Genomic DNA, 137,132 nt, shown 5'->3' with positions numbered 1-137,132 from the left:
TCTATTTCTGCTTTTCAAATAACTTTATCTGTACCATTTTTCTCGATTCCACATGTAAGCAACTATTATATGATATTTGTTTTTCTCCTTCTGACTTGCTTCACTCTGTGTGACAGTCTCTAGGCCCTTCAATGTCTCTGTAAATGGCAAAATTTCATTCTCCCCTACCCCAAATTTCTAATGATCATTTGGTTTCCTCAAAGCCTCTAGATATCTAGTATCCCATGCTAATTAGGAAACATGAAATTTGGCCCACTCATTTTATTTTTACTATAAATTAACTATAATTAATTAATGTATTTTTATTTTGGTGGTCTTCTGAGTCCCCCTTTTTTCTAGAAACTATGCAAGGTGCTCATGGAGAATTCTTTGCCAACATTTTAAAGTATATATCTTAAGACTTTATTATTTTTTTTAAGAACAATTTTGGGATCACAACAAAACAGAATGGGAGGTACAAAGATTTCCCATACACCTTTTGCCCTCACACATGAATAACTTATCCCATTCTCTGCATTCCCAATAGAGTAGTATATTTGTTAAAAACAGTGAAGCTACAGTGAAATATCATTATCACCGAAATTCCATCCTTTGCATTAAGATTCACTTTTGATGTTGTTCTATGGGTTTTGGTACATTTATAAACATGTATTTCCCAATATAGTATCATACTGAACAGTTTCAATACCTAAAAATCCTCATTTATCCCTCACTCTTTTCCCACCCCTAGCAAACACTGATCCTTTTACTGAAAAGCTTTAACTTTTCAAGAAAGTAATATCATTGGAATTGTACAGTATATATGCTTCTCAGGTTGATTTTTCACTTAGTGCTATCTATTTATGTTTCTTGATCGCTTATTTCTTTTTAGTACTAATATTCCATTGTCTGCATGTGCCACAGTTTTGTATCCATTTATCTACTGAATCCCATGTTGGTGCTTCCAAGTTTTGACAGTTGTGAATATAGCTGCTATAAACATCTATGTGCAGATTTTTGTGTGGCCATAACTTAAGCGCAGGCGGCGGTGAGCCGGTGCACTTAAGTGCGGCGGAGAGGAGCCACCCCACGTCCGAGGTCAGGGGCTGTTGGGAGAAGCCGCCTCGTGCCCGAGGCCAGGGGCGGTGACCCTGAGGAGCCACCCCGAGCCTGAGGTCAGAGGCGGCAGCTGGGAAGAGGCACCCACGCCCAAGGCCAGGGCCAGTGGCTGGGAGGAGCAACCCGAGGAGCGGTGGCTTTGCAGGCACAGGAGGGCCTAGAGGAGCTATCCTACGTTGAAGGTCAGGAACGGTGGCAGTAAGGAGATACCCCTCGTCCAAGGTAGGAGCAGTGGCTGTGCCTTGCTGGAGTAGCCGTGAAGAGATACCCCATGCCCCAGGTAAGAGACCCCTGGTAAGATGGTAGGTGTTGCAAGAGGGCATCAGAGGGCAGACATACTGAAACCATACTCACAGAAAACTAGTCATCTAATCACACTAGGACCACAGCCTTGTCTAACTCAATGAAACTAAGCCATGCCTGTGGGTCATGGTGGAGAGGTCTGACAGAATGTGGTCCACTGGAGAAGGGAAAGGCAAACCACTTCAGTATTCTTGCCTTGAGAACCCCATGAACAGTATGAAAAGGCAAAATGATAGGATACTGAAAGAGGAACTCCCCAAGTCATTAGATGCCCAATATGCTACTGGAGATCAGTGGAGAAATACCTCCAGAAATAATGAAGGGATGGAGCCAAAGCAAAAACAATACCCAGTTGTGGATGTGACTGGTGATAGAAGCAAGATCCGATGCTGTAAAGAGCAATATTGCATAGGAACCTGGAATGTCAGTTCAGTGAATCAAGGCAAATTGGAAGTGGTCAAACAAGAGATGGCAAGAGTGAACGTCGACACTCTAGAAATCAGCGAACTAAAATGGGCTGGAATGGGTGAATTTAACTCAGATGACCATTATGTCTACTACTGTGGGCAGAAATCCCTCAGAAGAAATGGAGTAGCCATCATGGTCAACAAAAGAGTCCAAAATGCAGTACTTGGATGCAATCTCAAAAACAACAGAATGATCTCTGTTTGTCCCCAAGGCAAACCATTCAATATCACAGTTATCCAAGTCTATTTCCCAACCAGTAACGCTGAAGAAGCTGAAGTTGAACGGTTTTATGAAGACCTACAAGACCTATTAGCACTAACACCCAAAAAAGATGTCCTTTCCATTATAGGGGACTGGAATGCAAAAGTAGGAAGTCAAGAAACACCTGGAGTAACAGGTAAATTTGGCCTTGAAATGTGGAATGAAGCAAGGCAAAGACTAATAGAGTTTTGCCAAGAAAATGCACTGGGCGTAGCAAACACCCTCTTCTAACAACACAAGAGAAGACTCTACACATGGACATCACCAGATGGTCAACACTGAAATCAGATTGATTATATTCTTTGCAGCCAAAGATGGAGAACCTCTATACAGTCAACGAAACAAGACCAGCAGCTGACTGTGGCTCAGATCATGAACTCCTTATTACCAAGTTCAGACTCAAAATGAAGAAAGTAGGAAAAACCACTAGACCATTCAGGTATGACTTAAATCAAATCCCTTATGATTATACAGTGGAAGTGAGAAATAGGTTTAAGGGACTAGATCTGATAGATAGAGTGCCTGATGAACTATGGACTGAGGTTCATGACATTGTACAGGAGACAGGGATCAAGACCATCCCCATGGAAAAGAAATGCAAAAAAGCAAAATGGCTGTCTGGGGAGGCCTTACAAATAGCTGTGAAAAGAGAGGTGAAAAGCAAAGGAGAAAAGGAAAGATATAAACATCTGAATGCAGAGTTCCAAAGAATAGCAAGAAGCAATAAGAAAGCCTTTCTCAGAGATCAATGCAAAGAAATAGAGGAAAACAACAGAATGGGAAAGACTAGAGATCTCTTCAAGAAAATTAGAGATACCAAAGGAACATATCATGCAAAGATGGGCTCAATAAAGGACAGAAGTGGTCTGGACCTGAGAGAAGCAGAAGGTATTAAGAAGAGGTGGCAAGAATACACGGAAGAACTGTACAAAAAAGATCTTCACGACCCAGAAAATCATGATGATGTGATCACTAATAAAGAGCCACACATCTTGGAATGTGAAGTCAAGTGGGCCTTAGAAAGCATCACTACGAACAAAGCTAGTGGAGGTGATGGCATTCCAGTTGAGCTGTTTCAAGTCCTGAAAGATGATGCTGTGAAAGTGCTGCACTCAGTATGCCAGCAAATTTGGAAAACTTGGCAGTGGCCACAGGACTGGAAAAGGTTAGTTTTCATTCCAATCCCAAAGAAAGGCAATGCCAAAGAAGGCTCAAACTACCGCACAATTGTACTCATTTCACATGCTAGTAAAGTAATGCTCAAAATTCTCCAAGCCAGGCTTCAGCAATACGTGAACCATGAACTTCCTGATGTTCAAGCGGGTTTTAGAAAAGGCAGAGAAACCAGGGATCAAATATCCAACATCTGCTGGATCATGGAAAAGAAAGAGAGTTCCAGAAAAATATCTATTTCTACTTTATTGACTATGCCAAAGGCTTTACCTGTGTGGGTCACAAGAAACTGTGGAAAATTCTGAGAGAAATGGGAATACCAGACCACCTGACCTGCCTCTTGAGAAATCTGTATACAGGTCAGGAAGCAACAGTTAGGACTGGACATGGAACAACAGACTGGTTTCAAATAGGGAAAGGAGTACGTCAAGGCTGTTTGTTGTCACCCTGCTTATTTAACTTATATGCAGAGTACATCATGAGAAATGCTGGGCTGGAGGAAACACAAGATGGAACCAAGATTGCCGGGAGAAGTATCAGTTACCTCAGATATGCAGATGACACCACCCTTATGGCAGAAAGTGAAGAGGAACTCAAAAGCCTCTTGATGAAAGTGAAAGAGGAAAGTGAAAAAGTTGGTTTAAACCTCAACATTCAGAAAAGTAAGATCATGGCATTTGGTCCCATCACTTCATGGGAAATAGATGGGGAAACAGTAGAAACAGTGTCAGACTTTATTTTTTTGGCTCCAAAATCACTGCAGATGGTGACTGCAGCCATGAAATTAAGAGACACTTACTCCTTGGAAGAAAAGTTATGACCAACCTAGATAGTATATTCAAAAGCAGAGACATTAATATGCCGACTAAGGTCCGTCTAGTCAAGGCTATGGTTTTCCAGTAGTCATGTATGGATATGAGAGTTGGACTGTGGAGAAGGCTGAGTGCTGAAGAATTGATGCTTTTGAACTGTGATGTTGGAGAAGACTCTTGAGAGTCCCTTTGCAAGGAGATCCAACCAGTCCATTCTGAAGGAGATCAACCCTGGGATTTCTTTGGTAGGAATGATGCTTAAGCTGAAACTCCAGTACTTTGGCCACCTCATGAGAAGAGTTGACTCATTGGAAAAGACTCTGATGCTGGGAGGGATTGGGGGCAGGAAGAGAAGGGGATGACCGAGGATGAGATGGCTGGATGGCATCACGGACTCGATGGATGTGAGTCTGAGTGAACTCCGGGAGTTGGTGATGGAAGGGAGGCCTGGCTTGCTGCGATTCATGGGGTTGCAAAGAGTCGGACACGACTGAGTGAATGAACTGAACTGAACTAAAGTTTTAAACTCTTTCTGGTACATACTGTGAGCATTTTACAACAATATAAGCATGATCTCTGTTTGTTTCCAAGGCAAACCATTCAATGTCACAGTAATCCATGTCTATGCCTGCCGGGAGCCAGCACGGGAAACCCCACCCATGACAAAGGTCATGTGGAAGAGACCTGACGGGCAAGGTGAATCAGGAATTGAAGGACCCCCTGGACCTGCTCGAGCATCTACCCCAAAACCAGAGTCTGTCTGTCTTACTATTCTCTGTCTTTCACTAACTCCTCTGATACCAGTGGGGGGCTATCCCTAAGCACCTTTCTTTGAAGGAAATCAACTTAGAGCTCTAGTGAATAAGTCTCCTGGGCATAATGGGTGTGTTTCAATTCAAACCCCTCTAATGGCTCTCTAACTTGCCTGACAGGTTTATCCAGAGTTTTACAACTACGCTTGTGAGGATTTACAGCCTCCCAACTGTGAGAGGCATGGGAAGCTCAAATAAAGCCTTTTGAGGAGTTAAAATTATTAGAATGGTACTGGTGAAGGGTCTCATTGTTGAGCCAATGTTTGCTGCCGAATTTTCATATTGTGTGCATTAATTAACATAGTTGATATATAGAAATATAAGTAGTGGCCTTGATATTAACAACACTAAACCTTGAGTTAATAAATTCTTTCCCTGTTATAGCCCACAGCACCTTTGCCTTATAGGAATGCAACTTTACCTAGTGTTTTTGGAGAATGGTGAATGACTTTAGAAAAAACACTTTTAGAAAAAATCAGCTTTCTGGTTTACTAAGCTTTATCAGAAGAAAGAGTCGTAAAATGTTAGCAGGCCTCCTGGCCAGAGGATGATGTAAATCACCTAAGGCCTGTGTATACAGATAGGTATACAGAAAGAACGCCTGGTTCTGATAAGGGTCAGGGCTGCTGACCCTGCATGACTCTGCATCTTCCATTATTCTCTATGTATAACTTAAGGTATAAGAGGTCTCTGTGAAAATAAAGTTGCGGGCCTTGCTCACTGAAGCTTGGTCACCCCGTGTCGTTCTCTTTTCTCTCTCTTTCTCTTTCCTTTTCAGGTTGACTCCCTGGAGCGCAGGGTCCCTCTGAGTTCACTTTCCTGCCCGGGCTTCTAAGGCCCTCTCGAGAAGGTGCCCAAGGTGGGGTGCATTCACTACACCGAGAAGGCACCTGTGGCCTATGTGAACAGAGCAAGTCCTGTGCAGGGGCTTTATTGGCTCTCTGCATAAACCAAGGAATATCAACCTCTTTCTCTCCTCTATTTTCTTAACAGCAACATTCATTCTTTCTTTCTCCCACTCCCTCACCGACGCCATCACCCTGAGGATATCCCTGGACCCGACTGGGGCTGGACCTCGGTATATGCCCTAACCAGTAATGGTGAAGAAGCTGAAATTGGATGGTTCTATGAAGACCTACACAAAGCTAGTGGAGGTGATGGAACTCCAGTTAAACTATTTAAACTGGTCCCATCACTTCATGAGAAATAGATGGGGAAACAGTGGAAACAGTGTCAGACTTTATTTTTGGGGGCTCCAAAATCACTGCAGATGGTGATTGCAGTCATGAAATTAAGACGCTTACTCCTTGGAAGAGAAGTTATGACCAACCTAGATAACATGTTGAAAAGCAGAGACACTACTTTGCTGACTAAGGTCCGTCTAGTCAAGGCTATGGTTTTCCCATTGGTCATGTATGGATGTGAGAGTTGGACTGTGAAGAAAGCTGAGCGCTGAAGAATTGATGCTTTTGAACTGTGGTGTTGGAGAAGACTCTTGAGAGTCCCTTGGACTGCAAGGAGATCTAGCCAGTCCATTCTAAAGGAGATCAGTCCCAGGAGTTCATTGGAAGGACTGATGATAAAGCTAAAACTCTAATACTTTGGCCACCTTGTGCAAAGAGTTGACTCATTGGAAAAGAGTCTGATGCAAGGAGGGATTGGGGGCAGGAGGAAAAGGGGACGACAGAGGATGAGATGGCTGGATAGCATCACTGACTCAATGGAAATGAGTTTAAGTGAACTCCGGAAGTTGGTGATGGACAAGGAGGCCTGGTGTGCTGCAATTCATGGGGTAGCAAAGAGTTGGACACGACTGAGTGACTGAACTGAACTGAACTGAAGCTTTCAATTCCAATATGTAATTTATACTCAGAGTGGATCTCAGTTTGGACTAAGTATATTTCAAATGCTCAAAAGACATTCGTAGTTAGTTTCTGCTCTGTTTGATAGCAGGTGTAGACTCTCCGCTGTTTCCTCTATACCTGTGACTATTTCAGTCATCACTAGTCACACTTCACTGTGTTTTGTTTATATATCTCTCTTCTCTTATTATACTGTGGCTTCCTGACACTTATGAAACACGCCTTAAAAAAATTTTCTGTAAACCAGCATGCTGTATGGTTCATGGCACATGTTGCCATTTTCAGAGACCAATAAGTAACACCCCTTTTTTACTCACTCGTTTGAAACAAACTGAGAGTAGCAGGAGTCATGTAGAGGGGAATCAAACTTCAGCTTTCTAAACAATAAAAATTATCTGGATGCAGTGGCTTCAATTATGTGACCTTAGTGGGTTCTCTGATAACTCACTACTGTACTAGGTAAGTTTACCTCCCAGCCACAGGCAGTCTGGACAGCCATGGGCCTCTGCAACAGGGACAGACTCCTTTTGTATGGATGGTTGCAGATTAGAGCATGATGAAGCCTTCTAACTCAAAGAGAAAGCCCAGGTGGCACCAGGGCAGGCATGCGCAATAGTTTCTCCTAAATTTGTCAATCAAATATTAATAAGTCACATCTCCTTGATACTATTCTTCTTGAAGTATGAAGAGAAAATCTCTCCTTTTTATGAAAACAGAGGAATAGAGGAGAGAGCAGAGATGGGATCTCTGTCCAGAGCAGAGATCCAATAAATAAATGAGTAATATTAATTTGAAGACATAGTCAAAGTGATAGTGCATATTTGTAGTACCTGGCCACAAATCTGTTGTGTGACTGTATTAGCTTTTACTATGCTAATAAACCATATCAGTAACTCACGACTTACAGTGTAAACTTTTATTTCTTGCCCTGACTGAGGGTTTCCCTTATAGTTCAGTTGGTAAAGAATCTGCCTGCAATGCAGGAGACCCCAGTTCGATTCCTGGGTTGGGAAGATCCCCTGGAGAAGGGAAAGGCTACCCACCCACTCCAGTATTCTGGCCTGGAAAATTCCATGGGCTGTATAGTCCATGGGGTTGCAAAGAGATGGACATGACTGAGTGGCTTGCACTTTCAGACTAACTGAAGGTTGCAGGTAGTTGTGTTTTGCTGTGTTCCTCTGCCCTCGGCATGGTTTGTTTTGGTTATGGGCTGGATTCAGGTTTCCTGTGTCATCTCATTCTAGGAAATAGGTTGAAGGAGCAGTCAAACCAAACCATGAAACTGCAATTAAGTATCTGGATGCAGCAAATACCTTGTACATTTAAGTCCTTTTGGCCAATGCATGTCCCATAGCCAAACCCAAAGCCAGTGAATTAGGGACATCCATTTCTCCCAAAGGATACTTGAGCAAATCACCTGACAATAAGAAAGCATATACAATTCTCTTATGGGTAGGGAGCCAATGGTGGCAGTACTCCAGTCTACTACAGTGACTTGTAACAAGTTCCTTCTCCTCTATAGGCCACATTTTCTTCATCCATAATATATAGGAATGAAATTTCCTTTTTTTGACTGCATATCTGGGCCCCATAGCTCAGCCAAATTGGTTAAAATTAACCAACACAGCTTCCTCTGCAGAAACTGGTGTTTGTTAGATATGACTCATGAGAACTGCAGACATCTACTCTGCATGGTGGTGTGGTACTTCACTCTCTAAATTCTTGCATTTGAGTTCACATCACCTCTGTGCCCTCATGACTGCTCCATGCAGCAAAAGTGCTGATTTTCCAATAGAAGCATCCTTTTGCGTAAATTCTTATTCTGCTGTTGGAGCCCCAGTGACAGCATTCATTTTCATATTCCTCTCCTTTCTTAGTGGTGCACCCAGTGCCTCCTTAATCTGCTCATATCCCCATTGACCTCATTAGAATCTTTGTGGGTGGGCTCATGGTTTTTCATTTCGTATAGTATTACATAACTTAAATGTGTGTTCCACTTCTTAGTAGATATGTATGGGTTAATGTTATAAAAATAAACATGTTAGAACTTAATAAATAATGCCATTTTTAAACTCATGGAGAAGAAAGGGACAGATATTTTCATCTGAAGAAAATGTAAAGGCACACATATGAGCACAGGAAAGAGGTGTGAAACAACACAGAGTATGCAGAAACATAGTCTTATGCTCTGAGTTCAAAGGGCTTCACATTGCTCATTGAACTTTATGCCTTGTCCTGAAACTTTAAACTAGGCGAATTCATCCCTACACAGGCTTTCCTAAATCAATAAACAAAGCTGTGGCACACTTGTTTTGTTTGTGGCAATTTCCTGGGGATCTTTAGTCTAGTCCCAACATTGCTCCCTCTTCCTTCCAGATTTGCACATCATTGACCATTTGTTTCTTTCCTTTTCTGTCAGGAACTTCTGTCCATGGGATTCTCCAGGCAAGAATACTGGAGTGAGTTGCCATGCCCTTCTCAAGGGGACCTTCCCAACCCAGGGATTTAACCTAGTCTCCTGCAATGCAGGCAGATTCTTTACCATCTGAGCCACCAGGGAAGCCCAAATATATACCTACTCTTTTACAAATTCATTTCTTATTTAGGTTATTATTAGACCATTTGTTTCTTTTCTTAATCTTCCTCTTTGCACTAGATACCTGGACTTGGATGTCATTACTGAAAAGCATCTTCCCATATCCCCTAATACCTTAGCTTCCACACATTCTTACTCCTACATACTCAAAGACTCAAGAAATGTTGAGAATTATCAAGACCATTCCCATGGAAAAGAAATGCAAAAAAGCCAAATGGCTGTCTAGGGAGGCCTTACAAATAGCTGTGAAAAGAAGAGAAGTGAAAAGCAAAGGAGAAAAGGAAAGATATAAGCATCTGAATGCAGAATTCCAAAGAATAGCAAGAAGAGATAAGAAAGCCTTCTTCAGCGATCAATGCAAAGAAATAGAGGAAAACAACAGAATGGGAAAGACTAGAGATCTCTTCAAGAAAATTAGAGATACCAAGGGAACATTTCATGCAAAGATGGGCTCGATAAAGGACAACAATGGTATGGACCTAACAGACGAAGACGATATTAAGAAGAGGTGGCAAGAATACACAGAGGAACTGTACAAAAAAGATCTTCATGACCAAGATAATCACGATGGTATGGTCACTCACCTAGAGCCAGACATCCTGGAATGTGAAGTCAAGTGGGCCTTAGAAAGCATCACTACGAACAAAGCTACTGGAGGTGATGGGATCCCAGTTGAGCTATTTCAAATCCTGAAAGATAATGCTGTCAAAGTGCTGCACTCAGTATGCCAGCAAATTTGGAAAACTTGGCAGTGGCCACAGGACTGGAAAAGGTCAGTTTTCATTCCAATCCCAAAGAAAGGCAATGCCAAAGAAGGCTCAAACTACCGCACAGTTGCACTCATCTCACATGCTAGTAAAGTAATGCTCAAAATTCTCCAAGCCAGGCTTCAGCAATACGTGAACCGTGAACTCCCTGTTGTTCAAGCTGGTTTCAGAAAAGACAGAGGAACCAGAGATCAAATTGCCAACATCCACTGGATCATGGAAAAAGCAAGAGAGTTCCAGAAAAACATTTATTTCTGCTTTATTGACTATGCCAAAGGCTTTACCTGTGTGGGTCACAAGAAACTGTGGAAAATTCTGAAAGAGATGGGAACAACAGACCACCTGACTTGCCTTTTGAGAAATCTGTATGCAGGTCAGGAAGCAACCATTAGAACTGGACATGGAACAACAGACTGATTCCAAATAACAAAAGGAGTACCTCAAGGCTGTATATTGTCACCCTGCTTATTTAATTTATATGCAGAGTACATCATGAGAAACACTGGACTGGAAGAAACACAAGCTGGAATCAAGATTGCTGGGAGAAATATCAATAACTTCAGATATGCAGATGACACCATCCTTATGGCAGAAAGTGAAGAGGAACTCAAAAGCCTCTTGATGAAAGTGAAAGAGGAGAGTGAAAAAGTTGGCTTAAAGCTCAACATTCAGCAAATGAAGATCATGGCATCTGGTCCCATCACTTCATGGGAAATAGATGGGGAAACAGTGGAAGCAGTGTCAGACTTTATTTTGGGGGACTCCAAAATCACTGAAGATGGTAACTGCAGCCATGAAATTAAAGGATGCTTACTCCTTGGAAGAAAAGTTATGACCAACCTAGATAGCATATTCAAAAGCAGAGACACTACTTTTCTGACTAAAGTCCGTCTAGTCAAGGCTATGGTTTTTCCACTGGTCATGTATGGATGTGAGAGTTGGACTGTGAAGAAGGCTGAGCGCCGAAGATTTGATGCGTTTGAACTGTGGTGTTGGAGAAGACTCTTGGAGAGTCCCTTGGATTGCAAGGAGATTCAACCAGTTCATTCTGAAGGAGATCAGCCCTGGGATTTCTTTGGAAGGAATGATGCTAAAGCTGAAACTCCAGTACTTTGGCCACCTCATGCGAAGAGTTGACTCATTGGAAAAGACTCTGATGCACGGAGGGATTTGGGGCAGGAGGAGAAGGGGACGACAGAGGGTGAGATGGCTGGATGGCATCACTAACCCGATGGAGGTGAGTCTGAGTGAACTCCAGGAGTTGGTGATGGACAGAGAGGCCTGGCTTGCTGCAATTCATGGGGTCACAAAGAGTCGGACACGACTGAGTGACTGAACTGAACTGAACTGATTCCCTTCTAATGCACAGTCTGAGTTACATACAGGCTTCACGTGTGGAGAACTGGTAGCCCCAAGGTGTGAAAGGAAGAACTGGGAGAGATTACAAATATCCTAATTTTAGGTGAGGGGAGGAACAGTGTTACAAATGCCAGGTTTAGTGATAATGGTGAACTTACCTCAAACACCCAAAAGATAATTTGCATATGCATATTTCCTGTATTTCACTTATAAATGTTTCCTAGTTTGTAATTTCCCATGATTTTATTTTTCAGTTGTTTCACGCCTGCTTATTGGTACACTGTAAAAGTTTAAATACGGAAGCTAGTATCTTATAAACTGTTGTTGTTCAGTTGCTCAGTCATGTCTGACTCTTTACGACTCCATGGACTGCAGCACACAAGGCTTCCCTGACCTTCACCATCTCCCAGAGTCTGTTCAAACTCATATCCTTTGAGTCAGTGGTGCCATCCAACCATCTCATCCTCTGTCATCCCCTTCTCTTCTTGCCTTCAATCTTTCCCAGCATCAGGGTCTTTCCAATGAGCCATCTCTTCACATCAGGTGGTCACAGCTTTGGAGCTTCAGCTTCAGCATCAGTCCGTGCGGTGAATACTCAGGGTTGATTCCCTTTAGGGTTGACTGGTTTGATCTCCTTGCCCTCCAAGGGACTCTCAAGAGTCTTCCAGCACCATAGTTTGAAGGCATCAATTCTTTAGGGCCCAGCCTTTCTATTGTCCAGCTCTTACATCCATACATAACTACTGACATTTGACAACTGTACATGCTAAGCTGCTTCAGTCATGTCCAACTCTGTGCAACCCCATGGACTATAGCCTACCTGGATCCTATCTCCATAGGGTTCTCCATGTAAGAACACTGGAGTGGGTTGCCATACCCTTTTCCTGACCCAGGGATTGAACCCATGTCTCTTACATCTCTTGAATTGTCAGGCAGGTTCTTTACCACTAGCACCACCAGGGAAACCAGAGCTTTGACTATATGGACTTTTGTAGGCAAAGTGATTTATAAGCTATCTTATATATATAGGTTACCCTACAAACCACTGGTCTTCCCAGGTGGCTCAGTGGTAAAGAGCTCGCCTGTAATGCAAGAGATGCTGGTTTGATCCCTGGGTCAGGAAGATTCCCCTGGAGGAGGGCATGGAAGCCCACTTCAGTATTCTTGCCTGAGAAATTCCAAGGACAGAGGAGCCTGGCAGGCTATAGTCCATAGAATCACAAAGAGCTGGACACAACTGATGAGACTGAGCTGCATGCACAAATCATCACGTGCAACGACTGTCACACATTACCCACAACCTGGGTGACAGCCCATTCGTCCCTGCCTTAGTGATACTTGTGTGTGTAGGGTGACTATAGTTGAGGCTGCTGCAAGGCAAAAGGATGTGCTGATTAGATATGGTTGAGAAGACACACTTACCAAAGATGATAAACATGCCATTTGAATTTCATCAGGACTACTGCCTGAGGAGATGCCCATCAAAGTCAGAATCTGCCTTTGGGAAATTTACTTTGAGTTACCTGAGTTCTTAAAGAAGGCGCTGATGTATTAATATGCACTGTCTTCAAAATTTGGAAATAGAACCAAACTATAAACAGGAGTGTATTTAATCTTCTTGACCTCCAGAGCAGAGGAAATACAGTGGCTCTCAGGAGACGCTTGTTCCTTCTATTTCTGTACACATACGCTTCCGATCATGTGACTTCTGATCCTGACTTCCTCAAACTTGTGACAAGCCACAGCCTCTTGACTCTAAGATGAATTCTTTTTTTGATGAGAGAGTCCCTTCAGTTCCATGTCCACTCCCCAACCTGGTCCTCATGTTGCTGAGGCTCCTGCTGTTGATCTGTGGTGAGTAGGACAACTCAGAGAAGGGTATGGGATTCTGTCCCCTATCACCCTGCCTTCTGAAGCTTTGGGGTTTCTCAGGACTGAGTTTCCGCCCAGTGGTGGTCAGGTGTGCTCAGATCTTTACTCCCCACTGAGGGCTTGGAGCTGGGCAGAAAATCATAGATACTGGAGAGCCAGATTTTAGAAGAAAACTGCCATTTTATTTTTTATCTCATAGCAAGTGTTCACTTTCTGTCTTTCTTTCCTCTATTGATTCTGACTTTGTTCTTGGTGGTTTTGATAGCCACAAAGATAATTCATACAACAAATTGGCCTCTTAGTCCCTTTCCCTTCTTATCATCAAAATGATTTCCCTATTTTCTTCCTTGTGTTGTGTGTTAGTCGCTCAGTTGTCTCTGACTCTTTGCAATCCCATGGACTGTAGCCTGCTAGGCTCCTCTGTCCATGGAATTCTTCCTCTGGGCAAGAATACTGGAGTGGGTAATTACTCCCTTCTCCAGGGGATCTTCCTGATCCAGGGATCACCTGGGTCTCCCACGTTGCAGGGAGATTCTTTACTGTCTGAGCCACCAGGGAAGCCCCCATCCTTCCTTGGCTTCCCCTATTTCTACCATCAAACCCCAGAACTTGTGATTACCAACAACTGTCCCACTTCCAAAGTCTTTGATTTCAGCATCCACCTTCCCATCCAATTACAGCATATTTCCAGCTCACTTTGTCTAATGCTCCATATTCAACATGCCTTCCACTCCCCAGTCTTACTTTTTCATTGTCAATTACTACACTCTGTGTCCTCACTTCTCAGATTTCATCACAATACTCTCAGGTACATCATCACCTCTCTTTCCCATAGTGCTCTTCTGACTAATATTCTTTTCTGCATGGTTTACACCTGTGCCTGAGCAACTGAATGTGACCCAAAACAAAAGGCACAATCCTGCTGCCTTTCTTTCTTTCTAAACGTAGTACACCAATCTCAGGTGGCTATCAGAGCTGCCACACAATCCTCCTATTCTTTTGGAGTCAATGCTCTTCCGTTCTTGATGACCACTTCCTCATAGTCCCTCCTTTCTCCTCAAACTTTTCTCTTGTTGCTCTTAATTTAGAACACTGAGGAAAATAAAAGCAATCAAAAGAAAATTTCTTCATCTTTCCACTGCTGTATCTCTGCCCACCTCTGTATTTACATACTGTGCCTTTTCTCCCCCTATTATGGATACATTTTCCCTCATCCTATTGAAGGCAGGACTCTCCACTTGTGCATTGGGCCCAGACTCCCTGGCTCCATCGTCAAAATGTTTCTCCATCCTGGGCTCTTCCTATAAATATACAAATATGCTATAATACCTTCTATTTTAAAATCATAGAAATATGACCTCCTTTTGCTTCACCATTCAATGTATCCCTTTATAGTTTTCAGTGAGTTGCTATCTTTACCTGGCATCCTCCCATCCTTTCTTTTTAAAATTGTTAATTTTCTTTGTAGTAAGATTCACTTTTTGATGCATTTTGATTTTTGACAAAGGTCTGGAGTCATGTGACTACCACCACAATCAAAATACAGAACATTTCTATCACATAAAAAATTCCCTCAAGTCCTCAATCCCTTTAGAGTCAACTCTTCCTAACCCTTGGATATTGTTAAACAGTTTTAGGTCCTTATAGTTCTTCCTTATCCTTTCTTGATTCCACTTCAATCAATCTTTGCCTTTACCACTCCACTAAAACTGCTCTGATTCATATCATCAACCACCTCTATGTTACTTCACTCAGGATTCAATTTTTACTTCTCATTTGATTCAACATCTCAGATCATAGTTGACCATTCCAACTTCTGGAAATATTTTCCCACTCGGCTTCTTAATATTATATTCTGTTGGCTTTCTTTCTAACTTAATACCGGATGCTTTACTGGTCTCAAAATGTTTGACTTTCCCAAGATTGGCATATAGACTTTTCTCTATCCATACTCATTTCCCCAAGTTGTATACTTTAGTCATTTTATGTGCCATTTTAAAGACCTTTAAATCAAGTTACTTGTTCAACTTGATCTCACTTTTGAACACCTTGCATATATTCAACTACTATCCAACTGTCTAATATGTATCTTAATCTCAACATGTCCAAACAGATCCTTTGATTTACATGAACCATCACCACCACCACCATGGAACTTAACCTATTTCTCCCTACCATTCCTCCATTTTTGTAAACATCACCACCATTCTTCCTAGTATACTCCTAGATACACTTCAGTTCAGTTCAGTTCAGTTGCTCAGTCTTGTCCGACTCTTTGTGACCCCATGAATTGCAGCATGCCAGGCCTCCCTGTTCATCACTATCTCCTGGAGTTCACTCAGACTCACGTCCATCGAGTTTGTGATGCCATCCAGCCATCTCATCCTCGGTCATCCCCTTCTCCTCCTGCACCCAATCCCTCCCAGCATTAGAGTCTTTTCCAATGAGTCAACTCTTCGCATGAGGTGGCCAAAGTACTGGAGTTTCAGCTTTAGCAGATACACTTAATTCCTCTCTTTCCTCTATACTTTATATTCAATCCACAAGTAATTCCTATTGATTCTACCTCCAAACTTATACTGAAATTTGTCCCCATCACAGCACCAGTACTGCCTAACCCGAGCCATCATCCTCACTCTTCCAGACTAAATTCCCACTGATTTTCTCCCTGCTTTTCTTGCAAATCTGTAGTTCTTTCCACAGTGGAACAGTGATTTTACAAGTGGATGTCAAGTCAGAACTGTCCATGGTCCCCAATTACATAATGAATGAAATCAAAGCTAGATCAAGTCCACCAAGCCTTCTCTGACTGGCCCCTTCTTACTTCTCACACAAAAATATCAACCACTCTCCCCCTCAGCTAGATAGTTCGAGGTGCACCTGCCTTCTCATTCTGTCTTGGACAAGCGCATTTCCTCTCGAGGTCTTTGTGTTTACTGTTTCTCTGCCAGGAATGTTTTTTTCCCAAATATTCAGAAGGCTTGGTCTCTAATTTCATTCATGTTTTTACTCAATTGACATCTATCTAAATAGTCAAAACCATCCCAAGATACTCTGAAACTTATTTTTCTGTTTTATTTTTCATATAGCACTGACCATTCTCTGAGATCATGTTGCATATTTATTTATTTTTTTATCGAAGGATAATTGCTTTATAGAATTTTGTTGTTTCTGTCAAACTTCAACATTAATCAGCCCATACTTATTTTATAATTGAATCTCTTCCACTATAATATAAATTCCTTTATGGAAAAGATTGTCATTCAAGGTCACTCCTGCAACCTAAGTGCAATGTACAAGGCCTGACTTGCAGTAAGCACTCAAAATTATTTGTTGTATGGATGAGTAAATAAAATGTAATTTTTATGCCAGCCCTCATCGATTCCCTTCTTGTACCTGAGGAACTAATTATTCAAATAAACATTTAATCTAAAACTGTAGGCAACTCAGACTAAACTGGGCTAAAATCTATAATAATAGTGAGATAAAGTTTACTGAATGCTAGATGAATTCCAGTCATCCTTTTAAGCATTTTGTGGATATCAACTCATTTAACTTTCACAAAACTCTGTGAGGTAGGTTTATTATTATCTCCATTTTACAGGAAACTAAAGCACAGAGAGGTAAAGTGTTTTTCCCAGAGTCACACAGCTCATAAGAGGAAGAGTCAGGATTCAAATCAACATCATCTAGCTACAAAGCCTACATTTCCCCCAGAATTTTCCATTTTTACCTCAGGATTCTTTTAAAACATGCAAACATGCAAGCATGCTGCATGCTGCATCCTGCGTCAGACATAGGCTGGCGATTCAATTCATGATAGTATACATGTTAGAATGCCATTCTCCCAAATCATCCAGAATTTTCCATTTTTAACCATATGCTATAATATTATGGTAAATTCTTGAGTGATAAAAGAATCTCTGGAGAAATCTGAATTCTTTCTCTGGTCCTAAGCCTCCTCTGTTCTGAAGCTGTAAAATAAAGGGGCATCATTTCTTGGTTATGACCCTGTCCACTCTCCTTACTGATGAGTCAGCAAGTCTTTAGATCTGGGTCATCAGACTTTTGAGAGACGAGGTGAGGATGATGTGCTTGAGGATGGAAGTCACTAAGTAGTTACAGAACAAAGACACCATCTCATAATCACAGATGAGAAAAATACTGGAAATTTTGATCACAAAACAGAACTGTGTGTCATTTCGTAGGCAGGTGATTGAAGTGGAATAAGGGAAAAGGAATAGAGAGAAAGGAGAAAGCAAGCAGGGCAGGGAAGGGATAGAAAAATAAAGTGATAATGAGGGAAATAGAGAAGGACAGAGAGAAAAAGGAGAGAGGAAGGGCACAAGGAAAGGAAGGTGAGCTGTTGGGCAAATCCTTGCGGGAGTTAAACTTTAGGTATGTTTGGGATTTGCCACCTCGTACTGACGGATCTCTGCTGAATTCTCTCCCAGCTCCACTCTGCGAATCAACTGGTGAGTCTCACTTCCTTTTGCTTTTCCATGATCTGTGGGTTACTTGAACTAGTGCAAAATGTCTGTGGATGGTTGTCTTGTACCTGGTATACAGATGACAGCAGCTCCCTTGGGCCCAGATCGTTTGTGTTTGCACAAGTCTCTGCATGTGACATGCGCATAGTCAGCTGATAGAGCAGGTCTTCTTTAGACAGTCTTTTTTACTGGGACATCTCAGTTTAGGGAGGGTGATGCTGTTTGCACAAGGAAGTCAGGGAGTGCTAAAGACTGACATCACAAGAATCTCTGCTCTCTACTGAAAGAGCTCCAAAGCCCCTGTGTATTCCCTAGTAGGGTGCACCACTAGAGGACTGAAGAAAATGCCAAAGTCATACCACCACAGAGAATGACATTATAGCCAATGCTCGAGGCACATACAAATTGTAGACTGCTGCCTTCTTCCTATTTCCAGTCGTCCTCTGCAGCCATAACTGTTATCTCAGTGCAATTTCTCTCCCAGACTCTGGTTTATGCAAGCTTATTTCATTACTTTGCTCCCAATTCAGTCTTACTTTTACCAGGCAAGGAGGGAAGGAAATTTCCCCGCAGAAGAAATCTTCCACTAAAGTATGAAGCTGAAGTTCCAATCCTTTGACCACCTGATGTGAATAGCTGATTCACTGGAAAAGACCCTGATGCTGGGAAAGATTGAAGGCAGAAGGAGAAGAGGGTGACAGAGGATGAGATGGTTGGATGGCATCACCGATTCAATGGATGTGAACTTGGGCAAATTCCAGCAGATGGTGAGGGACAGGGAAGCCTGGCATGCTGCAGCCCATGGGATACAAAGAGGTGGACTTGAGTTGGCGACTGAACAACAACAACAACAGGTTTAAAATAAGTTATCCTGCTACTCCAACACAGGCTTCATGTGCAACTAGGAAACACAGGACTTCCTATGCCCAGAAATACTCAGTTACTCACCTGATGTTTGTCCAAGACTAACTCACACCTTGTGTTAATGCCATGATGCCTTGCGCCTGGCTCTACTTTTACTCCACAAGTGTGTGTGACTCATTGTAGCCTCAGAGGAAATTTAAAGCCACATCCAGGATAAAGAATCAATGCTTTGGCCACCAGGAATTTGCCAGGTAGTCTCTGTGACTGAGAATTTTCTGAAACAAACTGAACTGCAAGACTGACCTTTGGACCTGTGCAAACTGCCCTGTCAGTGTTCTACTCCATCTTTACCCCAGACACATTCAAAAGAGTGGGTTACAGTTGCCTTTTTTTTTTTTAATTTTTATTTTTACTTTATTTTACTTTACAATACAGTTGCCTTTTAAAATTCCCTTTCCTGCCCGTTCCTCTTCCCAAGACTGTGTTGCTCCTCAGTCCTCTGGGGACTACAATTTTCCAAGGAGAGAAAATGATTAAATGCACAGGGTATTCCATGCCTCAGCACAGGCAAACATTTTGGTACCATGAAAATGAAAGTGAAAGTTGCTCAGTCATGACTGACCCTTTGTGACCCCATGGACTATCTAGTCCATGGAATTCTCCAGGTCCGAATACTGGAGAGGGTAGCCTATCCCTTCTTCAGCGGATCTTCCCAACCCAAGAATTGAACTGGGGTCTCCTGCATTGCAGGCGAATTCTTTACCAACAGAGCTATCATGGTACCATGGTTGAATTGAACTGTTAAAAGTCCAAGGGTAAAGCATTCTGATAGGAAGGCTTGGAGATTATAGACACTGGACCAGGAATCACCCCTCAGTGATCTAGAACACTTAGCATTTTTACCTGATAAGGAGACAAAGAGGCTTTTCTTAGGAATATTCTTAAAACTTCTTAAAGAACAGAGTCTCTGAAGGTTGGATAAACAAATGCCTATGAGCAAATGCTACCAGGGCTTTTGATATTTCATGAATTGTTGCAACGTGCATAGATAAGGATGTAAGATGAAAGCAGAATACAACTTTATCCATCTTTAGTTCATCCAGAAAAGAGCCCCTATGGCCAAAAAAAGGATACATGGCTTCTGTAGGGGTTTGTATAGAGGTCCCAGAGCAAGGGGTCTGGGCCACAAGGACGTGTGGGTGCAGACTATTTCTCGGCAAGCGCATGCTTGTTCCTTCCATTAGGAATAGCAATAAAAGGGGCAGGAAAGACTAGTAAAGAAATCAAGTTCATCTGAGTATTTCCCAAACTGACTGATCTTCCATGTGTCATATTCTACCTCTGAAAGCGATAATGTGGGTCTGAGACATCAGGGAAAGGGGAACAGAAGAAAATGACAAGTACGGCTTATCACAAGGATAAATGAAATATATTTCCCTAAAACTTCAAGCTTCGCCTTCTCCAATGCCAACTCTAGTGACAGTCATCAGTATCCCTGCATTGTCTCCAAGAGTGTTTTCAGTTCATGGATAGAAACTTCAAAGAATAAGACCCAGGTCAAAGGGAAGGGTTTGCCTTGTGGAAGGAAGTAACACTGTGTAGGGGCAGGATGTGAACAGCTGTGTGTGAGCAGTTGAAAGCCCATGGGCTATGTCCAGGTGGGGTGGTAATGTGAGAAGTGATCTGTGTGTCCAATGAGCTGGTTCTTTGAGTCTTGCTGAGAACACAAAGTGTCTCTGATCAGGATCTCTGAGCTCCATTGCCCTAGAATATGTTTTTATTTCTTCCCTCTAGAACTGTTTCTGATAGTCAGCCCCTCTCGGCCCATAGAGGGGAACACAATGACCCTGACTTGTAAGACCCGGCCCCCTCCACAGACTTTGGATGCCAAGCTCCAGTTCCTCTTCTACAAAGATGGTCGGGTCCTAGGGCTGGCCCGGGATAGCCTCCCTGAATTCCGGATTCCTGCCGTGCGGAAGGAAGACTCGGGGTCCTACTGGTGTCAAGCAAAGATAACATCTATCAAAGTCAAATTTAGCCACAGAGTCCAGATAGAAGTTCACAGTGAGTGCCAGTGGGGACCTCTGCTGGGGTGGGCTGAGATGGGCAGAGACATGAGTCTGGTCTTCCCTGACTATTGTGCTCTGCTCCTGCATGCATGGATGCTGTTTGAGGCACATACCTAAACTTCTCTTTATCAGAGTCATTAAAAAAAAATTTTTTTTAGTTGATAATTTCTTAAACTATTGGCTACATCCCATAGCATGTAGTACCTTAGCTCCCTAACAAAGGATTGAACTCATACCCTCTGCATTGAAAGGCAGAGTCTTAACCACTGGATCCCCAGGGACGTCTCTTTAACTTTTTTAAATAACAGTTTTATTGAGATATAATTCACATAGTGCAAAATCCACCCATTTGAAGTGCACAATTAGTTTTTAGGACATTCACAGTTAGGCAGCCTTCATCATGGTCAGCTTTAGACCATTTCCATCATCCCCAAAACAAATCCCTTATTCATTATCAGTCAGTCTCCACTTCCCCCTCCTTTCTCCCTAGCTCTATGCAGCCACCTATGTACTTTCCATCTCCATGGATTTTCCTATCCTGAACATGTCATATAAATGGAGTCATATAACATGTTGTCCTTTGTCACTGGCTATTTTCACGTAGGCAATATTTTCAAAGATTCCTTGATGTTTAGATATATCAATATTTCATTCCCTTTTATAGCTGAATAACATTTCATCGTATGAATATACTGCATTTCATTTATCAGTTTATCAGTTGATGGACATTTGGGCTATTTCCACTTTTGACTATTATGGATAATCTGCTGTGAACACTCATGCACAAAGTTTTGTATAGGTATATGCTTTCAGTTCTCTTAGGTGTAGAACTAGGAGTGGAAGTGCTGAGTTATATGGTAACCAAACTGCCAGACTGACTTCCAAAGTGGCTGAATCATTCACTCCACCAGAACTATATGAGAATCTTAATTTTTCCACATCATAAGGGATATTTTAATAGATGGCACCATAAATGTCAAAGTGAGACATGTGAAGTTACAGTTATCTCTTAATTTACTGGCAATAAACTCAAATAACTTTCAACTTTTAAGACTTGATTGATTCAACCTAAAAGAATAGTATTTAAAATAGATGTTTAGAAAACATCTTAATATTTATTTTATCAGAGTTCTTTTTTTCCGCCAATTTCTTTATTTTTAAATAGAGTTTATTTTTTAGAGTGGTTTTAGGTCCACAGTAAAATTAAGTGGAAAGTACACAGATTTTCTATAAACCTCCCACCCCTACATATGCACAACCTTCAGTCTTCCCTTATTCCTGCTATTCCTGTTTAAGCAAACAAAAGAATGTTTAGAAAGACCTTACTGTATTTCATCATTGTGTTGGAGGGTGTGGAGGAGAAAGCTGCATAATACATAGTTCCTGACTGTGAGAAGCTGACACTCAGCTGGCGTCCGAAACAATTAGGTGGTCATGCTGTACAGGTTGACTATTGATAGAGACTGTAGAGAAGGGATAAATCTGACTGAGGTGGTTAGGGGAGGCTTTGAGGAAAAGGATAAGGGGGGAGGGCTTATGGAAGAGAAGTTGAGGTCTGATTTTGAAAGATAAAAGGGAATCGAAGGTGTTTTGTGATTCTGAACCATGTTATCCCATATCAGGGTTGACATTTCTGACATCCTCTCCCACTCTCAAACAAAGAGGTATCCTAGCTACCATAAGCAAATGTTAATACCTCCCGAAAGCTGAGCTTTCCCAAACTTGCTCAAAACTGAACACTGTGGACCTGGATCTCTACAGAAGCCACTGGATAGTTCATATGCCACAGGCCCTGTTCTGGTGCTTCCCACATGTTGTTTAATTAAACCCTGCAACTGTAGGAGGTAGCTACCACTATCTTCTCCATTTTACAGGTAGAAAATTGAGTCTCAGAGAACTTAAGTAATTCAAACAAGCAAGCACACACAAGAAGAGTTGGAACCAACATTCCAACCCAGGCAGTTTGCTTTGTAACCTAGACTTTTAACCATTATACTTCTGTGCCTTGAAAAATGGGAGTTTGCAAGATCAGGGTTCTGGTAATCACACCATTCTAGGCAGGGAGAAGACACTGCATCCTCCATAGGAATATTATGGTGTCTTTCTTACCTTGCCATCATCAACCTAACCAGTGCCAATTCCAAATAGGCAGGACTCCTTACCTGTCCCTCATCACACCTTTGCATAAATTTTTGACTTGACCAGAGGCCTTTGCTTCCAGGATTGTCACAAGTACCCTGTCCCTGAAACCTTCCCTACTCAGGGCCTTCCTGTGTCATCTTGTATTCATGTAGGAGTCCCCGTCGGTAACGTGAGCTTGGAGATACAACCTCCAGGTGGACACCTGACGGAGGGAGAGAAGCTGGTTCTTGTGTGTTTGGTCACTGGGGGCACAGGAGATATCATCTTCTTCTGGTTCAGAGGAGCTCGGGGTTTAAGTCTGAAAACGAAGACCCAGCATTCACTGATGGCAACGTTTGAGATCCCTGCAGTGAGAGAGAGTGACTCTGACCAGTATTACTGTGCAGCTGACAATGGCTATGGCCCCAGCCTCAGTGAGCTGGTGAGCATCACGGTCAGAAGTAAGTTCCACTGCCCTTCAGCTAGGGCAGCATGTTCCTCTGGGGCACCCTGAGAAAGTTCACTGGGGTTGAGCCTCTGGGGGCAGGGCTTGCGAGTGTGTCATCATCAGAGGCCCCCTGTGACAGTCTACTGTCTCTCTCAGTTCCAGTGTCTCACCCTGTCCTCACCCTCAGGGCTCCTGAGGCCCAGCTGGTGGTGGGGTACACAGTGGAACTTCACTGTGAAGCCAAGAGAGGCTCTCCCCCGATCCTGTACCAGTTTTATCATGAAGATGTTGCCCTGGGGAACAGCTCAGCTCCCTTTGGAGGAGGAGTGTCCTTCAACCTCTCTCTGACTGCAGAAGATTCTGGAAACTACTACTGTGAGGCCAACAATGGCCAGGTGGCCCAGCGCAGTGAGGTGGTACCACTCAACATCACAGGTATAGCTTGAGTTGTGGAGCTGTCTTGGTCAATGTTTCTTCTCAACATCCTGGAAGAGTTTTGCTGACCCTACAATGTCTCTGGTGGGTATGCTACCAAAGATGAGGCTTTGCAGGTAGTCCTGTCCTAGGAGATGTATCCAAGGGGCCATGAGGACATCAAGGCTGGTTCCTCTCTTCTCCTCTCATCAGTGTGACAAGCTGTAAGTCCCTAGGTGCATAAATAAATCCCACCTGCCCCAGGAAGAGCAGGAATGGCCTCAATCCATGCTCAAAATATCTTCATCCCAAACCCAAGCCCTTCTCCTTGGCAGCTCATGTACAGGTCTCTTCCTTTAGTGCCTATGGAAGACAGAAATGAAGTTCTTACTTCAGGACTCATTGAGTTGCTGCTTGGCATCCTTGCTCCCACCACTTTGGCCCTATTATTTTGCTGCTGGCTCAAGAGAAAAATAGGTTAGTATTTATAGAGTTTGGTATTTTGTTACTGTGATCTTTGTTTTCACTGAAGTAAGGCTAGATTTGTGACATCTACACTATTAAGGATGAATATATTCCATTAGATACCTTGTCTACAGATCTGCTCACAGGCTCTCCCCTCAACTTTCCAGCACACAGGTCAGTATCTATTAAAGTAGTGAAAGTTTTTAGTAAAACCCCTCAACCCCACATGTTATCAGTTGAGGTTAAGCTGATACCTTGAACTTTAGTGGTTTAATGTTTATACAAAAATGTAACTATTTAAAATAACCAGCCACTGGAAGAGAAATACAATGAACAGTTCCAGTTATGTTATCTCCCAGTTAAAGTCAATGCACTGATTCTTATTTGCTGTAGAATACTGTCACGTGTTTTTTTTTTTCTTCCCTGACATGCTCACCCACGCATTCACACAGTCTGTTCATTGCTGTCTTTGTCACTTTTCAGTTTAAATCTCATTTTCTCCAAGAGGCTTCATCTGGCCACACAGCCTACAATTCTCTTCTAGGTGGCTCAGCTGGTAAAGAATCTGCTTACAATTCAGGAGACCTGGATTCAATCTCTGGGTTGGGAAGATCCTCGGGAGGAGGGCATGGCAACCCACTCCAGTATTCTTGCCTGGAGAATCCCCATCGACAGAAGAGCCTGAAAGGCCACAGTCCATGAGGTCACAAAGAGTCGTATACAACTGAGTAGTAAATCATAGCACACGTTCTTAATCAGAGTACCAATAGCTTCACATTTCATTTCAACTGACAATTACATATTTATTTGCATGTTTAATCTCAGCTTTCCTGTTATTCATAGAGCCAGCTGGAGATGGGGCAAGAGAGGATGTGAGATTCTCACTGAAATCCCAAGATTTTCAGGCATATTTGGAGACCTCACCCCAACTATAATGTGTCTATGGTAGTGCATTTTGTTATGATAGGAGTAGGCTGAAAAGTGAGTGTTAGTTGCTCAGTTGTATCCAACTCTTTGCAACCTCATGGACTATAGCCCACCAGACTCCTCTGTCCCTATAGAATTCTCCAGGCAAGAATACTGGAGTGGGTAGTCATTCCCTTCTTCAGGAGATCTTCCCAACACAGGGATTGAACTTGGGTCTCTTGCATTGCAGACAGATTCTTTACTGTCTGAGCCACCAGGGGAGCACTTTCAGGATTAGATTGTATGGTTGTAAAGCCAAAACCAAAAAGTGTTATAGGTGTGGGTACAGAGCCTTGGGCTCAAGTCCAAAGTCGACATTAACTGCCTTTGGGCAGCTCATTTGACAATTCTGGACCTAAAGCTCTTCAACTGCAGTATGAAGGATCTGCCCAAATAATTGCCAGGCTGTACTCTGGGCACAAAAGAGCACCTTGCAATGGGCATGCTAGAATAAGACACAGTCCCTGCACAAGGACTGTATGAAAACACTGAGAGAGTTTCTCCACTGACATGCATGTTCATTTGTTTGACTTGTAGGAAGACGTACAGCCAAAGATGTAGTCAGGTGAGACCTCTGTTTGCTCTGTGTGCACTGATAAAATATAGATAAATCTATTAAAAAGTTTTTGAATTGTTCTCTCTTGTGAGCTTTTCTCCATGTTTTATCATACCTAAAACTGCCACTCCACAGCTCTTCCACTGGTAACTTCATTTGCTATTCCTCTTCTTTTATATGTTAACTAATTAATATAAATCCTTTCATCATTCATCCTAACTTATCTCTTTCACTAAATCTGCAGAATAAGAAAACTACTATATTGACCAGTTTCATACATTTATTCGATCAATTAACCGATATCTGAGAGTATGTAAATCATTTTTTTGAGTTCTAGAAATCATGAACACATGGAAAGATTTTGAGAGCTTTGAAGTATTTTAGAGTAGTTAAGATATACACACATCTCCAGAATACAGGCCAGAGAATAATAAACATACTGTAAAACGATTGATGACATTTCTTAGAAGATTAAAGGAGGAAGATATTTTTTAAAATTTACTTTTGATTTTATTCTATTGAAGTATAGTTGATTTGTGTTACTTTCAGGTGTAGAGCACAATTATTCAGCTCTGTTAATATATTCTTTTTCAGATTCTTTCCCTTTATACACTATTATAAAACACTGAGTATATTTCCCTGTGCTATACAGTAGGCCCTTGTTGATATAGAGATTTTTAAAATACTTTCATTGGGAAATATTAGTATTTAGTAGGTACATTTTTATAGCATGTTATTATTTTTGCCAGTAAAAACTAGATTTTTTTTCCCACATCAAAATAGCTGAAATTACTAATTTCATCTATTTGTAATTCTAATTACAAATCAGATTAACTGAAAATTTTCAGTAATACATGCATATGCAAGACCATTATCTTTTCCTTCCTCAAGCTGCTTGTTCTATGTAGCAACTGGTTTCCATCTGGAGTAAATAACTATTCTTTCATTCAATATTTACTGAGAACCTATGATGCAAATAGCACTATTCTGGGTGTGGGCGATACCACAGAGAGCTGTTAGATAAGGACCTTACACTCCTGGAATATGTACTCTAGGGATGCTCTGCAATTCTCTGCTCACTGCAAGCATAGAGCTGTGGCTTGTACCAGACAGCTGTGCTGATGGCTGATTTCACATAAATTAGCATTCTCTCAGGACATTTCCTCCTTCAGGCTTCTCTCCTTCACTGTTTATGTCTGGAACATCTGGGATTCTATCCCAGACAGATAACATATGTTTCTGTGTTTGTAGGAGCATTCCCAGCCCTGTACCCCAAGAATCCACCTACTTCAACTCACAAGCCCCAGAGCAACCACATCTTGACTATGAAAATGGTGAGGCTTCCCAAATGACCTGGGCCAAAGTAGGCAGAGGGGGTTGGTGATGTCTATGAACCGAACCTGACTCTGCTGTGTCCCTGCCACCTCTACAAATCAGTGACTCCTCTGTCCTCATGGCTGTGATAGGTGGTAGGTACAGAGTGAATTAAATGTCAAAAAGGGACTGTGTCATATAATGATGCTTCCTTCTTTCTCTTTCAGTGAATATTGTAAGTGGGGATGAGGTTTATTCTTTGGTGTACTGTGTGCAACAGGAACAGCCATCAGCAGCAGGTGAGACATGAGAGAGTGAATTTGTCTCTGATTTTGCCTTTCCTGGAGCCAGAAGGATAATCAATGACTGTGTATGGCAACATGGCAGCTGGCACTGCTGCTTCTATCCTTGGAATTGAATATGAGCATTGTTACGTCTATCTGAAGATTGGCCTGTGGACTGGAAGCTGCCTTGAGTAGGTCCCAGTAATGATGCCAACTTGTATATCTCACTCCCTGTCTGATGGCAGCCTTGGAAATGGCACCAACTCTTTATTCTCTATAGCACCCCAAAACGGTTGCCTAGTTGTGGCTGTAGTCCCATCCTGTGCTTGATACACACAGAAATACTAAGAGGTATTGATGTCAGGAGGGCTTCCCTGGTGCTCAGTGGTAAAGAATCCACCTGCCAATGCAGGAGCTGCAGGTTCAACCCCTGGGTCAGGAAGATCCCCTGGAACAGAAAATGACCATCCACTCCAGTGTTCTTGCCTGGAAAATCCCATGCACAGAGGAGCCTGATGGGCTACAGTCCATAGGGTTACAAAAGAATCAGACACAACTTAGCAATTAAACAGCAACAACAAATGCTAGGAGGGACCATCTGGCCCTCACACTCACATTTGCCAATTTTCCTAGCCATATTTGTGATGGCAAAAAAGTAAGACAGAAAATGTTAATGGATACAAGTTACAGGAAACAGGAGAGGAAGAAGTCTTTATTAACATTAATTTAAGGAAGGACTCTTAAATTTTCTCTTCACAGAAGAACCCCTGGGGACACATCCTGGGGATAAGGTGAGTTAGAATCCCTGTTCTTTCTTCCTTGTTCTTTCACTCCTTCTCCTGGGGACTGGGTCTCAAACTTCTAAAACTATGGCCACTTGGGAAAAACAAAAGATCTCATCATCTATCTCCTATTTTATCTCCCCACACAATGGGGATAAAAACATCCAATTATAACAGTAAAGTGTCTTTTAACAAGATAATTCTAGAGGCTCTCATATGCATATTTTAAGCAATGGATGTATGAAGGTTTGTAGCTAAACTGTAGTGCATGCTTAGTCTAAAAGTTCTATTGGTTTGAAAATCTTTATTCTGAAATACTGTTGAACCATGCATACATCACTTTGTGCTGTAAGGCTAGACAAACAACACGTCAAAAACTAAACTGATATTGGATAAGATGAAACTAAGAGTGATTTTTGTCATTGAAAAATTGGTAATTTCTAAACTTTGATCAATTCAAGACTTCACTAATAATACAAAATTGTTTTCAGAAAATTGTAGAAACTCCAACTTTGCATGTGTGCAAATAGAGGAGGTGCTTTGTAATTTTGTCTAGTGTGGTATGGCAGCCAGTTGTCTCAGAACAGAATTCAAGTCCTTGATAAACTCTAGTGACAGGCTAAATTTAGTTTATGAATACAAAATTCTGATGCCCTTAAAAAATTATAACCTATGGAATGACCTAATAAAGGCCCATAAAAATGAAGGAAGGTTTTGCATAGGTAGTTCAGTTTACAGCTCATCAGGACCATATCTGTAGCCTAACAATGGGACGCAAGCCCTTTGAAAATGCCTAGGGCCACAGTCCCAGAAAGCTCTGTGTTCTGTCTTGAGTGGTGCACCATGGTAGGGTGTATCCAGGCTGATCAGAAAGAGAACCTGAAGAAGATATGTTCTATTTGTTTTCCCTGCTCAAGTTCTATCCATGTTCTATCCTGCTCAAGTTCTACCTTTGCTTCTAGGACTCCTCAGCCATATACTCCAGGCTGAAGAAGGCAGATCTTACAGATACAGACTACGACGATGTTATGTAGAGTTACAGAAGATTTAGCTCTTGGATAACCATCCATGACTTCAAACCTCAGAACTGTTATGTCCTTCAGAGATCCTGGGAGAATTAGCATTCCAGTACACCTCTTCTGGGTGCTTTCCTCCATAAAACTATTTCTGCATCAACTGTGAAGTGTAGTTTGCTCAAGCTTTGAAGAGATCATCTAGAAGAACCCACCTGAACTCAGGAGTGGGAAAAACTTTGTTATTAGAACTTGATTCCTATTAGTTCTTTCAGGTACAGGTCAAACTCTGCTCTAAATTCTTTCTATAAGTGGAAACATGATGGGAATAAAAGAACTTGAGATCTTGGAGGTAGTGAGACAGTGAAGCCTAGAGTGCATGAACCCAGGGTTAGTGATTTTGTGGGACTGATCCATACAGAGAGCTGCATCCATATATTTTTTTGGCAAGTGCTTTCTCTGAGCAGACAGTACAGAGCTCTAGCCATGTTTCTTACATTGATCATCCTGTTCCTCCATAAAATATGTGACTCAATGAATTTTGGAGTCACTATTACCAAACTAGAATTAAATCAAAGTTACATAAAATTCTGTTGTGGTTGCATTCAGTTTTAATGACATATTTTATATGCACAAACTAATCTATATGCTGCCGTATTTATAATGAGATATAATGTTTGCAAGTTTCACTACATCCATGGTTCTGTATTTGTTGCAGCTTCTAGAAGTTTTAGGAATATGTTTTCTTCCTTAATTCATACATTTTGTGAAAATGTGATAATATGGTTTGAAGTCCATATTTTAATTTTAAAGCAATCATAAGCTAACACATAAACTAAAACATTTAAAAAGTATACAATGTGAAAGTTAAAGTCTTCCCTATAAGTTAACACCACCGTGGTACCCATTGTTAAAAGCTTACATTGTTAAGATCTTAACTCTGCAGATATTTTTCTATGTTTTGTAGAAACACTTCTACATACATGTGAATATATTTAGAAGTACATATATTTAATAAAATGTCATGAAATATTTTAAAGTCTGTACTATTTTAAAAGGCTATGTAGTATCCTATGATATGATAAATCATAACATTTTTCTTTTTTATTTTAGTAAAATATAAATAACATGAAATTTACCATTTTAATCATTTTTGAGCTACCAGTCTTTTCTTTATTTTCCGCTTGTCAAATCCTTTATTTTTTCTCCTTTGTGTTTCTTCTATTTTTCTTTTTTTATTGAGATAACATTGGTTTATAATATTGTATACATTTTATATGTATATTTATAATTTGACTTACATTTATACTACAGTGTGCTGACCATCAAGAGTTTAGTTTCAATCTATTACCATATAACTAGTTCCCTTACCCACTTTGCTATCTTCACCCCACCCCCCCTTCACCTTTGGTAACTGCTAATTTGTTCTTTGTATCTATGTGATTTTTTTTCGTTTGTTTTGCAAACAGTGTAAAATAGGAGTCCAGTTTCATTATTTTGAATATGAATATCCAGCTTTCCCAACATCATTTATTGAAGAAACTGTCCCTTCTTCACTGAGTATTCTTCATTCTGCTGTAAACTATTAGTTGACCATACATGCACGTGTATTTATGGGCTCTCAATTCTGTTTCGTTTGTCCATGTATCTGTTTTTATGTCAATACCATACTGTTTTTATTACAATAGCTTTGCAATATAGTTTAAAACCTGGATATGTGATGTCTTCAGCTTTGTTCTTCTTTCTCAATATTGCTTTGGTTATTTGATGACTCTTGTAGCGCCATATACATTTTAGAATTCTTTGTTATATTTCTGTGAAATGAGTGTCATTAGGATATTGATAGGGATTACATTAAATTCAGAGATGGCTTTGGGTAGTTAACAATATTAATGCTTTCAATCTATGAACAAAGGATATACTCACAGTTATTTGTGTCTTCTATGTCTTACATCAAGGTTGTACAGTTTTAAATATATAGATCTTTCATCACTTTGGTTAAATTTATTCTTAAATATTTCACTGTTTTTAATGCTATTCTTTTCAGATAATTTGTAATTAATACATAGAAATGCAACTGAATTTTGTCTTTATTTTTTATTTTGAAACTTAACTGTATTTTATTATTTCTAGCAATTTTTTTGGTGGAGTTTCAGGGTTTTCTATATATAAATCAAGTTATCTGCAAACAAAAATTTACTTATTTTCTGATTTGGATGCCTTTTATTTATTTTTTGTTTTCTAATTGCTTTGGCTAGGACTTCTAATATTAAGCAGAATAGGAGTGATAGGAGTGGGCACTCTTGCTTGTTCCTGGTGTTAGAGGAAAAGTTTCAACCTTTCACATTTAAGTATGATATTAGCTGTGAATTTGTCATTTATGGCCTTTATTATATGGAAGTACATTCCTTCTATATATAATTTTGAAAGTTGTTATGAAGCATTTTGTCAAATGCCTTTTCTGTGTCTATTGAGATAATTTTATAGTTTTAATTTTTCATCTATTGTTGATATCCTTTAATGGACCGGAACCTGGTGGTTCAGAGTCAATGATAAGACAGTAAAAGAGAGAGAGAAAGAGGCTGATATTCTTTGGTTTATGCAGAAAGCCAATAAATCCTTTGACACAAGGCTTGCACTGCTCCATGTAGGCACCAGGCGCCCTCTCAAGGGGGTGAAGGCACAGTGCACCTTCACCAGAGGGTCTTAGAAGCCCGGGCAAGAAAGTGAGCTCAGTGAGCCTCTGTGCTCCAGAGAATTAGTGAGAGAGAGAGAGAGAGAGAGAGGGGGGGGGGGGGAAGAGGGAGGGAGGGAGGGAGGGAGAGGGAGAGTGAGAGACACGGGGACCCAAGCTCTGATGGAGCAAAGGTATTTTATTCAACATTGTGTGGGTATTTATACTATCTTACAAGGTAGCTATTTTCAGCAGAGATAAAAATCAAAAGTCCAGATTTACAAATCATCATAAGGCAATACATATCAAAGGGAGAGAGGGTTGTAAATAATCACTTTTGCCATATAGTTCATAAAAACAAAGAGGGTTGTAAATAGTTACTTATCACCGTTTGGAAAAACTAATGAAGGAAATGCATTCATTCCTAAACCCCTGGGAGTAGTTTGCTACTCCACTTAATTCATGAATATTCAGGAATTAATAAGGGACAGAGGATTCATGACAGATCCAAAATAGCACACAGGAAGCCTCCTGTTAAATGCTTCCTGACAATCTATTAAATTAATATGTTGCTGCACCGCACCAGGCTTCCCTGTCCTCCACTATCTAGCAGAATTTGTTCATGTCCATTGAGTCAGAAATGCTGTCTAACCATCCCATCCTTTGCCACCCCCTTCTCCTTCTGCCTTCAATCTTTCCCAGCATCAGAGTCTTTTCCAATGAATCCGCTCTTCACATCAGGTGGCCAAAATATTGGAGCTTCAGCTTCAGTATCAGTCCTTCCAATGAATATTCAGGGTTGATTTCCTTTAAGATTGATTGGTTTGATCTCCTTGCAGTCCAAGGAGCTCTCAAGAGTCTTCTCTAGCACCACGATTTGAAAGTATTCATTCAAATGCATGTTTCTAGGAATCTATTAATTATTTTCTTATGTTGTCCAATTTGTTGTAATATAATTTGTTTATAGTAGTTTCCTACGATCCCTTGTATTTCTGTGGTAATGTCTCTTTTTTTCACTTACAATTTTATTTACTTGAATCCTCTTTTTCTTGTTTAATAGATTTGTCAATTTTGTTTACCTGTTCAAAGAACCTGGTTTCTTATCATCTTCTACTGTTTTCCTATTCTCTATTTTATTTATTTTTGCATGATCTTTATTATTTCCTTACTTCCACTAACTTTGAGCTTAATTTGTTCTTGTTTTTCTAGTTCTTTGAGGTATAATGTTAGGATGTTCAATAAGGTCTTTCTTTCCTTTCTTTTTTTTTTTTTTTTAATTTAGGCATTTATAGCCATAACCTTTCCTCATTAAACTGTTTTTTGTTGCATTCCCAAGTAATGATGTGTTATGTTTTTATTTTATTTTGCCTAAAGATTTTTTTTTTACTTCCATTTTGTTTTCTTCTTTCCTCCATTGGTTGTTCATAAGTGTGTTGTTTAATTTTCATGTATTTGTAAAATTTCAGCTTTCCCCCTGTGATTGATTTCTAGTTTCCTATCATTACAGCAGGCAAGAAAGAACTTGATATAATTTATTTCTCTTAAAATTTGTTGAGAACTTGTATTGTGGCCTAACATATTATCTAGCTTAGAAAATGTTCCATGTGTACTTGAAAATGGTGGGTATTCTTTTGCTGTTGGATGGAATATTCTATATATGTCTGTGAGGTCTATTAAGTCTATCATCTTGTTCCAGTTTGCTCTTTCCTTATTGATTCTCTGCATGGTCTATTCATTGTAGACCCTGGGTAGTTAAGTCCCCAAATATTATTGCATTGGTGTTTATTTCTCCTTTAGTTCTGTTTATATTTGGTTTATGTATTTATGCTGGGTACATAAATATTTATAATTATTATATCTTCTTGGTAAATTGATGCAGAAGGCAATGGCACCCCAGTCCAGTACTCTCGCCTGGAAAATCCCATGGACAGAGGAGCCTAGTAGGCTACAGTCCATGGGGTTGAGAAGAGTCAGACACGACTGAGCGACTTCACTTTCACTTTTCACTTTCATGCATTGGAGAAGGAAATGGCAACCCACTCCAGTGTTCTTGCTTGGAGGATCCCAGGGATGGGGGAGCCTGGTGGGCTGCCGTCTATGGGGTTGCACAGAGTTGGACACGACTGAAGTGACTTAGCAGTAGCAGTAGCAGCAGCAGATTATACAATGACCTTCTTTGTCTCTCAGTTCATCCCACCCTTTCCGTCCCCCACTGTGTCCAAAAGTTATAGCTTTTGACTTAAAGTCTATTTTGTCTGCTATAAATATAGCTTCTTTCTTTTGGTTTCATTTACTCAGAATTTGTTTTTTCACCCCTTTATTTTGTTCTGTGTGATATCTTTATAGTGAATGTGTCTCTCTTCTGAGCAGCATATAGTTAAGCCTTGTTTTATTATCCATTCAGCCACTTGATTGAAGAATTGAATTTAAATTTAAATAATTACAGATGTGTAAGAACTTACAAATGCCACCCCCTGTGGCTCATGGACAGACATCCTGATGGATTCTGTGATGCAGTTAGTGACATTTATCTCCCTTTGGTCCCCTCTGAGAGTCCTTTCTGACACTGAGTTGCTCCCTACCACTGTCACACCACACATTTAAATATTCCCCTTCAGTCTGTCCAACATTGGAGTTTTTGCTCCAGTAGTGTGTTGAAAACTCTCTGCTGGACTCCTGGATTTCCACAAGGCTCTCTTGTTCTTTGGTGATTGTCTAAGTTGGTGGTATTAAAGGAAATACAGAAGAAAATTCTTATTCTGCTATGATGATAATATCACTCTGGTCCAGTTTCTTTCTGCATGAATTTTTACTTTCTAGTTCTTTTTGCTACAGTCTGTGAGTTCATTTGTCCAAAAGGTACAAATGCAGAACTGTGAGGTGAATGAACTGAGAGCCTGTGATAGACAGTGAAGAAAGTCAGAAAGAGAAAAACAAATATCTTATATTAACACATACATATAATCTAGAAAAATGGTATTGATGAACTTATATGCAGGTAGGAATGGAGACACAGATGTAAAGAACAAGGTTTTGTCTCCTAATTCAATATGGACTTTAAGCCCATAAAAATTATTTAGTGTAATATTTTTCTCCCCCACTCCTTCCCAGGGGAACAGTAATGTAATTTACATGTTTAACACTCTGTTTTCACTTCCTTTTAAAAATCTATAATACGGGAATTTCCCTTCTTACCTGTTTGGCTATGCATTTTAAAAATTAGGTAAAATTTTTCCATCCCTGAGTGAATGTACGAATGCTTTTTCTGACTGGGGGTTATACCTATGTGAACTGGGAAACAGTTGCTAGGAGAGCATGTTAGAAGAGTGAGCAAAAACCTCTAAAGGGAAATCGAGACTGAAAGCCAGGATATAATTTAGATCTTAGTGCTTATTTATTTTTCTGTCACAAACTGATGTTTAGCTGCCAGGAAGATACCCAGAGAAAGCTGCTGTAGGTGATGCTATTAAGGGATGGGATAGTCAGTGACCCATGGTCCACAGTTCTCAGTAATTGTCCTTCCCACATGGAAAGTCATAACCCATTCATCTCCTGGAAAATCCATGAACATACAATTAAAATAGAAAGCAGAAAGCTTCAGATTGAATTGTCTGATTCTTGGGGGCCCCTCTGCACCTGCCATCCCCAGGGAGTCTAGGCCACTTACCAGATGGTGTTTTTACACATGGAGGAAGGGCAGCTCCCTGTTGTAGATGCTACTCAGATATCTGTCAAGAGCCTCAGTAAGTCATCCTGTGCCTCTGTCTCCCCTCAGACTCCAAGATTAGGCTTACCTCTACTCCCCACCACAAAAATGGCAATGCCTTCTGTAGAAGGGGTTTATAGCAACTTTTACCAATACTGAGGAAACTGGTACTCTTTGTGAAGACGAAAAATTTGAGCTCTGTAAAACTTCAGTCTCTTAAAACAATCATTATCTGAAGCCAAAACTTACTTCTGCCCTTCTCTAATTGAGCAAATATGGGGATAACTCTTTTAGAAGCTGGATCTCTGGAGCATCCTTTTTTTTTTTCTTTTAAGTATTTGGTTGTGCTAAGTCTTAGTTGTGGTACACAGGATCTTTATTTGCAGCATGTAGGGTCTAGTTCCCTGACCAGGGATTTGAATCCAGGCCCTCTACATTGGGAGTGCTGAGTCTTACCCACCAGACCATCAGTGGGAAAATCCCTGGAGTATCTCCATCTTTACATCTGCCAAGGAGGTAAGGGAGAACAACTTCGAGGCATTCTTAGTCTGAAATCTGTGTCATGCTAATTAGCCTATATAGGACCCCTGTAGATCTCTTGAAATTAATTAATTGAATTGTAGAGAATCTGCTGGGCAGAGGGGTCTGTTTCTGCCTAAATAACATCTGTCTGTATAGACAACATCCCTATTTCCACTAGCCAATTCTTTTCCAGAAATTCTCCAACAAACATTACCTCTGTGCATGCATGCGAAGTAGCTTCAGTCATGTCCGACTCTTTGCGATCTTATGGACTATAGCCTGCCAGGCTCGTCTGTCCATGGGATTCTCCAGGTAAGAATACTGGAGTGGGTTGTCATTTCCTTACCATTTCCATACCTATCAAGAGAGACTTATCATGTTGTTCAAAATAATTATCACTTAGTTCAGTTCAGTCGCTCAGTCGTGTCCAACTCTTTGTGACCCCATGAATTGCAGCACACCAGGCCTCCCTGTCCATCACCAACCCCCAGAGTTCACTCAGATTCACATCCATCGAGTCAGTGATGCCATCCAGCCATCTCATCCTCTGTCGTCCCCTTCTTCTCCTGCCCCCAATCCCTCCCAGCATCAAAATCTTTTCCAATGAGTCAACACTTCACATGTGGTGGCCAAAGTACTGAAGTTTCAGCTTCAGCATCATTCCCTCCAAAGAAATCCCAGGGCTGATCTCTTTCAGAATGGACTGGTTGGATCTCCTTGCAGTCCAAAGGACTCTCAGGAGTCTTCTCCGAAACCACAGTTCAGAAGCATCAATTCTTTGGGGCTCAGCCTTCTTCAGAGTCCAAATCTCACATCCATACATGACTACTGGAAAAACCATAGCCTTGACTAGATGGACCTTAGTCGGCAAAGTAGTGTCTCTGCTTTTAAATATGCTGTCTAGGTTGGTCATAACTTTTCTTCCAAGGAGTAAATGTCTTTTAATCTCATGGCTGCAGTCACCATCTGCAGTGATTTTGGAGCCCCCCAAAATAAAGTCTGACACTGTTTCCACTGTTTCCCCACCTATTTCCTGTGAAGTGATGGGACCGGATGCCATGATCTTCATTTTCTGAATGTTGAGCTTTAAGCCAACTTTTTCACTCTCCTCTTTCACTTTCATCAAGAGGCTTTCGAGTTCCTCTTCAATTTCTCCCATAAGGGTGGTGTCATCTGCATATCTGAGGTTATTGATATTTCTCCTGGCAAGCTTGATTCCAGCTTCTGCTTCCTCTAGCCCAGCGCTTCTCATGATGCACTCTGCATATAAGTTAAATAAGCAGGGTGACAATATATAGCCTTGATGTACTCCTTTTCCTATTTGGAACCAGTCTGTTGTTCCATGTCCAGTTCTAACTGTTACTTCCTGGCCTGTATACAGATTTCTCAAGAGGCAGGTCAGGTGGTCTGGTATTCTCATCTCTTTCAGAATTTTCCACAGTTTCTTGTGATCCACACAGTCAAAGACTTTGGCATAGTCAATAAAGCAGAAATAGATGTTTTTCTGGATCTCTCTTGCTTTTTCTATGATCCAGTGGATGTTGGCAATTTGATCTCTGGTTCCTCTGCCTTTTCTAAAACCAGCTTGAAATAATTATAGTAACTATTAAAATTACTACCACAACTACTACCACACAATGATGATGACCTTCCCAATGACTACTTCTATACCTATGTGTACTGCATATATATAATATATATATAATGACATTTAATCTGTCAGAGTGACCTTGGAACCCCACATTCAACCAGATACATCCAGAGATCGCTGAAGTTTACCAGCCTAGAGAAGTTTACCTTTTCTATCCTAACTATCCTAGTAGTCAACTTCCTCAAATAGGAGATGCTATGTTTTTCCCTTCTTAGTTGTATTTCATGACAGCACTCTTGGTTTCAATTCTGACATACTGGTTTGGCACTGTACTTTGTGTCCTATTCAAGATATTGAAGAGAATTTGCAGAGGTTACTTTTGCTCTGCATCTTAGAAAATATCTTTCTGTACATTACCACCTGCGGAATCTCCAAGTCAAGCATCTACGTGGTTGCACCAAGAAACTTTTCTATCTATGCATAAATCTGCTTTCCTCTGCTACCCGTGACTCCATCTTGCTTGTGGCTAATTATCTCTGCACAAGGGATTTTTAAAAATCTCTCACTTTGGTTCGGAGAAGGCAATGGCAACCCACTCCAGTACTCTTGCTTGTAGAATCCCAGGGACGGGGGAGCCTGGTGGGCTGCAGTCTGTGGGGTCACACAGAGTCAGACATGACTGAAGTGACTTAGCAGCAGCAGCAGCAGCAGCAGCAGCAGCAGCAGCAGCAGCAGCAGCAGCAGCAGCTCACTTTGGTTAACCTTCCCCCTCTCCCCCCCACACAATTTCACTTTTGCTGTTACAGTCTTAAACATTAAGTTACCCTTTCTTCCACTGTACTAGTAGCTTCCTAATCTGGCTGCAGTCCCTAGTGTGCTTCCAATTTTCGGTGTGCTTTCAGTCTGTGTCTTTCCACAGGCAAATGCCTGCCATCTGTCAGACACAAAACAGCATCCAGGAACTTCCTTGATGGCCCAGTGACTAAGTCTCCACACTCCCTATGCAGGGGGCCTAGGTTTGGTCCTTAGTTGGGGAATTAAATCCCACATGCTGCAACTAAGAGTTCACAAGCCACAACTAAAATATTCTGCATGCTGCAACTAAGATCTGATGCAGCCACATAAATAAATACTTATTTTAAAAAATCAGCACCCAGATGGAGCATGTCAATCATCTCAGAGGACTTGTTGCCACTATTGTGGTCCATCCACCTCACTATGACAATGATTGTCTCTAACAACTCAGTATTTCTCCTTTCCACCTACAATACTCACCTTCATACAAACCGTGAAATTTATCCCACACCATTTATGGTAGTACCTTAGGAAATATTAATTTCCAACCAAACAGGCTACATTTCTGTATAGGACATATTGGAATTAATGAAAGATTATGAATATTTTGAAAAACTTCCTCAAATGTTGATGAAAACATACCTACTACTAACTCCTCCACCATCTTTTACTTTCTCCTCTCTCTACTCTCTTCTCTAATTTGCTTCCACCCATCAAAATTCTATGACTTTCTTGCTGACCAAGAAGAGGAGGAATTATAGGCCAACTAGGAATACTTCTAGCAGGTAAGGACTTGATGATCGGTTCTGGTCTCAGGGAAAGAAAACTTACCCTGTTCGAAACACTTAAACCATTTATGCAGATAGTTAAAGTAGCATTGGATGGCTTCTCTGATAGCTCACTTGGTAAAGAATCCACCTGCAATGCAGGAGACTCAGATTTGATCCCTGGGTTGGGAAGATCCCCTGGAGAAGGGAAAGGTTACCCACTCCAGTATTCTGGCCTAAAGAATTCCATGGACTCTGTGGTCCATGGGGTCGCAAAGAGTCGGATATGACTGAGAAACTTTCACTTTCCCCTTAGCAATATATCACAAACATCTTTTATTCCTATAAAATATTCTTCTGAAGAGTCATTTTAATGGCAGCTTGGTAGTCTGTGTATAATTTATTTTCAAACTGCCTTTGTTGGGTGTTTTTAGCATTTTCTTTTAACATGATTATAATGGTTCATAACATCACCTATATACATCAGCATTTCCCAAAATAAAACTACATTTATAGCGAATGATATTAAGTGTTCACCTGAACAGATAACATTGAGTCTATGATTATTATCTAACTATCAGTCAGTCTCCAGGTTACAAACATCTATGATTTTGTGATTTAAAGTTTCATGTTGCATAAGGTCCAAAAACACGACTTGCATCTGCCTGGACACCCTAGCAGTCTGTTCTATATAACATTTATGAGGACTACATATTATCAGGATGAGAATGACAGTAGGCTTTAATATGATGCATGCTTTGTAGGGTATAGCCATATTAAGACCAGTCTGTGGTACAAAAAGCAGTATGGTTTAGAAATAGGGGAGGGGACAATGTTTGCAATGATATAGAGCAAGTGCTTTGAATCTTGGTGAAAATCTCATTCTACAAACTTAGAAAAATCTCACCTAAGACTTAGGAAAATCTCACCTAAGAAACCTGAGCCATTTTAACAATGGCCCTTCTATCTTAAGGGAAGATTAGAGACAATACTTCATAGTAACACATCAAAGTGTTTAAAAGGCAGGCTATGGAACTGAACTGCCTGGGTTTGACTCCAAGTTGTTACTACTAGAAATTGACCATGTTGATCTTGATGGCTTTTTTTTCTGGTTTGCCTCAGTTACTTCAATTGCATGAAAGGTAGAGCTCGGATTTTACAAGTTTACTGAGTATTAAAAATAACTTTGTGAACATAAAGCTCTTTGAATGTATTCAGCTTATTAATAACCATATATAAGCATAAGCTATCATCAGCGTTAAGATGTGGAATTTCTCTGCCATTGAGAGGATCATCTTTAATTTTCTTGGCATCTACAGAAAAGAAGATAGTGGTGAGACATTGAAGAGCTCTTCTACTTCCTTTTTTGCTAATTGTGCAAAACTTACTTTGAAAAGTAGTTTCATTTCCTGATCATGGAATTCAGCAGGTGGTTGTGAGAACATCTCAGCTAGCTGAACCAGGCCTTCACACTGTTATGGTCATTGCTGATAATCTTGGGTGAGCTAACATGAATTTAGAACTGATGTGGAAGCAGGATGAGATCTCCAGCTCCTGAAAGAGCTAAGGATTTCTCAGAGCCCAGGGACCAATAGAAATGCTTGGGTCGCTGCTTCCAGCTTAGATTTCAAAGGCAGATGCAAAACAGTGGCCCTGGGAAAATCCTGTTGCAATACATCCTAATTCTAAATGTTCAGGGCAGGCCCCTTTACCATTTATTGACCATGAATGCAGTGAATGAATGAATCTGTTTTATCTTAGATCTCAGAGAGTAATATGTTCTCATAAATAAAAATTTCATAATTTCAAAATTTCATAATGCTTAATACCTCTCCTTGAAAAGTATTTAGATAGTTATCAACAAGATTTTGGCTTAAAAGATGTATTGGGACCTGTAGCTAATGTTCCTTTGCTTAATCGTGGGCAATGAGGGAGAAGAGGGCTGCTGCTGAGAAGCAAGATTCCTTTTTTCTACATTCAGTAGGCACTAAATTCGGTAAGTCCCTTACATATGAACCTTCAAGCTGTAAACTTTCAAAGGTGTGAATGTGTTAGGGGAAGCACACTGATTGAAACCGCCCACCCTGGCCAGGCACCAGAGTAACCATTTGCATGAGCTGTTTTATGACAAGAGATCCTAATAAGGAATATGGAACAAATAAGCCACCACCAACCGGAAGAGTTCGGGCAAGGTTGAAAGGAGACACCACGTGTCCATCCACTTCCCAGAATCCCTCTCGCTAGCGTACATCTTGGCTGAGTGATGCGTGTGCCACCAGGAAAGACTGAATTAGAATGATTGGCCGATGACTACCCGGAAACTAATCCCATCACCATAAAACCCGAGACTGTGAGCCATGCGGCAGAGCAATTCTCCTGGGTTCCCTTACCCTACTGCTCTCCAACCGGCTGCCCTTCCCAATAAAATCTCTTGCTTTGTAAGCATGTGTCTCCTCGGACAATTCTTTTCCGAGTGTCAGACAGGAGCTCAGTGTTGGGCCCTGGAAGGGGTCCCCTTTCCTGCAAAAATGTGCTTGCCCTCCATCTCCTATTGCTGATAATTCTTCAGAATGACCATGTGTCTATCATTGCTTCTTTTACTCTCTATCAGGAGTCAGCAAACTTTCTCTGTAAAAGACCAGAGAGTAAATAGTTTAGGCTTTTCAGGTCTCTGTTGTAACTTTGTAAACTCTGTCATAGCAGAAAAGCCACTATGGACCATCTGTAAATGAACAGGCACAACTTTGTCTCAATTACACTTGATTTACCAGAACACGCAGCTGATCAGCTCACAAGGCACTGTCTGCTAGTTTTGACTCTAGGCCATTATGCAATTCTGAATTTCTTCATATGTGTGATTCTTTTCTAACATTGCATGAATAAAGATAATTTCATCTTACTGCTTGATTTAGAACTGTGCTAAACAAAAGAGGTAAATGAAGACAATGTTTTATTCTATACACAGAAAATCCACACGAGCCAAGACTAAATCTGAGGAGCTGGAGAATTGTTCCCTTGCTTATCCAATGATAACCACCAAGTGGGAGGGTCTTTGTGGGCTCTAAGGAATTGTACTGGGATAAACAGATCCCTGTCTCACCTTTAACTGTGAGACATTAGGGGAACAGGAATGTATAGGGACACTTACAGGAGTTTTAGCTTTCAGCTTCCTCAGAAGCAAGACTCATCTCTTGCATTCACTCTATCCTTTGAATAATTCTTAGTGACCGACTCAAAGTTTCAGTTAGTCAACTATACCCCAAGCCTGTGAAGTTGCTCATTATGAGCCCTTTCAATAGCATTTCAAACCATGACTTAGAATATTTCTTTCCTATCTTGGAAAGCATTAAACCTGGGAATTTTTTCCAGATTCTAGGTGAAGACTCTAGTAATGGTTTAAAGACTGGCTTCATTGTAAGTCTCAGGGCCAAGTCCCCATGGGATCTAGTCTCCATCTATAAAGGAGAGCAAAATTCTTGAATTAACCTATTGTTACTGCAATGCACCTTTTCTGCTCTTCTAATTTTATTGAACAACAGATTGTCCCTCAATATTCAACAAGTAAGTCTAGTTTTCCACCTGTATTAGTCAGTAACAAACCTCACGTTTTTCTCAAAAATTTAAATTCTAGATTCCATAAGTTTCTTGTGGCATTTGGCTCTGGATTTACAGTGATACTTCAGGAAGTATGACATCTCTTTTATGACTGACCTTTCCTTCCTTACACTATACATCCAAATTCTGGTAATCATGGTGTAATTGGACAGTGGTAGGGAGAATATTTTCATTTGAGATATAGCTTAGTTCCTCACCTTGGGATCAAAATCCTCAACTATAATCCTAAAATATAATGCAGATGTGACAAACACAAAACGTAGTTTGGTACCATAAATAAGTGAAGACATAAGGTGGAAATTAGATAATCCATGACCAATCTAAAAAGAGCAGCCCTCGGGGAGGATGTTTGTATTTGGTAATGAAATTTTTTTTTCGCAATTATCGGTCACGTAAGAACTAAACCTTGGATTTAAACTCATATCTTCCTCATTATAGATTCAATGAATGGACAAAAACATTTTGGAAGCATTTAAGAAGAAAGTTCTGAGAATTGAAATTACTGGATCTTATTCTAGTAACCAGCTTATTCTGCAGTTATCCAGGCCAATTTGTGGTTTCACCTAGCTAGTTAAGAAGAAGGAACAGAATATGAATTTATTATATGGCATAGAGCCTTAAAAGATGGGAAGAAAGCATCAGCTATGGGAAAGCAAATGCCCACTAAGGACAATAGTCCCCTGTGTGATGTCACCAATGGAGAAAGCTAAGAAGTAGGAGCTTTAGCAGAATACTTTTTATCCATATAAAAAGTTATTCCCTGCAATGGACTGACTGTTTTAGTCAGTTACCCATTCATGTGTTAAAACCATCTTCCCAAAATGATAGTATTTGGAGGTAGGATTTTTGTGAGGTAAGGATAGAGTCTTCATGAATGGGATTAGTGCCCTTATAAGAAGAGGTCAAAACTGGTTAGTTTTCTTCCTGCTGTATGAGAAAACAAGTCAGCAGTCTGCAACTTGGAAAAGGGGCCTCGGCAGAACTAGACCATGCTGGCAGCAAGATAGGGCTTTCAGGCTCTAAAACTGTGAGAAATATTTGTGTTACTGATAGGCCCCCCCTGGTTTATGATGGGGGCTTCCCTGACCTGAAGTTAAGGCTATTTAATATGGCAACTTGGTGGCTCAGACAGTAAAGAATCTGCCTGCAATGCAGAAGACCTGGGTTCGAACCATGGGTTGGGAAGATTCCCTGGAGAAGGGAATGGCAAACCACTCCAATATTATGGTTTATGATATTTTGTTAAGTTCTAAGTGAAGTCGCTCAGGCGTGTCTGATTCTTTGCGACCCCATGGACTGTAGCCTACCAGTATCCTCTGTCTATGCAATTTTCCAGGCAAGAATACTGGAGCGGGTTGCCATTTCCTTCTCCAAGAGATCTTCCCAACCCAGGGATTGAACCCGGGTCTCCTGCATTGTAGGCAGATGCTTTACCATCTGAGCCACCAGGGAAGTCAGCCCAAATTGACTAAGATATTCCCTCTGAAAAAATAAGATGCACATCTGTCTGCCTAATGGGTTGCAACTACCATTTTGTCTAAAGGTGAAGAGATTCTCCCCAGTACCATCTCAGTGCCTAACAGTAAGGGAGCAGGTTAGACATTAGATTCTCTGCAGAAATGAGAAGTCCAGTTCCCACCTCTCCCCTCTCTTTCAGACTGTCTCACCTTCTTGGCTCCTTCTTCTGTCTTTGAATAAAACAGTGTGATTCTGGTACTCCAGAGAGAAAAGGCCTGGAAAACAAAGACTGCAACTTATGACAAAACTGGAAAAGAGGTTTGATTTCCACAAACTAAAGAAAAGAGGTATTTTGTGAATAACTCACAAGAGTTATCTTGTGGAAGGAGTTATTTTTCACAAATGAAGTCTTAAACTTTCCTGTCCAAAATTGGCAGTTGTGAGTGACAGTGGCAAATATTACTGTACTGTTACTGGGAGAAAATTATAAAGAAATAAATAGTAAAAAATAGTAAGGGGACTTCCCTGGCAGTCCAGTGGTTAAGAGTCTGAGTTCCCAATTCAGGGGGTCCAGGTTCGATTCCTGATCAGGGTACTAGATGCCACAAACCTCAACTAAGAGTTCACATGCTGTAACAAAGGTTGAAGATCTCGTTGCATGCCACAACTCAGACCTGGCACAACCAAAATAATAATAATAATAATAATAATAACAAAGATTACTGTCTTTGGTAAAATCATCACTCCTGTGGAAGCTGGGCTGGACAGGAGACAGTGGTAGCAGAGCAGGTGAGAGCCTCCTAGTGGAAACCTAACCATACATCAAATACGAATTGAAGTCCTTGTGGTGTGACCATACAAGGGAGACATGGTAGATGATATATGTCTTGCTATGAATGTCCTCTTTGCTGGGTTTGCTTTTCACTAGGTCCTTTCCAGCAGAAACTGTAAGTCACGCTGTTTTGAAAACCATTGTGATCCCTCTTTTCAGAGCTGTTTCCATGTCTTAGGCTGACATATAGCTCCTCTGGGCCCACTGACAGGTGCCCAGTGACCCTGACCTCTCTTGAGAGACCTAGTCCTTTTTGAAGAGCCCAGATGCCCAACTCTAATTTGCTTCTTAAGAGCCAGCAGGACCCTGGGGTCAGACTAGAGCAGCTCCTCAGAGCTCCAGATATCCAACATACAGAATGAAGACTCAGGATCTTACTGGTGGCAGGGAGAGACAGTGATTCACAGTGTCAGAAATCGAAGCCTCCAATCCTAAATTCATGAGCAGAATAAGTATTAGTGGAGCTGAGCATGGGGGATAATGTGAACACTGTAGCTTCAGCATGGATTGCTAGTCTTCTGTTTCTTTGTGCAATTCCTGTCCTTGTGGAAAGTAGGAGTTGGACTAGAGACATTCTGCAAATTTCTGTTGGCATTTCATAAGAATAACGAATGCACTAAGCTCCTTATAATCTTTCTCTTTTTCATGAAAGTAATATCGTCAATCAAATCTTCATTGATCACTCATTGTGTGCCCTGGCATTTAGCAGTGGGCTGGGGACTTTAATTGTGATTCACACAGTCAGGTCAGGAAGCAACAGTTTGAACTGGATGTGGAACAACAGACTGGTTCCAAATAGGAAAAAGAGTACATCAAGGCTGTATACTGTCACCCTGTTTATTTAACTTATATGCAGAGTACATCATGAGAAACGCTGGGCTAGATGAAGCACAAGCTGGAATCAAGATTGCCGGGAGAAATATCAATAACCTCAGATATGCAGATGACACCACCCTTATGGCAGAAAGTGAAGAGGAACTCAAAAGCCTCTTGATGAAAGTGAAAGAGGAGAGTGGAAAAGTTGGCTTAAAGCTCAACATTCAGAAAACGAAGATCATGGCATCCCTTCCCATCACTTCATGGGAACTAGATGGAAACACTGTCAGACTTTATTTTTTTGGCTCCAAAATCACTGCAGATGGTGATTGTAGCCGTGAAATTAAAAGACGCTTACTCCTTGGTAGAAAAGTTATGACCAAACTAGATAGCATACTCAAAAGCAGAGACATTACTTTGCCGACTAAGGTCTATCTAGTCAAGGCTATGGTTTTTCCAGTGGTCATGTATGGATGTGAGAGTTGGACTGTGAAGAAGGCTGAGCGCCAAATAATTGATGCTTTTGAACTGCGGTGTTGAGAAGACTCTTGAGAGTCCCTTGGACTGTAAGGAGATCCAACCAGTCCATTCTGAAGGAGATCAGCCCTGGGATTTCTTTGAAGGAATGATGCTAAAGCTGAAACTCCAATACTTTGGCCACCTCATGAGAAGAGTTGACTCATTGGAAAAGACTGATGCTGGGAGGGGTTGGGGGCAGGAGGAGAAGAGGACGACAGAGGATGAGATGGCTGGATGGCATCACTGACTCGACAGACATGAGTTTGGGTGAACCCCGGGAGTTGGTGATGGACAGGGAGGCCTGGCGTGCTGCAATTCATGGGGTCGAAAAGAGTCAGACAGGACTGAGCGACTGAACTGAACTGAACTGGGGACTTTAAAAGGCAAGGCTCCTACTCTCCAAATGGCTCCATGTGCTGAACTGCAACACATATTTAGCTAAATGAAGTACTAGAGAAAGGAGAAATCAAAGTGAACAGGAGTGGTCAGAGGAGGGGTGACGATTTGTATTGCCCCTTAGAACTGGGAATAATAGAGGAAGTGTTATTATTATTATTAGGAACAGTGTCTTTTTCAAGGTAGAATTGAGGCTACCAGTGACCCTCTTCATTCTATGTGAAAAGTGTGTCTGCACAGTGACTCATCTAAAAAAATGTTTCTTCTCTCATGGAGTGGATTCATCATAGTTATTTAATAATTGCACCCCAAGAAATTAGCTAAGTCTCGGTCAGGTCATGCAAGCATCAGTATCCACATACTTCAAGGATAATTACCATGGATTCCATACCATTGTGTACTTATTATATGTTACATAGACAATACCCATATTATGTCTTCTTGCATTAGAGAGTGAAATAAGTCAATCTTCTGGTCCCAGAGTTTTTCATAGTCAAGGTTCTCACATGTCATCTTCTATTCAGATAAAAGTCCCAATCTGTGACGTAAGCTAAGATACTCAGGTCCCTAAAGGACAAGAGATTAGAGGAGATCTCATTCTGTTCTGCTCAGGGGCTGAAGGTATAGGAAACATCACATTTTCCTAGCACTGAGGGGCCACTGGAACCCATTCTCCATCAGCAGACCTGGAGATCCCAGCTGTGAAGGGCCACCATGCTGGCCAGTACGACTCTGGAGCTGACAATGGCCACAGTCCCATCCAGAGCAAGGTGATGAATATCCCTGTAAGAAGGAAGTTTCACACTCATTCATCTCAGACAGAAATCCCCAAACCAACAGCCAGAAATCATGAGGAAATCCCAGGAGATCCCAGCGATCAGTGCTGTGGAGAACCAACAACAATTTGAGGATGGATTTCCTTTACAAGTTAAACTGCTGACATCTTTCTTTCTTTTTTTTTTTTTTCATGGAAGAAAACACAAAGGGGGCTGACTTGGCATTAGAAACAAATAAGATGAGAAGGACAAATGATCATGTCTCTAGAAAATACACAGAATTATATTTCCCCAAATTTATAAAGATACTATTGAGGAAACAACCTCTGATAATGTTAGTGGGGATGAGGGAATGGAAGGAATACACAATGACCAAGAGCCAGGCTCTTTGCTGAGATCCTGGTATGGGAATTTGTGAGTCTAATGGGCATCACCAGTCCTCTCTGATAGCCCCACTTTGAGTCTGTTAATTCCAGCGTCTTGTCCTGTCCTCACCCTCAGGTTTCCCAGGACCCAGACTGTCCTGGGGGATGTGGTGGAACTTTGCTGTAAGGTTTGAAGCTGCTCCCACATGCTTCCAGTCCTGTACTGGCTTTATCATGAGGGCATCAATCTGGGGAACAACTTAGCACCCTCTGGAGGAGGAGCATTTCTCAACCTCTCCCTGACCACCAAACATTCTGGAAACTACTATAAGGCCGACGGAAGCCTAGGGGTCCAGCTCAGTGAACTGGTGCCACTCTTTGTCTCAGGTGGGTTGACGGTCCCTGGATACAGAAAACAAAAGTGAAAGTCGCTCAGTCGTGTCTGACTCTTTGCGACCCCACGGACTATACAGTCAATGGAATTCTCCAGGCCAGAATTCTGGAGTGGGTAGCCTTTCCTTTCTCCAGGGGACCTTCCCAACCCAGGGATGGAACCCAGGTCTCCCACATTGCAGGCAGATTCTTTATCAGCTGAGCCACAAGGGAAGCCCAAGAATACTGGAGTGGATAGCCTACTCTTCTCCAGTGGATCCTCCCAACCCAGGAATCGAACCAGGGTCTCCTGCATTGCAAGTGGATTCTTTACCAACTGAGCTATCAGGGAATCCCCAGATACAGGGATAGTATTATAATCAATGAGTTTTTATTGGTAACACATGGGGAATTTAAGAAAAGAGGTGGAAGTATCTAGGTGATGTTGGCCAAGTGGGAGGAGTAGGAGAAAATGAGCTCATTCCAAGTTTGACTGCTTTTGTTCTCTCTGCACTAACCTGAAAAGTACACACAATATTTAGATAAAATTACATGAATTTATATTTACCATTCCTGCATAGTATCAGTAAGGATTCCAGGGCCCATTACTGATATAGATTGGATTTGGGAAAAAAAGAGAGAAAAGAAAAAAGAAAACCTTCAAAAATTTGCTCAATTATTTTTATGGTTTACAATTTTCTAAGGTTCCATGCAGTGGGCAATGTTTCCCTATTACTAATTTTGCAATATGTCATTTTCCCCTGCATGTAGTCACTTGAGACTAAAATCATTAACACATTCTTCCATGCTTGACTTTTAAATAAAAAGTCCAATTATTAAATGTAATTTAACAATTTCAATAGACAAAATTAGTTTATACTCAATGGAGTAGGATATAATAATAGTTATATTTAAATAAATTAAAACAACTTAGTACAATATTTTCTCTTTTACTTATCCATTTCTTTTCAGTTACCCTTCTCATTACAAAAACAGAGACTCCTTTATGAATTCATGAATTTATTTTACAGATCATAAGTGGCCATCTACACCTACATGTCTGGTGGTTGATACTGGGTATGGGTTGGGACCTCGACCAGAACAGTCAATTAGAGAGTGAATGTAAATGTGATCTGGATTCTCGGGAAGTGTGGTGGCCTCAGGATAGGCCTTTTTACATATTGGCTTCAGTTCAGTTCAGTTCAGTTCAGTCCCTTAGTCGTGTCAGACTCTTTGCGACCCCATGAATTGCAGCACGCCAGGCCTCCCTGTTCATCACCAACTCCCGGAGCTCACTCAGACTCACGTCCATCAAGTCAGAGATGCCATCCAGCCATCTCATCCTCTGTCATCCCCTTCTCTTCCTGCCCCCGATCCCTCCCAGCATCAAAGTCTTTTCCAATGAGTCAACTCTTCACATTAGGTGGCCAAAGTACTGGAGTTTCAGCTTTAGCATCATTCCTTCCAAAGAACACCCAGGGCTGATCTCCTTCAGAATGGACTGGTTTGATCTCCTTAGAGTCCAAGGGACTCTCAAGAGTCTTCTCCAACACCACAGTTCAAAAGCATCCATTCTTCGGCGCTCAGCCTTCTTCACAGTCCAACTCTCACATCCATACATGGCCACAGGAAAAACCATAGCCTTGACTAGACAGACCTTAGTCGGCAAAGTAATGTCTCTGCTTTTGAATATGCGATCTAGGTTGGTCATAACTTTTCTACCAAGGAGTAAGCGTCTTTGAATTTCATGGCTGCAGTTACCATCTGCAGTGATTTTGGAGCCCCCAAAAATAAAGTCTGACACTGATTCCACTATTTCCCCATCTATTTCCCATGAAGTGATGGGACCAGGTGCCATGATCTTCGTTTTCTGAATGTTGAGCTTTAAGCCAACTTTTTCACTCTCCTCTTTCACTTTCATCAAGAGGCTTTCGAGTTCCTCTTCACTTTCTGTCATAAAGGTGGTGTCATCTGCATATCTGAGGTTATTGATATTTCTCCTGGCAATCTTGATTCCAGCTTATGCTTCTTCCAGTCCAGTGTTTCTCATGATGTACTCTGCATATAAGTTAAATAAGCAGGGTGACAATATATAGCCTTGGCATACTCCTTTTCCTATCTGGAAACAGTCTGTTGTTCCATGTCCAGTTCTAACTGTTGCCTCCTGGCCCGCATACAGATTTCTCAAGAGGCAGGTCAGGTGGTTTGGTATTCCCATCTCTCTCAGAATTTTCCACAGTTTCTTGTGATCCACACAGTCAAAGGCTTTGGCATAGTCAATAAAGCAGAAATAGATGTTTTTCTGGAACTCTCTTGCTTTTTTGATGATCCAGCAGATGTTGACAATTTGATCTCTGGTTCCTCTGCTTTTTCTAAAACCAGCTTGAACATCAGGGAGTTCACGGTTCACATTTTGCTGAAGCCTGGCTTGGAGAATTTTGAGCATTACTTTACTAGCATGTGAGATGAGTGCAACTGTGCGGTAGTTTGAGCATTCTTTGGCATTGCCTTTCTTTGGGATTGGAATGAAAACTGACCTTTTCCAGTCCTGTGGCCACTGCTGAGTTTTCCAAGTTTGCTGGCATATTGAGTGCAGCACTTTGACAGCATCATCTTTCAGGATTTGAAATAGCTCAGCTGGAATTCCATCACCACCACTAGCTTTGTTCGTAGTGATGTTTCTAACGCATCCATGTTGGCTTAGGATTCCAAGGGAAAAAAAAAAGTGTGATGGTGAATCTACAATATCTCGTCAACTAATTTAAAAATTACCATTATCACTTCCACCACAATTTCACTGGAAATGCAGGAGATACCAATTTGATCTCTGGGCGGGGAGGATGCCCTGGAGGAGGACATGGTAACCCATACCAGTCTTCTTGCCTGGAAAATACCATGGACAGAGAAGCCTGGTGGGCTACAGTCCATGGGGTTGAAAGAATTGGACACAACTTACTGATTAAGCAATAACAACAACAGTGTCCAACAAACTTGTCTGGATGCAAAGAGAGGGAGTATAGACTCTACTTCTAAATAAAGGAACTGTCAAAAATTTTACAAACATATGTATTTTTTTAATTGAAGTATAGTTGGCTTACAATATTGCATTAATTTCAGGCGTACAACACAGTGATTTGTTTTTGTTTTGTAGGTTATATTCCATTATAAATTATTGTCAGATATTGAATATAATTTCTGTACTATACAGTAAATTCTTATTGTTTAACTATTTCATGTATAATAGTTTGTATATGTTAATCCCATACTCCTAATTTACCCCTCCCTCCCTCTCTTTCTTGTTTGGTATAGATCACTTTGTATTGTTTTTTCAACTAGATGTATAAGTGATATAAATTGTCTTGATCAGACATTTCACTAAGTGTAGTATTCTCCAGATCCAACCATGTCGCTGCAAATGGCAGTATTTTATTCTTTTTTATATTACATCCATATTTTAAACATCTCCACACACTCACCAACATGAATTCCAATCCATGCCTCCCAACTTCACAGCTGAGTCACGCAGTTGTGTCTGACTCTTTGTGACCCCAAGGACTGCAGCACACCAGCCTTCCCTATCCATCACCAACTCCTGGAGCTTGCTCAAACTCATGTCCATCAAGTCGGTAATGCCATCCAATCATCTCATTCTGTGTCATTCCCTACTCCTCCTGCCTTCAATCTTTCCCAGCATCAGGGTCTTTTCTAATGAGTCAGTTCTCTGCATGAGGTGGCCAAAGTATTTGAGTTTCAGCTTCAGCATCAGTCTTTCCAATGAATATTCAGGACTGATTTCCTTTAGCATGGACTGGTTTGATTTCCTTGCAGTCCAAGGGACTCTCAAGAATCTTCTGCAACATCACATTTCAAAAGCATCAATTCTTCGGCACTCAGCTTTCTTTGTGATCCAACTTTCACATCCATACATGACTACTGGAAAAACCATAGCTTTGACTAGATGGACCTTTGTTGGCAAAGTAATGTCTTTGCTTTTTCACATGCTGCCTAGGTTGGTCATAGCTTTTCTCCCAAGGATCAAGCATCTTTTAACTTCATGGCTGCTGTCACCATCTGCAGTGATTTTGGAGCCCAAGAAAAAAAAGTTTGTCACTGTTTCCATTGTTTCCCCATCTATTTGCCATGAAGTGATGGGGCCAGATGACATGATCTTCATTTTTTGAATGTTGAGTTTTAAGCCAGCTTTTTTACTCTTCTCTTTCACACTTATCAAGAGGCTCTTTAGTTCCTCTTTGCTTTCTACCATAAGGGTGGTATCATCTGCATATCTGAGGTTAATGATATTTCTCTCAGCAATCTTGATTCCAGCTTGTGATTCACCAAGCCCAGCATTTCAACGATGTACTCAACATATAAGTTAAATAAGCAGGATGACAATATACAGCCTTGACATACTCCTTTCCTTGTTTGGAACCAGTCCAGTGTTCCAGGTTGTAACTGTTGCTTCTTGACCTGCTTACTAGAAGTATAAAAACACGCACCTTTCATTAACCAACACTTTTATAAAGGTGTTGTGTTTTTAGCATTTTCAGCATAACTATATCTCTTTGTAGTGTATTAGGTGTAAGTCTAAGAATCTAAAGAATTTCTCCAAATGATATATCATACTGATCCTCACTCATACTCTACTAGCCAAAAATTATTGCCAGTGACCAAGTTCTAGAGCCCTGCTGCATAACTGTTGCATCCATTGTCAAAACCAATGTGTCATATAATCAAAAATTCATTAAGAAGAGAGACACCATGTAAAGTGTTCCTTCTATAACAGAAAAAGAAAGGAAGGGAGGAAGAAAGGAAGGAGGAAAGAAGAGAAGGCAAGAAGAAAATAAAGAAAGCATGATGGAGAACACACCAGACTCTTTTCAGCTCCTGTGATACTCTAGTTTAAGGAGAGAAAGGAACATCATACATGTTGAGTCCTGCCCCAGGCCACAGGCGAGATGCCTTGCAAGACCACAGAAGCAGAGCCCAGGGTCATTTCTGAAGCTGACTGAGACCCACTGTAACCATTGTCAAAAGCTCTTGATTATCAGTAGCAAGGTTCTTGACTCCTAGTTAGGCAAAGATGTCCATTCCAGGAAACACCCTATAGTTTCCCAATCAATCACCTAATGCTAACCTTCCAGCAGGAATTTTCTTTGTCTTGAGGCCATAAGAATTAGCTATTAACCCACAAAAGCGGTCTATTCTCCCTGGTCTGTCAGGAGGTCAGCCACTGTGCTCACAGTGCCCACTTTATCTCTGCTCTTTATTCGTAATAAACTTACTCCTTTCTGCAGTACTTTGTGCCTGGAAATTCTTTTCCAACCTGTGCTTGGACTGCCTCAACAATGCAATCACATAAATACATACAGAAAAACAAAATTTCATAACTGTCATGGGGGGAAAGAATAGAAAGACATTTGTTTAAAGAGGACTTCTTTCTTTTGTAGCCTCAGGATGGCCTCCTCAAAGAAGGGAAACTTCATCAGAGATTTCTCTGTTTCTAATATAAAAATGTCTTTGAATGGTCATAACTTTCTATCCTACTGAGAATGGTCTGTCTCTATGTGTAGAGCATGCTTTCCCAGCAGAGGTGATATCAACCTCAAAGTAGCAAAAATTGGTCCTTGTAGAGGTGGAAAAAATTTTATTTTTTATGTATAAAGCATATATAATAAATACATAAAGATATATAGCATATCTGTGCTATTGCTTCATACAGTAGGGAGGTGGTTTAAAAAAAAAAATCTAAACAGGCCCTTTGGGATGTACTAATGAAATAAATGTCAAGAAATCCTGGTCTAGAGTTTTTCATAGTTTCTTTAAAAAATAATTATTAAATGCCTCCCTGAAAGAGAGAATTGGTAGAGGCACAGGGGATAAGCACGGGCCCTTAAATGTTAGCTGAGGAAAAGACATAAAAGCAAGCAAGAAAACAGAGGAAATAATTACAAATTATGATAAATGCTGTGGAAAAAGGGTACAGAGGCCTGAGATAGAAAATAAGCAGCTGAGACCTCTTTGATTGAAAGGTTAGGGCTCTGGCTTTAAAAACAGAAGTTCTGCAGAATGAGGCCTAACACTGGTAAGGCAAAAGCCTAACTTTTTCCTTTGTAAGGCAAAAGCCTAACTTATGCTTTGTTTGCTGAGGCATCCACTTCAAAGAACTACTTTGAATAAATATGTTTCCAGCCAGTGGATAAGAAAGCAGCATGAAAGCCCATCCCCCAATCCCAGACTTCTTAGTTTTAGAGACATTGGTTGATTTTCATTACTGACAATCTGGGCTTTTTTTTTTTTTTTTTTTTCCCTCTCACTTCTTGTGCTTTAAATTCTGGCTTTTGCGTGTTAAATTCACCAATAAAGGCTGAGCCCTCAGAAACACTAGGCTCTCCCCTCCCCGTCAATAAAAGCAGAACCCCAGGCCTTTGACCTCATAGTGTAGCCTCAGGCGAGACATGTGCTTTCCCGGATCTGTGAGTAATAAACTTTTCTTTTTCAAACTTTCTACCTGCTTATTCCTGAGGGTTGTCAACTGCAAACTGGCACTTGCCATCTACCTCTATGAGGATCAAATCATGTGCTGCTGTGGCTGCCAATTTTCAACACCCTCTGCAAGGAGTTCAGGGTGGAGATCAGAAATGAGGCACTCTGTGCTCAATGAGGGTGGGACCGGCTGGACAGGTCTTCAGATAGATATTTTTAGGAGCCAATTTTATGAGCCTAATTCTTGTATCTGCTCATATCTAGAAAAGCACATGATGATGACTATTCCTTACGACTAGCAGAAAGCTTCACGTGACTAGCAGAAAACTTCTGTGAAAATATATGCTGGATTGTAGATATCCCCCCTTCACCAAAATCACATATATACTGACCTTTCCCCACTGCCTCTTTGGAGAAGTTTCTCAGAGCTCTCTGACATACTGACTCCTGGGCTGCAGTCCTTATTTTGCCCCCCAGTAGAGCTTAACTCACAATTTTCACACTGTGCTTTTCTCTTTTTTAAGTCGACAGGGTGTCTTGAGATCATGATCAGAACCACAAGGTTCTGCGCAGCCACACCACTGGTTATATAGGCTGCGTGTGTGAGTGCTAAGTCCCTTCAGTTGTGTCTGACCCTTTGAGACCCTATGGACTGCAGCCATCAGGCTCCTCTGTCCATGGGATTCTCCACTCCATGTAGTGGGTTGTCATGCCCTCCTCCAGGAGATCTTCCTGACAGAGGGACTGAACCGGTGTCTCTTATGTCTCCTGCATTGGCAGGCGTGTTTTTTACAACCAGCGCCAATTGGGAAGCCCAGTTATAGGCTGAGGTGGGCACAAAACCATTTCTTATTTAATGCTTATTCATTTACCTCTTAATTTGCCCAAATCTGGGAGGAATTTAGGGACAGACCCTTCAGCTAGTCTGTGAATTTTAAAAAAAAGTCCTCTTCAAAAACTTCATGCCAATGTGTATTAGGACAAAAGGTTTTCATGTCTGCTTTGACACTTTGATTCCTTGTGACTCACACTACAAATCATAGTGAGACACCACAGTCTATATTAGGAGCCTCATGCAGAACCAAAAGTTATATGAATTCAAGGTAATGAAGGGTTTTCCATTTTAAAAAATGGAAAAAAAAAAAGTGATTTAAATACTAGCAAATCCATAGCATGACCAAAGAACCCAGCACAACCTTGGAGACAGTTCTCCTAAGAGAGCTGAGCTGTTGAAAGATGACTGTCAACATCTGAAAATGCACAACTGCCGAGGTTGAAATACAAACAACATTTAAAAAGGTAGCTATGGTACTTTTTCAGAACTCAAGGTGAAATATGATTCTTTCACTTCCCCTTTTCTGATTCTTGCAGATCTCCTCTGAGTACCTCCCTTCTGTCTTCTTTGTGGATGGGAAATAAGCCCAGCTTTGGTGAGACAAATTTGCCCTGCCCTCAGCCACGCCAGTTCCCCATGCTTCTGTGGCTGCTGCTGCTGCTGATCCTGGGTGAGTAGATGGGTTGGACTGGACAGTGGCCTCTGTTCCTAATACCAGCCAGGGAAAAACCAAGGAGCTTCTGCCTCTGCTTCCACTCAGGGTTCAGAGACATAGAGCTAGTGTCAATCAAAAGAAAAATGTACAATGTAAATGTGAATTAAGGTTTATTCGGGAACCTAACTGAGGACCATCAACCAGGAGACAGCCTCTCAGCTAGATCTGAGAAACTGCTCTGAAGAAGTAAGGCAGAAGCCAGGATATATATCAACTTTTTTACTGGGAAAAACATGTAGTCAAACATCAAAAGATCACTGCTAATCACAAAGAATGGGAATCTCAAGTTAGCAATTTAAATGCTTTTCGATGTATGGGAAGATGAAAAAGCTGAGTGATTTGAATTTTTTTTTCTTAGTATGCATCTTAACTATCTAAGGATGAGTAAATCCAAAGCACAGAATGTTTTCTGTTTGTTTTTGTTTTTTCATCCTGAATTGTCCTTGGAGCCTACTGCCAGTGGGCAACCGCAGCAGCTAATGGCTTGATCCTTGTAGAACTGGAATAGCAAGCAACAGTTTTTTCCTTACAGTACCCTTTGGAAGGCGTTTCATGATAGATTTATCCCATGGTGCTAAGAACACTTATTCCTATCTAAGGCAAAGATCTCCATGTTAGGCCATTCATGTACTATACCTGGACTAGGCTCTGTTAGTAACTTTAAGTTCTCTGGATCATCTATTTTACTAATCTATTATGATCCAGGAAATGTTATTCCCTTGTTACTTTTTCCCATGTCTAGAGTTGCATGATTACAATTATTCTGTATAGAGTTATATGTGTAATCACTGGACTTTTAGCCATCATTAATTTTGTTGGAGGCTTCATTACACACATTAGGTAATTCAAGAGACAACAATTTTACAAAATAGACAGAATATAAGTAATAGAGCTAGGAACATTAATAGGGTCAGACTAGAGCAGAAAGAGATACAAAGCATAGTTTGAAAACAACAAAGAGAGAACAGATTAAAACGATTCCTATAACTGGGTAGAACCTGGATCACAATAAGCCATAAAGTCCAGAGAGGGGCCAGCTGGAAAAGCCAAATTCTGGAGGATCAGTAGAGAGAAAAAGATAAATGTTTCATATTTGTTTACAAAGGTGTACATTACCAATTGGTTGTAAGTCATAGTGTTAAAGGAAAGGTTTTCTGGAAAACTAAGGATTAAAAGTCAGCAATACTTCAGAAAAAATATAAATTATAGGGACTTCCCTGGCAGTCCAGTGGTTAGAAGTTCACACTTCCAGTGCAAGGTGTGCAGGTTCGATCCTTGGTTAGGGAACTAAGATCCCACATGGCACATGACAGTCGAATTAAAAAAAATATATATATATATATGTATATACACACATATATATATATATATTCAAAAGCAGAGACATTACTTTGCTGACTAAGGTCCGTCTAGTCAAGGCTATGGTTTTCCCAGTGGTTATGTATGGATGTGAGAGTTGGACTGTGAAGAAGGCTGAGCGCCGAAGAATTGATACTTTTGAACTGTGGTGTTGGAGAAGACTCTTGAGAGTCCCTTGGACTGCAAGGAGATCCAACCAGTCCATTCTGAAGGAGATCAGCCCTGAGATTTCTTTGGAAGGAATGATGCTAAAGCTGAAGCTCCAGTACTTAGGCCACCTCATGCGAAGAGTTGATTCACTGGAAAAGACCCTGATGCTGGGAGGGACTGGGGGCAGGAGGAGAAGGGGACAACAGAGGATGAGATGGCTGGATGGCATCATGGACTCGATGGACATGAGTCTGAGTGAACTCTGGGAGATGGTGATGGACAGGGAGGCCTGGCGTGCTGCGATTCATGGGGTCACAAAGAGTCGGACACGACTGAGGGACTGAACTGAACTGAACTACATATATATATATATATATGCTGCTGCTGCTAAGTCGCTTCAGTCATGTCCGACTCTGTGCGACCCCATAGACGGCAGCCCACCAGGCTCCGCCATCCCTGGGATTCTCCAGGCAAGAACACTGGAGTGGGTTGCCATTTCCTTCTCCAATGCATGAAAGTGAAAACTGAAAGTGAAGTCTTTTGGTCATGTCAGACTCTTCGCAATCCCATGGACTGCAGCCTACCAAGCTCACCGTCCATGAGATTTTCCAGGCAAGAGTACTGGAGTGGGTTGCCTTTGCCTTCTCCATATATATATATATATATATATATACATATATATATTAGCTATTTCAGTTCCATAAATTGATTCTTATTGATCTGGATGAAATTATCATCTTTTTGTGTTTGTTTTGTAATTTCTTACCCAGTTCAGTGGTATGATCTAAAAGTCATCAGAAAACTTATTTGTTAAAAAGTCCATTTTGTGAATCTTCTTAAAGATCTTCATTTTGTAAAACCATCAGAGTAAAACAATGACTGTCTATAAAAGACAACAGATTTTGAATGGCATGGTTAAATATCTGATTGCAATGTAACTGACAAAGGATATACAATATTTTGCAACATACAACATTTTGAGATAATAGTTAGAATGATGACTAATAACATTATACCAGAATATATCAAATTTTTAGAAATTTCATAGAATTTTTGGAATCTCTATGTTAATGACAGATATCCATATAATAAAACCTAAGAAGCTTTATCACCACTTATTTGGAAAAGACTCTGATGCTGGGAGGGATTGAGGACACGAGGAGAAGGGGATGACAGAGGATGAGATGGCTGGATGGCATGACTGACTCGATGGACATGAGTTTAAGTAAACTCTGGGAGTTGGTGATGGACAGGGAGGCCTGGCGCTGTGATTCATGGGGTCGCAAAGAGTCGGACATGACTGAGCAACTGAACTGAACTGAACTGAACTGATTTGACAATATTTCCCATGTATTAATAATTTAACATACCCAACAAACCTAATTAGTTTAATATCTCTCTTTACTTTGAAACATCTCAAAGTTAGCTAGAAGTCTAAAGAACTTCATTTGGAATTTGACTTCGAAAGTTCATCAAAGATATTAAAACGTTTTTAAAATATTTGGTTAAGTAGGACCATAGGTCACAAATTCTTATTCACCCAACTAAAGTGATGATAAAAGATTTTAAAGGCAAATACAGACAGAAAGTTACAACAAATTACTTAAAAGGTAAAGAAACTTTACAATCCATTAACAAAAGCAGATCAATATTTTAAAAAAAACCTCTGTTCTCTGAACATAAAAAAAAAATTCTAGCTTTGTACCAGCTTACTTTTAATATTTAAATTTATTTACTCAAATTTTATTTTAATCTTAGCCAGTCCTGACCATGCACAAAACTCTTTTGAAGCTCGTTTCCCACAAACCTTCTATAACTTTCTTTTTTGCTTTCAGATTTTGCCCAGGGATTTTTCTTTCTTTCTTTCTCTCTGGAATAAAATGACTATTTTTTCCCATAACAAAATGAATGTCCATTCTTTATGTCCTTTTCCTTTTACACAAAGATATTGCCTTTAATAATTTTAGTACTTTAGATTATATATAAATTAGAATTCTTAACTTTTAACCATCAGAGTAAAACAATGACTGTCTATAAAAGACAACAGATTTTAAATGGCATGGTTAAATATCTGATTGCAATGTAACTGACAAGGGATATACAATATTTTGCAATTTACCTTAATTTCTAGTAGACACTAAGAAGTAAGAAATGATGAACTGTCTTTTACATTAGCATTCTGTAGATTGGAAAACATACATATTATTTATGATTCCTAAAAATTTGTGCTTTTTATAAGATATTTTTTAGTGTGGCACCAAAATTTTTATTAATAGTTCCAAGTATCTTTAGTTTCTCTGTAAAATGAAGCCTATATTTTATAATTAATATTTTGTTATTTTATTTGCAAATGATCTGATATTTAATAAATTTTCCTCATTTGAATTCATTTAGAAAAATTCTAAATTTTAAGACATCAAAAATCTGGAAAAAATATTTTGAAGTAGATGTACCATAAAACACAATTATTTCTTAAGTGTTCACCTCAATTCTTACCCCATTTGTATCTATTAAATTAATTTGTTTTCAGCAGTTCTGTTTAGCTTACCCATGAAAACTTTATGAGACATGAGACCAAGTCAGCCATCATCCCAAGCTATTTTTCTTGCTTATAAATTTTATAACAGAGATAATATGATCTTATTTGAATTTTAGTAAACCTAACTGTAATAAAAGTAAGATATATCTGTATTAATTAAACCAACAAACTTGAATATAATACCAAATATTAATTTAATATTGACTATTTCCCAGATTGTGTGAATTTTAAATTCACTTGGGTAAGTTTCTAAAACATTTAATTTGTAAATATCTACTTTTAAGTCAATTAGATAGAGATCTGTTATAAATTTAATTTTGATAATATTATCTGAAGGTAAAGATATATCATCTGTATAACATACTTAGTTTAGTCACTCAGTTGTGTCTGACTCTTTGCGACTCCATGAATAGCAGCACGCCAGGTTCCCCTGACCATCACCAACTCCCGGAGCTTTCTCAAACTCATGTCCATCAAGTCGGTGATGCCATCCAGTTGTCTCATCCTCTGTTGTCCTCTTCTCCTCCAGCCTTCAATCTTTTGCAGCATCAGGGTCTTTTCCAAGGAGTCAGTTCTTCATATCAGGTGGCCAAGTATTGGAGCTTCAGCTTTCAACATCAGTCCTTCCAATGAATATTCAGGACTGATTTCCTTTAGGATGGACTGGTTGGATCTCCTTGCAGTCCGAGGGACTCTCAGGAATCTTCTCCAACACTATAGTTCAAAAGCATCCGTTCTTCCGTACTCAGCTTTCTTTATAGTCCAACTCTCACACCCAAACACAACTACTGGAAAAACCATAACTTTGACTAGAGTGACCTTTGTTGGTAAAGAAATGTCTCTGCTTTCTAATACACTGTCTAGGTTGACCATAGCTTTACTTCCAGGGAGCAAGTGTCTTTTAATTTCATGGCTGCAGTTACCATCTACAATGATTTTGGAGCCCCCCAAAATAAAGTCTCTCACTGTTTCCATTGTTTCCCATCTATTTGCCATGAAATGATGGGACCAGATGCCATGATCTTAGTTTTCTGAATGTTGAGTTTTAAGCCAACTTTTTCACTCTTCGCTTTCACTTTCCTCAAGAGGCTCTTTTGTTCTTCATTTTCTGCCGTAAGGGTGGTGTCATCTGCATATCTGAGGTTATTGATATTTCTCCCAGCAATCTTGATTCCATCCTGTGCTTCATCCAGCCTGGCATTTCACATGATGCGTTCTGCATACAAGTTAGATAAGCAGGGTGACAATATACAGCCTTGATGCACACCCTATTTGGAACCATGTTGTTGTTCCATGTCCAGTTCTAACCGGACATGCTCACAGATGTGTAATAGACATAACTGAGATTGCATAGCTTCATTTTAAAACTTTGTCATGAGGTATTACAATATAAATGTACCAATTTATAAATAACAATTGTTGTAAAAATTATTTGCTCAGATGATGAAGGCTTTTTACTATTTGTGGAAAAGCCTTTGAGATTTGTATCTGTCCTTGATAAATACTTAAGTAGGCCATTAATAAGATTTTGGGTGAGAGAAACTTTCCAGCAGCTTGAGTTATTTTGTTTGCTTTTGTTTTAGACAGGTAAAAAGTGGATTTATTTAGAGAAACACACATTCCACAAACAGAACACAGTCCATCTGAAAAGGCAAGGAAGGCAGTCCTGAAAGAAAGACACTCTACAGAGTGTGGGCCATTTCAGGAGGCAAGAGTGCCAGCAGTTTGAGTTTTTAAAGGTCTCTATTTTCCTTTTTTTCCCTCTTCAGCTTCAGATTTAACCTGATTGATTTAATTAGGCTCAGTCTCAGGTCACTGTGAGTTGTATTTTCTGGTTTGTAGCCATCTGAGGGACAAAGACAGTTGCTTTTAATTCCCCAAAGAACTGGTCTGCTGCCTAAATGATTTTAAAAAGTTGATTTTCCCAGCTATATCCAGCTATATTTTCTTTAATTTACTTTTTAAATATATCAACAAGATGATATTCAGCTAAACTGGAAGTCAAGAGTTCTATATTCTAGAACTTTAAGATTCAATTTATTGTGTCTTCAAAAGTGTATACAAGATATTCAATAAGGACACTCTGTGAGTTGACAAGTTAAACATAGCAATCTATCCTAGAGAAAAAAAAAATATATTGCTTTTATTAGTCCCTGAATATTAGCCCCAGTTTTCACTTTATACTGTGTGGGCTCAGGTAACTCTATTGGTTCCTTTTAGTATGTTTAACTAATACTGCCCAAGGGGCAGATGTATATGCTCCATCTTATAATACAAGGCAAGGGAAGAATTGCTCAGAGATATAATGTCTATCCCACAGTACAATTAGGTGAAAGAGATGTAACCATCTTATTGAAAGCTCATTCAAATACTCCAGTTTTTTTAAGATTTCATCTCAGTTTTATAACTCCTATACCTGTAACTTTAGCCTCCCTCCGTCAGGACCCCATCAACAAGTCTTGGTCTTAAAAGGAGTCCTGAAACTTTCCTTTTTATCACCTTGGCCATTTAATCCATTTGTGTGTAAAAGGTTTTTGGCCTCCCAGTGAGGGCTCAAGCCCAGGGACACAGGCCCTTTTGTCAGTCTTAACTTGATTAATTGATCTCACTGTTGTCCCAAGTAAATGCTAGTCAGGTATCTCAGCATAATTTTCTTCCAGCCTTTAAATTTTGTTTTAAAACAGAAATAAGTAGAGTGAACTACACTGTTGCAGGGACCAACTGGGGGGTCCCTTTGGTCTATCCAACCTCAGGTAGTGTTAACTTAAAACCTTTGTTTTAATCCCATCAACATCTATTTTATTTATCTCATTTCCTGATAACCATCTAAAGATTTCCATCCTGTTGATATAAGCCCTTTTAAAATTTCCACCTTGTTAGAAAGAAGTCTCTTGACTTTCCCCTCAGTTTCTTATTTCTCTATTAATCTACCTAACTTACATTAATTAAGCTAATTTTTTATTAACATCTTTAAGGCTCTTTGAAGGGAAGCTGAGGCCACAAATAAAGCTTCCCCAAACAGTTTTTGTTTGTTCCTTTAAACTAAGGGAGTTTTTAAGATTAGTTGTTACCTATGCATAGTATTTTTCATAGGCAACAATAGAACAGCTCTTTAATTTCAGAGCTCTCTAAAAATTTACCAGTTTAGAAGTTTCTCCTATTTAAAGAATCCATTGTCTGGCCATTGATGAAGAGTATCTCCTGAGCATGCTAAGTTGCTTCAGTTGTGTCCGACTCTTTGTGACTCTCTGGACTGTAGCCCACCAGGCTCCTCTGTCCATGGGATTTTTCAGGCAAGAATACTGGAGTGGGTTGCCATGCCCTCCTCCAGAGGGATCTTCCCAACCTCGGGATTAAATCCTCATCGCTTATATCTCCTGCATTGGTAGGTTGGTTCTTTACCGCTAGAGCCACCAGGGAAGCCCTGAATAGTATCTAAATACTGACTCAAACCACTAAGACACAAGAGGCATTCTAAGAAGAGAACACAAAGGATGCAGCCTTCACGAGATACAGAAGGTTTATTCCCCCAAACAGTCTAAGACATTAGTGCCTTTGTTGTACAGGTAGACACAGCAAAGATTGAAATGACAAAGGCCCTTTATGGGCTAGGATTCTTTTTTTTTTTTTTTTTTTCTTTCTTTCTTTTAATTGAAAGCTAATTACTTTACGATGTTGTGGTGGTTTTTGCCATACATTCACATGAATCAGCCACGGGTGTACATGTGTTCCCCATCCTGACCCTCCCTCCCCATCCTATCCCTCAGGGTCATCCCAGTGCACCAGCCCTGAGCACCCTGTCTCATGCATCGAACCTGGACTGGCGAGCTATTTCACATATGATAATATATATGTTTCAATGCTATTCTCTCAAATCACCCTACCCTCGCCTTCTCCCACAGAGTCCAAAAGTCTGTTCTTTGCATCTGTGTCTCTTTTGCTGTCTTGCATATGAGGTAATTATTACCATCTTTCTAAATTCCATATATATGCGTTAATATACTGTATTGGTGTTTTTCTTTCTGACTTACTTTGCTCTGTATAATAGGCTCCAGTTTCATCCATCTCATTAGAACTGATTCAAATGCATTCTTTTAAATAGCTGAGTAATATTTTATCATGTAAATGTACCACAGCTTTCTTATCCATTCATCTGCTGATGGACATCTAGGTTGTTTCCATGTCCTGGCTATTATAAACTGTGCTGCGACAAACATTGGGGTACATGTGTCTCTTTCAATTCTGGTTCCCTTGGTGTGTATGCCTAGCAGTGGGATTGCTGGGTTGTATGGCGGTTCTATTTCCAGTTTTTAAAGGAATCTCCACACTGTTCTCCATAGTGGCTGTACTAGTTTGCATTCCCACCGACAGTGTAAGAGGGTTCCCTTTTCTCCACACCCTCTCCAGCATTTATTGCTTGTAGACTTTTGGATCGCACCCATTCTGACCGGTGTGAGATGGTACCTTATTGTGGTTTTGATTTGCATTTCTCTGCTAATGAGTGATGTTGAGCATCTTTTCATGTGGGCTAGGATTCTTTATAACAAATTTGCCCAAGAGCTGGCATAACCAGACAAAATGACCCCTTGAAATACCAGTTAATTCCATTGCCTGCCAAATGTACACCATATGTGTACCTTCCCATGGCAGAGACTTAGCTCTCAAAACACAGAATAAAATTCCTAAGAAGCCCATTATATAGAAGTCCTATAGAAGTCCAGATATAACATTTACATCTCAAAGGCACAAGGAGAGAAATGCAAGTTCCTCCTGGAAGGGCTTTGTTACAACCTTTAAGGTCAGAATTTTGAAGATGTTTTATCAGGCTGACTTTCTTCTAATCATTGTTGAAATGTCGAAAGAAGCCTATCTCGACCACTTTAGGACAAGATTTCCAATTAAGCAAGTACCTATAAGAATAAATTCCATAGGGACATAAACAGGCTGGAGTATTAGTTGGAGGCTGACTTTCTGAGGCCCCTCATTTCACCCAGTCTAGAAGGCTCAGTGTCTTTTAACCAGGCTCCCCCAGTACCTTTAAACTGGGGTTGGGGGAGGCGGAGGCTAGATCCCTGTCATATACCATAGAATAAAACTCAGGACCATCAACTAATAATTGGGGAATCTGAGAGCCAGGAGGGACTCATCCAAGTTTGTCTAAGTTCACAGAGGAGAAGAATGGGCGCAAGAGTCCTTGCTGGTATCAGGGCTCCGGATCTTTGTAGAGTTCAGGCAAAGGAATGACGTCTGCTCTGGGTCCCTTTGTGATCACCAATACCATTGAATGGAAGAGAAGCTCATAATGTAAAATTCGAGTCAAGTTCTATTGGCAGCCTTACTGAGCGCTATAGTCTGAAAGACAGCCTCTCAGATAGCTCTGAGGAACTGGTCTGAAGAAGTTAAGGCAGGAGCCAGGACGTACACATGAACTTTTTTGGTGGGAAAAACATATAGTCAAGCATCAAAAGGTTACTGCTAATCACATGAAAGAGAAATCTCAATGATTTTAATGCTTTTCTCTGCATGGGAAGACTTAAGAATCTGGAGTCATTTGAAAATTTCCCTTAGATATGCGTCTTAACTATCTAAGGAGCCAATATACCCAAAGCACAGAATGTCTCCTGTCTTTCTTTATCCTGAATTTCCTGCAGAGTACACTGTCTGTGGGCAACTGTGGTGGCTAATAGCTTGATCCTGGTACAAACTGGAATGGCAGGCAACATTTTTTTCTTTACACAAGAGATGGAAAATGAGCAGAGTTGGGTCGCAGGAGATCTAAAAGACTCTGCATACAACCAGCGTGGCAAATCAATTATATTACCCTTGGTTCCTCAACCAATTTTTTTTTTCATTTTGTAGGAAGTTTGGGTGTTTCTTTCTGTCAAACCCTCTCTATATCTCTCACATAAATAATTATTTTCAAAATTTAGGTGAGTAAGGGAAGATCTACTAAGAAATATGGCTCCCTTCTTGAGACTTGGTGCCATAATTTAACCAGAGATCGAAAAAGGAGGAGGAACAATGTCCAAGTAATGAGGGGAGAATAAACCATTTCTACAAGCCCTTCTCTACATTGCTGAGTTCAGGCTAGAGAAGAGAGGGAAGGAATGGACTATGAAGCTGCTAAAGATGAGCCAGGGTTGTGGATACAAGTGATTCATATTTATAAAGCAAATTACAGGCTATTCTTTTTTTGTTTGTTTGAGGACTACGGGAATCATAGAAGGGAGCAAAGAAATGGGAAGGAAAAACTAAGAGTGGTGGTGGCTGTGTTAATGGAACATTTCTCAGATTGTCTAAGTGAAAAGGTTTGAAAAATTGTGCTCTGTGCTAATCTTTAAATCTTGGCTCCCTCACAGCTCCTGGAAGAGATCAATCAGGTCAGTGTTTCCTTTTCTCTGCTCCTCCCGGTCTCTGGGCATTGGTCCTCCCAGACAGCATTACCTGTCCCCATAAATGAGGCCTGTGGTAATGCACCAACATCAGTGGTGTTGCTACTCTGAGGTCACACCTGTTGCCATAGTGGGTGAGCAAACCCTCCTCTGATCTCTCCTGTCTTCAGTTCTTTCCCTATTACTGAATGCCATAGAGTAGAAGGGAAGAAAATGTTTGCAGAAAGAACGACAGAGGCAGGAAACTGATGTTTAAAGATCCTCGGATCTAATCTCCTCTATTCCCTAAGGCCCCGCCCTCTGTATGTCCAAGCCCGTGCCACTATCAAAGAATACAGAAATAGCTCCTATTCACAGAGGGAAATGCTATGGCCAAATCTTTATATATCTCCAAAAGAAACTCCTGTCATTGAACTGTTTCAATTTCTGGTCCCAATGGTCATTTGCAATTATATACACAAATATGATTATGCAAGCAGTCCATGCCCCTTTGTTAAATCTTTTTTGTGTGTGTTGTGTATCAATTGCTGATTATGTTCACCTTAGGTGGAGAGTTGAAAAATGTTGCCCTCCCCATAGAATCTAAAATTAAGCAAGGTTTAAAAGAATTGTAAGTGAAAAAGATCTTGCTCATTAAATATTAACAACCAAGGAGGAACTGGTTTTTCAATCTAGAAAATACTTCTGAGGTATATACATCCCAGGTTCACTTTTATTTTGACAAGAATGTGTAGGACAAGAGCTTTCAGAATCAACCTACTTACAGGCTCAGTCTTCACCCATCTGTAAATCATATCTCCTGAACTTTTCTGAGCCCATTCCAGGAATCTACACCCCCACTACCATTAGGAAAAAAAAAAAAAAAGATGAACAGATTCTGAGGTATTTCTCCAAGTTAATACCTCCATTTGGAGGTAATACTCCATTTCCAATCCTGTCCCTAATAGGAATTAGTCCAGAAAAACTCCTAGTTGCAGCTGGGCCTTTCCCTATGTTCCACCCACCTCCCATTCACCTTCACCTGCCTTCATCTTCCCTATTTCCTCTTTAGGAGTAACTCCAAAAGCTTTCCTTCTCCTCAACCCTCCATGGTCCACAAACTTCCACAAAGACAAAGTGACTCTCACATGCAGCGATTCCCTTTCTCCAGCCCAAGGAGACATATATTGGTATTATAATGAGAATTTGTTGAATAAAAAATCTGAAGAGATCCAAATAGACAAGACTGGATATTACAAATGCAAGACCCAAAGATCTTCTCTCAGTGACCCCATACATGTGGATTTTTCATCTGGTGAGAAAGGAAAGGGGGTGGTCTCTGAAACTAAACCCCTGGGGGCTGGGGAACTGCAGGGAGCTGAGATAAGATTGTAAATAGGCATAAGAATATTTGATGTACTGACCCCAGTGGGGGATATAAGGAGATAAGGCAGCAGCAGAATGCTGTCCTGTCCATCTTTTCCATCCAGAGAAGTATAAGTCAGAAATCACCAGGTAAAAGGGATTCAAGTCTGAAGAAAGATGAGGTATAAAATTTCTCTTTTAACAATATGCATGGGGATTGCTTAAAGACATTTTCTGGAAATGAGTCCATTTTCCTAGGATAAGGGAGAACTGGGTTTGAGGACCATGTAGAAATGTTAATGGAGGGTATTTTCAGGTGTACAGGATCATAGCTCTTTCTTCATGCACAGAAATGAGAGTTTAAAGAAAGAAGCATCAGGGAATAAACTGAGTGTATTCCTCTACTCTTTGCAGACAAGCTGATCCTTCAGGCTCCACACCCTGTCTTTGAAGGAGATGATGTTGTTCTCAGATGCCAGGCGAGAGAAAAAGCAAAAGAAATAAGTCTTTACAGAAATAAAACACTAATTCAATCAGACTTCACTCTAAAGTCAGTCTCCAGGAACAATGACACATATCATTGTACTGCTCTCATTCAAGGCTTTCTCTGGACATGGAGGAAAGAAATTTCAAAACATCTAACGATTCAAGTTCAAGGTAATGGCTGCCCTCTTGTGGGTAACAGGACACAGCAGGGAACCTGTGTGTAACGATTTAGGGAGTGGCTCATCAATGGGGATTTCATGAAACGCCTCCTGTCCTAGGAGGGAGATGGGAGGTGATTCCACCTGCTTGGGTACTTGTGTTCTATTGGCTGATGCTGAGTGCTCATATGCATCTTTCCAGGATCCCTGAGCTGTGCTACCCTGAGAACTGTGTTTGTTCTTCTCTCTAGAGCTGTTTCCCCCTCCTATGCTGATAGCCAGCCCCTCCTCACCCATAGAAGGGAGCCCAGTGACCCTGAAATGTGAGACGTGGCTCCCTCCACAGAGGTCACACATTCAGCTTCAATTCTGCTTCTTCAGAGAAGACAAGGCTTTGCAGAAATGCTGGAGCAGCTCTCCAGAGCTCACATTACCCACTGTGTGGAGTGAAGATGCAGAGTCTTACTGGTGCCAGGCAGAGTCAGTGACTCCATCTATCAGAAAAAGAAGTTTGAGATCCCAGTTATATGTGCAGAGTGAGTATTTATGGAGTTGCTCTTCCAGAGTCAGAGCTGGGGAGGTGAGAGCAGAGCAATGACATTTCCTGCTGCCTGGGACAGTGAACATAACCAAGAGGAACTTTCTGCTATCCTGATACCCTCCTCACTTCAGGTTCAACACTGGCCTAATGTCCCTAAAACATTCTCTTCCACCTAACTCAGTTAATAGCAATTGTTGATCAATTGCTGGGTCCCCAGCCCTTTGGGGGTGACAGAGCCATACAGCATACATTCTCTCAAGAGTCACAGATAATTAGAAGCACAGATGACCACATGCAGTCTTTGGAGGTCCCTATGCTTCTCTCATTTGTTGACCTAACCATATTCTAAAATAAAAGAGGAAATTAAACATGAACTGGTGTAATCAGAAAAAAACATGGGAAGATGGGGGTGAGACTGGAGAAGAGTCTTAAAGGATAGGACAGGGGTTTGAATTTCAGGATAGAAGTCATATTCTATGGGTTCTGTTTCTTTTGAACAGAAGTAAGACCACTCTTATTTTGTGGTCATTGGTGCACCAAAGATTCCTTAAGTATAGACGTCCATAAAATGTGACTGTTATCAATATTAGGTTTAAGATCAAGAATCCGTCACCACATCCTCCAAGGATGGGAACTGTTGTGTGTGCCGGAACTGTTGTGTTTGCTACCTTTATAATAACACACACAATTAATTCCCTGTTGCTCACTTTGGCCCCCTGCATATTGTGTCTGCTGCTATTGACTTATTCATGGCAGAACCAGCCTTTTCCTTGATCCTGAAGTTTCTGCCATGAGAATCTTCATGTGTCATCTTGTGTCCTCCCAGGAATCCCAGTGTCTGATGTAACTCTAGAGATCCAGCCCCCTGAAGGGCAGCTTATTGAAGGAGAAAATCTGATCCTTATCTGCTCAGTAGCCAAGGGTACTGGGACTGTCACATTCTCCTGGCACAGAGAGGGCACAGTAAGAAGTTTGGGAACAAAGACCCAGCGTTCCTTGTCGGCGGTGCTGCAGATACTCACTGTGAAGGAGAGCGATGCTGGGAGATACTACTGTGCAGCTGACAACATTCACGGTCCCATCCTCAGTAAACTGATCAGAGTCACACTGAGAAGTAAGTTCTCAATTCCTTCTATTCAGCCTCAGTTCACAAACCAGGGTTTAGCTTGCCAATTAGCCATGAAGGTCTTTGGAAGGAGGCAAAGGAATAGAGATGTAAAGATTTAGAGGCTAACTAATGAATGGCAAAGATGACAAAAGTTGAAGACATTTTATGTCTTATAGAGCAAACTGAAAACAGTAGTAGTGATGAAAGCAAAATCATCTAAGATTACTTTTCATGGTTCAAGTGATATATCTATATTTAGGCTTCCCTGGTAGCTCAGTTGGTAAAGAATCTGCCTGCAATGCAGGAGACCAGGGTTTGATCCCTGGGTTGGGAAGATCCCCTGGAAAAGGAACTGACAATGCTCTCCAGTATTATTGCCCCCAAAATCCCATGGGTAAAGGAGCCCCGCAGGCTACAGTCCATGGGGTCATAAGAGTTAGACACAACTTAGCAACTAAACCACCACCAGGCTTTTTGGGTGTGGTTTTGAGTCTGGCACAGCATCAGAGTCCTCTAACGACTCTTTTGTATCTTTCAGTTCCAGTATCTCGCCCCGTCTTCACCCTCACATCTCCTAGGATGCAGGCTATGGTGGGGGATGTGGTGGAGCTTCACTGTGAGTCCCAAAGGGGCTCTCCCCCTATCTTGTACCGATTTTATCATGATAATGTCACCCTTGGAAGCAGCTCAGTTCCCTCTGGAAGAGCAGGCTTCAAATTTTCTCTGACTGCAGAACATTCTGGAAACTACTCCTGTGAGGCTGACAATAGCCTGGGGGTCCAGCGCAGTGACAGGGTGATTCTCAGTGTCACAGGTGAGTAGGATATGCCTACAGCAGTTACAGACAAGAACAGAGTATGTCCTCTCGTTTAGGCTACTTGCTGGTGCGACATTCCATCAGACTCCTTGTTTATCTGCCTCTACCTGAGAGTCCTGGGATTCTTTCTTCTGACTATACATTCAGGAATTTAGGCCATTCCTAATGTTTTTCCCACATTTATTGAGATGATTATATGATTTGTATTCTTCACTTTATTAATATGGCATATCATGTTGACTGATTTGCAAATGTTGAAACATCCTTGCATACATGGAATAAGTCCCACTTGAACATAGTTTACGATCCTTTTTGAAGTATTGTTGTGTTTGGTTTACTAATAGTTTGTTGATTTTTTGTGTCTATGTTATCTGAGATAATGGTCTATAATTTTCTTTATCTGGTTTTGGTATCAGAATGCTGGCTTTGTAAAATGTCAGGATGTATTCTTTTCTCTTCAGTTTTTAAAAAAATATTTTGAGAACAGGATTTAAATCACCTTTGACTATTTGCTAGAATTTGACCTGTGAAGTCATCTGATCCTGTGCTTTTTTATTCTTGGGAGTTTTTGATTATTGTTTTTCTCTTTACTAGTGATTGGTCATTCAAATTTCACTTTTTACGATTCAGTCTTAGAAGGTTGTATGATTCTAAGAATTTGTCCATTTATTCTAGGTTGCCCAATTTGTTGGCGCATAACTGTTCATAATATTCTTATATAATCCTCTGTAGTTTTGGACATTCATTGTTATACCTCCTCTTTTGCTTCTGATTTTATTTATCAAAGCTTTGTCTCATTTTTCTTAGTGAATGTAGCAAAAGGTTTGTCAATTTTTATCTATCTTTTAAAAGAAGTAGGTCTTAGTTTTGGTCACTCTTTTGTATTTTGCTTTCAGTGTATATTTAATTTCTCTTCTAATCTTTATCATTTCTTTCCTCATGCTGACTCTGGGCTTCCTTTGTTCTTTTTCTAGTTCCTTTATGTGCAAAGTTGGATTTCTTTATGTCATATTTTCCTTGTCACTTGTCTTCATTTTTTCATTTCTCCTTTGCTGTCTTGTTTGACCCAATAGTTGTTCCTCAGCATGCTGTTTAGTCTTCACATATTTGTGATTTTCCAGATTTCTTTTTGTGGTTGATCTCCAATTTCATACCATTGTAATCAAGAAAGATGGTTAATATGATTTCAATCTTAAAGTCATTGAGACTTGTTTTGTGTTCCAATACATGGTCAATCCTTGAGAAAGTTCCATGAGCAGCTAAGTATGTGTATTGTACTGCATTTGAATGGAAGGTTCTATATAAATTTATCAAGACTGCCTGGTCTAATGTTTCTTTTAAGGCTGCTATTTCCTTGTTGACTTTTTGTCGGTATGATCTATTCATTAATGTAAGTGAAGTGTTGTAGTTCCCTACTATTATTGTGTTGCTCTCCATTTCTCCCTTTAGGTCTGTTAATAATTGCTTTGTATATTTGGGTGCTGCTGTGTTAGCTACATATCACTGTTTTATCTTCTTGGTGAATTGTCCCTTTTACCATTACATAATACCCATTTTTGTCCTTTGTTAAAGTTTCCTGGTTTGAGGCTTATTTCATTTAATATGAGTGTGGCTGCACCACTTTATTTTGGTTGCCATATGCATGGAGTATCATCTTCTATTACTCTGTCTAGCCACTCTGTGTATTTTGATTGGTGAATTCAATCCATTTACATTTAAGGTGATTATTGATAAAGGAAAACTTCAGTGCTGTCCATTTTATTTTTTAGTGCTCCCCTTTTTATTTTCTGGTTGCTCTATATCTCCTTTTTTTTTTTCCTCTTAAGTTTTGCATGTCATCTCGGTTTTGTGGCTTTCTATGATATTTTTCTCAATTTCCTCTTTTTTTTTTTTTTGGTATCTGCTTTAGATTTATGTTATGTGGTTACCTTGGGGGTTGCATAAAAGCTCTCGCAGATAAAGTAGTTCATTTTCTGTATTCTGGCCTGGAGAATCCCATGGACAGAGGAGCCTTGGTGGGCTACAGTCCACAGGGTCATAAAGAGCTGGACACAACTGAAGCACACTGACAGCATTTTATTTTCATTTACCTATGTGAGCTCCATTCTTTCCCTCTTCTCCTCTTATGCTTTTGCTGTCTCAAATTATCTCTTTTTATGTTGTGAGATTGCTACCAAATTGGAGTAGCAATGGTTTTTTTTTTTCCTTCATCCTTTTACCTTTATGCTATAATAAATTATTTAAAGCTTATTCTGAGTTGCAATTTTCTGATTCTACATATAACTTTCCTCAAAGTATTGTGTATTTTTGCCTTTTTGTTTTTAGCAGAGAGCTTCTTTAAACATTTATTGTAAGCAGACCAATGTTGATGAATTTCCTCAGCTTTCATTTGTTTGGGAAGATCTTTGTTTTTCCTTCACATCTGAATAATAACTTTTCTAGAAAAAATAGTCTCGAGTGATACTTTTTATTTTTTAGTATTTTGAGAATGTCACTCGATTTCCTCTTGTCCTGTAGAGTTTCTGTTAAGAAACCTGATCATAGGCTCATGGGGATTCTCATGTAGGTACAATCCTTTTTTCCTCCTGGCTGCCTTAAAAATCCTTTCTTTGTCAATGACTTTTGACAATTTTAATATAATATGTCCTGTGCAAGGTCTTTTGCATTGAGGTAATTAGGTGTTAGCTTTATGAATTTGTATATCCAATTTCTTTCCCAGATTTGGGAAGTTCTCAGCTATTATTTGTTTAAATATAACTGAGACTTCCCCTCTCCCTGTCTTCTCCTGGGATACCCTTTACTCTAATGTTGCCTTTCCTAAAAGAGTCATATAGCTTCTGGAGAATTCCCTCATTTTTAAATTATCTTACTTCTCTCTCCTCATATACTTGTAGCATTTCTAAATTTCTATCATCAAGCCTGCTAATTCTCTCTTTCATACAGTCTAATCTATTTCCAAAGCCTTCCAAGACATTATTTTTAACATTTACTGAGTTCTTCAATTCCAAAGTTTCTGTTTGGCTCCTTTTTTAGAGTTTTAATGTCTCTGGTATTTTTTCTGTTTACTAGTTTTATTCCTGAGCTCGTTAGTCTGGCTTTCTGATTTTTCTTGCAGCTTTCTGAGTTTCTTCATGACAGCCATTTTGAATTCTTTCTCAGTTAGATTATAATATTTTATGACAGTAAGTTTGGTTTCTGGAGAATTGCCATTTTCTTTTTGTGGTACAGTGTTTCTGTGATTCTTCATGGTACTTGAGTTTTTCCTCCCCTGGTGCGTTTGATGTAGTTAGAAATTAGAGGCCTTTCTTTTGTCTTCCAGTAGGCGGTGCTATGGCATACGTTTCTGTTTTCTCACACCTAGGCTTACTCTGGTTATATTTGGGAGTAGTCACTTTCCACCCTTCCCCGTCTCTGCAAAAGGTGAGGCTCTATTATCGCTTCTCGTGTCTCCGGGGTTACTGCTGCTTTGCCCCCGAAGTGATGCTGTTATCGTCACCTGGTGCCCCAGGATGGTGGGCTCTTCCCTCATGTCTGAGATCCCCTGAGTCATAGTTTCACCAACGCAGGGAGAAAGAAAGGGCAGGATGGGAGCCAGGGTGAGACTGGCACCTCGGCCCTGTCTCTTGCTGGAAAGTTTGTGGACTCTGCTGCTGCAGGTTAAGGGGTAGGGGCCAGATTTGGGGTCATGTGGAATCCATTAAAAAAAGAGTAAATAGACTTGAATAGGCATCTCTCCGAAGAAGATATATAAATAGCTATTAAGTACACATACACACAGCTCAACATTACTCATTATTAGGGAAATTCAAATCAAAGAAAGCTACTATGAAATACCACCTCATACTCATTAGGATGGATACTATAAAAAATAACAGAAAATAACAAGTATTGGCCAGGATGTGGAGAAATTGGAATCCTTGTGTAATCGTTGTCAGTGATCACACCGTTATGGTTATTTGGGTCATGAAGATCTTTTTCGTATGGTTCTTCTATGTATTCTTGTCACCTCTTCTTAATATCTTCTGTTTCTGTTAGATCCATGCTGCTTCTGTCCTTTATTGTGCCCATCTTTGCCTGAAATGTTACCTTGGTATCTCTAATTTTCTTGAAGAGATCTCTAATCTTTCCCATTCTATTGTTTTCCTCTATTTCTTTGCATTGATCACTGAAAAAGGCTTTCTTATCTCTCTTTGCTATTCTTTGGAAGTCTACATTTAGATGGGTATATTTTTTCCTTTTCTCCTTTGCCTTTTATTTTTCTTCTTTTCTCAGCTATTTGTAAGGCCTCCTTGTACAACCATTTTGCCTTTTTGCATGTCTCTTTCTTGGGGATGGTTTTGATCACTGCCTCCTGTACAGTGTCACAAACCTCCATCCATAGTTCTTCAGGCATCCTGTCTATCAGATCTAATCCCCTGAACCTATTTCTCACTTCCACTGTATAATTGTAAGGGATTTGATTTAGGTCATACCTGAATGATGTAGTGGTTTTCCCTACTTTCTTCACTTTATGTCTGAATTTGGAGATAAGGAGTTCATGAACTGAGCCACAGTCAGTTCCCAGTCTTGCTTTTGCTGACTGTGTAGAGCTTCTCCATCTTCAGCTGCAAAGAATATAATCAATCTGATTTTGGTGTCGACCATCTGGTGATGTCCATGAGAGAGTTGTCTCTTGTGTTGTTGGAAGAGGATGTTTGCTATGACCAGTTCGTTCTTATGGCAAAACTCAGTTAGCCTTTGCCCTGCTTCATTTTTACTCCAAGATCAAACTTGCCTGTTACTCCAGGTGTTTCTTGACTTTCTACTTTTGCATTCCAGTCCCCTATAATGAAAAGGACATCTTTTTTGCCTGTTAGTTCTAGAATGTCTTGTAGGTCTTCACAGAACCACTCAACTTCAGCTTCTTCACATTAGTGGTTGGGGCATAGACTTGGATTTCTGTGATATTGAATGGTTGGGCTTCCCTGGTAGCTCAGTTGGTGAAGAATCTACCTGCAATGCAGGAGACCCCAGTTCAATTCCTGGGTTGGGAAGAGCTGCTGGAGAAGGGAAAGTCTACCCGTGCCAGTATTCTTGGGCTTCTCTTGTGGCTCAGCTGGTAAAGAATCTGCCTGCAATGTGGAAGACCTGGGTTTGATCCCTGGGTTGGGAAGATCCCCTGGAGAAGGGAAAGGCTTACCCACTTGAGTATTCTGGCCTGGACAATTCCTTGGACTGTATAGTCTGTGGGGTTGCAAAGAGTAGGACATGACTGAGTGACTTTAACTTGCCTTGGAAATGAACAGAGATCATTCTGTCAGTTTTGAGATTGCACCCAAGTACTGCATTTTAGACTCTTTTGTTGACTATGAGGGCTACTCCATTTCATCTAAGGAATTCAGGCCAAAGTAGTAGATATAATGGTCATCTGAATTAAATTCAAACATGCTGGTCCATTTTAGTTCACTGATTCCTAAAATGTCAATGTTCACTCATGGTGGAGAGGTCTGACAGAATGTGGTCCACTGGAGAAGGGAATGGCAAACCACTTCAGTATTCTTGCCTTGAGAACCCCATGAACAGTAGGAAAAGGCAAAATGATAGGATACTGAAAGAGAAACTCCCCAGGTCAGTAGGTGCCCAATATGCTACTTGAGATCAGTGGAGAAATAACTGCAGAAAGAATGAAGGGATGGAGCCAAAGCAAAAACAATACCCAGCTGTGGATATGACTGGTGATAAAAGCAAGGTCCGATGCTGTAAAAAGCAATATTGCATAGGAACCTGGAATGTCAGGTCAGTGAATCAAGGCAAATTGGAAGGGGTCAAACAAGAGATGGCAAGAGTGAATGTCGACATTCTAGGAATCAGCGAACTAAAATGGACTGGAATGGGTGAATTTAACTCACATGACCATTATATCTCCTACTGTGGGCAGGAATCCCTCAGAAGAAATGGAGTAGGCATCATGGTTAACAAAAGAGTCTGAAATGCAGTACTTGGATGCAATCTCAAAAGCAACAGAATGATCTCTGTTCGTCCCCAAGGCAAACCATTCAATATCACAGTTATCCAAGTCTATGCCCCAACTAGTAACACTGAAGAAGCTGAAGCTGAACGGTTCTATGAAGACCTACAAGACCTTCTAGAACTAACACCCAAAAAAGATGTCCTTTTCATTATACAGGACTGGAATGCAAAAGTAGGAAGTCAAGAAACACCTGGAGTAACAGGCAAATTTGGCCTTGGAATGAGGAATGAAGCAGGGCAAAGACTAAATTTGCCAAGAAAATGCACTGGTCATAGCAAACACCCTCATCCACCAACACAAGAGAAGACTCTACACATGGACATCACCAGATGGTCAACACCGAAACGAGATTGATTATATTCTTTGCAGCCAAAAATGGAGAAGCTCTATACAGTCAACAAAAACAAGACCAGGAGCTGACTGTGGCTCAGATCATGAACTCCTTATTACCAAATTCAGACTGAAATTGAAGAAAGTAGGGAAAACCGCTAGACCATTCAGGTATGATCTCAATCAAATCCCTTACGATTATACAGTGGAAGTGAGAAATAGATTTAAGGGCCTAGATCTGATAGAGTGCCTGATGAACTATGGAATGATGTTTGTGACATTGTACAGGAGACCAGGATCAAGACCATCCCCATGGAAAAGAAATGCAAAAAAGCAAAATGGCTGTCTGGGGTGGCCTTACAAATAACTGTGAAAAGAAGAGAAGTGAAAAGCAAAGGAGAAAAGGAAAGATATAAGCATCTAAATGCAGAGTTCCAAAGAATAGCAAGAAGAGATAAGAAAGCCTTCTTCAGCGATCATGTAAAGACATAGAGGAAAAGAACAGAATGGGAAAGACTAGAGATCTCTTCAAGAAAATTAGAGATACCAAGGGAACATTTCATGCAAAGATGGGCTCGATAAAGGACAGAAATTGTCTGGACCCAACAGAAGCAGAAGATATTAAGAAGTGGCAAGAATACACAGAAGACCTGTACAAAAAAGATCTTCACGACCCAGATAATCACGATGGTGTGATCACTCATCTAGAGCCAGACATCCTGGAATGTGAAGTCAAGTGGGCCTTAGAAAGCATCACTATGAACAAAGGTAGTTGAGGTGATGGAGTTCCAGTTGAGCTATTTCAAATCCTGAAAGATGATGCTGTGAAAGTGCTGCACTCAATATGCCAGCAAGTTTGGAAAACTCAGCAGTGGCCACAGGACTGGAAAAGGTCAGTTTTCATTCCAATCCCAAAGAAAGGCAATGCCAAAGAAGGCTCAAACTGCCACACAGTTGTACTCATCTCACATGCTAGTAAAGTAATGCTCAGAATTCTCCAAGCCAGGCTTCAGCAATACGTGAACCGTGAACTTCCTGATGTACGAGCTGGTTTTCAAAAAGGCAGAGGAACCAGAGATCAAATTGCCAACATCCGCTGGATCATGGAAAAAGCAAGAGAGTTCCAGAAAAACATCTATTTCTGCTTTATTGACTATGCCAAAGCCTTTGCCTGTGTGGATCACAATCAACTGTGGAAAATTCTGAGAGAAATGGAAATACCAGACCACCTGACCTGCCTCTTGAGAAACCTGTATGCAGGTTCAGGAAGCAACAGTTAGAACTGGACATGGAACAACAGACTGGTTCCAAATAGGAAAAGGAGTGTGTCAAGGCTGTATATTGTCACCCTGCTTATTTAACTTCTATGCAGAGTACATCATGGGAAACGCTGGACTGGAAGAAACACAAGCTGGAATCAAGATTGCCGGGAGAAATATCAATAATCTTAGATATGCAGATGACACCACCCTTATGGCAGAAAGTGAAGAAGAACTCAAAAGCCTCTTGATGAAAGTGAAAGAGGAGAGTGAAAAAGTTGGCTTAAAGCTCAACATTCAGAAAACGAAGATCATGGCATCTGGTCCCATCACTTCATGGGAAATAGATGGGGGAACAGTGGAAACAGTATCAGACTTTATTGTTTTGGGCTCCAAAATCACTGCAGATGGTGATTGCAGCCATGAAATTCAAACACGCTTACTCCTTGGAAGAAAAGTTATGACCAACCTAGATAGCATATTCAAAAGCAGAGACATTACTTTGTCGACTAAGGTCCGTCTAGTCAAGGCTATGGTTTTTCCAGTAGTCATGTATGGATATGAGAGTTGGACTGTGAAGAAGGCTGAGTGCCAAAGAATTGATGCTTTTGAACTGTGGTGTTGGAGAAGACTCTTGAGAGTCCCTTGGACTGCAAGGAGATCCAACCATTCTTCAGTCCATTCTGAAGGACATCAGACCTGGGATTTCTTTGGAAGGAATGTTGCTAAAGCTGAGGCTCCAGTACTTTGGCCACCTCATGGGAAGAGTTGACTCATTGGAAAAGACTCTGATGCTCAGAGGTATTGGGGGCAGGAGAAGAAGGGGACAGCAGAGGATGAGATGGCTGGATGGCATCACAGACTTGATGGACGTGAGTCTGAGTTAACTCTGGAAGTTGGTGATGGACAGGGAGGCCTGGCGTGCTGTGATTCATGGGGTCGCAAAGAGTGGATCAACTGAGCAACTGAACTGAACTGATGCTCAGTAAATCTTTAATCCTACTTTCTGTTGATGGCAGGGCTGTGTTTCCTCCCTGTTGTTTGGCCTGAGGCCAAACTCTCCAGCCACACCTCCACTACAGAGTCCTGGAAACTCACAGGCAAGTCTGGTTCAGTCTCTTGTGGTGTTACTGCTCCTTTCTCCTGGCTCCTGGTGTGCACAAGGTTTTTTTTGTGCCCTCCAAGAGCCTGTTTCTCCAGTCTTGTGGAAGTTTTGTAATCAATCCCACTGGCCTCAAAAGTCAAATTCCCTGGGGGTTGTCAATCCCTTTGTAGGATCCCCAGGTTGAGAAATCTGTTGTAGGTCCTAGAACTTTCTTAACAGTGCAAGAATTTCTTTTGTATAATTGTTCTGCAGTTTGTGGGTCATCTGCTCAGTGGCTCTATGGTGGGCTAATGGTGACCTCCTTCAAGAGGGTCATGCAACAGCCTGCATGACCCAGATCTGCTGCAGCAAGCTAGAGTCCCTGTCCCTGCAGCAGGTGACTGCTGACCTCTGCCTTCACAGGAGATGCTCAAACACTCAAAGGCACTCTGGTCTCTGTGGGGTTTCTGGGTCCTGGTGCACACAAGGTTTTGTTTGAGCCCTCTGAGCATCTCTGGTGAGTATGGAGTTTGATTCTAAATGTTACATAATTTTGGTGGGAATGTAAAATGATAAAATCATTATTGAGACCACTATAGAAGTTCCTAGGAAAATTAAAAATAGAGCTACCATATGGCACATAAATTCCACTTGTGAGTTGTTGTTATTCAGTCTCTAAGTCATCCCTGACACTTTGTGACCCCATAGACTGCATCACATCAGCCTTCTCTGACCTTCACTATCTCCCTGAGTTTGCTCAAACCCATGTCCATTGTGGCAGTGATGCCATCCAACCATCTCATCCTCTGTCACCCCCTTCTCCTCTTGCCTTTAGTCTTCCCCAGCATCAGGGTCTTTTCCAGTGAGTCAGCTCTTTGAATCAGGTGGCCAAAGAATTGGAGCTTCAGCTTCAGCATCAGTCCTTCCAATGAATATTCAGGGCTGATTTCCTTTAGGATTAACTGGTTTGATCTTCCTTTCCAAAAGTCTTCTCCAGCACCACAGTTTGAAAGAATCAGTTCTTAGGCACTCAGCCTTCTTCATGGTCCAAATTTCACATCTGTACATGACTACTGGAAAAACCATAACTTTGACTATATGGACCTTTGTTGGCAAAATGATGTCTCTGCTTTTTAATACATTGTCTAGGCTTGTTGTTGCTATTCTTCCAAGGAGAAAGCATCTTTTAATTTCGTAGATGCCATCACTGTCTGAAGTGATTTCAGAGCCCAAGAAAATGAAATCTGACACTGTTTCCTCATTTTCCCCATCTATTTGCCATAAAGTGATGGCACTGCATGCCATGATCTTAGTTTTTTGAATGTTGAGTTTTAAGCCAACTTTTTCACTCTCCTCTTTTACCTTCATCAAAGAGGCTCTTTAGTTCTTCTTCACTTTCTGCCATTAAAGTGGCATCATTTGCATATCTGAAGTTGTTGATATTTCTTCCAGCAATCTTGATTGCAGCTTGAGATTCATCTACTCCAGCACTTCACATGATGTCCTCTGCATATGAGTGAAATAAACAGGGTGATAATATACAGCCTCAATGTACTCCTTTCCCAATTTTGAGCCAGTCCATTATTCCATGTCCAGTTCTAACTGCTGCTTCTTGTCTTGCATACAGGTTTCTCAGGAGGTAGGTAATATGGACTGGTATTTCATCTCATTAAGAATATTTCACAATTTGCTGTGATCCACACAGTCAAAGGCTTTAGCATAGTCAATGAAGCAGAGGAGATTTTTTTTAAAATTCCCTTTCTTTTTCTATGATCCAGTGTATGCTGGGAGTTTGATCTCTGGTTCCTCTGCCTTTTCTAAATCCAGCTTGCACATCTGGAGGTTCTTGGTTCACATACTGCTGAAGCCCAGCTTGAAGGATTTTGAGCAAAATCTCGCTAACATGTGAAATGAGTGCAATTGTACAGTAATTTGAACATTCTTTGGCCTTGCCTTACTTTGGGATTGGAATGAAAACTGACCTTTTCCAGTCCTGTGGCCACTGCTGAGTTTTCCAAATTTGTTGGCATAATGAGTGCAGTGTTTTAACAGCATCATCTTTTAAGATTTGAAATAGCTCAGCTGAAATTCTATTACCTCCACTAACTTTGTTTGTAGGATGCTTCCTAATACACTTGACTTCACACTTCAGGATGTCTGGCTCTATGTGAGTGATCACACCATCATGGTTATCTGGGTCATTAAGACCTTTTTTGTATAGCTCTTTTGTGTATTCTTGCTACATTTTCTTAATCTATTCTGCTTTCGTTAAGTCCTTGCCATTTTATTGTGCCTGTCTTTGTATGAAATATTCCCTTAGTAGCTCCAGTTTTCTTAAAGAGATCTCTAGTCTTCTCCATTCCATTGTTCTTCTGGATAGTAACCCCCCCCCCCCCGCCAAAAAAAAAAAGAGAAAAATTTGAAAATATATTCTCACAAAGACATTTGTATACCCATGTACAGAACATTATTCATTATAGCTAAAACATGGAAACAACCCAAGTGTCCATTAAAAGATAAATGGGTAATCAAAGTGTCATATACATATGACATGGAATTTGTTCAGACTTATAAGGAAAGAAAATTCAGATTCATGCAACAACATGGGTGAATCTTGAGGTCATTACGGTAAGTGAAATAAACCAGTCAAAAGTAGACAAATAATATATGATCCCACTTATATAATATATTCAGAGTAATCAAAATCATAGGAACAGAAAGTAGGCTGATGTTTGTCAGGGGCTGAGGAGAAGGAGCATAGGGACTTATTGTTTAATGGGTATGTATTTTCAGTTTTACAAGAAAAAGGTTATGGAAATTGATGGTGTTGGTTTCACAGTGTTATGAAAGTATTTATACCGCTTCACTATACACTTCAAAGGTTTATGGTGGAATATTTTAAGGTATGTATGTATATTTTACAGCAATACAAATTGAATAAAAATATATGAAGTGGTGACACGGGTGGAAAGGCACACTGAGATGCACAAGCATATAAAGACTTACCCCTGAGACACTTGGCATTTGGCCCAAGTCACTGTATATTGTAAAGGGTGTACAGAAGGGCAAAACCCAAGCCATCTGTTTGAATTTTACAAAAGCACGACTTGGCTTTTCTACCCAGATGAGACCACTGGTGCCATCTGCCTTACAGCCAGCAAATGGTGCATTTTTGAGTTGAATTATCCCCATTTAACTGATTGCCTCCATTACCCCTCTCCTTTACCCAATCTCAGATGCAAAGCTAAGCTCTAGATCCTTGCCAAACTTCTCTTGCCAATAAAGCCCACAGTTTATATCTAAAGCACTTGCACACAGACTGGTTTACCTGGGTTTCCTCACAACTTAACAGAATCAGCAATCTTACAGTTCACATTTCACATTAATTGATTATTGATGAATAATTCCATGTATTAATTTAAAACATAATGATTTTCTGTTTTTCCTGGCTTCCCTATTTCTATAATTACAAATTAAAATGGAAATCTTTCTTGCTATTGCTGTATCTGGATATTTTGGTGCCAAATATAGATTAATTTACTTATCCACTTATTCACCAATTATCGATAAACTATTACATGCCAAGGCAAAATTCTGCTGCTGCTGCTAAGTCACTTCAGTCGTGTCCGACTCTGTGTGACACCATAGACGGCAGCCCACCAGGCTCCCCCATCCCTGGGATTCTCCAGGCAAGAACACTGGAGTGGGTTGCCATTTCCTTCTCCAATGCATGAAAGTGAAAAGTGAAAATGAAGTCGCTCAGTCATGTCTGACTCTTTGCAACCCCATGGACTGCAGCCTACCAGACTCCTCCGTCCATGGGATTTTCCAGGCAAGAGTACTGGAGTGGGGTGCCATTGCATTCTAGCAGTTGGAAATACAAAAATGAACAAAGAGTTAAGTCCTTGTTCTTATGAAACTTACATTCTGTTGGGGGAATCAGATATATAACAATGATAAATAGATAGATACATAAATAACAGACTGATAGATGTTAGTGCTAGTGCTAAGTAGAAAAATAAAGCAAGGTAACTGAGTAGAGGATACTTCAAATAGGTGTGGATGTCTAGGTTTAAAGCTGTCTCAGGAATTAGTAATATGGAGCAACAAACCTTGCTGTTAGTAATTATTCCTCTCAGCAACAGTAGCTAGCATTTACTGAGTGCTTTACATACATGATTCTTACTATTACCTTCACTTTACAAAGGAATCAACTGAGACTTGGAGAAAGCAAAATGTTTTAAAACACCAAGATCATAGGGCTAATAAAGTGCAGTGAAAGTGTTATTCACTCAGCTGTGTCTGACCCTTTGTGACCCCATGGACTATAGCCTGCCAGGTTCCTCTGTCCATGGAATTCTCCAGGTAAGAATACCAGAGTAGGTAACCATTCCCTTCTCCAGACCCAGGGATTGAACTTGGGTCTCCTGCACTGCTGGCAGATTCTTTACCATGAGAGCTGCCAAGGAACTTGAGTTTAAATCCTGTCTCTGCCATTAATAAAGAGCAGAGATGGGATTTAAATTCAGGTTTTCCTGAATTCCAGGCCCATGCTTCTACTACTGAACTATGATGGATATTTCCTTTATTAAATTATTTTGTACATACTTAACCAAGTCGACTCATAAGCTATGTTGCCTCTTTCAGTTCCTGTGTCTCATCCTGTCTTCACCTTCAGCCCTGCTGGGCCCCAGGCTGTGGCAGGAGATGTGTTAGAGCTTCACTGTGAGGCCCAAAAAGGCTCTCCCCCGATCCTGTACTGGTTTTATTACAAGAATGTCACACTGGGAAGCAGAGAGGCCCCCTTTGGAGGAGGAGCATCCTTCAACCTCACTCTGATGGCAGAGCATTCTGGAAACTTCTCTTGTGGGGCTGACAATGGCCTGGGGGTACAGCACAGTGAGATGGTAATACTCAGCATCATAGGTAGGTTGGTGGTACCTGGGCTACAGGTTACATTTATAGTCAATAAAATATTTCTCCAATAGACTGTACAAATCCTCCCAGTGTCAAAGATTTATTAACATGAAACCAAGGCTTGGGGCTTCTGGGGATTGGTACTGATTTCATGGGGACAGAGAAGGGAAAAGAAATAAATTTTAATGTTAGATTCTGGCAATCACTTTCCCTGTGCTATTATTTTGAAAATTACAAATTATACTGGAAATGATTCCAATTGAGAAATCAGAACCTGGCAAAAACCTGTCCTAATATATAGCTAGTCCCACGCTCACATAGTTTTTGTCTGGATGAAATATATTTGGCACTGAACTCAAGTATAGGTCTCTTCACTTAGGACCACCCAGTAACAAAACAACACTTATCACTGAGGGAGTCACCGCAGGGCTACTGAGCATCCTTGGCCTTGCTGCTACTGCTGCTCTGGTGCATTACTTCAGGACCCAAAGGAATTCAGGTACGTGGCTATATCTCACTCTTTGATGTTGTGACTTTTGCCATTGCTATTATTATTTCGACTTGTGTAGTGCATCCTACAAAGGTTGATTATTCTTTTCCAAGTACTGATCACACAGACTGGCAGAGATAAAAAGGCAGAACAAATTTCTTAATGAAGTTGTTATTCCATGTGTTTCATTTGAGTTTTAAATCAAAGACTAGAGTTTTGTTTCCATTTAAAAATTAGAAGTTAAGTATTTACTGTTCCAACCTCAGTCCAAAGCTTAGTGAAAATAAAAAGAATGAAAGAGAAAGTCTTTCATCTGTAACAACAACAGAAATAAACAATAGCCATAGGAACAATCCATAAACTCATATATATTTAAATACCATTTAAATATAGTGATATTTAGATAAAATTAAGATATTCTGAGAATGAAATTAAAATTTCCGTTTCTGATTGTTTGTTGCTATTATGTGTGTGTTAGTCACTCAGCCATGTCCAGCTCTTTGTGACCCTATGGACTTTAGCCCGCTGGGCTCTTTTGTCCATGGGATTCTCCAGGCAAGAATACAGGAATGGATTACCAGTTCCTTCTCCAGGGAACTGGTTGAACCCAGGGGTTGAACGGGTCTCCCACATTGCAGGCAGATTTTGAATGTTGGATGTTAACATCTGAGCCCTTGTTACTAGTATATAGAAATTCAATTGATTTTTCTATATTGGTCTCATATCCTACAACTTTGCTAAACACACTTATTAGTTTTGTCGATTTCATCAGATTTTCTACACAGATGATCAAGTCGTCTATGAATAAAGACAATTTTATACCTTCTTTTCCAATCTCGATTCCTTTTATTTCTTTTTCCTTAGTGTACTGGCTAGAACCTCCTGTACAATGTTGAACACAAGTGTTAAGAGAACAGACGTCTTAGTTTTGTTCTTGAGCTTAGGGAGGGGAAAGTATTTGAACTTTCACCGTTTACATATGATAATCTTAGCTGTGGATTTCTTGTAGCTACTGTTTGTTAGGCTGAAGAAGCCCCTACTAATTGTAATTTACTGACAGTTTTTATAGAACAAATGCTTTTTCTACATTGAGAAAATCATATGATTTTATTTTCTAGTCTACTGATACATATTTTGGATTTTGAATGTTGGATGTTGAAACAGCTTTGCATTTCTGGGGTTAACCTCACTTGGTTATAATTTTTGAATTTGATTTGCTAAAATTTTGTTAAGAATGTTTGCACCTATGTTCATAATGGATATTGGTTTCATAGCTTTATTTCTTATCATTTCTTTTTCTGGCTGGATGCCAAGGTATATCCATTTAGTTAAGACCTCCAGAAACCTTCATTCCTCTTTGTACATATATACATCCACATGGTATCATTTTATCTCTGCTTAAAGGATTTCTTTTTAACATTTCTTATAGTATGAATTTGTTGGTGAGTTTGGTTGATAGTGTTGAAGTCTTCAATATCTGTACTGTTTTTTCTCCTACTTTATTGATTATTGAGAGAAGGATATGAAAATCTTCAACAGTAATTATGGGTTTTTTCATTTCTTCTTGCAGTCCTATCAGATTTGCTTCATATATCTTGAAACTCTATTATTAGGTGCACAAATATTTATCACTATTATGTGTTTTTGATGAAATGACCACATTATCCTTTATGACTTTATGACCTTTTTATTCCTGGTGGTATCATTTAACCCTGAAACACTATTTGATATTAATAAAAATTAATTAATGTTGTATTAACTATAGGGCTTCCCTGGTGGCTCAGGTAGTAAAGAATATACCTGTAATGCAGGAGACCCAGGTTTGATTCCTGGGTTGGGAAGACCCCCTGGAGGAAGGAATGGCTACCCACTCCAGTATTCTGGCCTAGAAAATCCCATGGAAAGAGGAGCCTATATTAATATATTGATATCAAATAATATTTCAAGGTAAATTATACTACCAGGAATAAAAAGCTACATAATTAATGCTGGGCTTCGCAGGTGGCTCAGTGGTAAAGAATCTGCCTGCCAAAGCAGGAGACACAAGAGACGTGGGTTTGATCCCTGGGTTGGAAAGGTCCCCTGGAGGAGGAAATGGCAACTTGCTCCAGTATTGTTGTCTGGGGAAGCCCATGAGCAGAGGAGCCTGGAGGGCTACAGTCCATGAGGTTACAAAGAGCTGGACACAACTGAGCATGTATGCATATAATTAATATGCTTGATATTTCTTTTTTCTATTCTTTAAAATTTTAACCTATTTGTTTTTCTATATTTAAAGCATATTTTTATAGATAGCATATGGTTAAATCTGTTTTTTATCTAATATGGCAGTCTGTTTCTACTTTCTAACTTTAAAAACTTTGACCATTTACATTAATATGATTGTTGATACAATTAGGTTCCTATGTCTATTATTTTCCTATTTGCTCTCTGCTTGTCTCATTTGTTCTTTGTTTTCCATTTGCTTTATTTTGTCTACCCTCTTGGGTATTTTTGTGATTAAATTTTATTTCCTTTGTTGGTTTATTAGCTATATAACTTTTTGTTTTATTATTTTAGTGGTTATTTTAAGGTATATGGTATATATATCTAACTTATCAGTCTACTTACAAGTGGCATTGTATCACTGCATGTGTAGCATAAGAATATTATCATTGTGTACTCCATTTTTCCCTTCCCTGGTACATTGGTATTACCTTTGTAAACAATCAGTTATTTTAAAAAGAAGCTTACATATAGTTTAAAAATATTATACATTTACTCATACAGCTAACACTTCAATGTTTTTCATTCCTTTATGTGTATCCATATTTTCATCTGGTATCATTTTTTTTTTCTGCTTAAAAGATTTTTGTAGGATGGGTCTGCTAGTGATTAATCATCTCAGCTTCTGTATGACTGTAAAAGTCTTTGTTTTGCATTCATTTGTGAGAAATATTTGTACTGGCATAGACTCCTAAGTTGAAAAAAATTTTTTTCTTTCAATATTTAAAAGATGTTGCTGTGCTGTCTTCCTGTGTGCATGGCTTCTGAGGGGAAATCTGCCATCATCCTTGACTTTGTTCTTATGTGACTGCTTTAACTTTTCTCTCTGAATGCTTTTTTGTTGATCAGAAATCTTGGGATGCATGGACTGTTTTATTCAGTGCTTTGGGTGCTTATAAGCTTTCAAGACTTTATATTTGGAACCACTAATCCTTTACTTTCTGTCTTTCTCTGTGGTATAAAGTGAACTCTCCTTTTCTATCAGGCCAAATGATTCTGTTATCTTTTTTTTTTTTTTTTTTTTTGGCTCATACTGAAAATCAAGCAAATAAACAAATAATTGGATCTCAGTTTAATGAAAACCATCTTAATGATGGTGGTTAAGCATGTCTTCTTACTTCTACTTTCAGGTCAGTCAATGGTCCTTTATCCTTCTGCTTCTTTGTATGAAAAATGGCATCATTTCACATCATTTTGTGACTGATATTTACAGCTACCTAATATTTTTTCAAATGATATTATGTATACAATTTTTATGTAGCACTAACCCTGATCAGTTCAGTTCTGTTCAGTCGCTCAGTCATGTCCGAATCTGTGATCCCATGGACTGCAGCACGCCAGGCTTCCCTGCCCATCACCAACTTTAAACTTACTCAAACTCACGTCCGTTGAGTCAGTGATGCCATCCAATCATCTCATCCTCTGTCATCCCCTTCTCCTCCTGCCCTCAATCTTTCCCAGCATCAGAGTCTTTTCAAATGAATCAGTTCTCTGCATCAGTTGGCCAAAGTACTGGAGTTTCAGCTTCAGCATCAGTCCTTCCAGTGAATATTCAGGACTGATTTCGTTTAGGATGGACTGGTTGGATCTCCTTGAAGTTCAAAGGGCCTCTCAAGAGTCTTATCCAACACCACAATTCAAAAGCATCAATTCTTCGATGTTCAGATTTCTTTACAATCCATCTCTCACATCCATACATGACTACTGGAAAAGCTATAGCTTTGACTAGATGGACCTTTGCCAGCAACATAATGTCTGCTTTTTAATATGATGTCTACGTCATAGTTTTTGTTCCAAGGAGTAAGCATCTTTTAATTTCATGGCTGCAGTCACCATCTACAGTGATTTTGGAGCCCGAAAGATAAAGCCTTTCACTGTTTCCACTGTTTCCCCATCTATTTCCCGTAAGTGATGGGACCAGATGCCATGATCTTTGTTTTCTGAATGTTGAGCATTAAGCCAATTTTTTCACTCTCCTCTTTCACTTTCATCAAGAGGCTTTTTAGTTCTTCTTCACTTTCTGCCATAAGGGTGGTGTTATCTGCATATCTGAGGTTATTGATATTTCTCCTGGCAATCTTGATTCCAGCTTGTGCTTCATCCAGCTTAGCATTTCACACGATATACTTTGCATATAGGTTAAACAAGCAGGGTGACAATATACAGCCTCGATGTACTCCTTTCCCAATTTGGAACCAATCTGTTGTCTCATGTCTAGTTCTAATTGTTGCTTCTTGACCTGCATACAGATTTCTCAGGAGACCGGTAAGGTGGTCTGGTATTCCCATCTTTTTAAGAACTTTCCACAGTTTGTTGTGATCCACTCAGTCAAAGGCTTTGGCATAGTCAATAAAGCAGAAATAGATGTTTTCTGGAACTCTCTTGCTTTTTTGATGATCCAACAGATGTTGGCAATTTGATCTTTGGTTCCCCTGGCTTTTCTAAATCCAGCTTAAATATCTGGAAGTTCACAGTTCACATACTGTTGAAGCCTGGCTGGAGAATTTTGAGCATTACTTTACCAGCATGTGAGATGAGTGCAATTGTGTGGTAGTTTGAGCATTCTTTGGCATTGCCTTTCTTTGGGATTGGAATGAAAACTGACCTTTTCCAGTCCTGTGGCTACTGCTGAGTTTTCCAAATTTGCTGGCACATTGAATGCAGCACTTTTACAGCATCATCTTTTAGGATTTGAAATATCTCAACTGGAACTCCATCACCTCCACTAGCTTTGTTCGTAGTGATGCTTCCTAAGGCCCACTTGACTTCACATTCCAGGATGTCTGGATCCCGTCCAGTGATCACAACATCACGGTTATCTGGGTCATTAAAATCATTTTTGTGTATAGTTCTTCTGTGTTCTTGCCAGCTCTTCTTAATATCTTCTGCTTCTGTTCATTTCAGTTCAGTTCAGTTCAATCGCTGAGTCATGTCCAACTCTTTGCGACCCCATGAATCGCAGCAGGCCAGGCCTTCCTGTCCATCATCAACTCCCGGAGTTCACTCAGATTCATGTCCATCGAGTCAATGATGCCATCCAGCCATCTCATCCTCTGTCGTCCCCTTCTCCTCCTGCCCCCAATCCCTCCCATCATCAAAGATTTTCCAATGAGTCAACTCTTTGAGTGCTTCTGTTAGGTCCATACAATTCCTGTCCTTTATTGTGCCCATCTTTGCATGAAATGTTCCCTTGTTATCTCTACTTTTCTTGAAGAGATCTCTAGTCTTTCCCATTCTATTGTTTTCCTCTATTTCTTTGCACTGATCGCTGAGGAAGTCTTTCTTATCTCTCCTTGCTATTCTTTGGAACTCTGCATTCAAATGGGTATATCTTTCCTTTCCTCCTTTGCCTTTTGCTTTTCTTCTTTCTTCAGCTATTTGTAAGGCCTCCTCAGACAACCATTTTGCCTTTTTGCATGTCTTTTTCTTGGGGATGGTCTTGATCACTGCCTCCTGTACCATATCACAAAGCTCTGTGTCCATAGTTCTTCAGCCACCCCATCTATCAGATCTAATCCCTTGAATCTATTTGTCATTTCCACTGTATAATTGTAAGGGATTTGTTTTAGGTCACGCCTGAATGGTCTAGTGGTTTCCCCTACTTTCTTCAATTTATGTCTGAATTTTGTAATAAGGAGTTGTTTATCTGAGCCACTGTCAACTCCCAGTCTTGTTTTTGCTGACTGTATAGAGCTTCTCCATCTTCAGTTGCAAAGAACATAATCAATCTGATTTTGGTATTGGACATTTGGTGATGTCCATGTGTAGAATCTTCTCTGGGTTGTTGGAAGAGAGCATTTACTATGACTAATGCAAAGAGTCTAACCCTGATAGTACTCATCATAAAATCTACCATTCATTTCAAATCTATTATATGTGATTTTTTAATATGTCCAGTTTTGTGTCCATTTGACTTCAGTTCAACCACTATTGCTATAACTATATTGAAGATGAAGAAATGAAGAATTCAGGAAGCTAGCAACCTTTCCAGATTCATGTATAACCTAGTAAAAGTCAGAGTTAGGGCATAACTGGGGTCTCCCTAGCCCTTAAGTCCATATTCTCTCCATTACATTTTTTTTTTTTTAAATGTCACTCAGTCGTGTCTGACTCTTTGAGACCCCATGGACTATACAGTCCATGGAATTCTCCAGGCCAGAATACTGGAGTGGGTAGCCTTTCCCTTCTCCAGGGGATCTTCCCAACCCAGGGATTGAACCCAGGTCTCCTGCATTGCAAGCAGATTCTTTACCAGCTGAGCTACAAGGGAAGCCCAAGAATACTGGAGTGGGTAGCCTATCCCTTCCCCAGGAGATCTTTCCAACCCAGGAATTGAACTGGGGTCTCCTGCATTGCAGGTGGATTCTTTACCAACTGAGCTGTGAGGGAAGTCCCCATTACGTCTTGGTGACTTTTAAAATGCTGGTTGCACCTCCTACCTTAAAAAGTTACTTTTCTATATCATTGCCTGTCTGGATTTCATTTATCAATCGGTAATATACTAGACATGCAGACACGGGAACTTCAGTATTGCAGTTGATAATACTAAAAAACAAAAACAGATTGCTTTCAGTACAACACCAAATAACGCAAGAGAAGGAAAGATTACCAATCATTGTTTTATATGGTCCATGAGGGCAGAGGCGCAGGAGGTTCTGTCCTCCAGATTTAGGGGAAATTGTTGTTTTAAATGTCAAACATGACTAAGAAATTCTGACAGGCTACCAATCAGAGGGCCTTTGCCTATCACAACTCAAAATCTTGCCTACTGTACTTCCCTCCAAGCAAAGCCTTCCTTCTCATTATTGACCAGTCTTCTCAGGGAAGAACTCAGGCCTTTCAAATTCTTCCAAAAATGAAGAATTCTGCTCCTTAAGCCTGATTGTTTCCTCCAAGTTACCTAAAGGAGTGGTGTATTTATTACCTCTATAACTGCTCGGATTAGCATTCTGGTAATGTAACACCCTCCAAACCCCAGTCTCCTTAGCTCTGTGATGGTCATGATAATAGTATCTACATTATAGGCACTATGAGACAATCTATGTAAACTGCTGAGCACAGTACCTGGCCAAAATATCTTCAGTGAATATTAGCTTATATTATAAATAGCCACGTTTTGGGTCTGTTTTCCTTCAGGCAAATGAAGAGATAGTCTGACTCTTAGATACACCCTAAACGTAGTTAACCTGTCTATAAGTAAGAATATTTGTTGTTGAGTGATGAGGTTACAATTCCAGAGGAGAGAGATACAGGCTAGGATTATGCTTACATGCCTTTAGTTTAACTCAGGACACCTGGTTCCCGAAGTCAGGGTCTGAAGGCATTAATCAGTCATTTTTTGTGGTATGTAAAGGTGGCTCAGTGGTAAAGAATCCACCTGCCAATGCAGGAGACACAGGAAACATGGGTTTGGTCCCTGGGTTGGGAAGATCCCCTGGAGAAGGAAATGGCAACCCACTCCAGTACTCTTGCCTGGGAAATCCCATGGACAGAGGAGCCTGGTGGTCTACAGTCCATGGAGTCTCAAAGAATTGGATATGACTGAGTGACTGACCACACACACAAGCCTGCATACATCTACTTTGGGCAATAACCTGTGTTCTCTAAGCCTGGTGAGACAGATACAGTGTGCATGCATGCTTAATTGCCCAGTCGTGTCTAACTCTACGACCTTTATGGATTGACTGTGTGACTGTTACGGAGCATCACGGACAGGTTCCTTTGTACATCGGATTTTTTAGGCAAGAATACTGGAGTGAGTTGCCATCTCCTCCTCCAGAGGATCTTTCTGATTTAGGAATCAAACCCAAGTTTACTGCCTTGCAGGGAGATTCTTTACCAACTGAGCCAACAGGGAAGCCCAAGACAGATATAGCTGCCACTGCTGCTAAGTTGCTTCAGTCATGTTCGACTCTGTGTGACCCCATAGACGGCAGCCCACCAGGCTCCCCTGTCCCTGGGATTCTCTAGGCAAGAATACTGGAGTGGGTTGCCATTTCCTTCTCCAATGCATGAAAGTGAAAACTGAAAGTGAACTCACTCAGTCATGTCCGACTCTTCGCGACCCCATGGACTGCAGCCTACCAGGCTCCTCCGTCCATGGGATTTTCTAGACAAGAGTATTGGAGTGGGTTACCATTGCCTTCTCCAGACAGATATAGAGTCATAGGTAAAAGGCAAAGGGCAGACATGGGATGCTTAGGAGGAGGGCTGTATTGGACAGGCCAGAAAGACTTCAGTATTTCAGTGTTCATGGAAATATTATATATTTTTAAGGCTGATGGAGCAGGCTTCCAGATTAGGTTTACATTTAATCATCAATTAGGTAATTGTCTTCCCTGGTGGCTCAGATGGTAAAGCGTCTGCCTACAGTACAGGAGACCTGGGTTCAATCTCCATGGACGGAGGAGCCTGGCAGGCTACAGCCTATGGGGTCGCAAAGAGTTGGACACAACTGAGCGACTTCACTTTACTTCACTTCAGGTAATTGCCAACTTGTTTTTTAGTCCTTGTAGTAAATAGCTTAATTTGTTCAGTTGTTTAACAAATCTTTATTAAATATTTTCAAACTTCTAAGTACAGGAAATACAAAAACAATTAAGACGAGTTTTGTACCTTCAAGTAACACACCCTTTCATGAAGCAGTGTTTGAGGCAAACACAGAAATTGATAACTACAATGCAATATGGTAATTTTAGTATAGTAGGGTTCTATGTGCTTCACAGGAAGCTCTGGAGGAGGAAGGATACCCTGGAATTAGGTGAAAGGGAAGGAAAGAAGGGCTATGGAGAAAACAATATGCACCAAATACTGTTGAAATGGACTTGCATGGTCATAGATAAAGGAAGGTCTGACTACAAGAGTCTTGTAGTCCCATTGAATCATACTTGTGTAACAATTCGGTATTAACTTTAACCCCTCTCTAGGCCATAGTCGGCTTGTCTCCACCTCACGGGGCTGCAGTCAGAATAGAGAAGTGGGAGTAGGGGAAGCACTTGGCCTAGAGTTAAACGTTACGTGTAACTTAATGTTTCTGCTTCTGCTGTCTCAGTTACAGACTACGTAGAGTTCATTCTACCGATTGAATGACTGAGAATAATTGTGATTCTGCACAAACATCTCTTCAGATCCCACCTTCCTTCTGTATAACATGACCTGCGGGGTGGAGCCAGATGTTCTCAAAGATTTGCCATAGCTGAAATCTAGGATGGATTTGATTTCTGGGGAAGGACATTCTAACACAGATCACTTATCATCAATGTTCCTTTGTTGTTTTTCAGAAAGACTTTCCACCACCAGAACACCTAGGTAAGGTTTCTGCTTCTGGTGCTGTGAGCCTTTTCATTTTATTTATGTTTCCAAGATAAAACATGAAACTATGTGCATTTAAAAGTATTTTACTTGATTTCTTATTTAAATTTTCAAATGCTTGGTGGGGAGGGATAAATTAGAACAAGACAGATTCACACACATTATAATGTATATCAATAAGATAGATAACTAATAAGGACCTACTGTATAGCACAGGGAACTCTACTCAATATTCTGTAATGGCCTACATGGAAAAAGAAGCTAAAAAAGGGTGTGTGTGTATATATATATATGTATATTTACACACACACATATATATATACACATATATATATAATAACAGATTCACTTTGCTGTACACCTGAAACTAACACAACATTGCAGATTATACCCCAATAATTTCTTTTTTTTTAGTTTCAAATTCTTGTGACATAAATGTGGTACTGCAGATGGTGACTGCAGCCATGAAATTAAAAGATGCTTACTCCTTGAAAGGAAAGTTATGGCCAACCTAGATAGCATATTAAAAAGCAGAGACATTACTTTGCCAACAAATGTCCGTCTAGTAAAGGCTATGGTTTTTCCAGTAGTCATGTATGGATGTGACAGTTGGACTATAAAGAAAGCTGAGCACCAGAGAATTGATGCTTTTGATTTGTGATGTTGGAGAAGACTCTTGAGAGTCCCTTGGACTGCAAGGAGATTCAACCAGTCCATCCTAAAGGAGATCAGTCCTGGGTGTTCATTGGAAGGACTGATGTTGAAGTTGAAACTCCAATACTTTGGCCACCTGATGCGAAGAGCTGACTCATTTGAAACAACCCTGATGCTGGGAAAGACTGAGGGCAGGAGGAGAAGGGGATGACAGAGGATGAGATGGTTGGATGGCATCACTGACTCAATGGACATGAGTTTGGGTAAACTCCAGGAGTTGGTGATGGACAGGGAAACCTGGTGTGCTGCAGTGTATGAGGTTGAAAGGAGTCAGACATGACTGAGCATCTGAACTGAACTGAAATGTGGTTAGGAAGGCTACTTTCAAACATAGTTATGAATGAGCATACTTATACTTGGACTATAAAGAAGACTAAGTGCCAAAGAATTGATGCTTTTCAACTGTGGTATTGGAGAAGACTCTTGAGAGTCCCTTGGACTACAAGGAGATCAAACCAGTCAATCCTAAAGGAAATCAACCCTAAGTATCCATTGGGAGGACTGATGCTGAAGCTGAAGCTCCAATACGTTGGCTACCTGATGTGAAGAGCTGACTCATTAGGAAAGACCTGATGCTGGGAAAGACTGAAGGCAGGAGGAGAGGGGGATGACAGAGGATGAGATGGTTGGATGGCATCACCGACTCAATGGACATGAGTTTGAGCAATTTCTGGTAGATGGTGAAGTGCGGGGAAGCCTGGCAGGCTGCAGTCCATGGGGTTGCAAAGAGTCAGACATGACTGAGCGACTGAACAACAAAATACTTACTTATACATGGAATTAATGTTGTTTACTATCCATCCATCTTAATTTATCTTCTTCCATAAGTGTGCTCTAGCAGAGAACTGACCACTTAATGACATCATCTTTCTTAAGGCTTTATTTATTTATTCCCTTATTGTTCATTTTCCCACTCATACACTTATTCAGGAGACTATGATTGAATGCTGGCAGTGTTCAACTCACAATGTTAACTGTGGAACGAAATGAAATTAGAAAAAAATACTTTTCCTGAAGAGCTTTCATAGTATTTTACAGGAAAGGTATATCATTATAATATGAGGTAGAAAACTGAAAGGGACCTTAAAAAAAGACAAAGGCCAATTTCTGAGGGAATGTAGAAGCTTCTGTTAATTCATGCTGAAGCATTTCAACTTTTGAAAATAATTTAAAAGATAGGTAAATACAAGTGTTTATTCTATCAAAGGGATCTTGAACTGTGTAGTCTTTGCCCTCTGATCTTGCCTCAGCTGGTCTTTTCTGTAATGTTGCCCTGGCTATATCTTGCACCATACTTCTGACATTTTCTCAAAAGAGCCATGCAGACTCAGAGTAAGCAGCCATGATATTTTACATAACCATGCTGGGCTCTTCCTGCATATTGATTTTCCTGAAATGCTATATAATCCACAAATACATTTCTCTTTTTCTCTCTCATCACCTCATCATAGTTACAGTCCCAGGGAGTTTAAGGAACCTTCCAGAACCTCCAACACAAATCCTCAAGAGCCACCGGACCCAGTGGAACCGCAGCCAGTGTACAACAATGGTGAGGACTTCCTACGGGACAGAGAGCTCCAGGAATGAATCAGGAGGGAAGAGAGATTGAGCAATAGTCCATGGTTCAGTCGTATTCAATTTTTAAATGATATTTCTGGCCGTATGTCAGGGATAGTAGGTGGTTATAAACTTGGTGACTGGAAGAAGAGTCTGTAGTGTGAGGTCTTGACTACAGCCAACTGTAATCTATTCCTTCACAGTGAATCCTGGAGATAGTGACCTGGTTTATTCCCAGATCTGGAGCATCCAACATACAAAAGAAAATTCAGGTAAGACAAACTTGAAATAAATAGAGGCAAGATGGCAGTGTTTTATCAGATCCAGCAAGGGAGTTTTGATCAAAGAGTCATCTCAAATATGAATCCAACATGAAAGGCATTAACTGTTCTTCTTATAATACAAATCCTATAATCATATCTATTCCTTCTTACTTGTGTACACTGCCGTCATTACCCGATAAATTCATTAAGGACAGATACTGTATTTCTTTGCTAATATGTCCATAGCATCTAGTGTTCATGCTTAGAAAACTATAGGCCCCCTAAATAGTTTTTTTTTTTTTAGTAAATGAATGAACATAATTACTAAATTAAGGCTTTTATTATCTAATGAGTAAAGAGTTGTAATTCTTTTAACTGTTCTTTTTATTTCCAATATTGTTCTCCTTCCAACCTTGGGTTTGATCCCTGGGTTCCTGGACTGGGAAGATCCCCTGGAGAAGGGAAATGCTACCCACTACAGTATTCTGGCCTGGAGAATTTCATGGAATGTATAGTCCATGGGGTTGCAAAAGACTTGGACACGACTGAGTGACTTTAACTTTCCAACCTTCTAACAATCTGTTTCCAGAATGATCCCTCTGAGATGCACAATTGATCACATCATTGTCAAGATTAACTGTCCTCAACAATTCTTCATTTTAAAGCACGGCCTTTGCCTCCCTCCATGCTTTTGTCTTTCGTCTAAGCTCTGCCTTATGTCCTTGCTTTAGCCATGTTAAACTCTCAGCATTTCCTTGATCAAACTGAGCTATTTTGTGCTTCTTATCTGTCTTGTGAAGAAAGCTGAGCACCGAATAATTGATGCTCTTGAACTGTGGTGTTGGAGAAGACTCTCGAGAGTCCCTTGGACTGCAAGGAGATCCAACCAGTCCATTCTGAAAGATATCAGCTCTGGCATTTCTTTGGAAGGAATGATGCTAAAGCTGAAACTCGAGTACTTTAGCCACCTCATGCGAAGAGTTGACTCATTGGAAAAGACTGATGCTGGGAGGGATTGGGGGCAGGAGGAGAAGGGGATGACAGAGGATGAGATGGCTGGATGGCATCACTAACTCGATGGACGTGAGTCTGAGTGAACTCTGGGAGTTGGTGATGGACAGGGAGGCCTGGCGTGCTGCAATTCATGGGGTCACAAAGAGTCGGACACGACTGAGCAACTGAACTGAACTGAATGTTCTTGCCTCTAGTTGGCCTATAACCCTTAGTCACATTTCTAGGCATAATTCAATTATCACTACGAAACTCACAATGATTCCCACCAGCCCTCCCTATCTCCTGACCTGAGAGGAACTGATTACTCTTTGGTGCAACAACATAGTTTAATATGCATTTTTATCTTGGTCCTTATAATACTTGTTGAATTTGTTTTCATCTCTGTTTCTTTCCATAATGGTAAGATTTCTGATCATATGCACAGAGTTTGTGTCATTTTTGCTTCCGTATAAATTACTAATGCTTAATAGGAGGTCATTATTCACTGAATACTTACTGGGTGGTTAAGTAAATAAAAGAAATCCAAATAGTCTCTTGGAAGGATTGAAGAAATACACACACTGAATTTTCTCAGTGTTAACGTTGCAAATCTTTGGCTTACTGGGAATTTTCTTTGTGATCTTAGAATCCCAAGCTGCTATTGGAGAATCCTCCTCCAATTTCTTGTGCAAAGTGAAATGAATCATATTTACTTCCTTCTCCCAAATGACCAATATAGACATTGTTGTTGTCGCTTAATTGCTAAGTTGTGTACAACTCTTTGCGACCCCATGGACTGAGGCAGACGAGATTTCCCTGCCCTTCACTATCTCCCTGAGTTTGCTCAAACTCATGTCCACTGAGTTGGTGATGCCATCCAACCATCTCATCCTCAGTTGCCCCCTTCTCCTCTTGTCCTCAGTTTTCCCCAGCACTGGGGTCTTTTCCAGTGAGTCAGCTCTTCTCATCAGGTGGCCAAAGTTTTGCAGCTTCATCTTCAGCATCAGTCCTTCCAATGGATATTCAGGTCTTATTTCCTTTAGGATTGACTGATTTGATCTCCTTGCTATCCAAGGACTCTCAAGAGTCTTCTCCAGTACCACCATTTGAAAGTGTCCAGAGAAGAATTGCTTTATGGTCCAACTCTCACATCTATACATGACTACTGAAAAAAACCATAGCTTTGACTAAATGGACCTTTGTTGGCAAAGTGATGTCTTTGCTTTTTAATACACTTATCTAGGTTCATCACAGATTTTCTTCCAGGGAACAAGCATCTTTTAATTTCATAGCAGCAGTCACCATCCCCAGTGATTTTGGAGCCCAAGAAAATGAAATCTGTCCCTGCTTCCACTTTTCCTCTTTCTATTTGCCATGAAGTGATAGGACCAGATGCCATGATCTTCAGTTTTTGAATGTTGAATTTTAAGCCAGCTTTTTCACTTTCCTCTTTCACCTTCATCAAGAGGCTTTTAGTTCCTCTTCACTTTCTGCCACTAAAAGGTATCACCTGCATGTCTGAGGTTGTTGATATTTCTCCCAGCAATCTTGATTCCAGCTTGTGAGTCATCCAGCCCAGCATTTTGTGTGATATATTCTGCATGTAAGTGAAATAAGCAGACTGACAATATACAAACTTCATGTATTCCTTTTCCAATTTTGAACCAGTCCACTGTTCCATGTACAGTTCTAACTGTTGCTTCTTGTCCTGCATACAGGTCTCTCAGGAGGCAGGTAATGTGGTCTGGTACTCCCATCTCTTTAAGAATATTCCACAATTTGTTGTGATCCACACAGTCAAAGGCTTTAGCATAGTGTATGAAACAGAAGTAGATGTTCTGTTGGAATTCCATTGCTTTTTCTATGATCCAGCATATGTTGGCAATTTGATCTCTGGTTCCTCTGCCTTTTCTAAGTCCAGCTTGTACATCTGGAAGTTCTTGGTTCACTTACTGCTGAAGCCTAGCTTAAAGGATTTTGAGCAAAATCTTGCTAGTATGTGAAATGAGTGCTGCTGCTGCTGCTAAGTTGCTTCAGTCGTGTCCGACTCTGTGCGACCCCATAGATGGCAGGCTCTCCCGTCCCTGGGATTTTCCAGGCAAGAACACGGGAGTGGGTTGCCACTTCCTTCTCCAATGCAAGAAAGTGAAAAGTGAGAGTAAAGTTGCTCAGTCGTGTCTGACTCTCAGCGACCCCATGGACTACAGCCCACCAGGCTCCTCTTTCCATAGGATTTTCCAGGCAAGAGTACTGGAGTGGGGTGCCATTAAATTGTATAGTAATTTGAACATTCTTTGGCATTGCTTTTCTTTGACATTGGAACGAAAACTCACCTTTTCCAGTCCTGTGGCCACTATTAAGTTTTCCAAATTTGCTGGTATATTGAGTGCAGTGCTTTAACAGCATCATCTTTTAGGATTTGAAATCGCTCAACTGGAATTCCATCACCTGCACTAGCTTTGTTTGTAGCAATCTTTCCTAAGGCTCACTTGACTTTGCACTCCAGAATGTCTGGCTCTAGGTGAGTGACCATACCATCTTGGTTATCTGGGGGCATTAAGAGCTTTTTTGCACAGTTCTGTGTATTCTGTGTAGTGCTTCCTCTTCTTAATCTCTTCTGCTTCTGTTAAGTCCTTGCCATTTTTGTCCTTTATTGTGCCTGTCTTGGCATGAAATGTTCCCTTGGTATCTCCAATTTTCTTAAAGAGATTTCTAGTCTTCCCCATTCTCTTATTTCCCTCTATTTCTTTACATTGTTCACTTTAGAAGGCCTTCTTATCTCTCCTTGCTATTCTCTGAAACTCTGTATTCAGTTGAGTATATCTGTCCCTTTCTCCTTTGCTTTCATTTCTCTTTTTTTCTTAGCTATTTGTAAGGCCTCCCCAGACAACCACCTTGCCTCTTGCATTTCTTTTTCTTGGGTATGATTTTGGTTACTGTCTCCTGTACAGTGTTACAAACCTCCATCCATAGTTTTTCAGGCACTCTGTCTACCAGATCTAGTTCCTTGAATCTATTAATGACCTTCACTGTGTAATCACAGGGATTTGATTTAGGTCATACACGAATGGCCTAGTGGTTTTCCTTGCTGCTGCTGCTAAGTCACTTTAGTAGTGTCCGACTCTGTGCGACCCCATAGACAGCAGCCCACCAGGCTCCCCCGTCCCCGGGATCCTCCAGGCAAGAACATTGGAGTGGGTTGCCATTTCCTTCTCCAATGCATGAAAGTGAAAAGTGAAAGTGAAGTCGCTCAGTTGTGTCCGACCCTCAGTGACCCCATGGACTGCAGCCTTCCAGGCTCCTCCGTTCATGGGATTTTCCAGGCAAGAGTATTGGCCTGGGGTGCCACTGCCTTCTCTGAGTGGTTTTCCCTACTTCCTTCAATTTGAGCCTGAATTTTGCAATAAGCAGCTGTTGATATGAGTCACAGTTAGCTCCAGGTCTTCTTTTTGAAGACTGTATAGTGTGTTTCCATCTTCAGCTGAAAAGAATATAATCAATCTGATTTCCATAATAACCATCTGGTGATGCCCATGTGTAGAGTCATCTCTTGTGTTGTTGGAAGCCATAAAAGTGCTGAATAGAGGTGGGGAGGTGGAAATAGCAGGGCTTCTCTGCTGTAGTTGTGATGAACAGTGGAGAAAGAAAGATATTTTCAGGAAAGTTGTTCTGGACCTTTTAAGGGCCGAGGAAAGGCTCTATTGTGTGTGTGTGTGAGGATAGGATACTTGGTCTGTGAGGGCTTGAAAGAATTCACCAGAAGAGACAGTTAGGAAATGAGTCAGCAGAGGAAAAATTGGTTTAGAATGCATTGTGAGTATGTTGTAAGTTACAATATATTACCCACAGTTTAATAGTTTTCTTTCCTCTTCCAATTCAACAGCAAATTCACCAAGGAAACATTGGGAAGATAAGGTGAGTCACATTTCCTGGCTTTCTTTCCCCTCTGCTCTTCCTTACTTAATTTTGGTACTAACTGTTTGTGCTTTTTCCTTTCCCACTAGGAACCCACAGTCATCTATTCAGATTTGAAGAAGGTATATCCAGATGACTCCACAGGGCAAGCCAGCATTGGAGACAGTGACCTTGAAGATGCTATAGAAAACTATGAGAATGTTCCATGCATATTATCAGCCTTAGACCGCTAGCTCTGTACCCACAGTTGCTCATAGAGACCCTGTGAAGCAGCATGTCACTCTCTTGGTTATCTCCAACCACACTTCTTTCCCTGCAGTGCTGAGCATCCCAAAAGACTGGACAATAGGGGGATGTGACTGTGTGAAAGTTCTGCCAACTTCCTCTGTGCCCAAGTCTGCGTATTCTCTAGGAACGTAGTGAACAGCATTTGAGTAAATTCTGCAATCTTTTCACAGTAGGGATACTTGTGAAGGCAAGGCAGGTAGGCCTTCAGCTCCTGGGCCTGTTAAAGAGGAGGGAAAAGCAGTCTAGCCAGGATCACAAGGATGCAATCATCAAAAGTTGATCTGAGAAGGGTTAAAAGCTTCTAGGGTACTGTTGCTACATAAACAGTTTGTTCTAAACATCTTGTTTCCCTCTCCATTTTTGTTGATAGTGTCATTGATGATGTTCTGGTGCACATGCTTTGTTCCAGCTACCCACTGCAAATGACCAAAAAGCTTTATTCTGTCCACTGATATACTGTTTCTTCATGAAATATACACAGTGTTAAGATTTTCAAAAACAACCCATTCTGTTTTATGGACTGCTGCTGCTGCTGCTGCTGCTAAGTCACTTCAGTGCTGTCCAACTCTGTGTGACCCCATAGACAGCAGCCCACCAGGCTGCTCTGTCCCTGGGATTCTCCAGGCAAGAATACTGGAGTGGGTTGCCATTTCCTTCTCCAGTTTAATGGGCAAGAACTTCCAAACTGTTAGACTAAATAGTATTGTGGACCAATTGTATTCTCTCAAAGTTCAGTGTGACCATTCTTGGAGATTGGACCTTTTAGGAGGTAATTATAGTTAAATGAGATTTTAAGGGTGGCCCTTAACTGAAGTGGACAGGTGTCTTTGCAAGAGAAGAGGAGACAACAGAGCCTGCTCTGTCTTTCTTCATGCACACAGAGGAAAGGCCATGTGTCGACAAACAAGAAGACAGGCACCCATAAAGCCAGAGGTGGCAGGAAGACAGATCTCAGCAGAAGCCAAGTTTGCCAGCACCTTGATCTTGGGCTCCCAGAACTAAGATAAAGTAGAGTTTTGATGTTTAAGCCACCAAGTCTGTGATATTTTGTTGTGACAGCCAGAGCAGACGAGCACAGATTTATACATAGATAGATGATAAATGATTGAGGATGATAATCATGATAGACAGATAGATAATAGTTTGTTAGATACATAGATAAGATAGTTGCTGGTGTGTGACAGTGTTTGTACATCCCAGCCCACACAGAATTTGTAGTCTTCAAGATACTTCCTCTCTCATAAGACCATATATTCCTCCTACCAGTAGCAGCTCAATTTTACTGTTTAATTATTCAACATCCACTATTTGATGTCTGCAGAAGCATCAGCACCAGTCTTGGAAAGTCATTAGAGGCAGTGATTCACATGACTCAGATGAAAAAGCTTAGTGTCAATCAGGAGCCCTCTTGAGCTGAGCTGGCAGTGTATGTAGACATGGAAGGTAATTAGCAGGCTCAAAGGAGGACAGCCTTTGCATTGCTCACTCACTCCTAATCAATTCCTCAATTGACTGACAGGCTTTCAGTGTCTACCAATGAAGAATAAAACATCTTTTTAAGTATGTCAGAAAAAAATGGCAGAAGCACTTTTATTCATGAGTCCTGCTGAGGCAGAAAAGGAATAAATCAAATTGCTAGCCTTTATTACGTAGTGTTATACTGAAATTTTTTTTATCTCTGAAAACAAAAAATCAGAACTTACGAAAAGAAGCTAGAAGGTCATTGAGGACTGATGCACCTCAACTGATACAATTTATGGGCATTGTTGATTTTACACCAGACATTGTTGATAACTGTGAATAAATAATGCAACTACACTTTGTAAGCTTGAAAACAACTCAAGCATAAAAGTATTGTGTGTTTCAAGTTTTATACTTACCATTCCCCACCCCCCCCCCCCCCCCCGCGCCACCACAGGTGTCAGAAGCTTAGACATCAGAAAGTATAAGATATATCAAAATACAATCTGACTTGAGGCTTTTATCCTCAACTAATTAATTCAACTAGAAGGACCATTGGGCTTCCCTTGTGACTTAGCTGGTAAAGAATCCGCCTGCAATTCAGGAGACCTGGGTTCGATCCCTGGGTTGGGAAGAGCCCCTGGAGAAGGGGATCTTCATATTCATCCTGGAATGCAAAGTCAAGCAGGCCTAGGAAGTATCACTATGAACAAAGGTAGTGGAGGTGATGGAATTCCAGCTAAACTATTTCAGATCCCACAAGATGCTGCTGCTAAAGTGTTGCACTCAATACGCCAGCAAATTTGGAAAACTCAGCAGTGGCCACAGGACTGGAAAAAGATCACTTTTCATTCCAGTCCCAAAGAAAGGCAATGACAAAGAATTATCAAACTACCACACAATAGCACTCATCTCACACACTAGTAAAGTAAAGCTCAAAATTCTCCAAACCAGGTTTCAACAATACATGAACCGTGAACTTCCAGATGTTCAAGCTGGATTTAGACAAGGCAGAAGAGCCAGAGATCAAATTGCCAACACCATTGGATCATTGAAAAAGCAAGAGAGTTCCAGAAAATATCTATTTCTGCTTTATTGACTATGCCAAAGCCGTTGACTGTGTGGATCACAATAAACTGTGGAAAATTCTGAAAGAGATAGGAATACCAGACCACCTGACCTGCCTCCTGAGAAACCTGTATGCAGGTAAAGAAGCAACAATTAGAACTGGATATGGAACAACAGACTGGTTCCAAACTGGGAAAGGTGTATGTCAAGGCTGTATATTGTCACCCTGCTTATTTAACATATGCAGAGTATATCATGTGAAATGCCAGGCTGGATGAAGCACAACCTGGAATCAAGATTGCTGGGAGAGATATCAATAACCTCAGATAGGCAGATGACTCCACCCTTATGGCAGAAAGTGAAGAAGAATTCAAAAGCCTCTTGATGAAAGTGAAAGAGTAGAGTAAAAACCTGGCTTAAAGCTCAACATTCAGAAAACTAAGATTGTGGCATCCAGTTCTATCACTTAAGGGCAAATAGATGGGGAAACAATGGAAACAGTGAGAGACTTCATTTCGAGGGGCTCCAAAATCACTGCAGATGCTGACTGCAGCCATGAAATTAAAAGACACTTGTTCCTTGGAAGAAAAGCTATGACCAGCTAGACAGCATGTTAAAAAGCAGAGACATTACTTTGCCAACAAAGGTCTGTCTAATTGAAGCTATGATTTTTCCAGTAGTCATGTATGAATGTGACAGTTGGACTATAAGGAAAGCTGAGCACTGAAGAATTGATGCTTTTGAATTGTGGTGTTGGAGAAGACTCTTGAGAGTCCCTTGGACTGCAAGGAGATCCAACCAGGTCATCCTAAGGAAAATGAGTTCTGAATACTCATTGGAAGGACCGATGCTGAAGCTTAAACTCCAATACTTGGGCCACCTGATGTGAAGTACTGACTCATTTGAAAAGACCCTGATGCTGGGGAAGATTGAGAGTAAGAGAAGGGGATGACAGAGGATGAGACGGTTGGATGGCATCATTGACTTGATGGACATGAGTCTGAGTAAGCTCCAGGAGTAGGTGATGGGCAGGGAAGCCTGGCATGCTGTAGTCCATGGGGTCTCAAAGAGTCAGACACAGCTGAGCAGCTAAACTGACTGACACTAAGGTCATTTGCCGAGGGAAAAAATGATTACCTTAAAGAGGAAATAAATATTTTTATTATGAAAGAGGGACTTAACATGTCTTATTCTGTGTTAATAGGTACAATATGCAATCCATAATAATGTATGCCTGGCCTTTAGCGAGAGCAGGGAATCCAGGTCTGCTTCTGAGCCTAAATTTTGCTCCAAGTGTCTCCCCACTCTGAGTTCCAGAATGAATAAAAATATACAGGGAAAAGGGAACATGCCACTAGATCCAGCTGTGGAAGCCCATCTAAGAGTGGTTGCCGGGAGCCAGCACGGGAGAGCCCACCCATGACAAAGGTCATGAGGAAGAGGCCTGACAGGCAAAGGCGAGTCAAGACTCAAGGGACCCCCTGGCCCTACTTGAGCATCTACCCCAAAACCAGAATCTGCCTGTCCTCCTATTTTTCACCAACTCATTTACCAACGGGGGGCTGTCCCTGACCACCTTTCTTGGAAGAAAATTAACTTAGAGCTCTAGTTTATAAGTCTCCTGGGCATGTAATTGGAGTGTTTCAATTCAGACCCCTCTGATAGCTTTCTAACTTCCCTGACAGGTTTATCCAGACTTTTTCAACTACGCATGTGATTGTTTACAGCCTCCCAACCACAAGAGGCACAGGAAGCTTAAAACATTCTAGGAATGTAGAGCATTTCGAGGAGATAAAAATCATTAGAATAGAACTGGTTAAGGGTTTCATTGTTGAGCCAATACTTGCTGCCAAGTTTTCATATCTTTTATTGTTGATATAGTTGGTATATAGAAAAAACAGGTAGTAGCCCTGGCATTAGCAACATTAGATCTTTAAGTACTTTTTTTTGTTATAACCCACTGCAACTTTGTTCTATAGGAATGTAACTTTATGTAGTACTTTGAGGGTGATGCAGATTAAGAAAAAACACTTCAAAGGAAAATGAGTTTTCTGATTGATTAACATTTATCAAGGAAAAGAGCCATAAAATGTTAACAGGCCTCTTGGCCAGAAGATAATGTAAATCAGCTGAGACCTTTTGTATACAGAAAGGTATGCAGAAAGAAAGCCTGGTATTGATAAGGGTCAGGACTGCTGCCCCTGCATGACTCTGCATCTTCCATTATGTAAAACTTAGGGTATATAAGCTCCTTTTGAAAATAAAGTTACGGGTCTTGCACAAGCTTGGCCTCCCCATGTCATACTTTCTTTCTCTCTTTATCTCTCTTTCAGGCTAATTCCCTGGAATGCAGGGTCCCTCTGAGTTCACTTTATTGCCTGGGCTTCTAAGACCCACTCGAGAAGGTGCCCAAGGTGGGGCACCTTCCACTATTTGAGAGGGCACCTGAGGCCTACGTGAACAGAGCAAGTCTCTTGTCTGAGGCTTTATTGGCTTTCTGCGTAAACCAAGGAATATCAGCCTCTTTTCTCTCCTCTATTCTCTTAACTCCAAATTCTTTCCTTATCTCTCTCTATATCTATATATCTCCCTTGCCTCACCGTCCACACTTTGGATACCCTGGATCCAACCAGGGCTGGACCCTGGTAAGTGGTGACAAAAGCCAGGTTTTCTCTATTGACTTAATAGAGAAAAAAAATTCCTGAGGGTGAAAGACAGGGTTGAAGTAGCTTCCCATGGATAGTAAAGAGTCATTCTCCAGAAGTGCAAGCCAGAAGCATAAGTAGCACCAAGGACAGCAATATCTAAGATGAAGAGAATCAGGAAATGCCAACGAGAAAGAGGGACATCAGAGGGGATCTAAGCCCATAGAATAGTTTCAAGTGTATGGAAGACCTTCTTCCCCTTATACAAGTTTTCAAATGGAAGGCAGATAGAGTATCTGTAAGTAGTCAGGGAGAGTCTAAGGAATATTTGGGAGAAGATTCATGAGGAAATTTTGTTTCCAACTAGTTGGTAAAGAATCTGACTGCAATGCAGGAGACCCAACTTCAATCCTTGGGTTGGGAAGGTCTTCTGGAGAAAGGAATGGCTATCCACTCCAGTATTCTTGCCCAGAGAATCCCTTGGACAGAGGGTCCTGGTGGGCTACAGTCTATGGGGTTACAAAGAGTAGGACACCACTGAGTAACTAACAATTTCACTTTTGGTCAAAAGGTAACAGTTGAGGCATTAGGATTAAAGATGTTATTATCTTTCTTTACATTTATTTTATTTGCTTATAAATAATTGAATAATTTATGTACAGTAAGTTGCACCTATTTAAAGTGTACAATTTGATGAATTTTGATAAAATACACATTGGTGAAACCACTACCACAATCAAGATCCCAAATATCTCCATCACCTCCAGAGTTTCCTTATCTCCTAAGTAATAGTTATTTCCCTCCACCTTTATCTTATATAATCACTGATATGCTTTCTGTCACTGTAAAAACTCTAAGGTTTCTACAGATAGAATCATAGAGTACACGCTCTTTTGTGCCTGGCTTCCTTTGCCAAGCAGAAAGATTTTGATATTCATTCACATTGTTTCATGTATTCATAGTGTATATATTTTATTGCTGAATAAAGATTCCATTATCCAGATATACCGCTTTTGATTATCCATTTACCTCTTAATGGACATTTGGATTGTTTCCTTTGCTATGAAAATTCATGTACAGTTCTTTGTATGGACATATGTTTTCATTGCTTCTTTGTAAAAACTTTGGAGTGTAATTGCTGGGTCACATAGTAGATTGATGCTTAACATTTTAGGAGGGTGCAACACTCTTTTCCAAAATGACTGTACCATTTTACACCCCACAAAGCAGTGCTTGATAGTTAAAGTGCTTGACATCCTTGCCAACACTTGGCATTTTCCGTCTTTAATTTTGGTTGCTCTAAGGACCCCACAGAGACTGAGATAGAACTGTGTTTGAGCATCTCGTGTGGAGGTACAGGTCAGCAGTGGACTGCCACAGGGATGGGGGCTCTTGGCGCAGCAGACCTGGGTATAGCATAAGCCCTTTTGGAGGAGGTCACCATTAACCCCACCATAGAGCTGCCAGAACTTACACAGTTCAGTTCAGTTCAGTTCAGTCGCTCAGTTGTGTCCGACTCTTTGCGACCCCATGAATTGCAGCATGATAGGCCTCCCTGTCCATCACCAACTCCCGGAGTTCACTCAGACTCACGTCCATCGAGTCAGTGATGCCATCCAGTCATCTCATCCTCTGTCATCCCCTTCTCCTACTGCCCCCAATCCCTCCCAGCATCAGAGTCTTTTCCAATGAGTCAACTCTTCACATGAGGTGGCCAAAGTACTGGAGTTTCAGCTTTAGCTTCATAACTTCTAAAGAAATCCCAGGGCTGATCTCCTTCAGAATGGACTGGTTGGATCTCCTTGCAGTCCAAGGGACTCTCAAGAGTCTTCTCAGTTCAAAAGCATCAATTCTTTGATGCTCAGCCTTCTTCACATTCCAACTCTCACATCCATACATGACTACTGGAAAACCATAGACTTGACTAGATGGATCTTAGTCAGCAAAGTAATATCTCTGCTTTTGAATATGCTATCTAGGTTGGTCATAACTTTTCTTCCAAGGAGTAAGTGTCTTTTAATTTCATGGCTGCAGTCACCATCTGCAGTGATTTTGGAGCCCCCCAAAATTGTCTGACACTGTTTCCACTGTTTCCCCATCTATTTCCCATGAAGTGATGGGACCGGATGCCATGATCTTTGTTTTCTGAATGTTGAGCTTTAAGCCAACTTTTTCACTCTCCTCTGTCACTTTCATCAAGAGGCTTTTGAGTTCCTCTTCACTTTCTGCCATAAGTGTGGTGTCATCTGCATATCTGAGGTTATTGATATTTCTCCCGGCAATCTTGATTCCAGCTTGTGTTTCTTCCAGTCCAGTGTTTCTCATGATGTACTCTGCATATAAGTTAAATAAGCAGGGTGACAATATACAACCTTGACGTACTCCTTTTCCTACTTGGAACCAGTCTGTTGTTCCATGTCCAGTTCTAACTGTTGCTTCCTGACTTGCATACAGATTTCTCATGAGGCAGGTCAGGTGGTCTGATATTCCTATCTCTTTCAGAATTTTCCACAGTTTCTTGTGATCCACACAGTCAAAGGCTTTAGCATAGTCAATAAAGCAGAAGTAGATGTTTTTTCTAGAACTCTCTTGCTTTTTCCATGATCCAGTGGATGTTGACAATTTGATCTCTGGTTCCTCTGCCTTTTCTAAAACCAGCTTGAACATCAGGAACTTCATGGTTCACGTATTGCTGAAGCCTGGCTTGCAGAATTTTGAGCATTACTTTACTAGCATGTGAGATGAGTGCAACTGTGTGGTAGTTTGAGCATTCTTTGGCATTGCCTTTCTTTGGGATTGGAATGAAAACTGACCTTTTCCAGTCCTGTGGCCACTGCTGAGTTTTCCAAATTTGTTGGCATATTGAGTGCAGAACTTACACAGGACTGGGAAATAGACTCTTGGAGAGCACAAACAAAACCTTGCGTGCACCAGGACCCAGAAGAAAGGAGCAGTGACCTCACAAGAGACTGGCCCTGACTTGCCTGTGAGTGTCCAGGAGTCTCCAGTGGAGGCGTGAGTGAGTGGTGGCCTGCTGCAGGACTGGGGACATTGAGTGTAGAAGTACATGCATGAAATCTTTTGAAGGAGGTCACCATCATCTTCTTCACCTCCAGCATAGTTTGGCCCCAGGTAAATAACAGGGAGGGAACACAGCTCCACCCATAAATAGAAAATTGAATTAAAGATTTTTTTTTTTTTTTGGTTTCCAGAGTTTGGCTTTATTTGCAGTACAGAAATCATTTGGAGACATCACTGGAGCAGAGGTTCTGTCAAATCAATACTGTGCTGCAGCTTGGTTAGTTGAAGAAGCCACATCTGGGATACAGAAGAAGCTCCTACGTTTACCTGCTTTATGATGGGTTTCTTTCCCCTCTGCACTCATCGGTTTTAATAGGTTAAAACACCGCACACAAGCTTCCTCCAAAAGACTATCCAAGTCTGGAGTTTGGTTAGAACTGGAGGCCCATGTAAACCAAGCTTGTGGCTGGGCTGGGTGGGCACTGTCCTGACACATGACGTGAACGGAAAGGGGTGGGGAGGAGTAAGGGACGCTGTCCCCAGTTACAGACATTCAGTTCTGAACCTCCTCACCATCAAGAGGACAAGATGGCACACAAGCTGCACTGACCCAGCTCTTGAACAGCGGAAGCTCATAACTGCAAAGGCTACACTGATTAAAAGATACAAATACTGTATCAAGTTCTCTGTATCAGTATCACAAGGTTTTAAAACTGATCCTTCACTAGGAAACACAAGCCAATATTGGTTAAATTGAACAGAACGTGGGAACCCACCAATTCGGAAGAGCCACTCCATGAAAACAAGTTAATACATGATATTAGAAAGGGGAGGAATATTTACTGGTACAGTGCTCTGCAGTCTCTCAGTTTTGATTACAAAAGCAGGCCTTACAATACTGATTTCATACAATATGCATCATTTGCCAAATTTTAAGTTTGTCCTAATTAGATGATAACATGTACTGCTGTTAGTCTTCCCCATAGATGTCATTTTTCTTGCACTTCATTTCCTCAAAGTCAAACTCGGATCCCATCATCCTCTTATAGATGTCCTTAATGTCATCACAGGTCGTCTCAAAGTGAGTTGTCGCATCATAGGTACGGGATATAAAGATCTGGCTTTCTGTTCCCAGGTCTTTTGGTACAAGGAGGTCACTGATGCTAACGAATTTCTGCTCAATTGGTTCCAGGAGCTCCAGGGCTGGTCTGATTTCCTTCTCAGGCTCCTTGGTCTCCACCGTTGTGCTGGCGATGGCAATGTACTTGCCTTGTGCGGCCACATTGTGTGCAGAGGAGATCATGCAGACATAGATATCTGACTTCCGGTTGACTTGGTTCTGTGGAATAATGATCTGTCAGGAGTTGGCGTCGTTGGTGTTTTTGATGGGGTGGCTGAGGATACAGATGACTCTGATCACCTGGCCCACTTTTTCTACTCGATCTTTCACATAGCTGGGAGCACAGATGAGCTGCTTACAGTGAGCAATCTCTCCTTCAGATTTTATACCAATCACCTTTCCATTCTGCATAATGATTTCTTCAATTGGTTTATTCAGCATGTAGGTACCTCCATAAATAGCACTTAGCCGTGCAAATCCCTGTGGCAGTTCTCCAAGGCCATAGAGTGGATAAAGGTATGGGCTTTTGCCGTATCTTGCCAAAGACTTGCTGTAAAGTTTAATCCTATTAATGGTTTCACAACATGGCTGATCTAAATATTCATCAGTTCTGTAAAGTGCCAGGGCATGACCAGTAAAATCTATAACATCTTGGCCCAAGTCAAATTTCTTATACACCTCTCGCATTGATGTCTTCTTAGGATCAATGCCCTCAAAAGTTTGAGGATCGTTCTCATCAAAGTTGGCGACATATACCAGGAATTTTCTGAATCGACGTTTTTCAAACAGCCCCATTAGGCTAGATGCCAGGGCTTCTGCTTCAGTGGAAGGTACCTTGTAGATCTTTCCTCCCTTATAAACAAAGCTCCCTTCAGTCACTTTGAAATCCAGATATCGAGTGACCTCCGTAAAAAGTAGCATCTTAACCAGCTGACCATTTGCCATAAGGAACTTGGGGATTAAGTCAACATTCCAGTCTCTTCCTCTGCCCATGGATGCTGGTGGAGCTCCTGGTATCTTAAATCTTTTGCATAAATCTTCCAGCGGTGTTATAGATGCGCTCTCTCCTCCATAATACGGGTTTCTATCCATGTGAAGAACTTTCTTCCCATTCACTGACATTATACCTGACAGGATACATTCCGTCAGGCCAGTGCCCAGCACGATCACGTCGTACTCTTCATTCATGGTGGGGCCGGGCGCGGACAGAGACCCAGAGAAGGCTCAGAACTCTAGGGGTCTGGGGCTGCGGCTGCCCCGAGGAGAAGGCGGACCAGGGGGTGAGTGCTCAGGCTGGACGGGGCCTGAGGGAAAAGGGAAGCGGAGGCAGAGACTACACGGAGCTGGCGAGCGGGGAGCCGGCCGCCACCTCAGACGGGAAGAGAAGAACGGGGCGGGGAGGGTAGGGAAGGAGGTGAGGGAGCTGAATTAAAGATTTACAGAGCATAGCCCCACCCATCAGAATAAGACCCAGTTTCCCCCTCAGTCAGTCTCTCCCATCAAGAAGCTTCCAAGAGTCTTTTATCCTTCTTCATCAGAGGGCAGACAGACTGAAAACCACAATCACAGAAAACTAACCAATCTAATCACATGGGCCACAGCTTTGTCTAACTCAATGAAACTATGAGCCATGCCATGTAGGGCCACCCAAGACAGACAGGTCATGGTGGAGAGTTTTGACAAAATGTGGTCCACTGGAGAAGGGAATGGCAAACCACCTCATTATTCTGGCCTTGAGAACCCCATGAAGAGTACGAAAAGGCAAAAAGATAGGACATTGAAAGATGAACTCCCCAGATCTGTAGGTGCCCTATATGCTACTGGAGATCAGCAGAGACATAACTCCAGAAAGAATGAAGAGACAGTCAAAGCAAAAACAACACCCAGTTTTGGATGTGATGGTGATGGAAGTAAAGTCTGATGCTGTAAAGAACAATATTGCATAGGAACCTGGAATGTTAGGTCCATGAATCAAGTAAATTGGAAGTGGTCAAACAGGAGATGGCAAGAGTGAACATCAACATTCTAGGAATCAGTGAACTAAAATGGACTGGAAAGGGTGAATTTAACTCAGACGGCCATTATATCTACTACTGTGGGCAGGAATCCCTTAGAAGAAACAGAGTAGCCATCATAGTCAACAGAACAATCCAAAAAGCAGTACTTGGATGCAATCTCAAAAACGACAGAATGATCTCTCTTCATTTCCAAGGCAAACCATTCAATATAACAGTAATCCAAGTATATGCCCTGATCAATAATGCTGAAGAAGCTGAAATTGAATGGTTCTATGAAGATGTACAAGACCTTCTAGAACTAACACCCCCAAAAGATGTCCTCTTCATTATAGCAGACTGGAATGCAAAAGTAGAAAGTTGAGAAACACCTGGAGTAACAGGCAAATTTGGCCTTGGAGTACAGAGTGAAGCAGGGCAAAGGCTAATAGAGTTTTGCCAAGAGAACGAACTGGTCATAGCAAATACCCTCTTCCAACAACACAAGAGAAGACTCTACTCATGGACATCACCAGATGGTCAACACTGAAATCAGATTGATTATATTCTTTTCAGCCAAAAATGGAGAAGCTCTAAACAGCAAAAACAAGACCAGGAGCTGACTGTGGCTCAGATCATGAAGTCCTAATTGCCAAATTTAGACTTAAATTGAAGAAAGTAGGGAAAACCGCTAGACCATTCAGTTATAACCTAAATCAAATCCCTTAAAATTATACAGTGGAAGTGAGAAATAGTTTTAAGGGATTAGATCTGATAGACAGAGTGCCTGATGAACTATAGATGGAGTATATGACATTAACAGGAAACAGGCATCAAGACCATCCCCAAGAAAAAGAAATGCAAAAAGTCATAAGAAGACTTAAAAATAGCTGTGAAATGAAGAGAAGCAAAGGAGAAAAGGAAAGATATACGCACTTGAATGCAGAGTTCCAAAGAATAGCAAGGAGAGAAGAAAGCCTTCCTCAGTGATCAGCGCAAAGAAATAGGGGAAAACAATAGAATGGAAAATATTAGAGATTTCTTCAAGAAAATTAGAGATACCAAGGGAATATTTCATGCAAAGATGGGCACAATAAAGGACAGAAACCGTATGGACCTAACAGAAGCAGAAGATATTAAGAACAGGTGACAAGAATACACAGAAGAACCGTACAAAAAAGATCTTCATGACCCAGATAATCACAATGGTGTGATCACTCACACTCACCTAGAGACAGACATCCTGGAATGTGAAATCAAGTGGGCCTTAGGAAGCATCACTTTGAACAAAGGTAGTGGAGGTGATGGAATTCCAGCTAAGCTATTTCAAATCCTAACATATGATGCTGTGAAAGTGCTGCACTCAATATGCCAACAAATTTGGAAAACTCAGCAGTAGCCACAGGACTGGAAAAGGTCAGTTTTCATTCCAATCCCAAAGAAAGGCAATGCCAAAGAATGCTCAAACTACCACACAATTGCACTCATCTTATATGCTTGCAAAATAATGCTCAAAATTCTCCAAGCCAGGCTTCAACAATATGTGAACCATGAACTTCAAGATATTCAAGCCGGTTTTAGAATAGGTAGGGGAACCAGAGATCAAATTGCCAACATCTGCTGGATCATTGAAAAAGCAAGAGAGTTCCAGAAAACACCTATTTTTGCTTTATTGACTACAACAAAACCTTTGACTGTGTGGATTACAACAAACTGTGGAAAATTCTGAAAGAGATGGGAATACCAGCCCACCTGACCTGCCTCTTGAGAAATCTGTATGCAGGTCAGGAAGCAACAGTTAGAACTGGACATGGAACAACAGACAGGTTCCAAATAGAAGAAGGAGTATGTCAAGGCTGTATATTATCACCCTGCTTATTTAACTTATATGCAGAGTACATCATGAGAAACGCTGGGCTGGATGAAGCACAAGCTGGAATCAAGACTGCTGGGAGGAATATCAATAACCTCAGATATGCAGATGACACCTTCTTCATGGCACAAGGCAAAGAAGAACTGAAGAGCCTCTTGATGAAAGTGAGAGAGGAGAGTGAAAAAGTTCGCTTAAAGCTCAACATTCAGAAAACTAAGATCTTGGCATCTAGTCCCATCACTTCATGGCAAATAGATGGGGAAACAGTAGAAACAGTGGCAGAGTTTATTTTCCTGGGCTCCAAGATCACTGTAGATGGTGACTGCCGTCATGAAAGTAAAAGACACTCACGCTTTGGAAGAAAAGCTATGACCAGCCTAGACAGCATACTAAAAAGCAAAGACATTACTTTGTCATCAAAGGTCCATCTAGTCAAGGCTGTGGTTTTTAGTAGTCATGTATGGATGTGAGAGTTGGACTATAAGGAAAGCTGAGGGCCGAAGAATTGATGGTATTGAACTGTGGTGTTGGAGAAGACTCTTGAGAGTCCCTTGGACTGCAAGGAGATCCAACCAGTCCATCCCTAAGCAAATCAGTTCTGGGTGTTCATTGTAAGGGATGATGCTAAAGCTAAAACTCCAATACTTTGGCCACCTGATGCAGAGAACTGACTCATTCGAAAAGACCCTGATGCTGGGAAAGATTGAGAAAGATTTCACTGTGATTTGATTTTCTCGATAGTCAATGATATTGACTATCTTCTCAATTCCCTTTCAACAGTTTGTAGATCTTCTTTTTGGAAGTGTCTATTCCTACATTTTACCTTGTCTTTGTTGGATTTTCTTATTATTGAGTTGACAGTGTTTTTTTTTTGTTTGTTTTGTCTTGTTAATTTCCTGGTCTAATTTATGTGTTGCAAATGTTTTCTCCGTGTCTATAGCCTTCCCTTCATTTTCTTAATGGTGTCTTTGAAGAGAAGATTTTTGTTTGTTTGTTTTGATAGATTTTAGTTAATCAACTTTCTCATTTTATTGGCAAGCTTTGTGTTTTTATACAAGAACATATACCCTGAAATCAAAAGATTCCTTCCTATTTCTTTTTCTAGAAATGTTATAGTTTTAACTCTTACATATAAGCCTAGGAGCCATTTAGAGTGAAAATTTTTGTGTGTATAGTATGAGGAAAAAATGTTCATTTTCTTCCTGTGCATATACACTTGTTCCAGGACTATGCACTGAACAAGCTTTCTTTTGCCTCTTTATAATTTGAGTTCTTTGTCTTCTTGTTACTGAGGTGCTGAATTCTTTACTTACTTGGGATATGTACACCGTCATCAGATACATGCTTAGCAAATATTTTCTCCTGATATGCTACTTGCCTTTACAGTTTCTTAGCTGTATCTTCCAAAGAGCAATCATCTTAAATTTGATGAAAATTATTTATCAATTTTTTCTCTTAGGATTCATATTTCGTGTATCCTGTTTTAAAACAATTTGCCTAACTGGATGTTATGAAGATTTTCTCCTATTTTGTTTTTTTTAGAATTTTAATAGTTTTAGCTCTTGTGTTTAAAAATATAATGCATTTCAGGTTAACTTTTGTATGCATAATTAATTGAAAGTTGATGTTACTTTTTTTTTCCCATACAGATATCCAATTGTTTCACCATCATTTCCTGAAGGGAAAAAACCTAACTTTTTCTCATTGGATCACCTTGTCAACTCTGTCAATAATCAATTGGCCATGTAAATGTGGGCCTACTTCTGCACTACTTTGTTTCATTGTTATCATATATCTACCTATCTGAAAGAGTTTGTGTGAGACTGATTATTTTTCCTTAAAGATATTTAATAGAACACATCAGAAGAAGCTGCTTGAATCTGGATTTTTCTTTGTGAAGAAACTTTTTTTTTAATATATAAGAAATTTAAGTTCTTAATACACAAAGGACTATTCACACTTTTTTTTCTTTTGGTGACTATTTTGGCAATGTGTATTTTTCAAGGAATTTGCCCATTTCATTTGATTGTCAAATTTGTTAGCATACCATTTTATATAATATTTTTTTATCTTTTTACTGTAAATATTTGTAGTGCTAGGCTTTCATTCCTGATATTGTTGGTGTATCTGTTTTCTTTTTTTCTTGATATGTTTAGCAGGAAGTTTGTAAATTTTGCTGATCTTTTCAAAGAATCAGATTTTCTCTTTATTGACTGACTTTTTTTTTCTGCCTTCTATAGTGCTGACTCACTCTTTCATTATTATTTCATTCTTCTGCTTATTTTGTGTGCAGTAGTGATCTTGGAGGGAGAACAGTGAGTGGTTCTGAAGAGGGATCTTAGTTCCCTCCCCAGGAATTGAATCTAGGTGTCATGTATGGATGTGAGAGTTGGACTGTGAAGAAAGCTGAGTGCCGAAGAATTGGTGCTTGAACTGTGGTGTTGGAGAAGACTCTTAAGAGTCCCTTGGACTGCAAAGAGATCCAACCAGTCCATCCTAAACATGATCAGTCCTCAGTGTTCATTGGAAGGACTGCTGCTAAAGCTGAAACTCCAATACTTTGGCTACCTCATGCGAAGAGTTGACTCATTGGAAAAGACCCTGATGTTGGGAGGGATTGGGGGCAGGAGGAGAAGGGGATGACAGAGGATGAGATGGCCAGATGGCATTACCGACTCAATGGACATGAGTTTGGGTGAACTCCAGGAGTTCGTGATGGACAGGGAGGCCTGGCGTGCTGCGGTTCATGGGGTTGCAAAGAGTCGGACACGACTGAGCAACTGAACTGAACTGAACTGAGTCTGGATGAAAACCACTAACCAAACCACTAGACCTCCATGGGCTAGAGGCTAGAAACAAAGTGATTCTAATTCTTTCCCCCACTTGAAAGAAAGACTGTTTCAAGGAGGTGAAAACTGTAAAAACAGGCACAAAGTTTATCATTAGAGACACAGCAGAATGCGTGGGAGAGCACTCAGAGAAGCAGTTGATTTAAGTCAGAAGCTAGGCAGAAACACACACTTGGAGAGGAGTGTGGGCATCCTGAGTGAAGGGTGGAGTAAAGAGGTGATTCAAATCACTTTATATAGTACAGTCCTTCCGGGCCTTTGTTTACCCTTGGCCAATTATCTTGTTTTTTTCTTCACGCCTGACTAGTCCTAGTGTTGCTGAAACTTGGCCCCTGTTCCCTGGTGCCAAACAGAAATACAGAGACTGAGTTCTGGGTGAAGTAGAAAAGGGTAGCTTTTGAGAAGCAAAAGGGGCCACAGTGGGCTAATGCCCTCAAGGTTGTGTGAGCCACCCTATAGTGAGGGGCAGTTAGTGCTCAAGGAGCAGGGCATGATCAGCTCATGGACCATTCTTGGATTGGTTGGCATCAAGGTGAAGTTTCAAGCATCATCAACCCTCTGGTTTCAATCAGTCTGTGTTCTTGTGGTCAGCAGTTTTCATCTGAAAGATATCTGCTTCCTGTAACAATAACTTAAGAATGCTTGTCAGGCCTTTATCTATATTTTTCAGGGAACTGAGAGTTCACTGATTGTGCTATTTGGTGGATTTATAGTCTAATTTTTACCAGTTTCCCTTTCCCTGGTCATTAACTCTTGAGTCAGACTTTTACTTTAAAAGACAAGGACACAGTGATTTGTACACGGTTTCAATACCGATTTCTAATTTAATTGGACTGTTATTGGAGAACGTTCTAGTATTCCAATCATTTCAGACTTATTGGGACTTATTTTATGACCCAGTAGATAGTCTGTCTAGGTGAATATACCCTGTACACTTGAAAATAATACATATTCTGCAACTTTGAAGTCTCCTATAAATATCAATTAAGTTGAGGAAGTTGAGTGGTATTCAAATTTTCTGCATCTTTATTGAGTTTTTGTCTAATGTTCTTTCAAGAGTTGAGAAAAGAATGCTAAAATCTCCTACTACCATTGTGGAATTACCAATTTTTCCACTTTTACCATCAATTTTTGCATCACATATTTTGAGGCTCTCATACTAGATGTATCAGTTCAGTTCAGTTGCTCAGTCGTGTCCGACTCTTTGTGACCCTGTGAATCGCAGAATGCCAGGCCTCCCTGTCCATCACCAACTTCCGGGGTTCACCCAGACTCATGTCCATCGAGTCAGTGATGCCATCCAGCCATCTCATCCTCTGTCGTCCCCTTCTCCTCCTGCCCCTAATCCCTCCCAGCATCAGGGTCTTTTCCAATGAGTCAACTCTTCACATGAGGTAGACAAAGTATTGGAGTTTCAGGCTCTATACACATTAATGATTACGGCTTCCTGAAATTGTCTGTTTTATCATTATGAAATTCTGTCTCTAACAATCTGTCTTGAGGTCTATTTTATCCAATATTAGTGTAACCGCTCCAGTTCTCTTATGCTGATTGTTTGAATAATATATGTTTTTCTATCCATATACTTTTGATCTATTTGCTTCTTTATATTCCAAGTGTGTTTCTTGTAAGCAATGTATAGTTGGGCCTTATTTTTTAAATTATTTAGATAATCTCTTTCCTTTCATTAGTGTTTAGACCACTAACATTTCATACAATTATTGATATAGCTGGATTTATTAATTTTATTTTTGTTTCTAATTTTTCTCTACTGTTTTTTGTTCCTTTATTTCCCCCTTTTCCTCGTTTGAATTATTTGTATATTTTTAGTATCTTATTTTAGTATGTTAAATATGGTAATTTTATCATCTTTTTAGCTATATGTCTGTATTATTTTTGGAGGCAGATCTAGAGATTACAATACACATTCTTAATCTTTCCTGATCTACTTGAAATTAGTTTTCAACTTCTCCATAGAAAATGTAGAAAGTTTGAAACCATATAGATATCTTTATATCCCTGGCTCTTTAATTATTTATGATATATTTGTCACAGGTACTGTATTTACATACATGTAAAAAAATCACATAAGTGATGGTTGTAATTTATGTTTTAAGAAGCCACACATATTCTAAATAGGTAGAAAATTGTAATCTTCTATTTTTCTACAGGTATTTGCCACTTCAATTGTTATTAACTTTTCCTGAAGATCCAAGTTTCCCTCTGATATCATTTTCCTTCAGTACTTAACATATATCAACATTTTTTATGCTCTTCTAAAACATGAGTTTAATAGTTATATAGTATTGCACCATATACATATACTCTAATGACCATTCTTCCATTTTGGATATTTGATTTTTTTTTTTCTACTCTTGTGAAAATTTTCAAATGTAATAACTTCTGTCTGCATCTCTGATTATTTTTTCACAATAAATTATTATTAAAAAAAGAATATAAAGAATATGAAAGTTCTTAATTCAATACAAATTTATATTTTATTTTTCCAGAAATGTACATGAGTTCCAACTTTGGATAGTGTATTTTTTTTTAACATATATGAAAGTAGAAGTTATATTTGATTGCTTACAGTTTATTTAGTCATTAGTAAAGTTGTATATCATTTCATGTGTTTGAGGTATTCTACTTTTTTTAAACCTATAGTCCAGTTTGTGATAATATTTTTATATTTCTTTCTAGAAATTGAAATCTTCTTTTTCTAGTGAACCATATGATTACTTTCAGGTGGGGTTTTTACCACTAAAGCCCCCTGGGAGGCCCTGTGAACTAATGATATATAGTAATCTTTTATTATGTATGATGTAGGTATTCATTATGTGTCTTTTGCCTTATACTTTCACCCACGGTATTTTAATATGCCAAAGTTATCTAGTAGAATATAAAGATACATTCATTTATGAAAATGTCTGTTCTAGCCATGTGTAAAGGACATGGACATCTGCTGAAACTTCTCTAAAATCTCTAAACATGAAACCAAAACCTGGCCTGAGGAGAAGAAATACCCATGCTCAAGACAGAGGACAAGCCACTTCTTGAGTTGCATTCATTAAGCATTTGTAGTGTCATGATGCTCAAAAATCTGAAATTAGATGCCAGACAGAAATAATTAAAGCCAGGGATTCCTACCTGCAAACAACCTAACAGCAAGGGACAATTTCAGAATCATGGACTAAGGGCTACTCTTTAAAAGAACCATAGGCATACTAAGTTGCTTCAGTCATATCTGACTCTTTATGAACCTATGGACTGTAGTCTGTCAGGTTCCTCTGTCCATGGGATTCTCCAGGCAAAAATACTGGAGTGGGTTGCCATGCCCTCCTCCAGGAGATCTTCCTGACTGAGGGGTCAAACCTGCAGTTCTTACGTCTCCTGGATTGGCAGGTGTTTTTTTTTGTTGTTTTTTGTTGTTTTTTGTTTTTTTACCACTAACACCACCTGGGAAGCCCTAAAAGAACCATAATCTTTGGGTATTCCATCTAGAGAACAGCTTCATTTTTCCAAAAGCAAGTATGGTGGAATATATATTAAAGCATCCACTTTCGCCTGTGCTATGCACTGACAGGGGGACATACTCTTAATATGCAAACCAAAAGCAGTGACTTGTTCATGAATAAAAACACATTCATATCAAGGATTATAACTTACAATGCAATAGCCTCTCACAGATCCCTTTGGCATTTTAGTTTCCTCCCTGTACTGTCCTTTTAATAGATGAAATCATATTTGCAAATTACCTTCCCTGACAATTGTAAATTCTTCTCTCTCTCTCCCTTGGATTGAAGGAAGTTCCCTCTTCTCTACTGATGAATAATTAATGTTTAACAACTGCTATTTCTTCAACCCTTCAACTAGGACAGGACTGCTTTACATATGGTGTGAGGGGTAAAAAAGGAACAGAGGGAAGTAAGCACAAAAGGAAGAAGTAGTGGTTAGTAGGTTTGCTGAGAAAGTTCTCAAAAGTTTGCAAATTGAAAAGATTGGAAAATGAGCAGTTCTGTGCAAATGTCTGGTTTCTTTTCTTTGACAGTTCCAGGAAGAAGAAGAAGAAGAAAAAAAAAAATCTACAACTTCTGTTCTTGCTTTATGATTTCCAGACAAGGTTAGCTCTCTTTGTCAGTAAACAAGAAGAGTCATAAATATCTATCCAAGATATCCAATATCTCTCTAATGCTGCAAGAGTATGCTTCCATCACTTGAGGCTGAGGGAGCACTCATCTGTACTCTTAATTGCCTGCCTGTCATTCTGTGCAACCAGAGTCTGTCTGTCTGCCCTAAAAGGCAACCCTACCTGCTGAGAAATGCTAATGAGGGGGAAGTAAGAGCTCTTCAAAGGGAAGGACAGGTTATACAGGGGGCTATTAATGGAACATCGTCTATGCCATCAGTCTCCCAGGGGTTTGGCAATTGAGGGGGTCTTGAAAGCAAAGAGAATCTTATAGATAAATCTATGATCCACGTCCAGAATAAAGTAATATTCTTCTGATCAACCTCTGCTTTCAATATCCAACCCTTCATTTAGTTTCAGCTTCAGAGCAAGCAGGTGCCTTAAATATTTCAACCTACAATGTTTTGTCCTTCAATCCATGATGGAAAGAAAGTTCCCTAACACTAACGCTAATATGGTAAAGAGACGAGCCTTGCTCTCCACACAAGTTTCAATCTACTGAAAGTAGAAATTGCTCTTTTATTCATAAAATATTGACAGCATTTTTTTTGGTATCAGGGAGCATGGACCAAGTTATGTGACCTTAAATAGAAATGGGGAATTATTATTTAAAAAAACAATTACTTTTAGAAAACAAACTGGCATCAGAAATTGGGATGCTGCAGGAACCTCGAAACTAATCTGCCTCTGAAACCAGGCAGATGCCTCCACCAGTGACCTGTGTCCTTGGACAAGACACTCCACTTTCTTATTCTTAAGTTTCCTCATATTAAAATGAGATTAATTTATTTTCTCATAAGATTTTATGATGATTAAATGAGTTAACATATTCAAAGTGCTTGGAACTATGTCTGAAATTTACTAAACATTCAAATAGTAGCTATTTTTGTGGCTATTGTTGCTTATTTCAGTCTATTTGCCCACATATTTTGATTTCTATTTTGTTTCTTTCATAAAAAGCCCTACAGTCTGAAATTATCTTATTTACATAATCATTTATTTGTATAACATCTGCCATCTCTGCTAGTATGTAAGTTTCTTTACAACCTCAAGGACAGTGGGAGTCTTGTTGTGCGCCCTGTTTGCTGGTGCAGAGAACTCTCAGCTTGCTTCTTACCCAGAATTTTACTCTGGAAACTGTAACTGTGTCTCATCTCCAGGGCTGATTCTATCTCCCTAGCTAAAAGCTGCACTTCCCGCCCCATGGAGGGGAGCTCCTTGAGCCTCTACTGTAAGGATAAATCAATCAGAATTCATTTGGTTTAAAATCAGACTGACTGAGAAGACGACCATATATAATGCTTGAAGTTCTGCCCCTTGGAAGGATTCCCTTCATCATTTTCTTTCAAGAACAATCCTAGTTGGGGTTGTAACACTATAGTGGTTCATTTCCAATTAATTTCAGCATTTTGTACAAAGTCATCATGAAACAGGCACTAGTTTTTCTTCTTTAGTTAACTAGTTATAAGGAACTCAACATGAAGCTGTAGGTGTGGACCCAGAGAGAGGAGGAAATGAGGCAAAAGTTGCTGCCATAGCAACCTGAGCTACCTACTCATACAACCTACTTATGTCTGCTTGAATCCAGTCTTTTTTTTTTTTTTTTCCTCTTAAGGATACACACTATGATTATCCAACATCAGGTGGCTCAGATGGTAAAGAAACTGCCTGCAATGCCGGAGATCCAGCTTTGATCCCTGGGTCGGGAAGATCCTCCGGAGTAGGAAATGGCAACCAACTCTAACATTCTTCCCTGGAAAACTCCATGGGCAGAGGAGCCTGATGGGCTACAGTCCATGGGGTCACAAAGAGTTCGACACAACTGAATGACTAACAGTTTCACTTTCAGTTCATGAGGAGAAGTTCAGATTGTGTGGTCATTTGCTGTCCCACAGTTAACCATTTGATTTCCAGTAAGACCATGTAACAGCTTTGATGCTACTTCTCAAAAGAAGAAGAGTTACCTGAAGAGCTATCTCCAGAAGAGGGTATATAGTGTTGCTCTAAACTCTTAGGATCCTGTGTTGTAATTCTCCTTTCCTGGCTCTTCAGATGCCCCATGCAGCATCTTATTTGCTACAGTCACTTCAGGCAACATCAGATCTTCTGGATCGTACCCCTCACACAGTTGAGTGGCCTCTTGCCCTGGGCCTCCCTCAGAACCGACAGTCGTTTGGGCTACTCAGTGACTGGGTCAGAGGAGCATACTTAAATGTGAAAGACAGTGCCTCCAAAATAAAAACAAAAATGTACCAAACATTTTGCCTCTTCTTTGGTGATAAGGGGGGGTGCAAGTTGCAATAATTTGGCTTTGACTCTGGCAATGTCCTGAAATGGGTGTGATGATATCATCTAACTTATAGCTTTGGGAGGAGACCATGAGCTACTTGGCACAATGCGTGGCACTGAATAGGGGCTTAATAATTATTAGCTCTTATGATGATGGAGGTGATGATGATTCTGTTTATTATTGTTTCTATATTTGAAATTTCAGCAAGACTGCGTAATGAAGGCCTTTTCAGACCTTTAAAATCTTTCCTTCGTCCCACTCCTCACCACTGAACAATACAATAAACAGAGTCAGAAAGGAATAGAGACCTCATCTGAGGTAGTTACAACTATATTCATATCTCATAAAGAGCAGCTACCAAATTCAAGAAGCCTGCTTAGATCTCCGCTGTAAAGTTAATGAACAGGAATTGCAATTAGAGCTAGGAGACCAGCAGGGGGAGCTCTCACACCCTGTGACGGTAGTGGAGCCTGACCAGGAAGAGAAGGAGGAAGTCTTTCTTCTGGCAAGACTCAGCAGCTAATGAAGTCCTGGACTCTGTTTACTTTAGCCCTCTCAGCTTCCTTTCTACATGTAGAAGCATTCTCCTTCCCTTGTTGTATGGGGACTTACATGTGACTCACCATGGTTGCAGACTCTGAACTGTAATTCTTTCCTGATTCCGAATAAACCCATCTTTGCTGGAGAAGTATCTGGTGGCCTGTTTGTACCAGGTCAACAGTACAAACTGCTGTTATATGTTCAAATCATTTCATATGTATTATATTCTTGTGAAGTCCTAGACTTTTTTTTTTAGCAAGAAAGTGACAAGAAGTGAAGTATGTCCTTGGTCATACTTGCTGAGTATATTTGGGTGAATGTGTATGCAGGGTAGGGGTGTGGGGACAGTTGGAGGAACTGCCACCTCCACCCCCAGGAGGACAAAGGCCTTTGGGTTCTTAAATAGCAAATTCTGTAATTCTAGGAAGAATATATAAGGTATAGTTCGAGCTGAGGCAGAAAGAGGAAAGACGACCTCAATAGGACAACCTACTCAATAGGAGTAGGTTACCTTTATTCAGGCAAGGAGGGGCGACAGTCAGCCTAACGGCCAGGCTGAGTGCTGAGAGGGATCAGGGAGGCTCCAAATTTATAGGGAGGTTTGTGGAAGCGATAAGGGAAACATTAATCAGGCAGGATGTTTTGGGTATTCTTTAGTTGAGATGGCATTTGTAGTTGGGCAGGGGGTGGTAAGTCTTCTGTGCAGGTGTAGTGGGTGGAAGGTTTCTGGACAGGGGATGATAAGTCCCAGATAGATGCAACCGGCCTGGAGCATCAGGGGGGCACCTAAAGTTCTGTTTTGTTTTCTCTGAAGTTAGATGATTCAGCAAGGGCCTTTGAAACTGTTGTTTTCCTTTCTAGGCCCAAAAGACTCCTTCAGAATAAACACGACTTTATGTGTTTCTGTAGGCTAAGTCCTTCCTAATAGACAATTCAATTTGTTACTTTCAAAAAAGGAATGAATACTTTCAGTTTAGAAGGTATGAAATGGAAATCAGCTCAGTCCAGTTCAGTTGCTCAGTCGTGTCTGACTCACTGTGACACCATGGACCACAGCATACCAGGGTTCCCTGCCCATCACCAAGTCCCAGAGTTTACTCAAACTCATGTCCATCGAGTTGGCAATGCCATCCAATCATCTCATCCTCTGCCATCCCCCTTCTCCTCCGGCCTTTAATCTTTCGCAGCATCAGGGTCTTTTCAAATAAGTCAGTTCTTTGCATCAGGTGGCCAAAGTATTGGAGCTTCAGCTTCAGCTTCAGTCCTTCCAATGAATATTCATTACTGATTTCCTTTAAAATGGACTGGTTGGATATCCTTGCAGTCCAAGGGACTCTCAAGAGTCTTCTCGAACACCACAATACAAAACCATCAATTCTCTGGCGCTCAGCTTTCTTCGTCCAACTCTCACATCCATACATGACCACTGGAAAAACCATAGCTTTGACTAGATGGTCCTTTGTTGACAAAGTAATGTCTCTGCTTTTTAACATGCTGTCTAGTTTGGTCATAGCTTTTCTTCCAAGGAGTAAGTGTTTTTAATTTCATGGCTGTAATCACCATCTGCAGTGATTTTGGAGCCCCCCAAAATAAGTCTTTCACTGTTTCTGTTGTTTCCCCATTTATTTGCCATGAAATGGAAATATCTCCTGCCATATCAACAAACAAGAAACAAGAAATTTCACAACAAGTGATTTATGGCCTCCAAAAGTGAATGAAGACTCCAAAAACTGTACCCTCACCCTCAGTGGTGATTGCTGAGGAGTTGGGGGTGGGGGTAGGGGGGTTGGACATGGCCTGAAGCAGCCCATCTGCCACACTTGCCACTCCTTAAGGTGAATAAGGAAACAGGATTTGGCCCCAGATAGCTGAGGTACATAAGAAAGGAATGAATCCTGTGAGCCCAGAGGCTTGCATCTTCCCATACACAGAATGCTGAATTTCTCAATAGCTGATCTTGGGTGTTCGGACTGCTCCCTTTGTTGCAAACTTGTATATAACCTGATTCCCACTCCCACCTCCTTGGAGCAGTTTTCTCAGAGCTACTGAGATGATGGCTCCCTGGCTCAGAGTCCTAACTAAACATTCCTACCAAATAAAACAACTCTCTACTTTTAGGTTGTGACTATGTTTTTTTAGTTGACAAGGCAAAGGCAGTGGTAGACCTGGAATGAGAATAGGGGGAGGAAAAGAAACAGAGGCTTTGGGTCAAGGAGAGAGGTGGTCACCTGCTCCTGAACAGATGGCTCTCCTGAGTATCTCTCTCACACTGCTTCCAGGTTCTGTGTCCCAGGACATCTCAAGATCAATCAGCCATAGGCTCCACTACCAGGAGGGGCATCTTGTAGGTGTCCAGCAGTGATGGACGCTGCTAAATGGACAATGATGGGCACTAGCAGTGATGGACAGATGCTAAAACAGAGGACCCACCCTAGAGGTATCCTTTGCAAGGAAGCACTCCTGCCACATGAGTAATATCATCGTCACCCACAGGCTTCAGTGCACTGGACACCACTTACCTGTGGAACTTGAACAGGGCATATCCCAGGAAACTTGCAAGCCCTATGGAATCACTAGAAAACCTGGGGGTGGAGGAGCTGGAGTGCTTGTGAAAGCAAGTCTTGGCAGAAAGCCTCAGCAAGAAACCCTTTTTCTTGTTATTTTTATCAAAGCTACATTGTAACTAACTTTTAAACCAAGGCCCCACCTCCCACCCCACCCCCTACCCTGGGCTCTACTCATCTCCAGGCTTAGCACACCTTTCAAATCATTTGATCACACAGTACTTTGTAGGCTCCTTCCTAGATCAAAAAGTAGAAATGAAGACTAAGTAATTAATAGAAAACCAGATCTTTTCCCTAGCTTCCTCTTCAGTAATCTTGCAAACTATGTGACCAAACTAGCATCTAGAGGAAGATCACAAGATGTCAATGGGCCTGCATGCAGTGGGGGATGGTGATGACTCTGATCCCCTATCTCAGTGATTAACTGTGATCACTGCCCTTTTTTCCTTTAAAACTTTCATGGTCCAACAGAATCTTTGGAGATGGTTTTGGGGGGACACTGAGTCCCCTATCTTCCCAGATTGCTGGCATTTTGATTAAAAGCACCTTCCCTTCTTACCAACATCTTTCTTTCTTGAGGTTTTATTTTTTGAGCAGTGAGCAACCAGACCTAATTTGGTAATGCATACACTCTGGAGGTGAATGGTAACAACTTGGTCCACACTGAGTATGTATGGGACAGACAGACAGATATTCCTTTCTCTTATTTCATATATGTGTCAGGTACTAATTTAAATGTTTTTACATAGCAACATTTAATGGAGAAGTTGAGATTTCTGCTCAAGGTGAGAGACAATCAGCCTTAGAGCATATGAGTGTGTTTGCAGGCTGTGGGCAGAGTCGAAACTACCTATAAGGAACCACATGGAGCATAAACAAGTGATAGATGAGAAGGATGCTCTTGAGAGACATCAAGTAAGTTTTTGATCTTACCAGGAAAATAGAAGATATGTCATTCTTTACGTCAGCTTCGTTCAACACAACACAGCCAGGAAGATATGACTCACCTATATAACACAGTCCATGAGACTGTACTTAAGCAATGCATGACAAGTCGTTTCAGCCACGTTCAATTCTATGGACTGTGGCCCACCAGGCTCCTCTGTCCACGGGGATTCTCCAGGCATGAGTACTGGAGTGGATTACCATGTCCCCCTCCAGGGTATCGTCCCAGCCCTGGGACTGAACCCACACATCTTATGTCTCTTGTATTGGCAGGTGGATTCTTTAACTAGAGCCACCTGGCAAACCCAAATAAGCAGTAGTTGAAATAAACCTACCCCCCCACCCCCACCAGAGACAGAAACTAGGGAGATTATAATATTATATAATATCATTATAATTGAAGAAGCCAGAGAGTTCCAGAAAAACATCTATTTCTGCTTTATTGACTATGCCAAAGCCTTTGACTATGTGGATCACAATCAACTGTGGAAAATTCTGAAAGAGATAGGAATACCAGACCACCTGACCTGCCTCTTGAGAAACCTATATGCAGGTCAAGAAGCAACAGATAGAACTGGACATGGAACAACAGACTGGTTCCAAATAGGAAAAGGAGTACGTCAAGGCTATATATTGTCACCCTGCCTATTTAACTTATATGCAGATTACATCATGAGAAACGCTGGGCTGGAAGAAGCACAAGCTGGAATCAAGACTGCCAGGAGAAATATCAAAAACCTCAAATATGCAGATGACACCACCCTTATGGCAGAAAGTGAAGAGGAACTAAAAAGCCTCTTGATGAAAGTGAAAGAGGAGAAGGAAAAAGTTGGCTTAAAGCTCAACATTCAGAAAACGAAGATCATGGCATCTGATCCCTTCACTTCATGGGAAATAGATAAGGAAGCAGTGGAAACAGTGTCAGACTTTATTTTTTGGGGCTCCAAAATCACTGCAGATGGTGATTGCAGCCATGAAATTAAAAGATGCTTACTCCTTGGAAGGAAAGTTATGACCAACCTAGATAGCATATTTAAAAGCAGAGATATTACTTTGCCAACAAAGGTCCGTCTAGTCAAGTCTGTGGTTTTTCCTGTGGTCATGTATGGATGTGAGAGTTGGAGTGTGAAGAAAGCTGAACGCCAAAGAATTGATGCTTTTGAACTGTGGTGTTGAAGACTCTTGAGAGCCCCTTGGACTGCAAGGAGATCCAACCAGTCCATCCTAAAGGAGATCAGTCCTGGGTGTTCATTGGAAGGACTGATGCTAAAGCTGAAACTCCAATACTTTGGCCATCTCATGTGAAGAGTTGACTCATTGGAAAAGACCCTGATGCTGGGAAAGATTGAGGGCAGCAGGAGAAGGGGACGACAGAGGATGAGATGGTTGGATGGCATCACCGACTCAATGGACGTGAGTTTGAGTGACCTCTGGGAGATGGTGATGGACAAGGAGGCCTGGCGTACTGCGATTCACGAGGTTGCAAAGAGTTGGACACGACTGAGTGACTGAACTGAATTGAACTGAATGAGATACCAAGTCTCACGTTTTTGGATGACTTTCGACTACTTTAGCTACATTGTTGATCTATATTTAAGCAAATCTATAAACGAGAACAATTTCACTTCCTTAGAACCCACTGCAGAGGAAATGGCAATTACCAAATATCAGTGTCCTTGGCTTCCCCTTTTTAAAAAAACTGGGCCATGCTTATTGGTGCCACTGTGGACAGCCTCTGTCCTCAGATCCAAGCACAACTGTCAGTTTCCAAGAGAAACTTCCTCGGAGTCTCCTGGAACAGGACTCCATGCTACTATGGTTCTTGCTGCGGGTTCTAGGTGAGTGGGCACCACAGAGCAGAACCTGGATGGGATGGATTGCTCAGCCTCCTCAGAACACTCAGCTCAGATGCCCATAAAAACCTCCCTTGGGCTTTGCACTCAGACATTCTCTAGAGTTAGAAGGGACTGGGCGTGCTGTACGTGGAATGTGGGCCCTTATCTTCTTACATGAGAATTTAGCAGCATGTCAAAACAAAAATGATGACAATAGAAATGCTAATGTTTATTGAGTGCTTACCAGTAATTCGTGTGCTCCTTGTGTATGCTCACTCGCTCAGTCATGTCCAGCTCTTTGTGACCCTAGAGACTAGCCTGCCAGGATTCTCTGTCCATGGAATTTTGCAGGCAAGAATACTGGAACAAATTGACATTTTCTACTCCAGGATATCTTCCCAACCCAGGGATTGAACTTGCATCTCTTGTGTCTCCTGCACTGGCATGTGGAGTGCCACCTGGGCTCCTTACTAGCAATTTGCTTGTATTAAGTATTTTCATCTTATACTAACTACTACCAACTAGAATTTGGGTCAGAATTGAAGAATTTGTAAATCTGTTGTTCTTATATAATAATCCACACCAAAATGCCAAATAAAAATAAATGGTGACAACAGGAGCCAAAGGTATTAGAATAGCTATTAAAAATCAACGAAGTGAAAGTGATAGTTGCTCACGTGTGTCCAACCCTTTACAAAACCCACCAGGCTCCTCTCTTCATGGAATTCTCCATGCAAGAATATTGGAGTGGGTTGCCATTTCCTACTCCAGGAGATCTTCCCCCAGGGATCAAACTTCAGTCTCCTGCTTTATAGGCAGATTCTTTACCATCTGAGCCACCATGGAAGCCCATAGAAAAAATCAATATCTATTCCTAAAATAAGTATTTCAGAAGACTACTTACTTAACATAACAAAGAATGCTTATTCTAGATTGAAAGTCAATATTATACATAACAGAACAGCACTAAAATTGCCGTTCAAATTGGAGCTAGAACCAAGATGCTTGCTATCATTGTTATTTGTTATAGTTTTTAAATTCTGTCAATACACTAACATTGGTAGCAAAAGTAAGAGGCGTACACATTGGAAGGCAAGATTTAAAATATATTATTCATTCTTTATACTTTCCCACCACGCTTATTTGGCACTTGCTTGCGTTACAAACTATACAGCTTCTATTCTTGATTATATCATCTATGCGGTATAGTTAGAAGTACATGCATATGAATTAATTAATTAGGAGGATTCAAGATAAACATCCAAAACAGTGACATCCTTGAAAATTATCAAATACTACTTTCAGATTATAGTGAAGAAATTCCATCTAAAATAGCCATAAAAGTGAAAGAATAGGAGTGATAAAAATGTTTTTTGACTTATAAAAGGAAATCTATAAAACTGTACAGAGAAAACTTCAATGAATGAAGACATGTCATTAGTCTAGATAGGAACACTAAAGTAGAAATATTATAAAGATGTCAGTCCTCCCCAAGTTGATTTATAGATTCTATATAATTTCAAACAAGCTACCTGCAGAATTTTTCCTTATAACTCAATAAAATATTCAAAAATTTATCTGGAAAAATTTATTGGTGAGAAAATCAAAGAATGGTTTTTTTTTTAAAGAATAATGTTGGAAATCTAGTTCATAATATTTTAAAAATAGATTGTAGAACAATATAGAAAGATGGTATTGTGGGTATAGGATATAAGTATAGGTCACTGGAAAATAACAGAAATCTAGAAATACATTTAGTTACATATTAGCTTAATTTATGATAATGAGACATCATCACACAAGAGATATTCGCAGATTCTATTGTAAATTTTAAAATAAACCAGATAATTGAGATAAGTGTATTTTTTAAATTCTCAAAAACATGTTGGAAAATGAGTTAAGGCTATATTGGACTTTTATACAGGTTATGTTCTTCTAAATATTGGAGTAGTAGAAAATTCTGATAAGATTTTATAAAATAAACTTTTAATATTTCTGCATTATGATAATAATATAACTATAACAAATATGAGTACAGACTTTGGAAAATATTTGCAGTAAATAAAGCAAGGAGTTGAGATAGGATGCAAAGTATTCATATAAGTTGGCAAGAAAACTTGAAAATATTTTGGGTAAATGGATAAAGATCATGATGATCTGCTAAAAATTACTTCCTCCAGCAACTGCTTCCTTGACCATCAGCCTCACAAAAAGCACTGTCTGTCCCTAAAACCTAGCTGAGTCCCTGGCCCATAGTTGGCACTCAGTATTTCCTATATGAATGAATAAATCCATTCAGGAAACACAGACTAAAACATGGCAGTTTATAGTCATTAAATCGGCAACAACAACAACAACCCCAGAAGGCTAAATGCTGATTTCCCAGTGTGGGGAGACTGAGGGAAGCAGGCGTAGGCATACACTGCTCTTGGCCACAGAAGTGGTAAAGCATGTTTGGAAAGCCAGTTAAAAATGACATCCATGTTGACCTAGTAATCCCAGGTCTGGGAATCTAAAATAAATGGGTAAGCATGGAGAAGATAATATATACAGTGATGATTTCATTGTATTTATTATGATATGATAATATTGAAGTAATGAAAGCAAAATTCTAAAATGTATCTTAACAAGTGCTAAAATTAGGTTAAGCAAATATACATTCAAGAAAAACGTCTGGAAGGAAATAGTGAAACCTAATGAGCTGTGTAAGTGAAAGTACACATGGATTGTTTTATTATTTTTAATATAAATAATATTGAAGGGGAACTAAAAAGCCTCTTGATGAAAGTGAAAGAGGAGAGTGAAAAAGTTGGCTTAAAGCTCAACATTTAGAAAACGAAGATCATGGCATCTGGTCCCATCACTTCACGGGAAATAGATGGGGAAACAGTGGAAATAGTGTCAGACTTTATTTTTTTGGGCTCCAAAATCACTGCAGATGGTGACTGCAGCCATGAAATTAAAAGACGCTTACTCCTTGGAAGAAAAGATATGACCAATCTAGATAGCATATTCAAAAGCAGAGACGTTACTTTGCCAACAAAGGTCCATCTAGTCAAGGCTATGATTTTCCTGTGGTCATGTATGGATGTGAGAGTTGGACTGTGAAGAAGGCTGAGCACTGAAGAATTGATGCTTTTGAACTGTGGTGTTGGAGAAGACTCTTGAGAGTCCCTTGGACTGCAAGGAGATCCAACCAGTCTATTCTGAAGGACATCAGCCCTGGGATTTCTTTGGAAGGAATGATGCTGAAGCTGAAACTCCAGTACTTTGGCCACCTCATGTGAAGAGTTGACTCATTGGAAAAGACTCTGATGCTGGGTGGGATTGGGGGCAGGAGGAGAAGGGGACTACAGAGGATGAGATGGCTGGATGGCATCACTGACTCAATGGACATGAGTCTGGGTGAACTCCAGGAGTTGGTGATGGACAGGGAGGCCTGGCGTGCTGCGATTCATGGGGTCGTAAAGCATCAGACACGACTGAGGGACTGAACTGAACTGAACTGAATATCTAAATATTTGAAAAATGATGAGTTTCAATTCTGATAATAGGCTTAGCATTTTTACTCGGATGTATTCCTGTAATTTTGCAAAACTACCTAAATGATCTTTTCTTATTCAGTAAAAGAGAGAAGTTTTATACTCACTTAATAATTCTCTCTCTTCCCACTGTCACGGCCCTATCACACTGTATTATGACTCCTTATCAATTTAGCATCTCCTCCATTAGACTGTAATTATCTTGAAGGTAGAGGCAGTGTTTTATTCTTGGTATCTCTGATATTTAGACCCATTCCTGGCGCAGTAAGTGTTTACCAAATGCTTGTTGAATGAATGGGTAAGTGAGGAAGGAAGTTGCTTCTACTGAGTACAAAGGGGCAATCCCTCATATGAGGACTTGGTGAGATCAGGCTTCTGCTAAACCCTCCTCTGGACACCAAAGTCAAACCAGAAAGCAGGTAGGGAAGCAGGTAGAGGAGCTCAGTGCTGAGGAAAGGAAGGGCTAGAGGTCTTTCCCCACTGTCCTTCCTGTCTCCATGCTATTCTAAACCAGCATCTGGGACTAAATACACACACACACACACACACACACACACACACACAAAACAGAACTGCTGAGTAGCCAAAAGCCTCTGATAATGAACTTGAGAAGGGTCCATCAGTTGTTTGGGTAGGGACAGGGTGACATAGAAAAGGCACAGAAAGGCAGAGGAACTGTGAGTGCACGGAGGAAGGGATCCCTGTGCTGTGCTCATTTCTCACGTCCCTCTCTCTCTGTCTCAGTTCCTAGCTGACGAGAGTCCTGTAAGTTCATCTCTGTTTCTTCTTCGTGACCTTGAAGTTATGGCCAGCACAGGAGCCTGGGGAAGTTGCAGTCCTTCTCCCCACAGCTGCAGGGACGTGTCTCCCTTTTCTCTAGCCCCAGTCATTCTAGTCCTTCTACCTCTTCGTTCTTGACACCTTCCTGCTCTGCTCTGCTCAAGAGCTGGCTCTTTGACCTCTTTTGCAGGAAGAGGAGGACAAATCTGATAAAGGAAAGGCAGGCAAGGAGACAATGTCTTACCTGTCTGCAGGTGCACTAAGGCTCCTGGGCGGGGGAGCCCCAGCTGGAAGTCCCTATTAGGAGCAGGAAGGCAGCTCTGAAAGAAATATTGACAGGCACAATCTCACTCAAATCTTTGATCTGGGCTCAGGACAAACTCCTGTCTTTTCCATCATATTTACCTACAAACTCAGTGTTTCATACTGACCTTGTTTCAACTTCTTATTTTCTTGTCTGAACAAGAATCAGAAGTGTTTTGGGTGTGGGAGAAGAAATTGCTTACTCATTTGCCTGATTCATTTCAGACACTGATAAAGATTCATGAAAGAAAGTCCCAGAACTACCCCAGAGCAATGTGGGCTCATCACTTCCTTGGCAACTACCTAGCAGAGGATGAGGGTTTTGGCAGCCTTCTCAAGCATAGAGCATGGTTTAGTAGAAAGACTATGGTCCTAAAGTTTAGTGAATGAAGTTCAGATCCCACCTTTGCTGAATTCTAGTTCTGTAACCATGGGCAAAATGGTCTGAACTTCCTGCATTCTAATTCTGTGACCATTGGCAAAAAGGTCTGAACCTCCACTCATTTACATGCTTACAAATTAGACGTGATGATAATGACCCCATGGGTACTTGTGAGGCCTCACCGATCTCACATAGAGAGTGTAACAGATGTCTGATGCCTAATGGAAACTTGATTCATGTCAGGTTCCTTCCATCAGTCGCCCAATCACGAGCTGTGCTATCTTCCATTCTCCGTGGACCATCGCAGTGGTAACAATGACATGCAAAGCATCTGTCTATCCTGGAACAGAGAAAGCATGAGGAGCCTAAGAATGAAGATGGACTAGTAATTTCCTTTCAAACATTATCCAAGAGACACACGCTGGAAAGCACCAGTAGTTGTTCAGTCGCTGCTGCTGCTGCTAAGTCATGTCCAACTCTCTGTGACCCCATGAATTGCAGCATGCTGTGCTTCCCTGTCCTTCACTATCTCCGAGTTTGCTCAGATTCATGTCCATTAAGTCGATGATGCCGTCCAACCATCTCATTCTCTATTACCCCCCTTCTCCTCCTGCCCTCAATTTTTCCCAACATCAAGGTCTTTTCCAATGAGTCAGCTCTTGCATTGGGTGGACAAAGTATTAGAGACTCAGCTTCAGCATCAGTCCTTCTGATGAATATTCAGAGTTGATTTCCTTTAGAAATGCTATAACCTGAACTTGAGTCCCAGGGACCCTGTGCACCCAGGAGCCTCTTCAAGTGAGGGAGAAGAGGGTCAGACTTCAGAAATTACCTGCTCCTGAGCAAAAGATCAAATTCATGAGGAAAAAGCAAAACTGTCATTGAATAGGCTGTGAATGCATAGGTTTTGTGAGGAAAGTGAGTGCAAGGTATCACCAGGCACATGGACAACGGAAAATCAGGGAATGAATTGAGTGTCTGGGGTCTGTTGCGGGCTGGCTGATTCTTTAGGTCCATCGCTCTATCTTTGAAAAA

The 137,132-nt window shown here is 40.6% G+C and overlaps 3 protein-coding genes and 1 non-coding gene across 16 annotated transcripts; 2 read left to right on the top strand and 2 right to left on the bottom strand.

Moving 5' to 3' along the window:
* Nucleotides 1-13,262: 13,262 nt before the first annotated feature.
* Nucleotides 13,263-31,364, top strand: FCRL1 (Fc receptor like 1). 5 transcript variants are annotated; one of them, XM_042256032.2, is made up of 11 exons: nucleotides 13,263-13,365; nucleotides 17,838-17,858; nucleotides 20,532-20,801; nucleotides 23,101-23,388; nucleotides 23,532-23,810; nucleotides 24,150-24,266; nucleotides 25,758-25,785; nucleotides 27,028-27,110; nucleotides 27,318-27,389; nucleotides 28,134-28,165; nucleotides 29,119-31,364. In XM_042256032.2, exons 1-11 carry the CDS (start codon nucleotides 13,272-13,274, stop codon nucleotides 29,188-29,190), a joined length of 1,356 nt encoding a protein of 451 aa, XP_042111966.1. In that variant the 5' UTR covers nucleotides 13,263-13,271; the 3' UTR covers nucleotides 29,191-31,364. The 5 variants fall into 5 exon arrangements, with proteins under 5 accessions (XP_042111966.1, XP_027832527.2, XP_042111969.1 ...); XM_027976726.3 differs by lacking the exon at nucleotides 17,838-17,858; XM_042256035.2 differs by lacking the exon at nucleotides 24,150-24,266.
* Nucleotides 31,365-44,219: 12,855 nt separating this feature from the next.
* On the bottom strand, nucleotides 44,220-44,291 carry TRNAC-ACA (transfer RNA cysteine (anticodon ACA)). The gene has a single exon. It is a non-coding gene; the product is annotated as a tRNA-Cys (tRNA).
* Nucleotides 44,292-56,254: 11,963 nt separating this feature from the next.
* On the top strand, nucleotides 56,255-103,037 carry LOC101112874 (Fc receptor-like protein 3). 9 transcript variants are annotated; one of them, XR_009597573.1, is made up of 15 exons: nucleotides 56,255-56,364; nucleotides 66,817-66,837; nucleotides 67,901-68,143; nucleotides 68,608-68,850; nucleotides 69,089-69,373; nucleotides 70,205-70,492; nucleotides 71,025-71,300; nucleotides 84,634-84,912; nucleotides 85,283-85,402; nucleotides 94,939-94,966; nucleotides 97,135-97,232; nucleotides 97,444-97,512; nucleotides 100,913-101,017; nucleotides 102,380-102,411; nucleotides 102,501-102,564. XR_009597573.1 is itself a non-coding variant. In XM_042256017.2 (14 exons), exons 1-14 carry the CDS (start codon nucleotides 56,268-56,270, stop codon nucleotides 102,642-102,644), a joined length of 2,025 nt encoding a protein of 674 aa, XP_042111951.1. In that variant the 5' UTR covers nucleotides 56,255-56,267; the 3' UTR covers nucleotides 102,645-103,037. The 9 variants fall into 9 exon arrangements, 7 of the variants coding, with proteins under 7 accessions (XP_042111951.1, XP_042111929.1, XP_042111934.1 ...); XM_042256017.2 differs by lacking the exon at nucleotides 100,913-101,017 and having other exon boundaries at nucleotides 71,025-71,102; nucleotides 102,501-103,037; XM_042255995.2 differs by lacking the exon at nucleotides 100,913-101,017 and having other exon boundaries at nucleotides 102,501-103,037.
* An 8,659-nt stretch (nucleotides 103,038-111,696) lies between these two features.
* LOC101108789 (rab GDP dissociation inhibitor beta-like) lies at nucleotides 111,697-113,404 on the bottom strand. The gene has a single exon (XM_042255993.2). It carries the CDS (start codon nucleotides 113,200-113,202, stop codon nucleotides 112,252-112,254), a length of 951 nt encoding a protein of 316 aa, XP_042111927.1. The 5' UTR covers nucleotides 113,203-113,404; the 3' UTR covers nucleotides 111,697-112,251.
* Between the last annotated feature and the right edge of the window lie 23,728 nt (nucleotides 113,405-137,132).

This window comes from Ovis aries, chromosome 1 (assembly GCF_016772045.2).
Source record: "Ovis aries strain OAR_USU_Benz2616 breed Rambouillet chromosome 1, ARS-UI_Ramb_v3.0, whole genome shotgun sequence".
NCBI lineage: Eukaryota > Metazoa > Chordata > Mammalia > Artiodactyla > Bovidae > Ovis > Ovis aries.
The sequence above is the reverse complement of the archived record's forward strand: the minus strand, read 5'-3'. Positions and strand labels throughout refer to the sequence as shown.

Bases quoted from the DNA above. Each gene is read 5' to 3' on its own strand.
- FCRL1 (XM_042256032.2), top strand. From the start codon at position 13,272: ATGAATTCTTTTTTTGATGAGAGAGTCCCTTCAGTTCCATGTCCACTC. The intron at 20,802-23,100 runs GTGAGTGCCAGT...GTATTCATGTAG, and splicing joins AGTCCAGATAGAAGTTCACA to GAGTCCCCGTCGGTAACGTG. The intron at 24,267-25,757 runs GTTAGTATTTAT...TTTGACTTGTAG, and splicing joins CTGGCTCAAGAGAAAAATAG to GAAGACGTACAGCCAAAGAT.
- LOC101112874 (XM_042255995.2), top strand. From the start codon at position 56,268: ATGGGAAATAAGCCCAGCTTTGGTGAGACAAATTTGCCCTGCCCTCAG. The intron at 56,365-66,816 runs GTGAGTAGATGG...GCTCCCTCACAG, and splicing joins GCTGCTGCTGCTGATCCTGG to CTCCTGGAAGAGATCAATCA. The intron at 71,301-84,633 runs GTGAGTAGGATA...TGCCTCTTTCAG, and splicing joins GGTGATTCTCAGTGTCACAG to TTCCTGTGTCTCATCCTGTC.
- LOC101108789 (XM_042255993.2), bottom strand. From the start codon at position 113,202: ATGAATGAAGAGTACGACGTGATCGTGCTGGGCACTGGCCTGACGGAA.